General features: G+C 36.5%; 5 protein-coding genes and 1 non-coding gene across 41 annotated transcripts; 5 read left to right on the top strand and 1 right to left on the bottom strand.

The window, feature by feature from the left end:
- Nucleotides 1–7037: 7037 nt before the first annotated feature.
- tacr3l (tachykinin receptor 3-like) lies at nt 7038–21218 on the top strand. The gene is made up of 5 exons (XM_058790862.1): nt 7038–7448; nt 11946–12134; nt 12600–12750; nt 18437–18633; nt 19767–21218. The coding sequence occupies exons 1-5, from the start codon at nt 7081–7083 to the stop codon at nt 20050–20052; spliced, it is 1191 nt and encodes a 396-aa protein (XP_058646845.1). The 5' UTR covers nt 7038–7080; the 3' UTR covers nt 20053–21218.
- Nucleotides 21219–31779: 10561 nt separating this feature from the next.
- Nucleotides 31780–69548, top strand: abca1a (ATP-binding cassette, sub-family A (ABC1), member 1A). Of its 3 annotated transcripts, none has more exons than XM_058784776.1 (50): nt 31780–31938; nt 33970–34075; nt 34780–34873; nt 35452–35593; nt 35684–35802; nt 39034–39155; nt 40810–41001; nt 42574–42663; nt 45811–46054; nt 46140–46279; nt 49453–49569; nt 50907–51101; nt 51537–51742; nt 51830–52006; nt 52444–52666; nt 52747–52968; nt 53871–54075; nt 54161–54274; nt 54530–54701; nt 54795–54926; nt 55033–55172; nt 55762–55899; nt 55981–56213; nt 56327–56399; nt 56843–57045; nt 57147–57195; nt 57311–57415; nt 58177–58325; nt 58418–58542; nt 58635–58733; nt 59592–59781; nt 59877–59971; nt 60076–60108; nt 60208–60313; nt 60443–60517; nt 61279–61448; nt 61537–61714; nt 61800–61915; nt 62507–62651; nt 62756–62879; nt 63409–63538; nt 63631–63751; nt 63971–64033; nt 64147–64253; nt 64404–64545; nt 64636–64770; nt 66304–66407; nt 66488–66580; nt 66672–66915; nt 67857–69548. In XM_058784776.1, exons 2-50 carry the CDS (start codon nt 34010–34012, stop codon nt 67995–67997), a joined length of 6798 nt encoding a protein of 2265 aa, XP_058640759.1. In that variant the 5' UTR covers nt 31780–31938; nt 33970–34009; the 3' UTR covers nt 67998–69548. The 3 variants fall into 3 exon arrangements, with proteins under 3 accessions (XP_058640759.1, XP_058640679.1, XP_058640597.1); XM_058784696.1 differs by having other exon boundaries at nt 57311–57424; nt 59595–59781; XM_058784614.1 differs by having other exon boundaries at nt 57311–57424.
- A 687-nt stretch (nt 69549–70235) lies between these two features.
- trnaa-ugc (transfer RNA alanine (anticodon UGC)) lies at nt 70236–70307 on the top strand. The gene has a single exon. It is a non-coding gene; the product is annotated as a tRNA-Ala (tRNA).
- A 771-nt stretch (nt 70308–71078) lies between these two features.
- slc44a1a (solute carrier family 44 member 1a) lies at nt 71079–82974 on the top strand. The gene is made up of 17 exons (XM_058789088.1): nt 71079–71188; nt 71378–71481; nt 75003–75089; nt 75453–75595; nt 75683–75819; nt 75909–76002; nt 76438–76607; nt 77597–77686; nt 77782–77921; nt 78009–78195; nt 79423–79591; nt 79681–79837; nt 80011–80094; nt 80168–80305; nt 80997–81233; nt 81360–81437; nt 81901–82974. Exons 2-17 carry the CDS (start codon nt 71458–71460, stop codon nt 81919–81921), a joined length of 1956 nt encoding a protein of 651 aa, XP_058645071.1. The 5' UTR covers nt 71079–71188; nt 71378–71457; the 3' UTR covers nt 81922–82974.
- Nucleotides 82975–83050: 76 nt separating this feature from the next.
- aptx (aprataxin) lies at nt 83051–86605 on the bottom strand. The gene is made up of 9 exons (XM_058791227.1): nt 86453–86605; nt 86239–86372; nt 86104–86150; nt 85945–85998; nt 85307–85561; nt 85000–85059; nt 84474–84700; nt 84280–84383; nt 83051–83296 (listed from the first exon to the last, which is right to left on the bottom strand). The coding sequence occupies exons 1-9, from the start codon at nt 86533–86535 to the stop codon at nt 83142–83144; spliced, it is 1119 nt and encodes a 372-aa protein (XP_058647210.1). The 5' UTR covers nt 86536–86605; the 3' UTR covers nt 83051–83141.
- A 1089-nt stretch (nt 86606–87694) lies between these two features.
- osbp (oxysterol binding protein) lies at nt 87695–111650 on the top strand. 34 transcript variants are annotated; one of them, XM_058787863.1, is made up of 20 exons: nt 88397–88699; nt 88807–88977; nt 93346–93554; nt 93654–93810; nt 95840–95951; nt 96087–96285; nt 97286–97400; nt 97574–97637; nt 101340–101507; nt 101591–101836; nt 101923–102043; nt 102930–103033; nt 103429–103524; nt 103688–103875; nt 104967–105196; nt 105321–105359; nt 106231–106278; nt 106948–106986; nt 107426–107455; nt 108518–111650. In XM_058787863.1, the coding sequence occupies exons 1-20, from the start codon at nt 88668–88670 to the stop codon at nt 108658–108660; spliced, it is 2511 nt and encodes an 836-aa protein (XP_058643846.1). In that variant the 5' UTR covers nt 88397–88667; the 3' UTR covers nt 108661–111650. The 34 variants fall into 34 exon arrangements, with proteins under 34 accessions (XP_058642891.1, XP_058643135.1, XP_058641985.1 ...); XM_058787560.1 differs by having other exon boundaries at nt 104967–105217; XM_058786908.1 differs by lacking the exon at nt 88397–88699 and adding an exon at nt 87695–87872 and having other exon boundaries at nt 93346–93810; nt 104967–105217.
- The last annotated feature ends 257 nt before the right edge of the window (nt 111651–111907 follow it).

The following is a 111907-nucleotide window of genomic DNA, read 5'->3' as shown; positions in this document are numbered from 1 at the left end:
CTCACTTAAAGGTATTATAACCACTCTGCACCCTCTGAGTAAGTTTAGAACTGACGAGTTTGTGTCCGTGCGTTCACTGTTGGTCGAGTGAATTGCGATACCTGGTCCCTAAGGAACGAAGAACTGAAAGTATGTGATTTTCAGAATGAGCAAATATCTAAATTAATATACATTCGATGTCTGTGATCAGTTTTTAATTATAGATATTGTCTAAATTTAATGATCACTTGGAATTGGAGTCAGATTGAATATAGGGCTAGATTAAAATTGAAACTAAATCCTGATAAATTCAGAAGCGCAAGTAAAAGACCGAACATGCATTAAACCTTCGACCAGGCCGCTGGATTCCGCTGTTTGGACTAGCGGGTGGATTCTTACACCCCCACTGGCCATGATATGAACTGTTGTTGTATGGACAAGAAATGCATTAAGATTGTTCCACAGGGAACATAAATGTAAAAGCATATGGTTTTGAAATGACACTATGGTGAAAAATGATGGTTGCAGGTTTGCAACTATTTCAAGATATTCTGCAAATGTTTATTTCAGTTTCCATACTCTGCTGCCCTCTTCTGGAAAGTAAATTACAATATGTGGCGTTAATCTGAATGATCGTACACAATTAAGCCTTGAAGTATTTTCTCCAAATTCACACAGAACTTGTACTTTTAGATTCATTGTCAATAGATTCAGGTACAATTCTGTTTCCCCCATCATCTCACCTAAAGAGTATAAACAGGTGTTGACTCAAACTACGAAATGACCAAAAATAATACAGCTAATTATAGAGCAATTCAGTCTCTTGTTCAATCAGCTTGATATCACATGAGAGCACAGGGGCGGCTGGTTTTTCCATCCATTTTCTCTTTCAATCTCAGCAGCAGTACCACTCAAACTAGCAATTGCACTCAGTCAATATGATTGAAAGGAGTAATTTAACCTAGTTGATTTAAAAATACCCCAGAAATTAAAGATGTGAGATTGCATAGAGCTTGAATGAAATCAGGTAGTTCTTTTGAGGACTGGGTCTTCTCTCGTTGTAGCAGGTGAAAGCAGTTTTTAAACTAGCTGTGTGAACAATGGATGTAATCAGTGATAGAAGGCAATCTCTGTTCTGAAGTGCTAGAAACATGTGAAGTAGGACCCAGCTGAGAGCTTCAGCAACAAGAGTATTGTGAAGACAGAGACGGTAGTGGCATGGTTATGGAGTTTGAGTCGAGACATCCCTGGGTCTTCTCATTAAACACAGCCTTGTTGAAGCTTTTCACTGAGCACCGTGAGGCAATTTTCTTTTCATTCTCTGTCATTGTATGTTTTCAACCTGTGGATCTCATCTGGATCTGCTTTAGAAACCAGAATAAACAAAGGAAGTTTTCAAAAATTGAATTAGAAGATCAAGGGTATATGAATTAAATCAATAGCAATTATGTTCATTTATATAGTGCTTTGGCACTCAAACCGCTTTAGAGTGTGTCTGGGAGTCTGTTCAATCACCACCCATGTGTCCAGCATCCACTAGGATGCCCTCCGTTAAAGCTATCAGTGTAGTGAGGATGGAGCGGATTAGGACACCATGATTGAAATAAGCCAAAATTGAAACACTCAATGATTTTAATGACCACACAGAGTCGTTTTAGCGACGGACAGTGAATTAGCATGATGTCTTAGTCACTCACCACACTGATCAATTAAAACTATGCAGCCGATTAAAAGAGCGCCCCCTGCTGCTGGCCTCACTAACACCTCTTTCCTCGGCAACCTTTGTTTTCCTCAGGAGGTCTCGCTGCAGGATGATAGCTGCAGGCAGAAGTGATGCACGTATGCACCCCCATACCATCAGAGATGCCGGTTTTTGAACTGAACGCTGATGACACGCTGCAGGTCTCACTCCTCTTTAGCCCGGAGGACACACCATCCGTGATTTCCAACAAGAATGTCAAATTTGGACTCATCTGACCGTAGAACACTTTTCCACTTTGAAACGGTCCTTTTAAATGAGCCTTGGCCCACAGGACACGATGGCGCTTCTGGACCATGTTCACATATGGCTTTTGTTTGCATGATAGAGATTTAGTTGGCGTCTGCAGATGGCACGGTGGATTGTGTTTACCGACAGCGGTTTCTGGAAGAATTCCTGGGCCCATTTAGTAATATCAATGACAGAATCATGCCGATGAGTGATGCAGTGTCGTCTGAGGGCCCGAAGACCATGGACATACAACAAAGGTCTTCAGCCTTGTCCATTACGCACAGAGATTTCTCCAGTTTCTCTGAATCTTTTAATGATGTTATGCACTGTAGATTATGAGATTTGCAAAGCCTTTGCAATTTGACGTTGAGGAACATTGTTTTTAAAGTATTCCACAATCTTTTCACGCACTCTTTCACAGACTGGAGAGCCTCTGCCCATCTTTACTTCTGAGAGATTCTGCCTCTCTAAGACATCCCTTTTATAGCTAATCATGTTACAGACCTGATGGCAATTAACTTAATTAGTTGCTAGATTTTCTCCCAGCTGAATCTTTTCAAAATTTCTTGCTTTTTCAGCCCTTTGTTGCCCCCGTGACAACTGTTTTGAGACCTGTAGCAGGCATCAAATTTGCAATGAGCTCATTTCATTTAGTGGATAAAAGTGTAAAAATTTCTACGTTTAAACATTTGTTATGTTTTATTCTATTTTATTAAAATAAAAAAATAAAAACTTCCCATCATTTCCGGAATTCGGGTTGTAGTATCTGTATATTTAGATTAGCTTCTACCAAGTGACAGATGGATTTGCACTAAAATATGGTAAAGTTTAATTGGATGCTCTGCCTTTTACTATTATTTGCTGTCTTAATGAACGCGAGTACTTGCATTTTATTATTTGCATTGTTTTTTACCTTGTTGTCCAGACCCTATCAGATACATTTTTGGATCCCAATTAGGGCTTCACAATTTGGGTAAGAAAAATCAAGGCACAAAAGAATATATTTTGAAGAATGTTGGTAAGAGTTAAAACAGTTGACGGTAGCCATTGAATGAATGACACATTTTTATAGCGCTTTATTGTGTATTGCTGTACACGCAAAGTGCTTTACAATCATGTGGGGGGTCTTTCCTCAACCACCACCAGTGTGCAGCAGCCACAGGACAACGGCACCAGTGCGCTCACCACACACCAGCTACAGGTGGAGAGGAGAGAGAGTCATAGAGCCAATCAAGTGGATGGGGATTATTAGGAGGCCATGATTGACAAGGGCCAGTGGAGGGAATTTGGCCAGGACACCGGGGTTACACCCCTACTCTTTACGAGAAGTGCCATGGGATTTTTAATGACCACAGAAAGTCAGGACCTCGGTTTAACGTCTCATCCGAAAGACGGTGCTTTTTACAGTATAGTGTCCCCATCACTATACTGGGGCATTGGGACCCTCACAGACCACAGGGTGAGCACCCCCTGCTGGCCTCACTAACACCTCTTCCAATAGCAACTAAGTTTTCCCAGGACGTCTCCCATACAGGTACTGACCAGGCTCAACCCTGCTTAGCTTCAGTGGGCAACCAGTCTTAGGCTGCAGGGTGATATGGCTGTGGCAAAGCCATTGACTTCCATAGTATACTATGTAAATCAGTAGCTACCATTAACTGTTTGGTTACCAGAATTCTTCAAAATATATTCTGTCGTGCTTCTTCCCCAAATTGTGAAGACCTGGTTGCGATCCAAACGGCAGAAAGAAATTTGTGTAGATTTGGAACAACTTGAGGGTGAGAAAATGATGACAGATTTTTAACTTTTTGGTGAACCATCACTTTAAAGCTTTTTGTGTGTTGACAACAGCTGGTTTATAAGTTTGGAAGATGGTTGGCATTCCAAAATGCACATCATAAACTCAGAGCGGATGCAGAGACGTGTTTGTGTGGAGCAACTTTTACTGCAAAACGAGCTGCTCTGAGAGACTGAAAACACAGAATCATGAGCTGCTATTTCGATTAATTGTGCAGCCCTAATTGCAACTCACCAATTGAGAATCCACATTTTTACAACATTCAGCTATTGCTTGGTGATTTCTCCCATCAGAGTCCACTTACAAAAAACCAATACACAACCACACACTCGAATTGTACCATTAGTCATTATTCCCCCTTGTGAAGTAGAGGAAGCAACTGTTGATCTGATTCATTAAGTGTGCTTCAATCAGAGTTTAATCCCTTTTAATTGGAAGAGCTTCTCCCCAGGCACTGACAGAGAATGTGAAAGCTGGACTCCTCCAACAGGCGTTAGTTGAGGTTGCCAGATCTGCATAAAAGGGCAGCGTCTTCCCGGAGAGCTCAAACACCTGCGGAAGCATCAAAGGATTAATGAAATGGTCGAAGATGAAAGGTTCAAAACCACCTGAACCCTGGGTGCGTGGTGAGATGTGTAACATGGCCTTTCTGTGGTTAGAACACACATAGACAAACACAGGCATGAGAGTAAACACGCATGCATAAACACGCACACGCTCCCACTGGTGAAACTGTGTACATAGGTACAGGCTAAATGTTTTTCTTGGCTAGTAGTTTAAATGAATAGTTTACCCAACAACTAAAAAATTTGCTGAAAATATACTCAGACCATCCAAGATGTAGATTAGTTTGTTTCTTCATGGGAACAGATTTGGAGAAATTTAGCATTACATCACTTACTCACCAATGGATCCTCTGCAGTGAATGGGTGCCGTCGGAATGAGAGTCACATCACAATAATCCACACGACTCTAGTCCATCAAATAATGTCTTGTGAAGTGAAAAGCTGTGTGTTTATAAGAAACAAATCCTGTATTAATCTTCAGACTCTTGTTTTTGCCTAAAATAGGAATTCTCTATTGCTTTCTCCAGTGAAAAAGTTGTCTTGCCTGCATCAGGAGAGAAATCTGCACAGATCAAGCAGTGTTTACAAGTGAAAAAAGCTCTAAACAAATATGTTGGTGGATTTGGATGTAAGAGGACAACAGGGGAAGACTTTTTCACTGGAGGAAGCGTTATGGATTATAGACTCGTATTTTGGTCAGAAGTGATGGTTTGTTTTTAGAAACATGCAGCTTTTCACTTCACATGACATTAATTGATGGACTGGAGTTGTGTGGATTACTTGTGGATTATTGTGATGTTTTTATCAGCTGTTTTTACCCATTCACTGCAGAGGATCCATTGGTGAGCAAGTACGGTAATATAATGCTACATTTCTCCCAATCTTTTCCCATGAAGGAACAAACACATCTACATCCTGGATGGCATGAGAGTGAGTACATTTGGAGAAAATGTTCATTTGAACTATTCCATTAAAAGGAATAGATAACTAAAAAAATGGCATTTATGTAATTATTAACTCTGATGTTATTCAAAGCCCATATGACTGTATGCACAAAATGAGCAAGAATGCAAAAATCTTTCTTTTAAACTAAAAACCATAAATGTACTCTATATGAGTCATGTTGTTTTTGATGTTTTTTTGACATCCAAATAGTTTGAAAATTATATTAAATTGTTGCACTGTTGTTGGACAAGATGTTCTTCTCGCAACTGAATATAAATTCACATCACACTAAGCTGTTTTGCGTCATCTGTCAGCTCAGAGAGAAAGATGTGGAAAACGTTATGGAATGTTGTGACAAGTCATTCGCAGACAGTGAACATTGCTCATTTGAGAAGAGGTAACAGAGACCACAAGTTCAGGCTTTTAAAAAAGTTTCAAACTACTGACACTTCACTGCCTTTCTGATTTAAGATTGACTTCAAAGACTGTGAATTAATGTAGGGAGGCGTTACAAAGCAACTCTATTGCCAATTACAGTATATACCAGCTAGACACGCTTGACTCACCATTGCCTGCATCCTTTCAGTCAGATTAAGATGAATCTCAAAGGACTACAAATCAGTCATTATGCATGCTATTTAATCATTATCTGTACAAATTGAACATTGGCTTAATGACATTTTAAATATCATAATTTCTTCAATGAATGCTTTAGTAGTATAAGACATATTTTGTAACTAGATAATATTTAGCATATGCAAATTTATTGTAAAGGAGAGGATGGGCTTCCCGAGCCAAGTCTGATTCCATCAAGGCCCAATCTTGATGGAACTGTAGTCACGGTTCTTTCTTTGCCGTAATCACATTTGGCTCATTCACATTTAAAGAATCATTTTCTGTTAAGCTGCTTTAAAAGATATGTATTGTGAAAGTGAAATAAACGTACTTGTTGTGTGGTGATCAATAACACTACAATAAAAATGTGGTGACTGGGTACTGACATGATATCATGGTGTTTTATATATGGTAGATGTTACTTTTATAATGACAGCTGATTTTCCATATGGTTTCTAGAAAAAGCTGATAGTTTATGGTTCTTAAAGGAATAGTTCACCCAAAAATGAAAAAATCTGCCATTATTTACTAACACTCAAGCTGTTCCAAACCTGAATGAGCTTCTTTCTTCTTTTGAACACAAAAGAAGATTTTAGCCATTGACTTGCATTTACGAAAAAAAAGAAAAAAGGAATTCAATGGTTACCGTCAACAGTTTGGTTACCAACATTCTTCCAGATATCTTTTGGATGACAGAATTTTCATTTTTGGGCGAACTATCCCTTTAATGGTTTAATGGACCCATAATTTGAACAAATATGCTATAACTTTTTTTAATGCTTAATGTTTTAACTAAATTGCACTAAACACATTTAAATGCGCATTTTATACGCTAAAGTGAAGGAAATGCCTCGTTCAGAAGTCGCATCACATTGTAGTTGTTTTGGTAAGCTACATTTAGGTAGGTTGAAAGTGTAATTCCTCCATTGCAAATCTACTAAAACTATCCCACATTTGCATGTTTCTCTATTCATTTAAGCAGCAACATGTGGCAGGAGCAGCAGCATCTCCAGACCTCTGTCATATGAGGCATGACTGCGCGTCACCGCTATTTTGGACACTTTGGATGGAGCTCAGGAGGATGCGCACGAGGACGTGCCCGATCTATGCTTGACACTATAGAAGCATAAATATATGTCTCAGATCATCTCCTAGCTGTTTTAGAAGAATATCACAGTAAGGTTATCATGGCTGGTCCTCAGAGCGGCTCAAACGTAACGCGTAATTTCACAAATCAGTTCGTGCAGCCGCCGTGGCGCGTCGCGATTTGGTCGGTCGCGTACAGCTCAGTGCTGGCGGTCGCCGTGTTCGGAAACCTCATCGTTATTTGGATCATTTTGGCCCATAAACGGATGCGCACCGTGACCAACTATTTCTTGCTCAACCTGGCGTTCTCCGACGCCTCGATGGCCGCCTTCAACACGCTCATCAACTTCATTTACGCCACGCACGGAGAGTGGTACTTTGGAGAGGTTTACTGCAAGTTCCACAACTTCTTTCCCGTGACCGCCGTGTTTGCCAGCATTTACTCCATGACTGCGATTGCAGTCGACAGGTGAGGCTGTTTATGATTAATTATAGACTAATAATATGTTCTTCGTGCAGTAGCCTATTCACCATTCACACAAACCTACGATGGGATACTTGATTCAGGGTTCTCGTGGGAATTTTACACACCTGGAAAAGTGTCTATATAATAAAAGTCTATAAAATAGGATGATCTATGAAAAAAGCACTAAAATGTAATTGTAAATTATCCGGCAGCAATAAAATCTTTATTTCAATGCCCAAATATATAACAAATAGAGGGCTGTAAATCATTAATATAAATGCCATGTGGAATTTGATGAATTCCAAATGTGTTTGCATAGACATTTGTTGGAATTCCTTAATGACCTCCAAATAACGGTTTCATGCTGTAATTCGTCTTCATGGATCTAACGACTAACGAGAATAGTAACATTTTGAATTCTTGACCTGGAAAAGTGTAGAAAAGAGTCTATAAAAATAAATAATATCTAAGAACTAAAGTGAGTTTGTAAATTATACGGAAGCACACCGCTCTTTTTGTGTTTATTCAAGTCTGTCATTTTATGTTAATATATGAACAAAAAGAAAATGCATGAGCTGTTTAAATATCAGAATGTCTGGTCAATGTGAACACCAAAATTAAAATTGAACAAAGAAATGTGTTAAAAATGTTGTTGTTAATGAGTCAATATATATTTCAAGGCTTGAAAATGTCTTTAAAAGTCATAAAGTGGACTACTTTTAGTTGATAAACTTGCTTAATTTTATTGAAGTTATTTTGTATCTTTTTTAATAGAAATGTTCGATTTACCTTGTTTTTAGATGTTTGGTAGCTGCATGTGAATTTAAAACCTTATAAACCAGCCTCTGTAAAATAATTTGCTCTACCCACACATGAACTATATAGCAAGACCAATCAAATCATTTACATGTCAAACGCTATTGTGGCAAGCAGTTACAATGATTGGATCTTGAATCTTGAGAATATGGCAACCCAACCTTGTCTACTCCATTTCACCTGACATCACCCTGCTCTTTGAGTGTTTTTAATAGGAATCCGAATCAAGTCATCATTAAAGAAAAGTCGTGGGAATTCATTGCTCAGAAGGTGTGAGAATCCTGTTGATTTACTGATGAAAAACTGGCTTGAAGGGATTGAACAGGCTTTTAGGACCACCAGCGAGGCTTCTTTCTTCCTCTTGCATATGCATCTATAATCTCCTCAGGGAGCTCATAAATTGAACGTCTTCTGTTTGACCCCTCTGTCATTTAACTGCAATGAAAAGGAGGAAACTTCATTTCCTGCCCATGAACATGGGACATACAGCACAGACTGCTGCATTTTATTGGATCAAAACATCCCATAGGTATACGGCAGCAGGATTATCTGCATTAATTGAGCTATAACCTGTTCATTTTCAGAATTACGCAGGCACTATTCATAGGATCCAGTTAGTCATGAATGCATCTAATGAGATGAGATCTGGGATACTGATCTGCATGATCCAGAGCATGGGGGGGCTTTTCCTTCATTAAAAGATTACAAGCTCAGTCTGTGGCTGTGTGGGAGCCAGAGAACAACACTTCATCCTAACTCTGTGTAATCTTTCGCCATGCACGAGTGTTTATCCATATGCTGCCTCCCATGTTTGGCCCTATTATCAAAAGGTTTGACTTCAGACAGGCTTGTGTGCCATTCAGAAATGAATTGTGCATAATTAGTGAGTTTGAACTGAGGGAGCAAACATGATGCAGAATTCAAATTTAAATTTTAGTGCATAAAATAGCTTTTATTAATGCACTGTAAAAAATAATTCCAGTCTTTCTACTTAAAAATGTCACAATTCAACATGTTGCATGCTGTTTCTGTTTGTAAAAACAGTGAAAATTGTTACAAAGTAAATCCTACACCCTTTTTTACATGAATTACCCATAAAGATGTCATCATGCATAAACATGAGACATTATTAACTATCATTGTTTGAAATGCCACCTACAGACCTTTGTGACTAATTTATGCATATTTCATTATATTTTCGATAAATTCACTTGCAGTGGAAGTGCACTTAATTACTGAGAATGTTCTAATTAACTGGATGTTAGTATAATGAAGTCAAACAACATGAAGCAGGCTTATTATGCATTCTCATCTTGTCTATTTTAAGTTTAAATAAATGTCTAATCAGTGAAGAAAAATGCAATTATTTATGTTTGATAACAAACCTTGTTTTGAACAAATACAATTTCTCTGTGACTTTGTTTATTTTCTTTGAATTAATTAAAATCCTCTTCATGACAATCAAATTCTAATTTTTCAGTTCAGATTTAATTATGGACCCTTTTCACAGACTGTGATGACGCACTTTCACAGTAATTAACATTTGCAACTTTTTTATTTTTTAAACAATTAATGTACATAACATTACAATTTGTTTTATTAAACTGCCAGCAAATTATTGATTAATTAATTAATTAAAATAATGTTTATTTGTGGGTTTTTCTTAAAGGGATAGTTCACCCAAAAATATTTCTAGTGGATGACCTAGGACGTAGGCGTAGCATAAGCTTCCGGAGCCTGTGGAGGACTTTTTATGATGGTTGGATGTACAGTATTGGGCTTCAAAATCTCAAACCCTATTCACTGCAATTATAAAGCTTGGAAGAGTAAGGACATTTATACAACCGGAATTGTTGGGACATTTTTAAATTTGAATAAAATGAAAACTAAAAGAATTTCAAATCGCATGAGCCAATATTTTATTCACAATAGAGCATAGATAACATAAATGTTTAAACTGAGAAATTTTATAATTTTATGCACAAAATGAGCTCAATTCAAATTGTATGCCTGCTACAGGTCTCAAAATAGAATGGGGGCATGTTTACCATGTTTACCATGTAGCATCTCCTCTTCTTTTCAAAACAGTTTGAAGATGTCTGGGTATCGAGGTTATGAGTTTCTGGAGTTTTGGTGTTGGAATTTGGTCCCATTCTTGCCTGATATAGGTCTCCAGCTGCTGAAGAGTTTGTGGTCTTATTTGACATTTTTCATTTAAATATGCGCCAAATGTTCTCTATAGGTGAAAGATCTGGACTGCAGGCAGGCCAATTCAGCACCCAGACTCTTCTACTACGAAGCCATACTGTTGTAATAGCTGCAGTATGTGGTTTTGCATTGTCCTGCAGAAATACACGTCATCTGGAGGGGAGCACATGTTGCTCTAAAACCTTTATATACCTTTCAGCATTCATAGTGCCTTCCAGAACATGCAAGCTGCCCATACCGTATGCACTTATGCACCCCCATACCATCAGAGATGCTGGCTTTTGAACTGAACGCTGATAACACGCTGGAATGTCTCCCTCCTCTTTAGCCCGGAGGACGCAGCGTCCATGATTTCCAACAACAATGTCAAATTTGAACTCGTCTGACCATAGAATACTTTTCCTCTTTGAAACAGTCCATTTTAAATGAGCCTTGGCCAAAAGGACACGATGGCGCTTCTGGACCATGTTCAAATATGGCTTTCTTTTTGCATGATAGAGATTTAGTTGGCGTCTGCAGATGGCACGGCGGATTGTGTTTACCAACAGTGGTTTCTGGAAGTATTCCTGGGCCCATTTAATAATGTCAGTGAAAGAATCATGCCGATGAGTGATGTAGTGTCGTCTGAGGGCCTGAAGACCACGAGCATCCAACAAAGGTCTTCAGCCTTGTCCCTTACGCACAGAGATTTCTCCAGTTTCTCTGAATCTGTTGATGATGTTATGCACTTTAGATGATTTGAAAAGCCTTTGCAATTTGACGTTGAGGAACATTGTTTTTAAAGTATTTCACAATCTTTTTACGCACTCTTTCACAGATTAGAGAGCCTCTGCCCATCTTTACTTCTGAGAGACTCTGCCCCTCCAAGACATCCCTTTTATAGCTAATCATGTTACAGACCTGATGTCAATTAACTTAATTAGTTGCTAGATGTTCTCCCAGCTGAATCTTTTCAAAATGTATTGCTTTTTCAGCCTTTTGTTGCCCCCGTGCCAACTTTTTTGAGACCTGTAGCAGGCAAATTTGAAATGAGCTCATTTAGTGGATAAAAGTGCAAAATTTCTCAGTTTAAACATTTATGTTCTTTGTGAATTGTGAATAAAATATTGGCTCATGTGATTTGAAAGTCTTTTAATTTTTATTTTATTCAAATTTAAAAAAACGTCCCAACAGTCCCAGAATTCGGGTTGTAACTCCAATTGTAACTATCCCTTTAAGCGGCTAAGAGAGTCACGGCAAATTTGACATCTTTCTCTCTTTTGACCAATGTAATGAATCTCTCACTATTTTTTTTTTTCTCTTTGGTAAAGTCATAGAAACGTTATTGTGGATATTTCCTTCAAATGAAACACAAAAATGACATCTGTTGTAGTTTCCTTTCACAACTATAGAAGTCTACCCAACCTTGATGACTTCCCTTTCTAAGAGCTCTGGAAATGCTAAAAGGTTTCATTAAACTATGTTTTTTTTTTACAGGTACATGGCCATAATTCACCCTCTGAAGCCCCGTCTGTCAGCTACCGCTACTAAAGTGGTGATTGTCTGTATTTGGGCCCTGGCGGTGATTTTGGCCTTCCCGCTGTGTTTCTACTCGACCACGAGAACTATGCCTCGCAGAACTGTCTGCTACGTCGCCTGGCCGAGACCTTCTGAGGATTCGTTCATGTAAGAGATCCATTTGTTCTTGACAAAAATCCCAAATCAGTCACTAATGAGTTGGATTTCATTGAGGATTCTGTCTTAGAAGCCAGATGTGTGTGCAGAAAGCAAGCATTCCTCTGATGATTTCACACCAGCTGATTGGTTTCTCTTCTGCTTGATTGTAATTTCTTCTCAGGCTTTGCTTTCACTGCTCAAACATTGGTAATGTTCTTTTTAGCTTTACATTGCCTATCTTCACACTAAGTGCCATCTGCCAGTGAGGCGAGAAAACCAAACACATTACCTGTTTACCAGTGGCCAAATGGTGTGTAAGAAGTGTAAACAGTCTTCCGGACTCACAATCCAAATTTATTGTCTAAACACCCAAGCCCCGAGCATTGGATAGGCCTACTTGGGTTTATCATTTGGTGTGGTATATAAAAACCACTTGTTTTTTTACAGTGGCTTCCTGTCCTCTCATCTGTGCAGGTATCATATCATAGTAACGGTGCTGGTGTACATGCTGCCCCTAGTGGTCATGGGTATCACCTACACCATAGTCGGGGTGACACTTTGGGGAGGAGAGATTCCTGGAGATTCATCGGACAATTATGTTGGACAACTGCGAGCCAAAAGGAAGGTGAGAGGACATACTAACATATATTGTACACAATTTGTCCCAAAGTTTTAGTCAAAAGGTTTGGAACGACATACGATATGCTGTGGTAGATGATCAAATCTGTGGCTTTCAGCTTGTAGAGATGCGTCATCAACATGATTTTTTGATAGTTCAACCTGACATTTTCTTCTGCTCAAGATAAAATAAGTTATTTTGAGGAATGTTTCTTATCCAAAACAACACTGGTCCAAAACAACACTAGACCTCATGAAGTGTTATGTTGTAATAACAAAAACTATAACGATTACAAAACTATCAAATCTGTAAGTGTATTTGTCAACTGAAATGAAGTTGAAATGAAAAAAATTAATGAGAATTTATGAAAAACTTAAAAAAAAAATAATTATAGGGCAGTAATTGAACTTGAGTTTTTACGTTTTTACAGTGAAACATGAAAATTGAAAATAAAACACTAATTTAAAATGTGAATAAATATATATACAAAATATTAAAATACTGCTCACTTTCATTGCGTGGATAAAGTATTTTAATGACAACTTTACATTAAAACTTAACATTCTGGCAAGGTTCTCTTAAAGTTATGAAGAAACGTTCTTCCAATAATGTTTATAGAACATTTGTTTAAAGTTATCTGTCTTTGATAACGTTCATAAAACATTAGCACAAAAGCATCATTCAAGGGATGTTTTTCTGAAACATTTCTATTTGGATGGGTTCAGTCACTACTAACCAGTTTCAAAACAGTACATTCAAAAGTAATTTAGCAAAATGATAAAATGGAACACTCCCTTAATGTTTTCAATAATGATCGTATAAACATGAAAAATCATTTTTAAAAGCTGTTTATATTTTGAATGTTCAGTGAACATGTTTTCATAACTTAATGTGAACATTATGAAAAAGTTCATAGAAAATGTTTTTTTAGGAATTGACTGATTTCGTGTAACCTCTGTCCTCAGTATGAGCTTCAGAATGAGGTGACTAAAGGACAGAGTTTAAGAAATGAGCCCATGCATTTGTAAATCATAGAAATTAATATATATATTTACTCTTACCTGTCCTGGGGGAATCTCACTGTATTGCTAAATCTATTTGATATTTTTCCACAGATTAAGGTCATGTCTGGTTTATCTGGCAGGTCAGCCCTGAGCTTTTTGTGAGCTGCAGCGTTCAGACATGCGCTTGCACATGTGGGACAGTGATAGGTCCGATGAATCTAGGACAATTCATCTCATATTGTGGCAAAATGGTTCATATTAATGACTGTGATCTCTCTATGTAATCCAGTACTTTTGTTTTTGATGCAGAGATTATGGAATCGTTTCAAATATAACCGTAGGCTTACGCTGGATTAAAGCACTTGTTAACTCCCCTCTACACAACCTCGCTTCCCAAAGCCCATTCATTCTTTTTTCAAGAGCCTCCTGATTGGCTAGAAAGGTGACGGAAGGATTTCAGTACGTTTCGGGAGTGTGAACTCTTTCTCAGATTCCTGATGGGAAAGAAGTATAAAAAAAAATGCACACGTGAATTATAAGCATTTTCTTTCTTTGTTCCATAAAACTAAAAGGAAAAAGAGAAATCAGTTAATCCAGTAATTTTAATAGAGCGTTCATTCAAAATGATCCAGTCTTTAATAATGTTCTTAAAATATTTAGACAAAAACATTTACACGTTATTTATATACCATTTAAGGGATTATTTATTTATTTATTTTTCTGAAATGGTTTTCTTTTTTTTTTTTTTTTTTTAAATGTTTCTACTAACTACTTTCAAAATTCAAAAGTAATTTAAAGTAAAAAAGTAACATTCAAAGGGAATTTAAACTTTTTAAAAAACTGGACATTTCAGAGAACATTCTGAAACTTAATGGAAATGTTATCAAAATGTTCTTAAAACATTTAAAGGCATAAAAATTTGCACAGATGAATTATCAGAATTTTTATCATTTATATAAAAATCATTTAGATTTTTGAACGACTTTTGAACAATAGTGTAACTCAAACAGCAGAGTATAATAATAAAATAACAGTGATAAAAAAAATTGACCTGTATCAACCTGGTGTTCTGTAATCCAAACTTTGTTTTTCAAAATGGTAAATAAAACAGGTTTTTGGAGTACATTTTACAAAAATATTTTTCTACTTCAAAATTTCATGTTTAATGTTTGTGAAATTTACTACCCATTTTGGAGTGAAAACTCCACTAATTTATTTTCAGTGTTTTCCCCCATTTTTGGATGGTGCTTGATATAAGCTGAATAAATAAATAGGATCAGACAATATTTGGCCGAGATACAACTATTTGAAAATCTGGAATCTGAGGGTGCAAAACAATCTAAATATTGAGAAAATCACCTTTAAAGTTGTCCAACTGAAGTTCTTAGCAATGCATATTACTAATCAAAAATTAAGTTTTGATATATTTACAGTAGGAGCACATCAGAGCACAAAGATCTCAGGCTATTGGTTGAGCGTTTGACTGCACTTCATATCTTTCCCCATTGTTTTTGAAAACTAAACACTTTGTAAACTGCCACCTCTGTTGTTAAGTTTAAACATTTTCCAGCTATTAATCTATTGCATCTGAAAACACCATACAACCATCCTTTGTTCTTTTAGACTCGGGATCCTTTGCTAACTTTAGTGCTTGACAGCCTTAAAAAAACACTCACAACGTCTCAAATGGCCTCATTAATTTGCGCATAATTTGACACGGACCTGTTGGAAAAGACAAAGAAATACCGTCCGTCATCAATCAATGAACACTTTCATTTGCACCTTGTCTGTAAAAAAAGCGACTAGAGGCTTGTACCCTGAAGAGACCTGCTGTAGTTAATGAGTAATGAGACGCAGTGGAGCCTTGCGAATAATTTCTGATTGACAGTTACACAAAGCAGAGAAAGGTTAGGTATGACGTAACCCTAGCAGTGGAAACAATGAGCCACGGGAGGCAGAAGTGTCAGAGAACCTGCCCTTTTGTGCCAGTTTGACACAGGTTTAGCTAAAGTTTATTGAGGTTGCATTTGAATCATATGAATGGTCTTCAATCGGTGTGAAAGTACATTGTCTTCAGGAGGGCAGGTGAACATGACCTGGCTGTCAAGAAGGTACAGCTAGATTTCTACTCGGCGTGTGACTGACTTGACGTCAAGCCGAAATTTATCACTCTATTACAACACCATTCATGATGTTCAGCAAATGTGATTACATTAGACTTTCATAAAAACTGCATTTATCATGAGTGTAAATGTGTCACATGTGCGTCACACCTTGCTTTATATATCAAATTCTTTGATCGTTTGACCTACCCTAAGATCATTCATATCTTTTTACCCATTTTTAATCCCACACCTTTTTTGTTGCTTAAAATAAAACAAATGTTAACTGAAATAAGATAAAATATATTTAAAAAAAAACTTTGCATTTGAGCAAGTTACCAAGGTAAACTATACCTATAACTGAAATAGATTTAATCTATCTATCTATCTATCTATCTATCTATCTATCAACAAAAAAAAAATGCCAAAAACACAACAAATTTGCAAATATACTAATACAATACACACTACCATTCAATAGTTTGGGAACAGTAAGATGTTTTTTTTTTATTTTTGTAATACTTGGATTCAGCAAGAATGCATTCAATTGATGAAAAGCGACAGTAAAGAGATTTATAATGTTATAATGAAAATAAATGTTGTTCTTTTTAACTTTCTATTTATCAAAAAAAAAAAAAAAAACATGAAAAAGTCTCCTGAAATCCTAAAAAAAAAAAATTGTATTATGGTTTCCATAAAAAGATGAAGCAGCACAACTGTTTTCAACATTGATAATAATCATCAATGTTTCTTGAGCATTAAATCAGCATATTAGAATGATTTCTGAAGGATCATGTGACACTGAAGACTGGAGGAATGATGCTGAAAATACAGCTTTGCATCACAGAAATAAATGACATTTTACAATATATTCACATAGAAAAAGGTTATTTGAAGTTGTAATAATTTTTCACAGTTTTGCTATATTACCAGCCCCAGTCTTTTGAACAGTGGTATATGCAGACAACACCGCAGTGCACTATTGATTTTCACTATCATAAATGTTGTAAACTTTGCCAGCTCAACCTGGCAAAGACTGAGCTTCTTGTCTTTCCTGCCGCTCCAACTCTACAGCATGACATCACGATCCAGTTAGGTTCATCAACAATTACCCCATCAACTTCGGTCAGAAATCTTGGTGTAATCTTTGATGACCAGCTGACCTTCAAAGACCACATTGCAAAGACTGCTCGATCTTGCAGGTTTGCACTACACAACATCAGAAAGATCAGGCCCTTTCTGACGGAGCATGCTGCACAACTTCTTGTCCAGGCCCTTGTCATTTCTAGGCTGGACTACTGCAATGCTCTTCTGGCTGGACTTCCATCAAACACAGTCAAACCTCTACAAATGATTCAGAATGCGGCGGCACGACTGGTCTTCAACGAACCCAAAAGAGCCCATGTTACACCTCTCTTTATCTCATTGCATTGGCTACCAATCGCAGCTCGCATCAAGTTCAAGACACTGATGCTTGCTTATAGAACAACCACAGGCTCAGCACCGCCTACATGCACTCACTATTAAGAATCTACATCCCTCCAGAAGTCTGAGATCTGCTAGTGAGCGACGCCTCGTGGTACCATCACAAAGAGGCTCAAAATCACTCTCCAGAACATTCTCGTTCACCATTCCTGGCTGGTGGAATGATCTTCCCACCCATATTCGAGTACTGGATCCCTGTCAATCTTCAAGCAACAGCTGAAAACTCATCTCTTTCGACACTACTTGACTTCAACCTACACAAAAAAAAAAAAAAATCTTTCTCCTTACTTATTCCTTCCCTTGCTAGCTTGTACTTATTTAAACAATGCCTGAGACTTGGTGTTACAAGCACTTCCTTTGTCGGATTGCCTCTTCAAGATGAATCGCTTCATGTGTTCCCCAAATTGTAAGTCGCTTTGGATAAAAGCGTCTGCAAAATGACTAAATGTAAATGTAAAATGTAAATGTAAACTGAGTTTGGACACCTCATATTTCGCTCTGAAATACTGAAATAGTCTCTTCCTGTCTAACGAGTGAGCACTTTGTGCCTTGTACTTTCTGGAATGTGCTGAAACGCAGGCCAGATGCTTCTAGTCAGAAGTCAGGCTGTGTGAGATGCGAGGCTGTTCAGTGTAACAAGAACAAATGACTCCTGGACCCCTGAACAGTTTGCACAAATCAAAACAGAGTATCGTCCTTTAGTGCCATTTACATATGAAATATGCAATTATGTACTTTTCGGCACACTGCAATTTCCTCCGGTGTTGTTCCTCCTGCTCTTTCATGATAAAAACTACCATTAAATTGAGGTTGACTCACTTGTCTGATGACCGGTGCAAAAGCTTTCAGTGTGGTGCCAAATCACCACCCGACACGTTTCCTCTCGTCATTCATTATCAGTTTTCAGGTTTGAGTTTTTGTTCGCTGAACAATGGCAGCAGATGGCTTTTAGGCGGCAGATGGAGACTTCAAACAGACTGCGAGCTGAGCCGTGACTTTCCCTGATGCTGTTTTCTTCCAGAACGCAAGAAGCCGAAACTCATATGTTTTGCTGGCATATGCTTCATGTTGTGACTCTAAATGATCTCTCGCTCTCCTCAGGTGGTGAAGATGATGATCGTGGTGGTGGTGACCTTTGCCCTCTGCTGGTTGCCCTATCACATCTATTTCATTGTGACGGGCGTAAACAAGCGTCTGAACAAGTGGAAGTCCATCCAGCAAGTCTATCTGTCCGTGTTGTGGTTGGCCATGAGCTCCACCATGTACAACCCCATCATTTACTGCTGTCTGAATGGCAGGTAATGAAACACTCCTATACTAATACACAATCAACTTTATTCCATTCTACCAATGGAGAAAATGTTCTGGCCATAAAAGTTTGCTCCTTTCTTTCTTTCTTTTTTAGTACACACAAATACACATATATTTTATAAATATTTGTAAAATAGTATTTGCATATAAAAAGTTTTGTTCTTTTGAATATAAAATAAAATGTAAAAAATTGTTCTGAAAGTAATAGTTACTGGCAAGTACGTTGGTCTTATTTAACAATGACTTATTTAACACACACACACACACACACACACACACATATATATATATATATATACAGTAATAACTTTTAATATATTAATATTAAATTCTTATATATACGTGTGTGTGTATGTGTGTATGTATGTATGTATGTATGTATGTATGTATGTATATATATATATATACATGCATATATTAATGCATTATTTAATATAAAAAAGTATAAAAAGTACAGTTCTACATAAACTATGTAATTTTGCAGTTCTTAAAAAAAACTTACCAGCCAGCTGCTAGTAAATTGGTCTTGTTTAATTAAATAATAACAACAACAACAACAACAATAATAATAATAGTTAAAATATATATATATATATATATATATATATATATATATATATATATATATATTTTAATAAATAATGTTACATTTAATTAAATATTTTTACATTTTAAATATTTATTTGTAATAATATTGTTATTATAGTAATATTAAATATAGCAATATATAATGTTAATATACTGAAATATAAATTTTATTTTTAATAATATATTTGTTTTGAATGATTAATATATTTTATTTGTAAAATAAATAAATAAATACATTTGTAATCTTTATTATTTGAATATTAAAAGTTTCATTCTTAGAGTCCTGCTTTATATATTCTTGCAGATCCTTGGCGAGTAACTTTAAGTTACTGGTCTTGTTTACTTGCCAAACCTTTTTACTCACTGTACTTACTGGTGCTGGCAAAAATTACATAATTCGTATACATACAAGATCTATTATCCTAGCTCATTATGAAGTTATTATTAAGAATTACAATTATATTAATTATAATATTTTGAGATGAACTAGTAATGCATTTCAATGATAAGATCATTTTTTCCATACCTCCAGATTTAGGGCCGGTTTCAAACGGGCCTTCAGGTGGTGTCCCTTCATCCAGGTATCCAGCTACGATGAACTCGAGCTCCGTCCCACCCGTCTCCACCCACGCAACCAGAGCAGCATGTGCACCCTGTCCCGCATCGACACCAGCGTCCACGGTGACGACCCACGCCACAGCAACCGCAAGAGCACCAAGTCCCTGCAGTGTCAGGTGGAGGTCAAAGACGAAAGCACAGCAGCGACTAAACTCTGTCTTCACAGAGAGCCCACATTCGCAACCGAGCAGCTCAGCTGAAGGGCCAGACCAGACGTGCATCCGATCGTGGTTCTGTTAGAGGTGCTCCATTACAGACATAAAACAATGTGAATACATCCACAGGTGTTGTATAAATGCATACTGTGTATTTCAGAGTGTACATTGAAACTAAATGCACTCAAACCTGCAGCATGATGAAGTAATACTGCCTCCAAGTGGAGAACTGTGAATGTTTTCAGTGTAGTCTAGCATACTACTCAATGCATGCTGCCTAGAATATACTGCATGCTGCCTTCTTTTTTCTTGAAATACAAAACAACATAGTACATATGCAATGATAAACATTTAAAACATGAAAACATAGTATGCTGCACTACAGATTCATCACCTCATCATGTTGCATGATTATCTAAATACAAATTTGGCACATTTGATTCAGTTTTGTTTTTAAAAATTGCTTAAGTCTTTCAGATAATGCTGAAATTATGCTAAAATTTATACTTGTGATTCATTTATTTCAGTAGAATTGGACTGTCGAGTGTGTCCTGCACATTTTGACAGCCGTTTATCTTTGTATCACATGCACATTGTGATATGGCTTGTTGCCACAGCCATATCACCCTGCATCCCAAGACCGGTTGCTCATGGAAGCTAAGCAGGGCTGAGCCTGGTCAGTACCTGGATGGGAGACCTCCTGGGAAAAACTAGGTTGCTGTTGGAAGAGGTGTTAGTGAGGCCAGCAGGAGGTGCTCACCCTGCAGTCTGTGTGGGTCCTAATGCCCCAGTATAGTGACGGGGACACTATACTGTAAAAAAGCACCGTCTTTCGGATGAGATGTTAAACCGAGGTCCTGACTCTCTGTGGTCATTAAAAATCCCATGACACTCATCATAAAGAGTAGGGGTGTAACCCCGGTGTCCTGGCCAAATTCCCTCCACTGGCCCTTGTCTATCATGGCCTCCTAATAATCCCCATCCACTTGATTGGCTCTATCACTCTCTCCTCTCCACCTGTAGCTGGTGTGCGGTGAGCGCACTGGCGCCGTTGTCCTGTGGCTGCCGTCGCATCATCCAAGTGGATGCTGCACACCGGTGGTGGTTGAGAAGAGACCCCCCACATGATTGTAAAGCGCTTTGGGTGTATTGCAATACACATTAAAAGCGCTATATAAATGCCTCATTCATTCATTCATTCATTCATTCACATTCTGTGCATTTCGAGCCAGCACTTCTCCTTCTGTATGAAAGTGTATTTCAGTTTGATCTTTTTTAAGGGAGATTGAATTCAAAAGTTGAACTGAATGTAAATTTTACTGTTAATAACACATCTGAGCCAACAAACATATAACCAGATTTTAAACGTGTGCTGTCAGATGAATCCGTGTCATGAAGCAATGTCAGGAAAAAAGAAGCTAAGTGATTTTAAGTAATAGTGACAGAAATAATAAGCTTTGTTCAAAATTCATAAAACCAATCTAACATACTGGTGCACAACGCTCTGGCTGTTTCGTAAATAAGATCTAATGAATTTATATAAAAGACTACAATAACTGAACTATACAGTTTATTTTTGTGTTTTGTTCATATTTGATATATCACAGTATGTGCTGTATTTATGATGTACTGTAAATGTGAACACCACTGATAATGTGCTTATGGTTTGTATTGTACATAACATGCAAAGTTAACTTTTTATTACCAACGTATAGTCCTGAAAATGGATGTAGTAAAATGCTTTTTACGTTTAAATGCATTGATGATGTTTTTCCAGCTTTTACGCCTGCTTTGATCTAAACTAAAGATATTTGTGAAAAACTAATCATGTTGGTATGGCCACATTGTTTTGATGTTGAGCATGATCATAGATTTATTAAAGCGAACGTCAAAAATGAGCAAAACTTTTTTTTGTTAGAATCATGTTTGAAAAACAATATTTGACTTGTTTAAAGCAATGAACTAGCACTGCGGTTTTGAAGCTTTAGCACAAAACTTCACCAGACAGGAGTCATTATTAAGTTGAAATAAAATACGTGCGACTTATTTGGATTATAAATTATAGGCGTGTTATATATAGGCCTAGATCTTTCTTTTGAGCTCATCATGCATTGCTTATGGTTGCTAAGCTTAGTGTTAACAATAATGCTGGTGCAGTTACAGTCACGTGTCTACTTTGGACTATTTCGAAATCAAAATTCATTCTTATTTCCTTAAGAAGAGTTCTTTTTTCTTTCTTTTTTCTTTTTTTAATTGAACAAGCGTGCGATGGTTTTGAAAACTACTAAATCAACCGAAGCAAGCGCACGTTCATTTTTGGCATGCATGTTGTTTTAGGTCATTGCAACCACTAGATGGCGCAGTTGTCTGTATTTTTAGTTCTGTGCTGGTGAAAGCAATTTTGAAGGTTAAAAAAAAAAAAAAACCTTTCGGCTAGGAACACATTGTTCCTACAGCAGCTTAAATCCAGTGCCAAGATATTGTTTATGTATTTTAAAGGATATGTTCATTTCCTTATGTGATCCCTAAAAGCATATAGCAATATGCAACAGATAAGAACTTCAATGTTATGAAGAAGAGAATTGTTCATATTTAGGATAATGCTTAATGTTAGACTGTGTGATTGCAAAATGTATTCTCATATCTCTTTTTTAGTATAATGCAAAAGGCATGTTTCACATGACTTCCTGTTTATCGCCGGTACATCCCTTACTCAAAATATCTTCCAAAATCTCCCTTCCTATTCCCTGTTGAATGAACCACTGCCCAGCTATTGACTTCTGATCTGGTAAAGACAGGAAAAACTACCCTTACTACTACTGGGCATTAAATATATATATATATATATATATATATTTTTATGCATGCATCAAAGCTATGGAAACATTAACACTGTCTTTGAAAGCAAAAAAAAGTAATTATTCTAAAAGATGTTTGCACCAGCTGCCTCCATTTGAAGATTTGGTGGGTTATTTAGACAAATGGGAAGAACCAAATTTGGGTGTCCAAGGGGGATGCTGAGTTCAGTCTGTCACGTGTGCACATGTACTGTATGACCCAACCCCTCCCATACATCCATCCAAACACAGCTCACATATAGTGCAGCGTCACACCAGTGTCTGCTCACACAGACCGTCTGGGAGGGCATCGATTTATGTGTTATTTTTGTCTCTTCTCACTAAACTTCAAGGTCTTTGCAAGGTCAGTAAATTGCTCTGAGTCAACGGCTCCCTCTTCATCTGAACAACAATGCCAGGTCTAATATTGCCAGGAATGATCATGTAATCTGAGGACGTTTCGTGAAAAGTCGGAGTCACTTCCTGGACTTTATAAAGAATATATAATAATATCCAAAGCTCTTTTACTGCATTCTGTCTATGTACTGAAAGCACTTCACATTGTATGACTCTTACATACGTTCATTTTCACATTTTTTGTATCATTTAATAATATATGTAATAATAATTAATGAAAATTGTTATTACCATAATCAATAACAACAACAATGATAATATGTATTTATTTTATTTTACTTCATTTATTTTCTAGTTCATGATCATTTAAAGCTCTTCAAGGCCAGTAAGTATTATAATATCAATAATCAATGTTAATACTATTATTAATTAGTATAATAATAACTATTATAATAACTACAGCCTTTTGTCTCTCATGAGACGAAGATGATTAAGTAAGTAATTATAATAACTATTATTATTCATATAATAATACTTCATTATTTTGTCAGTATTTATTAATTAATTGATTAAAGCCCTGGCATGAGTGTCAATCTATAATACTTTATGGGACGATTTATGAGGAAAAAAGCTTGAATTTCATGTTTTGTAAACATTGTCACTTCTGTACAAAAAAAGTGTTCAAAAGAGGTACATAAAAAACAAATATACACAGATTTTACAGGCACATTATGTATTGAACTGACATTGCATATCTGAGCAAACATAAGCTCATCATATTGTCTCTTAATCACCGACAGTGTATTTCAGTTGATTATATAATAGTTATTGTTTTAAAGAAACGTGTGATAAAGTTAAGCCCTAAGAGACCACAATCATGACAGAGTTGAGAAAAACTGTAATGACACAACAGCTGGCTTGTATCACAGAAAGCCTTTGTGAGAACTCATATTACATCTCAGCTGGAGTTTGGCCGAACACATGAGAGACTCTCAATTTTACGATCTGATCAGCTCAAAACTGAACTTTTGAGCCTCAATTCTGTGAGATCTAATCTAATAGAGTCATGCAACTGTGCTGACAGCATCATGCTTCGGGAATTCTTCTCTGAGGAAAGAAGAAGGATGTTAGGAAAAACATTTGAGTACAAAACGTACTGAAAAAAAAAACTCCCTGAAGAGAATATGCTTCAGTCTCCATGAGCTCTGGGACTGGGCAAGATGAGTTTTATTCATCTCTCAACAGGACAATGGCCAGAGAAACGCCTTCAGTCCTAAAAGAGGAATGTGCTGGAGAGACCCAGTCAAAGTCCAGACTGTGATCCAACTTAGCATCTGTGGAATGACATAAAAGTTATGGCTCACATTCAGTTCCCATTTAGTCTGATTGAGCTTGAGCAATGCTGGAATGAAATGGACAAATATTCCAATGTCAAGATGTACAATGCTGATAGAGACTTGAGCAAGGAAAATGCAACTACTGGCAAAGATGGTGCTACCGACTCCAGAGGGTTTTAAAAATTGATTAAATTATGTATACATTTTATATACCTTTAATGTATTCTGTTTTTATTATTGTTCTTGTACATTTATAAAAAATGGCAAAAATTTAAATCATTATTAAATAATACATTATATATAGTGTCTCTACCTTTGACTTCAATGTAAAACACAGACCCACATAAACATATGGTGAGCTTTGTGGCATCACAAAAAACATGCACACGAGGGAATCAAAGGTTCAAGCAGTAATGTATGTTCAGCGATGTTTGTCTAGTTTGAGCAATGCTCAGATTCACATGAAGTTGATGAGGTTCACGTGAAGTGACGCTTACACATAGATTTCATCCAAATATATCACATGGAACTGTAGGAACCACATTTATGAACCTAAAATGCCACGTGACGAAATTTGGATAACCATATACCGAACAATCCATCATCCAAGATTTTGTTAAGTTTATATTTTCCAAATAAACACATAAAGAACCCATAAAATCAGAAATAGAGCTGTGTGGTTTTTAGAAGCACAATTTTTTTTCTGTGAAAATCAATCTATGAATGCATATTAGGTTTGGTTAAGAGAAAGTAGCCTATTTTAAAAGCTACAAATGACACACTTGGAGGTTACTGCTTGCATGCATACTTCAGATAGAATTGCGACTAGCCTATTTTTGAAGTACAGGATAATATTCTTATTCATATATCAAAAGCAATGCTGACCCCTGCTAATAAGCCGTACTGTATCTCTCTCTCAACAATAAGTTGGAATCCAGGAAAGGCTGCAGTTGATGTGTGCATGCAGTCAGCACTTTTGGGCCCTGTCGAGGGGCCCTACAACAGCCCTCGGGTCTCAAAACCCACACTGATGAGGTTGGCAAAAGGCAGAGCAGGGAAATCACATGCATCGTGAGTGGGGTGTTCATGACAGCTGTTTTCCCTATGAATGTCCCTCTCTGTCTGACACCAGCTGCTAGGCCTTCCGAGAGCACACATGTCATACAGAGGCTGTCAGACTTCACTTCGACTCTGTTATCATCTGAAATATGACTGAAATGTGCAGCAGGTTTAAGAGGGAATGTGGTGTTATGAGCCAAAAATGGAAGGTTTGCAAGTGGAAAAAAGTAAATAACCACCTCCAGATTGCCTAAGACTTATCAAACTGTCTTTTTGCATAATAGTAATCTCTTAATTCATATTTGTATTGGTATAAAATATTCACATGGTAAAATTATACATTAAGGCCAGATTTAGCTACAAAGAAAGACAGAAAGAAAATAAATTAACCTACACAATAAGGTACTCAACATTCTCATTATTTATTTTCCTTACATTTATCATATTACTTTATTTTATAAACAAAAAACCTTGCTACGTGTACTGCATTAGACTAACCGAGACTTGTCACAGCACCTACATATTGGTCTTTTGTTGATTTTGATTGCTTTATTGTCCTCGTTTGGAAGTCGATTTAGCGTCTAATGACTAAATCTAAATGTAAATGCAAATTTTAAGCTCAAGGACATATTCTGAAATAATCAAAAATAATAAAATATAAAAAATATTTTACTTCAGCTAGTTGCAACATTTCTCGATACTAAAATAAATAAAACTAAAATCTAAAACTTAATAAAAACTATATAGAAATATTCAACCCGATCTCATGAAAGTGCGTATAAATAGTACGTCAAATAATTTCGTATCATATGCACGCGAAAACTGCGTATTAAATGCACGCCAAAAAGGCGCGTGGCATAGACGCGCCAAAGTCCATTTTTGCGTATCAATACCACGAGTTTCTTTTTTGTTTCTTTTTTTTTTTGGACGTAATATTTATACATATTTTCATGAGACTGGGCTCAAATATTTAAAAAAATAATAATAATAAACATAAACACACAACATAGTTACAAAAAATAAGATAATAATAACAGTCATAATAATAATAAAATAAAATAAATTATTTTATGAATAAATTCAAAATATTAACAAAAATTATAATAGTTTATCTGAACTTAAGTGTCCTTACTTACTTACACCTATTACCCCTACTGGGGCATAGGCCACCGACAAGGATTCTCCAGTCTCTTCAACTGTCCCCAAGTGCGGCCTGTGTTCTTGACATCGGCTTCCAGGTCTCAGCGCCAACTGTTTCGAGGTCTGCCCCTCTTTTTTTCCCTTGGGGGATCCATGTCAAGGCTTGCCTAGTGATGTTGGAAGCCGGTTAACAGAGAGTGTGACCTAACCATCTCCAGCGACGTTGGATGATCTCTTCGTCTAACATCATCAGGAACTCTTACGAGGGACTGACTTGTAGAGTGGTCCACAGCGGTCAACTCACAGATGCCTTCCTGGTACAAACAGGAGTGCGGCAGGGTTGTTTGTTGTCGCCGTTTTTGTTCCTGCTGGTCATCGATTGGGTCATGAAAACGTCCACAGTGGAAAAGCGAAACGGCATTCAGTGGACTCTATGGAACCAACTGGACGACCTTCACTTTGCGGACAACTTGGCCCTTCTTTCCCACACCCAGCAGCAGATGCAGGAAAAGACCAACATTGTAGCAGAAAACTCCACTTACCTTGACCTCAACATCCACACAGGGGAGGGCAAGGTCCTGAAGGTCAACACCGCCAACACATCACCCATCGTGCTGGAAGGGGAACCGCTAGAGGAGGTGGACGACTTCACATACCTTCACAGCATCGTAAATAAACAGGTGGAACCGACGCCGTGAATGTGAAAGCAAGGATTGGCAAGGCCAGGACAGAACTTAAGTGTCCAAAAACATCTAAATACCTTTTAGTGTTGTTGGATAGTGTTTTAAGGTTACATAAATCTATTTTAAACAAATATCCCTTGACCTCCCTAAGGCCATGTAACATTACAGATCTGATCAATGTTACACAGAATCAGTAAGTGGCGGATAGTTCAGCTGAAACTATAACTTTGAGAATATCCCTCTGGTGGAACAATATTACCAAGAAATCTTCCCTCTGTGACCAGGTCATGGACAGAAATGCTGTTTTGCCCCACAGTATAGTCTGCTGATCACTGATGAAAGACTCCAGCATAAAATAAAGTTCAATAAAATAAAATGAAATGAAATATTTTGAATGGCATTTCAGTGTTGTTTTTCTGTGTAACTGTATCTGTGCTTCAATCATGACATAATATTTTCAGCATCACCTGCAGCTGGCCAATAAGCTCTCTTCCTCCAACTAGCTGCGTTAACAGGCCTGAATTCAGCACAGAGGCACACCAGTAACTAGCTGCTTGTATTTGGTGAATGCATAGCTGTAAAGAGCATCACATGCCTTATGGCTAATGATGACCGTGTAAACGCACAGCAGTCGAGAAGCTTCGTCGAGTGTGATGTCACGTGCCCTTTCCCCCAGTTTCTGCTTCTCGCGCGAGGTTACTATCGGTCATAACAGCACTGCAGCGCGCTGGAAGACGCTCTTCCCTTTAAACCTGCGTCTTTCTACGCGTTCCTACAATAATAATGCCATTACATGAGCGTTTAATACATTTAATGCACTTGTAATCTCTATCTATCTTTACTTGATAGATAGGCATACACTCGGTTTAATATGTAGTCTAGTATGGAATGAGTTCAACAGGCTATCGCGCAATGGCAAGTCAAAGAATGAATAGATTCCGTTAAAGAAGCGTCGAATAAAATGTATAATGCATTAATATTTTCATTCAAAAGCAAGATGTTATGATAACCGAGTATACGGAACTATATTTATCCAGCACCCCCTCCCCTCCCTCCTGGGTTACTATCGGACAAACCGAGTCTTTGTGCTCAGCTGCTGAGATGAGCCAGAAAATAAGTGATGATATTTGCTTCCCCTGGGAAAATATTGTTTGACTTCGCATAATTCTTTCATTTTAAAGCATTTTAGACTGCTACATTTGGGGAAAACTCTCAGTGCAGGCGCTTTTTTACTATGACGCGCGACTTTGAGAAGATCGCGCATTTTGAAAAATCGTCCGATTGTGTTAGACTCGCTTTTTACGCTTTTTAACGGAGATTACTGTGATTACTGTGAGTGTGTCATAGTGGTTCTGTGTTTTAATAGACACCCCAATTGCTTCTCAGGTGTCATAACAGACATGCATAGGCTATTAATGATGCCACAATAAATCGTTTTTTTTTTCTTCTTAGCAGTAGACAGCAGAAAAGCACGATTTTTTATGTCTAACGTTTTTAGCAATGTATCCGTTCGCATGAAAAGGCAACGTTTTGCTGCTGTGCAATTTAAGACTCATCGGAAACGAGGCGCGTGCTCTTAAAAGGGCAACAGCTTTTGCAGGTCATGCTGGGAAGTGTGCAGTTATGTGTGTCAGTGGCCATATAAAGCAACTGATGCAGCAAACAGTTCATCTCCTCCTTGCATATCAGTTGATAAGTGACTTAACAGTAACACCAAAAACTTTGTGTTGCGTGCGGTGGCATTGCTTTACAACAACCAGGTGATGATGACCCTTTAAAAACAGTGTGGTATAGTACCATGGTATTGGATGGTAATACTGAATTATTAACATACTTGTGTGTATAGTTCAGAAAATCACCATGGTTTTTCTCTATAACACGAGGATTAGTAAATAATGACAAATCTTTCATTTTTGGATGAACTGCTCCTTTAAGTCTCACAAACTCACATGTGTTTACCACAGTCTGAATATTAAACTTCCTCTCTCAGCGCTCAAAACCCTATTGTGGTTTCCTTAGCAAAAGAGTTTTCACATGCCACGCTCGGAGGCTTTGTTTATCTGTCTCTCATTCCTCGCTCTCGTTCTCTGTGTCAACAGTGTTGCCCCTGAGGCTCAACTCCACAAAACTGGCAGAGGATACTGGGGCAGGGGGGCAGCACCGTTATTCACTTGGCAGCCTCACGGCCTGCATGAACACAAAGAGGTGAACGGCATGAAAAACAGGATGGAAGTGCTGATCATATGACCAAAAATACAAAAGGCACTATGTTACCTTCCCTCAGTCAAATCAGAGTCACAGTGTTCTTTCTGACTGTGTGGTTAGAAACAAACAGGCTGGGTTCCGCTTCATGGAATCACACTTCACTGAATATACTGAAAATATATAACATATAGATATACAACTTTAAAAGTGTACATGTAAACTATCTCATATGGAAATATGACATATAAAGTGCATAAAAATCCCCATAGAAAAAGTGATATGTATATGTTAATAATATGATGATTTTATATGGTATTGTAGCTACCTTGTATGTCAACAATATACAATATATGTCCAAAATATATTATACATACATAAACATACATATTTGTATATGTTAATATATGGCATTAATTGTCCCAACTTCTAGGTTTTATGGTAACACTTTACAATAAGGTTCATTAGTTAACATTAGTTAACAACATTAGTAAACATGAACTAAGAATGAACAATACTTCTAAAGCATTTATTAATCTTAGTTAATGTTAATTTCAGCATTTACTAATGCATTATTAAAATCACAAGTTGTGTTTGATAACATTAGTTAAGGCACTGTGAACTAACATGAACAAACAATGAACAAATGTATTTTCCTTAACTAACATTAACAAAAATTAATAACTAATGTTAACAAATGACACCTTATTGTAAAGTGTTACCGGTTTTATATGTTTTTACTCCATATGACAATATATTTCATATGCAGGAATTTAATAAATTGGTAGTTGGCATGCATGCATGATATTTCATGAAATACTTTTGGTAGTTGACATGCTATACTCCATTTAATACTATTTTAAAGTGCATTTTGCAATACATTTATGATGCATTAACCTTTTATGACTTCATATTAAAAAACTAGGTGTAATATTAGTACTTTTATTAATTCCTTCATCATATCGCAAGACATATTGCCAAAAAATGTGAATTAGTTATTCGTACCTCAGATATACTTTATGCATAAAGTTTATCCTAAAATCTAAAAGGTAAAAAAAAAAAAGAGATATGTGATGTGTGTGTCGACTACACAAATGCATTTCATTAATGGATGACTTTTCATGGTTAGCCAGACCAGTGATGCAGAAAGTCCAGGGAATAGGTAAACAGAATACATTTCCTGTATCTGTAAGTTTAAGAACAGACAAACCGAACATGACTTAAGATTCAGTAAAACAACAGAAACTGTGATGTAAAATGCATACTTTTGTCACCTGTGCTATGTTTTAGTACTATACATTATATTTTGAGTGATTTGGTGGATTTCTAGGGCACTTTATCAATTAAATTCCAAAGCTATATATCTGTCTTGCTCAGTATCTTCCCTCAAGGCCAGTCCTGGGTTCTGTCTAAAAGTGTTTTGAAGCCTGCCTTCATTTCTCAGAGGTCCTGATGACCTGGAGAAAAGTTTTTTTCTCTCTCTCTCTCCAATCCTTTCATTCCTAATGGAAATCAGTGTGGGTAGACATTGCTATATTTGCAGAAAAACACTTAAGTTAGTTGCTTGGCATGCAGTTTTATTTAGATGGTTTATTTGGATTCATTAATAAAAACAAATGCATGATCATTTATTTTAGATTTGGTTTATGCTGAAAGAAAAAGAGCCTAATATACATTGCGAACAGTTAAACTAGCTGAACACCAGCTAGGCTGTAAGACCATTTTAAACCATTTAAAACCAGCAAACCATCTGGTTTAAGATTTTTTTTATGCAATGCACCAATTTTAATCTCACTTTAATATTTTTAAACATCCAAACATGTCTGAAAATCAGTTAAGCTGAACACACCAAACATTTGTATCTTTGTAGCAACTATGAACCAGTTAACCTTGTGCCATCCAATCACTGCAGCACTACCCCTGTTCCATTCAATGATATCTGTCAGATTATATAATTAATATTAAATACATAACATTTGTAGTATGAACTTACACCACATTTAAGATGCACAAAATAAAGTAAAATAACTGATTTTGAGTAAACCCGCGTTGCCCTTTTAAGAGCTGTTTTGGGTCCGCACGTGCTTTCCATATATGGAGGCTCGAAGACAAACAGCAGCGCGTTTGACCGACAGTAACCTCGAGCATCGCTATAAAAGCTTGGAGGAGAGGAAAAAGGTCCGTCCACAAGAGCACAAAGCACCACCACAAAAAATATCGCTTTGAGAGAGTTGGAACAGCTGTTTTTCTCTCTTCTCAAAAGGAATTACAGTTTATACGAAATAAGGAATAATAATTTCAAAGCACGAAATAACGGTGAGTAACGTTGAGTTTCTTTCTTTCTTTTTTTTTTTTGAGCAGTGAGCTCTGTGCCAAGTTTAATTTTATACTAATTTATAGATACATCATTTTGCATAAACCTACTAATTCTGTCATTAGAAACACGCTGTTGTTGTTTTCCCACAAATTACGCGAGTGACGCATTTGTGTCTTTTTCTTACCGTAAACACTTGGCGAGTTGCGATGCTCTGAAAGCTTCGTGGCAGTCTGTTATGTTGTAATCTGATTACAAATTGTCACGTATTATCTTGCAGCAATTGTGCTAGATAAGTATATGAATATTTTAACCTGCTAATTCTTTAATCAGAAACGCGCTGTTGTTGTTTTTCTGCAAAACTTAAACGATCGTGTATTTTATCGAAAACACTTGATGAGTTCTGATGGTTTAATGCTTCGTGACAGATATGTATATTGAAAAGTTGTTTTCATTCGTACGCTACTGAGAAAATGACAACTTCAAAAACAAAATAAAAAACAGATGAACAAAGAAGACTGTAAGTGCTGCGTGTCTCTTCAGCATCTGTTAACAGAGTCTGCGCGAGATGACCGAGAGTAACCTCTCCTCTGCGGAACAATGAAAAGCACACTGAGATCTCCAACTCTTTTGCATCTTTAAAATACCATGATTAGAAACACGGTTGATGGTTAAAACAAAAGCTTGTGTCTGTAGTTCATTGTATGAATCGGTGTCATTTGGTATTTTGTTCCATAGAAGTAGGCTAATTCGTGGCAAAGATTGTGTAGTAAACAAATGTATGGGGGACTCTTCTTACATCATGTTTTGCTTGGACATATTTTAAGTCCGTCGTGATGGACATGTTTATTTTTCGTGCTTTAAGTGCAAAGAAAGAGTAAACAACTGATCTTTAGTGTATATGTGCAAGAAATGATAGAGTAGAGTACGACGCGAGAGAAGCGATATGAGGATGAAAATGGTAAACAAGACGAAAAATAAGAAAATGGACGCGTCCGCTAGGGACGCTCTTTATGATGTTATGTAGCCTATGAAAAGCATAAGCATAAGAATCAGATTACCTAGCAGAGTTCCATATCTGCATAAACTGTAGAAAAATGACAGAAGCAAAAAAAAAAAAAAAAATGAAACAGATTGATACAGATAGTGTAAATGGCTCAGCGACAAATAAAGGTGGTGATAAAAGGAGAAATGGGCTATTTTATAGTTCAAAGCACATCCACCAAGTTTTTAGAAAGTGTCATCTTTATATTCAGGTTGCATTTTTAACATGGCAACAAAATTGCTTTCTGGATGTTGGTTAAGCCACACTGTATCATGGTGGACAACATTTTAAGCATGAATTAAATGAATACATATCATAAATAGTATATTATAGTATTTTTGAATAACTTAATTGATACATAAAAAAAAAAAATGCATGTAATCCCCCCTAATATAGCCTTGACTCATACATTTAGTTAAGAATAATAACCATTCAGATTAATTTGAAAATGCATTACTAGACAATTTAATCAAAACACCAGCAGGACATCATGATATTTATGATTCAGTTCATTATGCAATGTACCAACCCACATGCTGACATTGTGCACCGTTTCCTCTCACCCCTTGTAGTCTTCTATACAAGATAAGATGAATGGCTTGTAGATACTATATCAATGCCAAAACATTGTGGTTAAATTATTATTTTACCTTGCTAACGTTGGAGGTGATTATGAATGAATCTGTTTTCTTTGTAAACTATCCAAAATCATTCTGTAGTCGTAGTTATGTACACTACTTAATTTTCTGCCTTAAATACAAAATACACAAGGAAAACAGCTGAAATGTTAATGGGAAATTCTCACAATCTGTTGAATGTTTACTTATCCAAATGTCTTGTTTACTTTATTGCATCACTCTACATTATAAAGTCCCATCCCAGGTGGCATGAGATGCTTTACCATTATTTGACTAACTGCCTGACTGATCAAAAAGAGCTTGGCATCATTAGCTTTATCTCTTTTGTTTGCTTCTTATTGTCTTACTAGTTGCAGAGAGGAGGCACGGGCAGTTTGGATCCGTGGCAAGATGGCTGTCTCCACTCAGTTGGGTTTGCTGTTGTGGAAGAACTTCACTTACCGACGGAGACAGACTGTAAGTTTGAGCAACTGAGCAATCAATCATATACCAAAAATACCAGTAAAAATATCAATATAAATGAAAAAAGTTTCATATGCAACAAAACGAATGCCTTTTGAAGCATGTGGAGTCCCCAGGCTCCCTTTTTTTGTTTTGTTTGGTGACATCTGTGTGGTTCCGGGGGTCACCAACAGATACCGCATTATACGAATTACCAACCCCCGCATTTAAAGCAATGAATAAATACATAAATAAAAAGATTAACTACATAGGATTTGTGATCATTCAGCGTGTTTTATTGTGAGGTGGTTTTTAAGATGTTGAAGTAATTGCTGTTTATTAGGGAAATGTTTTTCCATTGAATTACTTATCATACTTAATGTAAAATGGTAGCAAAACAAATAGAGTTTTGTTCACTGTCTTGTAAGTGAATGTACTTCAGAAAGCTGATTAAATGATAATGACAGTATACATGCTCTTGGCATTGAACGTATGAACAGGAGGTTTCGCAAATGAACAAGATTGTCAACAGGAAAGCCATCAACCGTCATGATAAACTGGATTTTCTGGACTTCGCTAGAATAGTTTATTCAGGATATGTGAATAGCAGATATGTTGTGCTGCTGAATTCAGATTAAAGTTCATAAGGAAGGACCCTAAACAATTCAGGATGACGAACAAATGAGTAAATATACACACTATTGTGTCTTTTTTTCCAGATTCAGCTGCTGATCGAGATCATATGGCCACTCTTCATCTTTTTCATCTTGATATCTGTGAGACTCCACTATCCTCCATACGAGCAACATGAATGTAAGTAGCCTAAGATGGTTTTCCCCAAAACACAACCACAAACTGAATGCAAGTGCATTGTATGAGACTTGAGCTTAGTTTTTAGATGGTGTCTTTCTTACCCAAGAGTTCAATATAAATCTGACTAAATTAGATGAATAAAACAGCCGTTGGTTTGGTTTATATCATTTTGATTGTATTTTTCTAAAGCCTATTTTTATTAACTGCTTTTGAAAAAGGTTTGCACTGAAAAGATCCTGAATGCATTTTATTTAACCTCTTGTGTCACCGCGTCTTACTTCATTCAAGCGTCAATATTTGCTCCTCTTTGGAAATCACACAGTCCCCAGGGGAGGTCAAGGACAGCAAAACAGTTCCAAGAACAGAAAAAGACATTTTATATATCACAAGATCTCTGAAACCCAGTTTTCCCAGTTTGACATGTAAAATGCATGACCTTTGTCTAATTATTCTCCAGATTTAATAAACCTCATTTTATTGCATTAAATGCATTAGATTGCAGAAATATGGTTGCAAAGGGCATTTCTTGTTGAAGATTTTACATCACACATTTGCTCTAAATCTGATTCCTTTTCCAGGCCACTTTCCCAACAAGGCCATGCCCTCTGCGGGGACTTTACCATGGGTGCAGGGCATCATCTGCAATGCCAACAACCCCTGCTTTCGCTACCCCACCCCTGGAGAGACCCCCGGGGTGGTGGGCAACTTCAATGACTCCATGTAAGTATTTCAGGTTTTGGGTCTGCATTGGATTTTACAGACTATATATGGAAGTTTCCCTCATATATGTGTCACTGTCATCATTTACAGCATCTCCCGACTGTTCATCGATGCCAAGAAAATTCTCCTCTACAGCCAACAAGACAAGAGCTTTGAAGGCTTCAAAGGACTTGTCCGGGCCTTGAGAAAACTCCAGAGAAACACTGAAGGTTCGTCACATTCAAACACCTTCAATATCTTCAACATGCACTATAGTTCAAAGGTTTTGGAATGAAGACTTTTAAGATCACCAAGGCTGCATTTACTTGGTTAAAAATAATAATGTGAAATATTGTTAAAATTGAATAGAACTGTTTTCTACTTTAATATATTGTAAAATGTAAATTTATTCTTCAGTGTCACATGATCCTTCAGAAATTATTCTAATATACTGATTTAGAGCTCAATAAACGTTTATTTTTATTACCAACATTAAAAACCGTAGCACTGCTTGGAAACCATTATACAATGTATTTCAAGATTTTTTTTAATGAATATAAAGTTCAAAAGAACAACATTTGTTTGAAAAAGAAATCTTTTTGGAATGTGATAAAAGCCTCTGCATCCTTGCTGACTAAAAGTAGTTTCTTAAAAAACCTTATTAACCCAAAACCTTTGAACAGGTTATTACTTTTAGTGTATGTTGTGCTAAAAGTACTGAAAGAATCATTTATGGACTCATTAATGAACCAGAATCGATACATGGAATCAGAATCTCTAGGGTTCCCTTCATGTATGTTGAGATTAAAGTTTTGTCAGTCTCTTGTGAGTAATATGCATTAAAAGGTAATAAGTTCTTCTCTTGATTTCAGTTAAGTTTCAGTTTCTAAAGTCACTCTACCACTTTGTAGCATTGTTTGCTCTCACATTGGTCTCAGTATAGCTGGTTCAGTGTACAATTAAGTTGAACTAGTGACTTCCCACATCCTAATTTCCAATGAGCATCAGTGTACCCAATGAAACGCAAACACCAGGGGGATTTGTCTGTCTGTTTCCTGTCCGACAATCAGATTAGGCGTGGTTCCTCATTTGAGATTCAGTGTTGAACGTCAAATAGAAAAGTTCTGTATTAGTCATTTTTTGAGTATTGAAGACTACAAAAGTGGTCATTAGTATCTGTTCTTTTTTTCTCTTGCTTAGAAGATTTTCATTATACGTAGCAATATATAGACCTACGGCTATGATCTTTTAAATGCATTGCTATGCAGCTGACAGGTGGTTGCATTACAGTCCTGCATAAGCCTGTATTATATTCAGGTCTTTAGATCATTTTTCACCCATTATTTGATTACCTCAAGCATGACCACTTGCAGAAGTGATACTTGCAAAAACCACTAACTTTCACAATGCACTTGCTTATAAATGAACAACTTTGTGACCTTTGTTTAGACAGACAACTCTTCGTAACGACTGAGAGAGGCTTGTGGGAGTTACCTTTACTCACAGTTGACAGCATTTAATTAATGTTCTCAGAGGAGCTGCTGTTTGCACCTGGGGCTTGAGGAATAGGATGCTGGCTTTGCCCGCCGTGGATTAGAAAGCCTCAAGAGTCACAATGATTAAACATGACCATTTCATGCCACAGAGACGCTTGCGATTCATATGCATCGATGCAATCTAGTAATATGTTTGAAGAAGGTATGATAACTAGTCAAAACTGCTTTGAGGTTTTGTAAAGGAAGGGTTTGTGTCATTAAACTGTTTGAAGCGATGCCTAAACTTTAAAAAAATAAAGGTTCATTTTTTGGTATTTATGGTTCCATGAATAAACTTTAACATAAGTGGAAACTTTCCATTCCATAAAAGGTCCTTTATAGCGGAAAAAGGTTTTTTAGATTATATAACATAACATCATGTTCTTCACACTAATAAAAAATGTTTCTTTTAAGAATTGAAAGGTTCTTTGAGGAACCAAAAACGGTTCTTCTATTGCATTGCTGCAAAAAAAAAAAAAAAAGAACCTTATGAAACCTTTAAGAGTGTATAGCAAATGAGATGTCTTTGATATCCTAATTGTTTCTTCTAGAAGAATAATGCATTCAATGGAGATTTGATCTGACTCTGATCTTAAGATCTGTCAGATTTGCCTTCTGAGGAAAAAGGATAGTAATCCTATGTGCCTCAATGAGTTTCATAAGAGTTTGAAAACTGCTTCACAGACATGACTCAAATGATCTGAGCTATTTTTTGATCTTTTATTCTATAGCCCTATACTCTTTTTTTTATTGGCAACTATGGTTCCATGTAGAATTTTTAACATCCATGGAACCTTTACATTCTATATAGTGGAATTTAAAAAAAAAAATGTTGTTCACATGGTTCTTTTAAGAAGGTTCTGTTATGGCATCCCTGTGAAAACCCTTGTTTGGAACCTCTTTTTCAAGCGTGTATGTTTGCGAATGGATTTGTGTGTGTTTGTACTGTTTTTGCACACATTCTGTACTCTGCGCCCCCTGAAATCTTGTATAGCTCATTTCCCAAAAACTTCCTGAATAGTTAAAGAACAATAAGAGCATCTGAAATGTGCTCTCTGGTGGTTTCAGAGAAGCGGCTGGGGAATGACCTGAAGTAACCCCAGAGGAAAGAGACTGACTCAAACCAGTTCATACCGATGACTCTTCTGGAATGTTCTGACACGCAGCACAATGAGCTCTGTGAAGAACACTGCTGTAGTTGCTGTCTGGCTTTTGTTGTTCCTCTGTCCTTCACCGTGGACATCTTACATGATGAACTCAGAATTGAGAGCTAAATGAACAATACTCTCGTGACTGCAGCAGTAACCGAACGCAATAGTTCAGCTGCATTACCTCACTCGCTTTTTAAATTGAGTTGGGAATTGCAGTAGAGTCATACTTTTCACAATGTTCTGAACGACACTCTTTGTTAAAAATAATATTATTCATGGTGCAATTGTGAATCACTGCTTTATGTAATGAATTCAGTTAAAAAGAGCAATTTGACCTGTGTTACTCAGCATTATTCTGACATGATGCTATCTACTCAAGTATATACATTATATAAATAATATGTATATTTAAATAACTTACAATTTATATTATTATAATATTTAAAAATAGTAAACATTTATTATAATATTAATATTATTAATAATATTAATATTTATTACTATTTATATATTTATTTGTTTGTCAGCATGATTTTGATGTGATGTTATCAAACTCAAATATTTAAATTAGTAGTTATATGCACAATTTACATATATTTACATAAATTCTAATATTTATAGTAGCATTATATATAAAATACTATATATATATATATATATATATATATATATATATATATATATTATAGTACTATTTTTTATTAATGTGTATTTATATTATTAGAAAAACAATAGAAATTATATTTATAAATTTAAATATAATTTTTTCTCCCAGGGTTCAAGCTGAAAGACTTCCTCCGTGATAATGAAACGTTGTCTGAGTTTCTTGAGAAAAATGCTACCCTTCCCAAGCATGCTGTGAGACAGATAGTGGACGCTAACGTCAACTTGGAGAAGGTAAATGAACTGCACAACACAAGCTGTTTAAAAACCCTTGAACGACCAAATCGTCAGACATCAGGAACTTTTTTTCACAAATGTATGTTGTTTGCCCTCCTGGTGTTGTCTTTAATTACCTTCACACATGTATACACAGCGCTTAAAATATTTCAAACACCGTCTGGCGTAGTCATTAAATTGCAGCCTATCATCTATCTTGGGACCGTTATGTAACGCATTAGTTCATGCAGATAAGAAGCAATCTTTTTTTCAAAGCCCTGTACATGCATCCATACGCTCTCACATGCGATTGACCTTGGTGTGATCAGATACGAGATCACGGGCAGATGTCATGGATGATGGATGTCCTGCACAGCTTGTACACGTGCTGCAGTGCACTGGAGGGTGTGTGTGTGGGGGGGATGTAGTCACATGACTGTTGCCCTGCAGAACCACAGCCACAGGACAATTCCTGGAAAACTGACAAGGGCCGACCGATTCCCAGCACCTCTGACAGATGTGCCGCAAGATGGGGCCAGCTTTGATAACACCGTACTTCCGTTTATTGAAAATATGCTCAGCGTTTCATTCTTCACATAGCATATGTCTAAAAATAGATCAATTCTTTATGTTCAAATACAGTGGCTCCAAAAAAATTGGATACTTAAGCTGCATTTAAAGTGCATCAGATTCATTGCATTAGAAACATTCCACCAACATTTGGAAACCAGAAAGTGTTAAAAATACTTTTAATCTTAATATTGAAAATCATATCTATTGTTATATAATTTAAAATGAACTGAAGTGCTAAGTTTATTTGTGCTATCTTTCTTTAAAATTCATATGTAAGAACAAGGACACATTCAGTTAATCAAAAGTGACAATAAGGACAATTTTTCTTCAACATTGATTTTAAAGATAAATGTTTCTTGAGCAGCAAATCAGCATATTAGAGTGATTTCTGAAGGATCATGTGACACTGAAGACTGAAGTAACGATGCTGAAAATTCAGCTTTACATCACAGGAATAAATTACAATTTACAATACATTCACATAGAAACACTATTTTAAATAGCAATAATATTTCACAATAATGCCAGCATTGTTTTTTTTTTTTTTTTGCAGTTTTGCTTTTTTGAACCGTGGTCTATATGCATATATTATGTATATAAGAAACTGAGATAGTTGTTTTAAGTCATATCTTAAGTGTTTCCCAAATTAGCCTTTAGACATCATTTCAGAACATCCTGTTCTTAATAACTGAATGGTGGATTGTGCAGAGTCTCTGAGAGAGTGACGGAGCTGATAGAGAGTCACGATCTTACAAAAAAAGTAAACAACAAGACTTCTTTTTTTGGGCAGGCTGTGTTTAAATCTGTCTGTTGGGCAAAGGCTCTCCATTGCCTTTTTCACAAAAGAAAGAGTGTGTAATTACGCAATCACGTAATGTTCTTTCTAACAATCATTTGCACCCATTCTCTGGAGAATTTAAATATAAGATCGCCACTGAGAGTCTCATAAATGTGATTGGCTTGTGTGTAATAGTCAACACAGATGATTGGCTTAAAAAGTGCCCATGAAACAAAGATGGCAGCTTCCAGGTTGCATACTTGAAGATACGATTGCAGAGAGTTTGTTTAGTTGGTTTCAGCTGCTATTTGTGATCCACAGGTGCTTATTAAAGGCTTCAGTGTTCATCTCAGAGACCTGTGCAATACCACATCTCTGGAGGAGTTTGTGACTATAGCCGATAAGGACGTGTCTCAGCTGACGCAAAACATCATCTGTCAGTCATCTGCTGAATGGCTGAACAACGCAGAGAGCCACTTCCTGTCTAACCTGGACTTCCTGAAGCCAATACGGGTAAGTAAAACAACTCTTAAATAATAAATCCCTTCCACAGGACTTCATTATTAACCAACATCACAAGAACTAGAATACAAGAATGAAAGTGCCCATGTTAATGATTGCTTGTGAAGACTTGTTTTATGTCCCTTATATTTTACATAGAAGTTGCTTATTGGACTATAATAATGCAATAAACGCTACAATAAACAAAGGAATCCACCAGTTCTGTAAACCAATTACACACAAACTAGGACAAGTGTATATTTTTGTATTTTAGACCCAGTGAACTCTGAAATCTTCAAGCAAAACAGAATAACATTGTGGTCACATAATGGTCACTTTTACATAATATGTTTTTGCCAATCAGAATAATTATTTCAGCATATTTGTGCATGAAAAGGGAACAGCGATGGCCATCAGCCAGGAGTGTTCACATATTGATGTCTTTGTGTATGTTCGCTTTAGACTCAATGTTTTCTTTGTCTTTGAATAATGAGATTTCAAGATGCCAGGTCACTGCTATCTTTGCGTAGCGATTTAGTTATGAAAGCAAGGGGACAACGAGGGCTTTGACATTTTTTCCTAAATCACAACATTATAGTCCAGAGTTAGTGTATGTGGCTTGCATGCATTTACATTGCCTTACTAACAGCTTACGACTTGAAAGATGCTTAATGCATGTTAACGCAAATGTGTATCTTTCTACAGTGTGAAAAATGTTTGTAATTTTTACAGAGAAAGTAAAAATAAATGGAAGTTATCTATTGTATATACAAGTATTGTTCATGTTTTATGGACAGAAACTTACAATGAACTGTAATTCATCATATTGCTTTTCATTTACCACCTGTATTGGTATGATTGTTATAAGGACATTTTAAGGTAAAAAGCCAAGTGGCTTAGTGAAAAATAAATGTACTAAAATGTGTTTGAAATACATTTATTTCCTGCTAAGTACATTTATGTAGCCTTATTTATGTGCTTAATAAAAATACCCTGCAGTTGTACATTTGGTGTACTAAACTGGTATACTTTAAGTCTGCTAAACTGGAACAGCTAATTTTGTACTTAAAGTCCAACTAAAGATATGAAGTATATTTTATTGTGTTAAAGTGAAACTGTTGCAAGTATACTTGTATATAGGTACACTTTAATATCTTGCATTTAAAAACCAATATTATTCAAAGATCACAAGCCTCATCGATAGTGATATTTAAACACATTATAGGCTTAATATTAAGTTCTCCAAATAATGTTTAATTATAATTTTTATATCAGTGTCTCGAGCTATATGTCAGTTAATATGTTAATAGATTTGAACTATACTTAGTATGAAATTAATGTATTTTAAATATATTACTTTTTTACTAGGGTTGTTATATTAACATTATATGACTTAATTAAACATATGTCTGTAAATTGTAAAGTATACAGTATTTTTGTCGCAGTATTTCTACAGTGAATTTCTGGCAAGCACAGTTGCTATTTTTGCAGTAAATTTCACAGGATAATTTTGACAGTAAAATGTGTACAATATGATTACTTTGATTAGCTAATAATGTCTTTTTTTATGTTTTGTTTATGCAGAAAGATGTCAAGTCTGACCCGAAGATTATCCAAGATGTGTCTATAGCAACAGACAGTCTGCTGGAGAGTCTGGGAGCATTAGCGGTGGAGGTAAGAGCCCTCGAAAATATCTCTCACCCTGCTTTTAGGGACTGAACTGGACACCAGAGTGAAGTGTTTAATTCCCACCCCCAGCTTCCCAGATGTCCTTATCCCGTATTAGACCGTTGGATCTGGCTAGTCAGAAAAAAACTTTTGAAATATTGATTAAAATGACTAAGAATCAATGACTGTTTAAATGGTAATTATGATTATATTACTGGTTTTTGATGTGTATTGTTGCATTATGCTAGTCCTGAAAATGTTAATATTTTGTGCTTTGGGGCTAATGAGTCATTAAGATTTTTGTTTTGCCCCAACATTCTTAAAAATAAAGGTTCTTTAACGATGGTTCCAAGAAGAGCTTTAAAAATAATTTTCATTCCACAAAAGGTTCTTTATTGTGGAAAAAGGTTCTATAGATTATTCAAATGTTAAAAAAAAAAATGGTTCTTTTAAAAACTGTTCACTGAAAGGTTCTTTGGGGACCCAAAATAGTCCTTCTACACCATCGCTGTGAAAACCCCCTTTAGACCTATCAAGATATAACAAGAAACTTGTTTTGCTTAAAGAGACAGAAAGTTATGTTAATAAACAGCTATTTTGGTTAGCATCCCACACTTCGTTGTCCCTTGGAAAAACGTCAGAGCTGACGCTTGACATTTCAGCCGTACACTCAGTGTTGCCGCTCACATGTATTTGGTGTCCAGCATTTAGAAACCAAACTTGAGCGCTAAGTGAGTTAGCAGCAGAAGTTTGGCCCATCATAAGACTACCGGTTCCCATCAGTGCTGGCCAAAAGTGCAGAGCTCGACAAATGTGAAGTAACTTGCTCTTAGAAGTGAAACAGGGACACACTTACTGTTTCCTCATCATCTCACAGAGCAGTTGTTCATGGGGAATGTGTCTCACAAGCAATCTCTTCCCAGTTTCATCGCTTGAAACAGAAACAGAAATTAAGTCGACGCCAACGCTGCCCTGACCGTCATTAGTTCCTCTTTGTTCTCACGTAAGCGATGCAGACATGCAAGCTGAACTCCAGTAACCCTCGCTAAAGCCAGCGGCAGAGAGGTTACTCCAGGTCGTGCTGTATTTCTCCAGTTACTTGGCCGTGTTTACATGTCTGTCTGGCCTCCAGGGCTTCCTCAGACACCTCATGATAGCGTACAAGGTGACAGCTATAACAATAGATCCCTTCTATGACTAGTAATCACATGCGCAAGAGAGGGAGCAGATGAATCCTTTCCTAATGAGACCCCTGGATGATGTGGGTGAACTGATCTCATTCTTCCAGTAAAAATGCACATTAGCTTTGCAGAATTAAAGGACGGTGCTATTTTAGTCATGTTTATATAGAACTTAGAATATTTTGAATTAGTTTTTAATATATATTTTCTGCTTTTATTTAAATTTTAGTTAAAATTTTTGTATTTTTTTTTTTTACTTTTGTATTATTTTTAAAAATGTCTATAATGTATATTAATATGATAAATTTTAATTAATTTTTTTTAAATTTCAGTTTAATTTAATTTAATATTTATTATTTTTTTATTTAAAATTTCAAATAATATATTAAATAAAAAAAAAATATATATATATATATATATATTTGGTAGATAATAAAATATATTTTAATGGTTTTAGTTTTAGTTAATTATAATAACCCTGTTACAGGATGTCAGTGTCTAAATGAACTGCATGCATGATTTCTACACTTCTACATGATTTCCATTAACCCGGGCCGGCAGTAAAACTCTTTGTTTGCTTCTCAGATGTGTTGATGGTGATTTTGGAAATCGCACATGACAAAAGTGTTTACAGCCCTGTGAATCATATTGACTCATCTTTTACAAACCTGACCGACTATAACCCGTTCATGCAAATGCTTATGTAACACCACGTAAAGCCATCCATTTATCTCATAAAATGAAAACGCTCTCATTATCATCATGCTATAATTCTCATATAGCTCACTTTTTCCGCATGCATCCATTAATGTGATGGAAAAGTCAGAAAGTAGGCTATCTTTCGTGCTCTTGAGGTCTCTCCGGTTTGATCAGGAGAATGACCGATAGTAACCTCGTCCTCAGCAGGCATGCGTGAGCGTGTCACAGCAGCGCCTCTGTTCTTGCTGTCGGGCAAGCGGCACAAGATACGGTTTTCATAAACTCCCTTTCTTTCCTTTCCAAGCTCAGATCACCCTGAAGACACTTACATTCATTGTCTATTTTTATACTTTTGCTCGGTTTTTCTCTCAGTACTTAAACATAATTAACCATCATTATTTACTTGCAAACCTGTGTAGGCTGTTTTGTCCATTTAGAATGCAAAATGAGGCTTTTTGATTGATTTAAAAATCAAAATAAAAGCATCATTACAGCAGTCCATGTGCTACCGACTGAAATTGAAATCGTTATTCAATGAAAGTGAATGCAAATGAGAAGACTATCAACTTACATTTAGTCTGTTCCTCACACAAAGGTATTGTATGGCTTTAGAAATCGTGAAATATGTGCAAATTTTTTCCGTGTTTCACATTAAAACAACAGTATATATCATGCCATACAGTGGCGAGGAAATAATGACATAATAACAATGACTGCACAATACAGACATCCAGGAGCAATAAGCATGTTTCTGTATTATTATTATTATTGTTATGTTTGGGTTTAGTCAGCGTCACTAACACCCTTCAGCTGACAGTGACAACACTTCATAATAATACACCCTCTGACACATAGAGATATAATGTCCCAAATACAGGCAGGCACGTGGACTGCACACTTTAAGACATCCAGGTCACTTTCAAACAAGATTGTGTAACGGGAAAGCGAGTTTTGAAATGAATATTAGTCTCTCTCTTTCCTGAGGCAGCTCTAACAATGAATGACGTACTTTGAGAGAACTGAATAAACACAGTCCAGGGTGCTGCGGTGTTTACGTTTGCTTTTCTCGACGCCAGACAAACAGTTTTAAGCAATTCTTTAGCATAAGCAAACGTCTTGTGACGTTTGACCATCACGCGGTTCTTCCCTGATCCGTGTCCTTTCAGTGTCATTTATTTAACTTTTGTACGTTTCAGAAGAAACTTAAGAAAAGAAATGAACAAATGACTTCTACTGAAATTTAAGAAAAACTTTTTTTCTCACTGTTTTTCAGTTTGCGAGTATGAAGAGCTGGCGGGACATGCGCAATGAGATCCTGTACCTGACGGGCAACAGCACACAGTCCCCCAACCACATGTACCAGGCCGTGTCCCGTATCGTCTGCGGTCACCCGGAGGGCGGAGGCCTGAAGATCAAGTCCCTCAACTGGTACGAGGACAACAACTACAAGGCCCTGTTCGGGAACTACGGCAATGACAGCGACAGCGATCCCGTCTCCGTTTATGACAACTCCTCCAGTGAGCAAAGCTGTATTGCTCTTTTTTCCATCATTTGCAAAAATGTATATTTCACGTACCCTGCTAAAAACCCTCTTTTCTTTAGCGCCCTACTGCAACAGCATGATGAAGGGCCTGGAGTCGAGTCCCATATCCCGCATGATCTGGAGGGCTCTGAAGCCACTGCTCATGGGGAAGATCTTGTACACCCCAGACACCCCTGCCACCCAGAGGATCATACAAGAGGTCAGGAGACGCCATTGAGCAAAACTAATTATGCTAAACTAGTGTTGAGCAGGTTTCTGTGAGTCAAAGATTTGAACACACATTCTTATTCTGTATTATTACTGTTTTTAATATTTTTTCTAATAGTAAAGTCATCAGAAACGGTCTATTTGAGCAACTTCAACATATTAAACATATTTATTGCATTTATTTTACTTCAGCTAGTTGCCAGAGCAATATTTTTTTTTAATTTTTAAAGTTTAAATTTTTCAAGTGTAAGTTTTTCATCTAATATTTAGATTATATTACATTGGCTTTATTTCATTTAATGAAAACTGTTTTTTATTTTTTATTTTTATAGTTGTTGTATTAGTTAACAACAACAGAACTGAAGTAACACATAAAATGGAAATATAGGAACACGTAGCGACTAAAACATGTTAAACAAATCAATACTTATAAAAATCTAAATCTACATCTAAAACTAAAGATAAAAAATTAACACTTATATTTTAACTTAATTTCATGTAATTGCATAATATGTGGATACAATTTATATTAATCTACAAAAGTAATTTAAGCAGAAACCTGTAGGCCTAGATCAAAAGGTTTTGAAGATCATGAGAAATTCAGACAAATATGTCGGATTTTTGAAATACAGTATACACAATATTTTATATATCTCTTTATATATTTCCCTGCCTCTGCTGAATTATTTTTATCCCCGGTAGGGATAAAAACATCCCGCGATCTCGCTCCGAGGTCCCGATCTAACTCAAATGATTCGCGATACCTGTTTTGCACACTGTAAAAAAAAAAGAAAAAAAGTTGAGCCAACTTAAAAATTTAAGGCAACCAGCTTCAGCAGATTTTTGAGTTTGCTCAACGTATTTTTGTGGGAGATTCTCAAATTTTTGTTGTATAAACTTAAAACGACGAATTGAGAACGTTAAAACGTTAAATACAGTTCCCGTCGTATTAAAAACATTTCATGACATGACACCCATTATATGGTACTTGCCTAAAAAGATGGGTTTATGATGTGCATTATTAACAGATTACACTAACATTAGGTTACTAGGCTATAGCCTTACCCTTACCTTCCACCTATGGAGAGATAAAAAAAAGTTTTCAAAAGCATCCCCCCCTCTGCGTTTTTCACAAAACGCACATATATATACAGTATATTAGTGGTGTCAAAATTAGCGCGTTAACGCAGGCGATTAATTTTTTCAGTTTAACTCGTTAAAAATATTTAACTCAATTAACGCAGGGGCGGAGCTAGGGTTGGCCACCCCACTCACAACTGCTGTATCTGTCACACTGTAGCGTGCCCTGTATCATTTCATATCAAAGCACAAAATAAACTACGTGCATGCAACGTCATAGTCAGTTAAGTCATGATGTTACCAAAAAGGCCATTAAAGCTGCCTTAAAACTGTGCATGCACGTAATATAATTTATATGAGTCAAATTTAAATGGTTTTCAAAAGTGTCCTGGAGCGGAGACCAGCACTGTCTCACTCATCTAGCACACCCGATTCAACTCGTCAGCTCATTAATAGAGACTTTATGACCTGAAGTGTGTCAGAAATGGTAAAAAGAGTTGAGAGAAAATATGATGCGTGTCAGATCCATGTCACGTTCAGCTGCGTCAGCTCTTAATAACAGCCAAAATAACCTAATAACCAGCTGCTGTTATGTCTAGTAATCAAATGACAAAGAAAAAAAAAAAAAAAGAGGAAAAAGAACTTTTATAGCTTTAAGGATTCATCTATATTTAATTTAGTATTTAGTGTTTGACTTCAATTTCAATTTCTGTATATTTCTGCTGAAGGGCACAGGTAAATATGACATTTATTATAATGGGTTTGTGTGAAGATTATTTTAAGATCACTTAAATTAGAAGTTATTTTTTAAAAGTCTAATAAATATTGGTGGGGGGGGCAGTTTTATAGAGAAATCAGTATTAATTGGTATCAGTGATACTGGCCTTCAGTCATAAAAAAGTTGCCATTAAACACATATTTAAAAAATATACGTCTTTATGTTGTTTGTATATTAATTTGAAGATTGAATGTGAAATTATTGCAATATAAAAGTATATTTAAAAATTTTAATGTTAAGTGGGATTAATTGGGATTAATCGCGATTAATTTCAGAAAAAAATGTGCGATTATTTAGTAAATTTTAATGGATTGACAGCACTAATATATATATATATATATATATATATATATACACTGCCGCTTAAAAGTTTGGGATCAGTAAGATTTTTAATGTTTTTTAAAGAAGTTCCTTCTGCTCATCAAGGCTGTATCTATTTGATCAAAAATACAGAGTTATTTTGTGAAATATTATTGCAATTTAAAATAAGAGTGTTCTATTTTAATATACTTTAAAAATGTAATTTATTTCTGTGATGCAGCGCTGAATTTTCAGCATCATTACGCCAATCTTCAGTGTCACATGATCCTTCAGAAATCATGAAAATACACTGATTTATAATCAATGTTGTGCTGCTTCATATTTTTTTGGGGACCTGTGATATTTTTTTTAGGATTCTCTGATTAATAAAAAGTTAAAAAGAACAGTATTTATTTAAAAAAAGAAATTTTGTGTTACAATATACAATGTTATTCAAAAGTTTGCGGTCAGTACATTATTTCTTTCTTTTTTTTTTTAAAAGAAATGAATACTTTTATTCAGGAGGGATGTGTTAAATGAATAAAAAGTCATAGTAAAGACTTATATTGTTAGAAAAGATTTCTATTTTGAACAAATGCTGCTCTTTTTAACTTTGTATTCATCAAAGAATCAAAGAAAAAAGTATCACATGTTCCAAAAAACAATATGAAGCAGCACAACAGTTTCAACACTCATAATAAATCAGCGTATTAGAATGATTTCTGAAGGATCATGTGACACTGAAGACTGGAAGAATGATGCTGAAAATTCAGTGCTGCGTCACAGAAATAAATTACATTTTAAAGTATATTAAAATAGGAAACCAATATTAGAAATGTTTCTGTATTTTTGATCGAATAAATACAGCCTTGATGAGCAGAAGAGACTCCCTTAAAAAACATTAAAAATCTAACTGATCCCAAACGTTTGAGCGGCAGCAGTTCCTATCAGTACCTTGAAGAACTCAATCTAGAGGAGCACCCTAACTGTCTCTCTGTTTGTCTCAGGTCAATAAGACGTTTCAGGAGTTCGGTGTGCTCAGGGACCTTGGCGGCATGTGGGAAGAGATGAGACCCAAAATCTGGAACTTCATGGAGAACAGTGAGGAGATGGACCTCGTTCGGGTGCGTCACACACACACACACACACACACACACACACACACACACACACACACATCTGTCTGAACGCACATAACCTTCCTGAAACAAAAGACACTGTTCCTGTTAGTCACCTCCGAGCACATGACTGCTGCGAGAAGCTCCAATGATGAACTTCACACTGCCACCTTTTGGACAAAAGCCATACTGCATTTTAACCTCACTACTGAACTCACATGGCACACAACGTGTGGTGCTCTGCAGGATGCACACTTATTACTGGAGATCTTCATATCCTTGGAGAATTCTGAGGACCTGTTTGTAGCTGAACGAATGAAAAAGTGTGCTGCGTTAGGTGTTTTGTTGTCATAGGCACAAAATGCGTAATTTGCTGTCACTTTGCTATGTGCATGACTTTCATGCAAGGTCGTGCTGAAAAAATAAGTAAGCAAACAAGCAAGTAAATAAATAAATAAAAGTTACATTATTAAAACAAATATAAATTGGATACATTTTTATTAAAGTGTGATTATTTTAATTATTGATGCACTAATTTACAGTACAGTACAATAATGAAATGCGTTATAAAATATAATATTATAAATGTAATAAGACTTCATAGAAAAAGGCTTTATTTACCTTAAAAATATATTCCAAATATTTAAAATATCTTTATATTATTACCTTTTCACAGCATAAAGTATGTTTAAAAGTGTGTAATAAAAATGTTTTCAAATTACTAAATAATGTTAATATTTAGTTTTTGTTTACATTTACCGAGGCATTCATTTATAGTACCTTGAATAAATCAATAAAAATTCGATTAAAATAAATATGTAAATAAATAATACATCTAACAGTATAGTACAATAATAAGGGGAAAATGTAATCATTTAACTTAATATAAAATAAATATTTTCCAAATAATATTTTAGACATCTTTATGATATTTCTTTTCACAGTGTAAAGTATACATGTATAAATGTGTAAAAAAAAAAAAAAAAATTGTGTTAAAAATTATATCATAGTTTCATTTTGTGTTGTTTTTTGTTTACATTTATTAATGCACTAATTTTAAAAACTGGATTGAAATAAATGGATTAAAATTTGATTAAAATAAATAAATGATACACCTAATAGTAGAGTACAAAAATAAGTAGGAAAACCCCCCGAAATAATTTAACTTGATAGAAATTTTTTTTTAAATTCAAAAAAATATTTTAGACATCTTTATAAAAGTAATTTTATATAGTGCATAATAAAATGCACTAGTTTATAGTACCAGAAGCCATGTATCTTGTACGGCTACATTAGCTACATAATATTTCAGTAATTAATTGAATACTATTTCTCTTAAACAGACGCTCCTCCAGAACAACGCTAGTGCTCGCTTCTTTAATGCCAAGCTGAGCGGGACGGACTGGCGCGTGGAGGACGTGTCCAGCTTTCTGTCCAAGTCTTCAGAGGACACACGTCCCCATGGCTCAGCGTACACGTGGCGGGAAGTGTTCAACGAGACGGATCAGGCCATCCAGACCATCTCACGGTTCATGGAGGTACGCCTGTACACACTCGTCTTCATTACACAAACACAAAGATCAGATCTGACTGGCTTGTTCATTATAATCGACTTGACTGATAAAGTCAATGGTTATGTGGACATCTTATGATCGCTGCTAATCAATGAAATGGTTCTGAGAAAACTGAATCTGTGTTTTCAGTTCATGCCTTACTTTACTGGGTCAGTGTGTCGCTCTGTCAGATAAAGAAACACTTCTCAGTTCTCCACTGAATCACAGTAACAAATCAATTATGCTGCAAACCACCAAAGCAGGTCAAGCCAGTCCAAAGTTAGCCGAACTGACTGATTATTTCATTAAATAATCGTGTAAACTGGCCCTGATTATTTTTGATTGCCAGAATTGCATCATTCGGTCAACCTGAACCCGACTTCTTTCCGACAAACTGTTTATTTTCATTCTCCCCTGAAGTGTGTGAACTTGGATAAGCTGGAGCCGGTGGCTAATGAGGAGCGTTTGGTAAACAAGTCCATGCATCTACTGGATGACCGCAAGTTTTGGGCTGGTATAGTGTTTCCTGACATGCAGGCCAACACGTCTGACCTGCCGCCCAACGTCAACTACAAGATCCGCATGGACATCGATAACGTGGAGCGCACCAACAAGATCAAGGATGGGTAGGAAAAATGCATTTCTGATTATGGAGAAAATGAGCAGGATTTTATCTGAAGTCTCTGAGAGCTGATGGTTGTGTTTCGCTGTAGATACTGGGATCCCGGTCCTCGAGCGGACCCGTTTGAAGACCTGCGTTACATCTGGGGCGGCTTCTCCTACCTGCAGGACGTGATTGAACACGGGATCATACGAGCTCTGACCGGCAGCAAGGAGAAAACAGGAGTTTACATCCAGCAGATGCCTTATCCCTGCTACGTGGACGACATGTAAGAAACAGCATTCTTCAGCTTTTAAATTGAAATTGCTTCTAAACATTTCTCTATTATTTCCTCACAGACCCTAGTTTGAAAACCCCTCTAATGCATTTAAAGTCAGCTGACTACTAAGTTACCTCAAAAGGGACCAATCTGGTGTGCTATACATTTGATTTCAGTAGAGTTAGCATGTCGTCAAGCTAAGAATGTGAAATTATAATAAGCATAAAAGCACAAATAATGGGTATAATTGCCAATTATTAACTATACTGAGCTTATTTCAGTGCATTATGAGATTAAGAGATGCGCATGATGCTGCTTTTGCCCTAAACTGTATCTAAGCAGATATCTTTTGAAACAGATGTGCTCTTGCATATTTATCAGCACCGAATCAGCCAATGTTTATCTTCATGCTGAAGGTGTAACCCATCCTGTCTGCTCTGCCCTAGTTTCCTGCGGGTAATGAGCCGCTCCATGCCTCTGTTCATGACTCTGGCCTGGATGTACTCGGTGGCCATCATCATCAAGGGTGTGGTGTACGAGAAGGAAGCCCGGCTCAAGGAGACCATGAGGATTATGGGTCTGGATAATGGTATATTGTGGCTGAGCTGGTTCATCAGTAGTCTGATCCCACTGCTCATCAGCGCCGCCCTGCTGGTGCTCATCCTGAAGGTGCGTATTGTCAAAGACTGATATAAAAATATAACCCTAAGAACTATTTAACATTGTTTTGTTTGTCATGTTTTGCTCAGATGGGGAATCTGCTGCCGTACAGTGATCCTGGCGTAGTCTACTTGTTCCTGGCCTCGTTTGCGGTCGTGACCATCATGCAGTGTTTCTTGATCAGCACGCTCTTCTCCCGCGCTAACCTCGCCGCGGCCTGCGGGGGCATCATATACTTCACTCTCTACCTTCCCTATGTGCTGTGCGTGGCCTGGCAGGATTACATCGGCTTTGGAGCCAAAGTAGTAGTGGTGAGTGTAAATGTTATTCATAAATGGCATCTGCTTTGCCTTTTGCAATTACCCAGCACCATTGGTTTTCAATATTTTAGATGCTGCGGACACCCAGATATATTCATTCTCATGTGAGCCGTCTACATACACTGTAAAAAAAAAAAAGTTGAGCCAACTTAAAATTGAGGCAACCAGCTTTAGCAGATTTTTGAGTTTGCTCAGCTTATTTTTGTGGGAGATTCTCAAATTTTTGTTGTATAAACTTAAAACGACAAGTTGAGAAAACTATATAGTTTGTATAGTGTTATAAAGACCCAATTTATGCTGTATAAAAAATATTATGTAAGATGTTTAATTTACTGTAGATACTGTAGATGTATTATCTATTGATTTATTTATTTTAATATTTTTTGCTATTTATTTAAATTTTAATTATTATATTTTGCTATTTTAAACAAATGCATTTTTAATTAAATGTTTATTAATTAATTTATTATTATCAATTGTTTTGTATTTATTTTTGAACTAGATTTTTATATATTTATTTTATACTAATACTTATTTATTTATTGCGTATTTATTTTAATCTATTTATTTATTTAATTTATTATTTTTATTATTTTAATTACATTTATTTATTATTATCTATCATTGTTTTATTTTAATCTAATTTTTATTTAGTTATTTTAGTATTTATTTATTTACTTACTTTTTATTATAATTAACCATTTTATTAAAATTCTATACACATTTTATTTAGTTATTTTAATTAAATTGTTTTTAGTTTAGTTTTTATGCATTTATTGTTATCATCACATTTTTATTGATTAATTTATTTATTTATTTTTTACACCCCTGACCTTTGCTGTTTAGAGGTGTTTCCCATCAAGTATTGAACGCCTCTGTCTCTCTTTCCTCAGAGCCTCTTGTCTCCGGTGGCGTTCGGCTTCGGCTGTGAGTACTTTGCTCTGTTCGAGGAGCAGGGTGTGGGCATCCAGTGGAGTAACCTGCTCTCCAGCCCCATGGAGGAGGACAGCTACAGTCTCACCACGTCCATCTCGCTCATGCTCTTCGATTCGGTGCTCTACGCCCTCATGACCTGGTACATTGAAGCTGTGTTTCCAGGTACGTGGCTTTTTGAAGAGATGTACTTTCAAGACATTGACAGCTTTGGGAAGTTTCTCATGCTCTAACAACGTCACTCCGACAGGTCAATACGGTATCCCACGACCCTGGTACTTCCCCTTCACCAAGTCATACTGGTGTGGAGAGAAATGTGGTGGGATTACATCAGCACCGACCAACAAGAAAGAAAATGCTGAAGGTAGAGAAATGAAACCAAAAATCTAACCAAAATCTAATATTTATATATATATATATATATATATATATATATATATATATATATATATATATATATATATATATATATATATATATATATATATATATATATATAGCTTAATTTCCCAGAATGCTCTAATATACACTAAAGTTTTCAGGATGGAGCCAAATAAAAATGGTTGACATGAAAAATCTAAATATTGCATGTAAAGACTCAGTTTGATCTGTTTTCTAGCTGTATGCATTGAAGAAGAACCAGCTCACCTGGATCCAGGTGTTTACATCGAGAACCTGATGAAGGTTTACAGCAACGGCAAACTAGCGGTGGACGGTTTGACTCTGGGTTTTTATGAGGGTCAGATCACCTCCTTCCTGGGTCACAATGGTGCTGGGAAAACCACAACCATGTACGACAACTCAGATCCTCAGATCCTTTTATATCTGATGTTAATAAAGTGATCATGTGAATAAGATAAGCTCAATATTTCTTGCTTTCTTAGGTCTATCCTCACTGGCCTGTTTCCACCCACCTCGGGCACCGCTTACATCCAGGGCAAAGACATCCGCACTGATCTGAACACTATACGCCAAAACCTGGGCGTCTGTCCACAGCATAACGTCCTATTTAGCATGTATGTTACACCAATAACAGATTTTAGGAGCTCAGTTTTTTTTGTGTATATGACATAAATAATTGCAGCTCTACATATGGATCGTGTTCTCGTTCGTGTGTTTCAGGCTCACCGTGGAGGAGCACATCTGGTTTTATGCACGTCTGAAGGGATTGCATGAGGAGAAGGTGAAGTCGGAGATGGAGCAGATCGTGATGGACCTCGGCTTGCCTCATAAACGCAAATCTCGCACCAACCAGCTCTCAGGTACGGAAAGCACATTGTGTAACAGCAGAGATTTTGCTGTACCATTTATAATTAATTTTTATGCTCACTAAGGCTGCATTTATTTGATAAAAAATACTGTAAAAATTGTGAAATATTATTACAATTTCAAATAACTGTTTTCTATTTGAATATATTTTAAAATCAAATTTATTCCTGTGATCAAAGCTGAATTTTCTGCGTCTCCAGTCTTCAGTGTCACATGATCCTTCAGAAATCATTGTAATATACTGATTTACTGCTTAAGAAGCATTTATTATTAATATCAGTGTTGAAAACAGTTGTGCTTCTTCATATTTTTGTGAAAACAGTGATACATTTTTTTCCTCCCGGATTCTTTGATAAATATAAAAATTGCATTTATTTGAAACAAATCTTTTGTAACATTGTCTTACATGTCTTTACTGTCACTTTTGATCAAATTAATGCATCCTTCAAATTTTTGCACAGCAGTGTATGATCCATTTTTTGTTGAATTTCCAGCTAAAATAACTGTATTGTGGTATAAAAGTACTCATATACTGGGACTAGGATGAAACAGTTACAGAACTAACTGTTACGGTATTTATAGGAGGAATGCAGAGGAAGTTATCAGTAGCGCTGGCATTTGTTGGAGGGTCAAAGGTCGTGATCCTGGATGAGCCCACAGCTGGAGTCGATCCTTACGCTCGCCGGGGCATCTGGGACCTGCTGCTCAAGTATCGCCAAGGTAGGCAGATTCTATTTTAGTGAGCACCATCGTTTTGATCTTGTTAAAAACGTCTATTAAGTCGTGTGGTTTTACCTTCAGGACGCACGATCATCTTGTCCACCCACCACATGGACGAAGCCGATATCCTGGGGGATCGCATTGCCATCATCTCCCACGGGAAGCTGTGCTGTGTGGGCTCCTCTCTGTTCCTCAAGACCCAGCTGGGAACGGGATACTACCTGACGCTGGTGAAGAAGGACTTCGATCTCTCGGCCAGCTCCTGCCGCACCTCCAGCAGCACCGTCTCCTACTCCAAAGCAAGCCTCAAGAAGGTGCGAACGCTTAATATGTAGTTTGGCTATAAGGGAATCTCCATATTTATATTACTGACCCAATCTAAAGTTTTCTTGGTGCCATATTTTTGTGATTTTCATTGTCTCTGCAGGAGGACAGTGTATCTGAGAGCAGCTCTGATGCTGGACTGGGCAGCGACCATGAAAGTGAAACCACCACCATAGGTATATAGCAGGGTTATTATCGTTAACTAAAACTACTCTAATTACTAAAACTAAAAATGGAATTAATATAAATGAAAACTAAATATTACATAGACAAAAAATATAAATCTTACCTAGAAATAAAAATAATTTTAACTAAATATTAATATTTTATAAAAATACCAAAAAACTAATAAAAATGACAAAAAAAAAATACTGGAAATTAATCTAAAATTAAATTAAAAACTAAAAATATAAATCTAATTAAAAATATTATTAAAAATTAAAATACTAAAATAACACTGATATATAGAGTTAATACATTTTAAAGTGATAGTTTACCCTAAAATGAAGTTCTGGCATTATTTACTCACCCTCATGTTGTTCAAAACCCATTTGTTTTGGAGCAAAGCTCTAGTCATACACGCATTTTGAATGTTTTCTCAACTCTTTCTGTATTCCAGACATCTCCTTGATCTCCAATGTGATTTTCAAGCACGTTCCTACAGCCAGACTGGTTGAAGATCTCGGTCACGAGATCACTTATGTTCTGCCTTACGAGTCGGCCAAAGACGGAGCGTTTGTGGAGCTCTTCCATGAGATCGACGACCGGCTCACTGACCTCGGCATTTCGAGTTACGGCATCTCTGACACAACCCTGGAGGAGGTAACGAATCATTGAAAACCCTTCAAATCTCTTTGTTTCATTCAGTTCATTTCATGCAAGAATGTGAATATAATTGGTTTGTGTTTAATTGTTTTGAGCAGATTTTCCTCAAAGTGGCAGAGGACAACGGTGTTGATGCTGAGATGTCAGGTAAAACCGAACACATTTTACTTTCACGGTTGTCAGTGCTTCATGTAAACATTTAGCAATAGTGTCTCTGGAAACAAATGAGTCACTATGTTTCTCCCGTTTTGTCGTGGATCAGATGGGATCATACCTGCACGCAGGAACCGCAGACACGCTTTTGGTGACCATCAGAGCTGCCTGAAGCCTTTCACTGAAGACGACTTTGATTTCAATGACTCAGAAGGTGATCCAGGTAGTTACTTTACCCATCCTTCATCCATCCCACTTACTCTAAATATATTTTGAAATCTGAACCATCATCTCATGTGTTGAAGTTTGATGTATGTGGTCTAGAGCATGGCCAGTATTTTCATTTATATATATATATATATTTTTTTTTTTTTCTTTCATTTTAATCAGTGTTGCTTTACACTATTGTTGTGTTTACATTTTTTATTTTTTTGCATTCATTTTTAGTTTTATAGTTAATTTTACTTTTATAGTTACTTTTATATTTTTTAATTAAATTTTAGTTAATGTTTTAGTAATTTTGTTGTTTGTTTTTGTTGCTCTTATTATTATAATTTTTTTTTTTATTAGTATTTTTAGTGAAATTGTAACTAAATTTAGAAATATTGCCTTGGCAAATAACTAAAAAATAAATTTTATATTTAATTTTATTGCAGTTAATGTTTATTTTATTTCAATTAGTGTACTTTAAAAAATAACAATAATGATTTGAATGCACTTTTTAAAATAATTTTTTATTTTTATTATTTAATTTCTGTGATTCACTTCAAACTGTCTGTTTTAGTTAATCAGTTTGAAACTGATTCAGTGATTCATTTGTTCATTCATTTTATTGCTATCGATTCTTATTTTGGTGCATGTGATTTCATATGACTAAAAATATATTATTATTCCTTTTGCTTATTTACTGGAAGATGTGGCATTAGGTAAGCATTATTCTTATTAAACTGTTTTTGGGTTGATGTGCACCTGCAGAATCTCGTGAGACGGACTGGTTGGGTGGTGCTGATGGTAAAGGTTCGTACCAGGTGAAGGGCTGGAGTCTGAAGAGACAGCAGTTTATAGCTTTGCTCTGGAAGCGCTTCCTGTATGCCCGACGTTCCCGGAAAGGTTTCTTTGCTCAGGTATGGTCTTCATACAATATTTAACAGAGCATTTCTGTATTGTCTGTTTGCAGTTCCTTATATGCAATATACTTAAAAACGCATATTTCCAGATTGTGCTTCCCGCTGTGTTCGTGTGCATTGCTCTGGTCTTCAGCCTCATTGTCCCTCCCTTCGGAAAGTATCCCAGTCTCGCTCTGGAGCCCAGCATGTATGAGGAGCAGTTCTCGTTCATCAGGTACACGCTACTGTCCAAACAGTTGTGCCTGCGCTTTAATTCCCATGATTCTTTGAGAGTCTAACTACAGCAGTTTCTGTTTCTGACTACAGCAATGATGCACCAGAGGACAGACACACAAACAAGTTACTTGAAGCTCTGATGGACAATCCCGCTTACAATGAAAAATGCACAGACGAGCAAAACACTGCGTAAGTATTCAAATTTTTTTCCAATTTTGCTTTGTTGTGAATTAAAAATATTAGTGAATACATTTGCATCTAGAAGATTCTTATATTTAATTGAGTCTTTATTTTAATTGACATTCAACTATGAAAATTCCTGTAATTAAAATCCCAGCCCTTTATTTCAGTTATTTAGTTATTATCAGACATATTGATTTCTCTATTTATTGATTTTTCAACATTTATCAATTATCAGAGATTATCTATATAGATTTGTATGGAAGCTGGTTTCTGCCACTGAATAATTTGTTTTTTTAAAAAAAAGGTCATTGCAACTCGCAATTATGACTTTTTTCCCTCCGAATTTCAAGAAATAAACCAGTAATTGTGTCAAGAAGTCAGTACTGTGATATAAAGTCACAATTCTGATTTTAAAAAAAGTCAGGATTGCGAGTTTGTGTGCAGTTGTGAATATAAAGTCAGAACTGTGAGATATACACAATTTTTAAAATATCAATATTGGACTTTAAAATTCGCAACTGCGTTTATTTCTCACAATTCTGAGAAAATAAGTCAGCATTGCGAGAAAAAAAATTAGAATTGCAAGATATAAACTATCGCAAATGTGAGTTTATATCCCACAATTCTGACTTTATAACTCACAATTGCGAGTTTATATCATTCAATTGTGAGAAAAAAATCTGAATTGTGAGATGTAAACTCGAAATTGAAAGAGAAAAGTCAGAATTGTGAGATAAAAAGTCACAGCTGCCTTTTTTATTTGTTATTCAGTGGCAGAAACAGGCTTCCATAGATTTGAGTATCTAATAAGTAAAAAAAAATAAAATGTGGGGAATTAAATGTGTTTTTTTTTTTTGTGAAAAGTAGCAAATCATGTCTGATTAAAGATGGAGAGTGGATGGTTCCAGAGGTTCCCGAGACCGTTCAGGACATGTTCGTAAAAGGGAACTGGAGTATGGAAAACCCATCGCCTCTGTGTGAATGCAGCTGTGAAGGAAGGAAAAAGATGCTTCCCGAGTGTCCGCCAGGAGCAGGGGGTCTGCCACCGCCTCAGGTAGACATATTCACCAAATACTGTGCTTCTTCAATAGCAATAGTGCTTTATTATGTTTCAATGACAGTACAACCATCTCTTCTGATTACCCTTAGATCAAAGTCACCACTGATGAAACCTTGCAGAATCTGACAGGCAGAAACATTTCAGACTACTTGGTGAAAACATATGCACAGATTATTGGGAAAAGGTGAGTTAAGCCAATTCAGAAATAAAGGCTTAATGCTTAATGTTTCTGGTTTTTATTCTCATGACAGTGCTTTAACTCTGTGTTGTGCTGTTTTGTCTGTTCAGCTTGAAGAATAAGCTCTGGGTCAACGAATTCAGGTAAACTTGATCAGTTCAGATCTATTATGATGGGAAAAGTAATAATAATCCAGTGGAAGATTTGGGCCTCAAATCTGTTTCTCATTGGCTGTTTTGCAGGTATGGTGGATTCTCATTGGGTGCTAGAAGCTCTCAGGCCCTCCCCCCTAGTGATGATATCACCGATGCCATCTCTCACATTCGTAACCGCTTCAGTCTTCAAGCGGTATGTCACCTGCGTTACGTTTATGGCTGATGTTTAAACACCAGCTAGGGCTCATAAACCTGAAAGCAGTTTTTGCCCAATGTTTGAGATTTACCTGCCTTCAACCTATTTTTATTGCGCAACCCACAGGGAACCGCAGCCGACCGCTTTCTGGGAAGCCTGTCGACTTTCATCCGAGGTCTCGATACCAAGAACAATGTGAAGGTGAGTACTGACTGGATGTATTTGTCTGACCTTAGATGTCATGTTTGTCATAGTCATGATGAAAGCTTGCACTCTTTTTGTAAGTTGTAAAATAAAGACTTCACAAGACTTAGAAGTGCTTGATTATGTAAATGTGTCTTGGTGCGATTAATCTGTCAATAGATTTCCTGGCAGAGTGTTAACACATTGTTAACAGTGTCAACACTATTTATAAACAGCTTTAAGATACTGTCCAGTAAAAAATCAGCTAAACTTAAGATGCCATTATATAAATTGTTTTTGTGAGGTATTTATGTCCTTGTTTTAATATTACTGATATTTAAATAGTACTATATAAAGAACTACAAGTACATAAATAATTTGATAATAAAATAAAATAATTTATAATATATATGTATAATATTTAAGATTATTATATCATAATATTATAATATTTAATTATATATTAAATATTTGTATATATTTTTTAATTATATATATATATATATATATATATATATATATATATATATATATGTATGTATGTATACAATTGTTATTGTAAGTTGCATATGCACTAAACTACAAGTACATAAATAATACAATGTCAAAAATACATAAAAACTGCATGTGTAAAAATGCAAAAAGAAAATACATGTATTCACAGGTCTTAATGTATTTTATATGAAAGCATCTAAGAGGTGGAGGCTGTTAGACACACAATGCAATGTTGTCAGTTGAGGCCAAAGTTAATAGAGTGACGTGATTGTGTCCTATTGCAGATCTGGTTCAATAATAAGGGCTGGCACAGTATCGGAGGGTTCCTAAATGTCATGAACAATGCCATCCTGCGTGCTAATCTGCCCCCTGGCCTGGATCGCTCCAAATTCGGCATCAAAGCATTCAACCATCCGCTTAACCTCACCAAAGAGCAGCTCTCACAGGTGGCGCTGTAAGTAACCAAGAGCACAGTTCACACTCCACTCCATTTACACACACAGTCTTGTTATCGCTGACCTTTGACCCCATCTGCTTCCCAGAATGACGACCTCAGTCGACGTGCTGGTGTCCATCTGCGTCATCTTCGCCATGTCTTTCGTCCCGGCCAGCTTTGTGGTGTTCCTCATCCAGGAGAGAGTGAATAAAGCCAAACACATGCAGTTCATCAGTGGAGTGCAGCCCTTCCTCTACTGGCTGGCCAACTTTGTGTGGGACATGGTGAGGATTTTGTAAAATATTTTTGTTCCAAACGTATCAACATCTGTCCAAATGATATTTAACTGACTGCATGTTTGTCCTTCAGTGTAACTACATTGTCCCGGCGACCCTGGTCATCATCATCTTCGTCTGTTTCCAGCAAGAGGCCTATGTGTCCTCCACCAATCTTCCTGTTCTCGCCCTCCTGCTGTTGCTCTATGGGTAAGACGCAAAAGATCAGTCCAGTAGCCCTTACTATTTATTATACACTACTGTTCAAAAGTTTGGGGTCAGTAAGTTTTTTTTTTTTCTTTGGAACAAATTAAGCAAGAATGCATTAAATTAATCTGAAGTGTCAGAAAAGATATTTATGTTACATATGATTTCTATTTCAAAGAATGTTGTCTTTTGAACTTTTCAGTCATCAAAAATCTTGAAAAAAAAAATGTAACAGGGTTTCAACAAAAATTGATAAAAATGTTTCTTGAGCAGCAAATCAGCATATTAGAATGATTTCTGAAGGAACATGTGACACTGAAGACTGGAGTAATGATGCTGAAAATCCAGCTTAGCATCACATCAAAGATATTTTCAAACAATTGCAATAATATTTCACATTATTACTGTTTTTACTGTATTTTTGATCAAACAAATGCAGCCTTGGTGAGCAGAAGAGACTTCTTTAGAAAACGTAAAAAAATGATACAGACCCCAAACTTTAGCAGATTTTTATAGACTATATGTACGATATACCTAAAAATATGTCACTAATATGAAAGCTTTGGCCATGTGCATGTCTTCATGTCTATCTAGGTGGTCCATAACACCCCTGATGTACCCAGCGTCATTCTTTTTTAAGATTCCCAGTACAGCATATGTGGTTTTGACCAGCGTTAACATCCTCATTGGAATAAATGGCAGCGTATCCACGTTTGTCCTGGAGCTTTTCGGCAGCAATGTAAGTTCATATTTCTCAGCTGTGCTTGATTATATATCTTATGTAATCCAATTCAAAAGAAGCCCTAAGTGAACTGTGGCTGTTTCTCCTAAATGTTTTTTCAGGAGATTGGTGGCATCAACGACATCTTGAAGAATGTGTTCCTGATCTTCCCTCACTTCTGTCTGGGCAGAGGACTCATTGACATGGTGAAGAACCAAGCTATGGCTGACGCTCTGGAGAGATTTGGTGTGTATCATTCTCACAAAAACACTATTCAGTATAACTAATCAAACCTTTATTATTAGTTAGAATCATGTTCTTTTTAGAATGTTCATTTAGAACATGAAAGTGTTTTTCCACAGATATTGTTTAAATAATTGCTGATGTTGATTTGGTTAGGGGCCCGGGTCAAAATTACATCTAGTTGTGGACATAACATGTCCTGGAACATTTCCATGGAAGTGTATTAGGACTGCAGCTGCTCAAACACGTTTTCCTCTGAACATAATCACATTCTAAGAAACACATTTGTAGACCTTGGCGTGTTTCCAAAACCTAGTGAGCTGCCTACTTTGGCCGTGTTTTTCAAAAGCAGTTTTAACATTTATAAATATAATTCATTCAATACCGAAAAATAATGATTAAAAAAGTCTGAAAACTGATTTGTGTGTGCTGTGAATTTCTATTAGAGCATTGCATCGTTACTTCTGCAGCATGCATGCAACACATCATACTCTGTTTCTGCTTCTACTGACATGTTTGTGCATGTTTTCAGGCGAGAATCGCTTCCGCTCTCCTCTGGCGTGGGACATGGTGGGCAAGAATCTCTTTGCCATGGCCATAGAGGGCCTGATTTTCTTCTGCATCACCGTCCTTATCCAGTACCGTTTCTGCATCAAGGCCAGGTGATGATACTTTCATACCTCACAGTGCAAAACAAGGGCATGCAAAACTGTTTTAAATGTATGTAATAAATGTCCTGTTTTGGTATTAATAGGCCGGTCAGCACTAAACTGAAGCCGATTGGAGAGGAGGATGAGGATGTGGCCAGAGAGAGGCAGAGGATCTTGTGCGGAGGAGGACAGACTGATATCCTGGAGCTCAAACAGCTCACCAAGGTCTGTGACACACACACACACACACACTCACATTTATATACATTTATTTTATTTATAGCAGATTTCATCTACATTCAGATTCATTCATTATATTTATAATGTTTTTTTTTTTCTTTTTCTGACATTTATAAAGGTGGCTCAAATCAGTTTTTGTCACACAGTAATTATTGCATCAGTGTTGTTCAGTTCAGTTCTATAATAATATTGCTCATTCTGCAGGTTTATAAGAGAAAGCAGAAGCCAGCAGTAGACAGACTGTGTGTGGGCATCCCACCAGGAGAGGTGAGATCATCTTCTTAGTAAATAAATAATAGCCTTTTGTTTAGTTCAGCCTGGTGTTGTGTGATTAAACCGATGCTGATCAGGGTTTTGATGATATTATGTTCTCTCGTCAGTGTTTTGGGTTGCTCGGTGTGAACGGAGCTGGAAAGACGAGCACCTTCAAGATGCTCACAGGAGATTCTGTTGTCACTAGCGGAGAGGCCTATTTGGCAGGAAAGAGGTACACAAATTAAAACAGCATGCTACTGATTCAATGTATACTTTAAACACTGAGTTTTTGTTCCTTTGGGGCATAACATTTCAAAAATGTGTTTTAGTATTTCATGACCTTTTTCATAATAGTACCAAACTCTTGGCTTGTTTTCTGCAGCGTGCTGACAGAGATTGATGAAGTGCATCAGAATATGGGCTACTGTCCGCAGTTTGATGCCATCAGCGACCTGCTGACTGGACGAGAACATCTGGAGTTTTACGCCATTCTGCGGGGCGTCCCAGAGAAGGAAGTGTGCGAGGTCAGTTTTTAGCTGCTATCGAAAGGGAAAGTCTGACTATTAATGTTGCAGCTGATTATCGAGGGATCTGATTGGCTTTGATGGTCGCAGGTGGCAGATTGGGGCATTCGTAAACTGGGCCTGATGAAATATGAAGACAAAGCCGCAGGAAGCTACAGCGGGGGGAACATGAGGAAGCTCTCCACTGCAATGGCGCTCATCGGAGGACCGCCAGTGGTGTTCTTGGTGAGTGTGCAACTAACTTTATGATAATTTATTCAGCTAGTGCATCATAATCCAAAAATGCATCACAGGTTAAATGCAGGGTAAAACAAGGCTACATGTAAATAATAAAATGCAAATGCGTAAAATGCATAATAAAATACAGTAAAAGTATAGCAAAATAAACAAATAGTAAAAAGAAAATATAAAAGCTAATTATTAACGTCATTTAAAAGGAAGGAAAAATTATGCAGTTTTGCATTAATAACAAAGTATAGCTAAATATATAAAATAGTGCTGTCAAACGATTAATCGCATCCAAAATAAAAGTTTTTGTTTACATAATATTATGTGTGTGTACTGTGTATATTTATCGTGTGTATATATATAAATACAGATACATACAGGATATATTTTGTATATATGTATTTACATGTATATATTTACTTTCATATCATTTATATTATATATAAATATATTTAATATATAAACATAACATTTTCTGAAATATATACATGCATGTGAAAATACATAATAAATATACACAGTACACACACATTTATTATGTACACAAAAGTTTTATTTTGGATGCGATTAAGGACAAATTATGCAGTTGTGCATAGATATCAAAGTATAGCAAAATAAATAAAAGCCAAATAAAAATTTACATTTTAAAGGAAATAAAAATTGTGCAATTGTGCATAGTTGTGAAAATATAGCAAAATATATAAAAGCTGAATACAATTTTTAAAAATGCTAAATACTATTTAAATATCGCTAAGTAAAATTTAAAATAAAAATAAACTCTAAATATTATCAAAATTCATAAGGAAGAAAAATTAGCAATTTGGCATAGTTATCTAAGTATAGTGAAAAAAGTTACATATCATCAACATTTAAAAGCATGTAAAAATTAGCTATCAAGATATATAATAAATAAAAGCTAAATACAATTTAAAAAATAAAAATAAAAGATAAATATTATCAGCATTTAAAATGAAGGAAAAAAAATACTTGATGTTCACATTAATCAAGCATAATAAATGTTTTATGCCAACCACAGTGGGTTTTGTGAGGTGAATTATTGGCTGCAAAGAGCATTAACCACCAAACTGGAGCAAAACCTGTGCAAAGTTATTGCACTGAATTCAAAACAGACATAAAACCACCAAAAATGAGTGTCTTTCTTCTACGAACCCCGCAAAAAAACCCACTGCATATGGGTCTATGTAGGTCATTTGCATTTCATGAAAAGATCTTATGTGCTGTTAAGTGCTGTTGTGTAACAGATTGGCCGTTTGGCAGACCTCGTTTTCCCAGAACAAAAGCAATACCCACACATTGCCACATTTTAATACATCGTAAAGCATTTAATTCCCAAGGAACCGGGTTGCATTTAGTAGTTAAAGCAAGGCAGCACAGCGCTCCAGTTTCCTGCTGGCCGTCAATCAGAGCGGAGGAACATGATCGCGCTCTTCCCTCTCTTTATGGTGTTCTGCTTGTGTTTCCTGCTGAATTTGTGGGCGACTGTTAACCTGGCTGTTGATGTGGTTACAGGACGAACCCACCACTGGGATGGACCCCAAAGCCCGGCGGGCCCTGTGGAACTGCATCCTCAGCATCATTAAAGAGGGACGCTCGGTCGTCCTGACCTCACACAGGTGAGAGAGCACCTCAGTCAGAGCGCCATATGCTTTCAGTTTGACTTCTTTGCATGACTTTGCTGTGTTTGTTTCTGCAGTATGGAGGAGTGTGAAGCGCTCTGCACTCGTATGGCCATCATGGTGAACGGCAGGTTCCGCTGCCTGGGCAGTGTGCAGCACTTAAAGAACAAGTAAGCAGTTAGACGCCAGGGTTTTGAATCATTCTGGAGAATCGACTCTTTTGAATCAGTTGGCTGAGCTCTTTTGCTGTGGCGCTTCCAGGTTCGGTGACGGGTACACCATCATCCTGCGGGTGGCAGGGGCCGATCCGCAGCTGGAGCCGGTGATGGAGTTCATCGAGAGGGAGCTGCCGGGCAGCACCCTGAAGGAGAGGCACAGGAACATGCTGCAGTACCAGCTGCCCTCGTCGCTCACATCCCTCGCCCGCATCTTCAGCCTCCTTTCCAAGAACAAAGAGCTGCTCCACATCGAGGACTACTCCGTCTCACAGACCACTTTAGATCAAGTAAGAGAGCTTTATGGGATATTCAGTGCCACAGTTTGCAATACATGAATTGCTGAGGTCACACTAAAACTACTACACTGCTGTGCAAAAATGCATATTTTTTTAAAGAAATCAACAATTTTCTTTCCACAAGGACGCATGAATTGATCAAAAGTGCCAGGGAAGACATTTATAATGAAATATTTCTATTTCAAATAAATGCTGTTTTTTAAACTTTCTATTCTTTAAAGAATCCTGAAAAAAGCAAATATCACAGTTTCCACAAAAATACTAAGCTGCACAACATTGATAATAATCAGAAATGTTTCTTGAGCGGCAAATCATCATATTAGACTGATTTCTGAAGGATCGTTTGACACTGAAGACTGGAGTAATCCAGGAATAAATTACAGTTTACAATATATTAGCATAGAAAATAGTTATTCTAATAATATTTCAATATTTTATAATACTACTGTTATAATAAGCTAAAATAAATAAGCAAAAATATAAGTTATTTTAAATTGTAATAATATTTCAATATTTCATTATATTACTGTTATAATAAGCAAAAAATAAATAAGAAAACATTTAATTAAGCACAAATATTAAGCAAAAATCTATTTTAAAGTTGTCTAAAATGGAAATTATAATAAGCAAAAAAAAAAAGTTAAAAGCTATTATAAAATTAAGTTATTTTATTTCACAATAATACTGTTTTACTTTGTTTTATCAAATAAAGGCAGTCTTGGTGAACACAAGAAGCTTCAATCAAAAACATTAAAACATCTTACAAACTTTTGACCGTTAGTGTAAATTAAAAAACAAAAACAGAAGTTTGCTAAATAGCAAAAACTACAAATTTGCAGTAAAATACAAACAAAAACTAAATTACAATTAAAATTACCGCACTATGTAAAGGTCATCAGTTGTGACTCAATCTGTTTTTCTGTTCATTTCAGGTATTTGTCAATTTTGCCAAGGACCAAAGTGACGAGGACCACTTAAAAGACATTTCCATTAACAAAAACGATGCCATCGTGGACATTTCTCACCTGAGCGCCTTCCTCGTAGACGAGAAGGCCAAAGAGACGGTGGTGTGATCCGCCATTCAATGGATACAACAATCCACCCTCATGGGACTAGCGTGTCATTTTTTTGTACTATTTAGTTTTTTGTTAAATTTTCAGCTGTGTGTATTTGTGCCCACAAGAGGGCGCCGGACCTGAAACACACTACTGAAACAAACAATGCAAATCAATGCAAAAAAAGAGAGAAGATTGAAGTAAAACGAACACAGATGACAGCGAGGTCGAGCCTGGTGCTCGTCGCTCCGTCACGAGGAAACTTGAAGCTGTTCGCTCCACTAGCGGTGGATGTTTGATTGACAAGACGTCTGCAAAAATATCAATCAGACACTGCCAATGAAATCTAACGTTAATTCAGGGCCGAAGTTCATCTCCTCATTTAGCGCAGGCTTCAAACTTTGCATTTCAGCAACGACCCTTGGTCTTTGTACTTTACTTTTTTAGATATGCATTTTAAAACTATACTCAAATGATATTTTGATGCAACGACGTGCAATGTTTTACTATTGTTATTATTGTCAAGTGTTTGAAAGTGTCGTGCCTTGAAGCAACACTCTGCTAATGGACTGGAAGCGTGGAGCACACACTGTCATCATAGCTACGGTGGTATTTACGTCTACTGTGAAGACGGAGCGGACGACTTTCGAAGTTAATTGCATGCTTTTTACGTGGATGACATGATTAGGACTCCATCGTAAGCTCAAGCATGTTCCAGCTTTGTTATCCTGAAGTATTTCTGTGTGGGTTTCAACAGATGTTCGCTGATCTTGAGCCGAGTTTAGTGGGACTTCGTAGTTGTTTTTGTGTCCACAACGAGCCGAAGCGGAGGCGAGTTCATATTGTGTGAAACTGTACAGAAACAAATCATGTCCGTGCCAAACCAGGTCAGGTGTTTTAAAATCATAGCAAATGAACGTAGTATCAAGCAGACACGTTGTCGGTGTTGGATATTATGGTAGTGGCTCTCAGCAGGCTACTAATTGTTACATTTTTGTTGTTGTTTTCTACACCATGTGATTTGAAACAAGAGTTTCATCATACAATAAGGCCTTGAGAGACAACAGCTATGTTTTTTTTTTCTTTTTTCATAGAAATTACATTAATAGTACAGGAGTACTACTGTAGTACAGGAGATAATATCTCAGGATGTGCCTCCTTATCCTAAACGCTCAAGTGTAGTTTATTATACCACTTTTATTATCTCGACCAATGGCACCGCTGTTGTTCGCCTACAGCGTGAAGTGACCAAAAGCAATGTGGTGCTACCGATTGAGTTTATTTTTCAAATCCATGAGGTGCTTTTTAGTCAAACACCTTTAGAAATTAAGCAACAATCCCTGCTGCACATTGGATGACGTGGAAGAAGAAGAAGAAAAAATATTGTCTTTGGTCCAAAACTGAAGCACTTTATAATGTTAAACTGGTCTTGACATTCATAAATCACAAACAGGACATTTTGTGTTTAACAAAAGGTTAATAGACAATTTTAGATGTCACACCGTGGCCATTATTTTCTGTTACAATGTATGTGTTTACATTTTAAATATTAAAAAGCTATTTCAGTCACTCTTGTGTCCTTTTTATGTTCTGTTCTGTAGAAGAAGAAAAAAAGAAAAAGAATTGCAATAAATCATTTTACTGGAGGTAAATCAAGGTTAATCAAACCTTCTGGAGGTGTAGGCTACTTGTAGGATATATGCACTGATTTTAAATACATTAGTAATAATATAGACTGAAACGAAATTAAAAAATACTTACAGGGTTGAGAAACATGCAGCCAAACATGCAAAAATACAAACATTTTTTTAAATGGCTAATATATATATATATATATATATGAAAGAAAAAGAAACAAATATATTTTAAAGTGTAGTTTATAAAACCGACAGATTGGTTGACTGATTGACCTATTCTAGAAAGAAAAAAGTTATTTCGGTCTGAATTACATTCAACCGCTGGCTCTCTTTCCAAAACCCCGCCCTTTCAAGTCATGTCAGCCAATTAAATGTCAGGAACACCAAATGCACAATATGATTGACAGGTAAATATCTGACTAGCTAAAAATCAGCGCGAGTAGCTCTCTTACTCTTATTTTTTCCACATAAACAAAACATATTATGGGCGTTATTTCAAAATCATGTTAACACAATGTTAACATATTTTACCGGTATTATAAGCGGTATTAGACCCGTCTAAATCACGTTTTCCAGGTGTGAATGCTGATGAGCTTTATTTCCTGCCGCTCGCTCCAGCGGGGATGTAGCTCAGTGGTAGAGCGCATGCTTTGCATGTATGAGGCCCCGGGTTCAATCCCCGGCATCTCCACTTTAACTGCACTGTTTAATATTTACCGGTAATTTGTCTTGCAAAGTTGTTTGGATTCTTATCATGAAGGAAAAAACAACGGTAATGACTTTAACAGAACAATCTGTAACATCAGTTAACCCCACAGTTTTATGATTTCACGATTTTCAAATCACCTCTGCGCCTAATGACCACAGGAGCTCCATAATGTGACCATAAAATGGTCGCAAACACTAATAGGTTTTCGCACTATTTATTTTTCACGCTAGATGGTGCTAAAGACACAGCAAACGAGCTCAATAATCCGAATCACAGTAGCGAATCGGTTCGTTCGAACGATTCGTTCTTCAAAGACCCGATTCACTAATTTCAGGTAAGTGTTCGCAGTATCTTTTGCGCGAAATCTGAATTTACGTTGAACATGTTATTGTATTTTAATTAATATTACGGGTTATCACTATTGTCGATTAGGTTATTATATATCACGTTTGTTTATTGCAACAATTTTGTCAACAACATAATTAACGAAATGACCGAGATTGATATGTTGATCAACCCCATGCAGTCGAGTGATTCACGATTCCTTGTGAATCATATTAACCGAATCATTACAAAAGAATCTCTTTAAACGAGCATTCAAGATTCGTTCAGTGGCATAACGTTAATTAGCATAACAAACGTGAAACGCGTCCTAATGTTAATGTATCTTCGAGTATGGACAATCAGACTCCAGCAGCTCGCGATAATGTCACACCGAGGGAACTGGAGTGTGAAATAGCTGATCCCAGTTCATTGTTTTCCGGTGTGACAGAAGAAAAGGAGGAGGAGGAGGAGAAGAAGGAGGAGGAGAGGAGGACAGGACAGGACAGCTCCGCCTTCTTCACCTTGTCACGGATTTCACTGTGAGAATTACAGCACGTCAGATCCTGAAAAAAACAGATCCTAATCCATTTACTAACAGTAGCTGCTCGAGTGTGTTTATATTCATGCGTGATTGCTACAGCCGACGTGTCTTTGTTTCTGAGGGCATTTATGCGTATTTTATTACCAATGTGCAACTTTTACACCATATTCTTCGGAAATTGCTGCAGGACACGCTGATCGCGCGCTGCCAACTCCCTGATTTAGCGCTGCTTCACGTGCGTTTGTGATTCTCATCAACTCAGGAATTATGGGATGCTGCGGTAGCACACAGGTAAGACATCATAAAACACAACACCGTGCAAATGCACGCTGATTGGCATCTGGAAACTTTTTGACTTGACGGATACATGCACTGCATGAAGTTATGAGTGTGAGAGCAAACACTCATATTAGTCACTCATATGCAAGCAAGGGTCTCGTGGGTTTATGAAATGGAAGGGCTGTGTGCTTTATACAGCGAGCTATTGCGCCTATCACGTCAAAATAACGATAAATCAATGCAGAGCTTCGTTTGTCAACAGTGTAAAGCTCATTTCCGGGTTTCACTGAGAACGAGTCAGGTGTGTTCAGACAGCCCCATCCTATTCATTCACCACGGCTTTCAGAATGTTTTATTCCTGCTTTGTGCAGCTGAACTTTTCCCAGGTATAAGATTTTAGGATAAAAATAGAAGCGTACATTTTTGGAATGGTCACCAGTGTTATATTAAAACTTATTAAAATGGTTATCATGAATTAAAATAAAGTTGAAATAAAATAATTAAAATATAAATATTAGATGGAAAACTTTGAATAAATAAAAAAATAAAACAGTTAAATGAAAATTTGAAATGTTACCTTTGCAACTAACTGAAATAAAACATGTTTAAGTTGAGTACTAAATTACTGAAACTAATACGGTAATATATAGACATATTTAATAAAAACTAAAATTAACAAATGAAACAAAAGCACAAAAAATGACTAAACCATTATACATAAACATATGTGACCCTGGACCACAAAACCAGTCTTAAGTGTAAATTTCTCAAAATTGAGATTTATACATCATCTGAAAGCTGAATAAATAAGCTTTCCATTGATGTATGGTTTGTTAGGATCAGACAATATTTGGCCAAGATACAACTATTTGAAAATCTGGAATCTGAGGGTGCAAAAAAATCCAAATATTGAGAAAATCGCCTTTAAAGTTGTCCAAATGAATTCTTAGCAATGCGTATCACTAATCAAAAACGACATTTTGATATATTTACAGTAGTAAATTTACAAAATATGTTCATGGAATATGATCTTTACATGTGACCCTGGAGCACAAAACCAGTCTTAAGTCGCTGGGGTATATTTTTAGAAATAGCCAAAAATACATTGTATCGGTCAAAATTATCCATTTTTATTTTATGCCAAAAATCATTAGGATATTAACTAAAGATCATGTTCCATGAAGATATTTAGCGAATTTCCTACTGTAAATATATAAAAACTTAATTTTTGATCAGTAATATGCATAGCTAAGAACTTAATTTAGATAACTTTAAAGGCGATTTTCTCAATATTTTGATTTTTTTTTTTGCACCCTCAGATTCCAGATTTTCAAATAGTTGTATCTCGGCCATATCCTAACAAACCACACATCAATGGAAAGCTTATTTATTCAGCTTTCATATGATGTAGAAATCTCAATTTCGAAAAATTGACACTTATGACCGGTTTTGTGGTCCTGGGTCACATTTATTAATGATTTTTAGCATAAAAGAAAAATCTATAATTTTGACCCATAAAGTGTATTGTTGGCTATTGCTACAAATATACCCCAGCGACTTAAGACTGGTTTTGTGGTCCAGGGTCACATATACAGTGAGGAAAATAAGTATTTGAACACCCTGCTATTTTGCAAGTTCTCCCACTTAGAAATCATGGAGGGGTCTGAAATTGTCATAGTAGGTGCATGTCCACTGTGAGAGACATAATCTAAAAAAAAAAATCCAGAAATCACAATGTATGATTTTTTTAACTATTTATTTGTATGATACAGCTGCAAATAAGTATTTGAACACCTGAGAAAATCAGTGTTAATATTTGGTACAGTAGCCTTTGTTTGCAATTACAGAGGTCAAACGTTTCCTGTAGTTTTTCACCAGGTTTGCACACACTGCAGGAGGGATTTTGGCCCACCTCCACACAGATCTTCTCTAGATCAGTCAGGTTTCTGGCCTGTCGCTGAGAAACACGGAGTTTGAGCTCCTCCAAAGATTCTCTATTGGGTTTAGGTCTGGAGACTGGCTAGGCCACGCCAGAACCTTGATATGCTTCTTACAGAGCCACTCCTTGGTTATCCTGGCTGTGTGCTTGGTCATTGTCATGTTGGAAGACCCAGCCTCGACCCATCTTCAATGCTCTAACTGAGGGAAGGAGGTTGTTCCCAAAATCTCGCAATACATGGCCCCGGTCATCCTCTCCTTAATACAGTGCAGTCGCCCTGTCCCATGTGCAGAAAAACACCCCAAAGCATGATGCTACCACCCCATGCTTCACAGTAGGGATGGTGTTCTTGGGATGGTACTCATCATTCTTCTTCCTCCAAACACGTTTAGTGGAATTATGACCAAAAGTTCTATTTTGGTCTCATCTGACCACATGACTTTCTCCCATGAGTCCTCTGGATCATCCAAATGGTCATTGGCAAACTTAAGTCGGCCTGGACATGTGCTGGTTGAAGCAGGGGAACCTTCCGTGCCATGCATGATTTCAAACCATGACGTCTTAGTGTATTACCAACAGTAACCTTGGAAACGGTGGTCCCAGCTCTTTTCAGGTCATTGACCAGCTCCTCCCGTGTAGTTCTGGGCTGATTTCTCACCTTTCTTAGGATCATTGAGACCCCACGAGGTGAGATCTTGCATGGAGCCCCAGTCCGAGGGAGATTGACAGTCATGTTTAGCTTCTTCCATTTTCTAATGATTGCTCCAACAGTGGACCTTTTTCACCAAGCTGCTTGGCAATTTCCCGTAGCCCTTTCCAGCCTTGTGGAGGTGTACAATTTTGTCTCTAGTGTCTTTGGACAGCTCTTTGGTCTTGGCCATGTTAGTAGTTGGATTCTTACTGATTGTATGGGGTGGACAGGTGTCTTTATGCAGCTAACGACCTCAAACAGGTGCATCTAATTTAGGATAATAAATGGAGTGGAGGTGGACATTTTAAAGGCAGACTAACAGGTCTTTGAGGGTCAGAATTCTAGCTGATAGACAGGTGTTCAAATAATTATTTGCAGCTGTATCATACAAATAAATAGTTAAAAAATCATACATTGTGATTTCTGGATTTTTTTTTTTAGATTATGTCTCTCACAGTGGACATGCACCTACGATGACAATTTCAGACCCCTCCATGATTTCTAAGTGGGAGAACTTGCAAAATAGCAGGGTGTTCAAATACTTATTTTCCTCACTGTATACGTACATAACAGAATTGCTAAAACTACAATTTAAATGAAAACTGAAAATATAAAAGATAAAGGTCAATTCAAAATTCTATCGTAGTTTATAAAGAATACTAAAATGATACTGCTTGTCACAATGTCTTTTTTAGGTTTTCATTATTTTAATTACATCCTTTTTTTGTTGTTTACCTAACTAGTTATGTGTTAAAGTAATATACAGTTATTAAAAATATAAAGCAATTAGAAAATGGTACTTGATCCACAAAAAAATGTATTTATTTATGCATGCATGCATTTATTATATGTATACATTTATATGTATGTGTCACATCAACTATGTCAACTTCCCCTTTACAGAAGACCCGCGAGTGGAAACCCTTAGAGCAGAGGAAGTGCACAGATGTCCCATGGCTGCTCCTGTTCATCCTCTTCAATGTCGGCATGGTAGGAAATACAATTCACATATTTAAAAAAATAATAATAATAATTACATATACAAGAACATTAAGTATTAATTATTATTATTATTCAATTTAAACAATATTATTGTCTGATGTTCTTATTTTTTATTATTGTGTATATAGTATTAATAAGTGTTTAAATGAAGTGTATTTAATTAATTGGTTCAACTTAAGTACTTGAATTAAATGGACAGCATGCTGTCTGTTTATATATGGCAAAAATACCTTTTATATAGGTAAATAATTCATCTGAAAATCAGTTCCAGGTGGCAAATATTTCCCATTAATAATTTGCGCTACCGGTTGTGTCCCGTGTCCTGATCCTCATCTTGTGTTTCTGTGGCAGCTCTGCATCTGTGGCTTTTCCATTGCAACAGGGGCCGCGTCCAGACTCATATCAGGGTACGACAGCTACGGGAACACCTGTGGTCAGAAGAACGCCAAAATCCCAGGAATAGAGCTCAGCGGCCGTGACCACACCTCCAGAAAGTGAGTGAGAACGAGTGGAAACACAGCTGCCGCCTCTGTAGATTTTACAGGTGTTGAGTGACTGTTTGTTCAATGGTTTTGTCACAGGTATGTGTTTTTCCTGGACCCCTGTAACATCGACATACTGAGAAGAAAGATTAAATCTGTGGCTTTGTGCGTCTCGAAGTGTCCAGACGCCGCGCTGAAGACTTATGAGGATCTCTACAGTTTCTCTACAGTTAACGGTGAGCTCAGTGCTGTCACATTCGGCCGAATGTCCTGAAATGTGATTTAGGCCTAATGGGGTTTTGTTTTTCTGTATTGTTGTCTCTAGGATCTGATTTATGCTCCTATGATGTACAACCGGACAAGTATTCCTCTCACCCTAATAGGACTACAAAATGTCCAACACTTCCTGTCCATCCGAGGTAGTCCATGTATTTAGTCCATGTGTGTTAGTTTGGCATCTGTAAGATTTTTTTTTTAGGAATGTATTTGAAAGAAGTCCTTTCTGCTCAACAAGGCTGTATTAATTTTTATTTTTTTTAATGTTTTTAAAATAAATTATTTAAAAGAATATATATTTTAAAAGGTAGTGTAGGTATAAAGTATATTGTAAAGATAGATGTTTATTAAATATTTCCACAAAAAAGCCGCTGACTAGAGATGGCAAGTTGCAAATCATGATTCATGGCTAAAATAAAAACTTTTGGTAATTTTAAACAAGAGCAGTCCCATTGATATTTCCACCCAAACGTCCAGCAAAGAAAACAAAATGGTTTGGGTTGATCTTTTTATTCGTAGGTTTGATGAATTTCCATTCAGACTAACCTGTGTTTTGTCTGTTTTTTTTTTGTGTGTAGTGCATCCTTACCAGTGTTTCACCGCTGTGTGCCAGTTGACATTTCCTGCTACGCCAAGTTTGCCGAGGCCTTCATCACTTTCGTCAGTGACAACAGCGTGGTGCACAGAGTCATCGCTGGAGTCATGACATCCAAAGAGATCATCATGGGCCTGTGTCTGCTCGCTCTCGGTCAGCTCATTACACGGCACTCTTCTCATGAAAACTTCAGAACAACATTCATACAAATTACATTAATCAAAACTTCCATTAACATCTCTTCAGTTTTAGTTTCATAAATATAAAACCTGATTTGCATCAGTGCTTTTAGTATCAAGATACTATTATATTGTTATTATAATTAATAAAATTAAGAAATATTAAACATTAAAATATATTAAAAATGTTATTTACTAATAACTTGAACTAATTTGTTCATTTTTATTTATTTTAGTGCATCAAACTAAATTAAAATGTTGCCAGTGTTTCCTGAGCAACTAACGGAAATAACTTTTTATTTTATTTCACTTACTGTTTATTTTATTACATTTTAATTTAAGTTAGTTTTAGTATTTATTTTATGTTGCGTTTTTCTTTTATTAGTTTTTGCTTTTTATTAAACATGACTATATAGTTTTTATAATTTTTTTTATGTCATTTATAGTTATTTTAGTACATCAATTTAAACTAAATGAGAAATGTTTCATTGGCAACTTATTTTATTTCACGTACTGTTTATTTTTTCCATTTCATTTAAATTTGAGTTAGTTTTAGCCTTTTTTATTTGTTTTTATTAATTGTTAAATTTCATTTTTATCAATTTAAAGCTTCTTACATAGAAACACAACTTTCTTTTTGTTGTGTTTTCATAATGGTATTACTTTTTGTTTTTATTAAATATGTATGTATAGTTTTTATTAATTAATAGCTTAAGTTTGATTTTTTATTTTAGTTCATTGTTTTTTTTTGTTTTTATTGAAAACTAGCTGAAATAAGTTTTATTATATTACATAAATGTATTTGATTTCAGTTCATGTTTTTATTTGAAGTATTAAGATGTTGTTGTTTTGTGGCTTTATTTTGGTTTTAGTTAAGTGTAATAATTGACTAGCATATGTTGAACGTCAGTGGTCAGAAGAGCGAGGTTTAAAGCACCGTTCTGTCTCTGCTCTGTGCTGCAGTTCTGTCTCTGATCCTGATGGTTGTGATCCGCTACATCTCCGTGATTCTGGTCTGGATTCTCACAGCTGTTGTGGTGGTCGGGTCAATTGGTGAGACTTTAGTATTTCATAGAAATAAATGACAGGGCCATCAGCCGCTGTGACTGGCTGCAGGTCATAGTGAGGCAGCGCTGTGTTTGTGGCAGGTGGGACGGGGATCTTGTGGTGGCTGTATGTGGATCACAGTAAATCTGTGAACTCCACTCTACCGGCTCTGGAACTGGAGGTGGCCAAAGACAACCAGAAAGCCCTGCTCATCTACGCCATCGCTGCCACTGTCTTCACTGTACGTTTGAGGCCACATGCTACTATATGAACTGGCAAAATTTGTTTAATATGCAGCTATGTAATATTGAATAACGGTGCACCTCAGGTGATTCTGCTGCTGCTGATGTTCTTCATGAGGAAGCGAGTGGCGCTCACCATCGCTCTGTTTCACGTTGCTGGTAAAGTGTTCACTCATCTGCCTCTGCTGGCCCTGCAGCCCTTCTGGACCTTCCTCACGCTCATGCTCTTCTGGGTTTACTGGATCACCGTGCTCCTCTTCCTCGGATCCGCAGGTCTGTCATAGCAATTGAATGAAGGTCTGGGGTGGGCGGCATTTCTGGTAGTCACGATATAGCTTCATATGTCAATTGTTATGTATTTGCTCCAGGGTCATTCCGTGTCAAATCAACCAAAATTCAGAAACTTCCCCGGCTCAAATTTTTGATTTCACAAATATTTTTTCTGAAGAAAGATAAACATGTATAGTGATGAAAGCCAAAATATTAAATGTCATGGATGAATATTTACGGAGTAATCCACTATTTTGTACAGAGGGGTCAAAATGGCAATTTTCACCTGCGATTTAGAGCCAGATTTCAAGGGGTTAAAAATGACTTCAGAAAGATGGCAGCATCATAATGTTAATTTTACTCAGAGATTGGTAGATCTATTAGTAAAGTCTGATGACTTTCGAAATCTTTGTTACATTATGTGCCAATGACCCAATGTGGGTCAGTTTTCAAAAATATGTCACTTAATTTCTGAAAAACAAATAATGTTGAAACTAGAGATTTATCTTGTTTTCTTCTGTTAAGACAACTGCATGGAACATAACTGTCTGAGTGCCATAAATATTCTTTTTCCAAAGTTTGCGTGCCTATAACTCTTAGAAGTATTAAACATGTCGCAATATGATTTTAAATTCTAGTTATGAATGAAAAATGCTTATAAATTTTATATATTATATAATATAAGTTTGTCTTTAAACTGTGTGTTTATGTATGTATATGTATACACAATACATAATGTTTATATAGTGGAGTTGTACAATAATTGTACATATTAGTTATATAGTAACTGTGTATATAAAAATTTAATTAATTAGTATATGTGCAAAAATTGGACATGTAAAATTGTTTATTTTTAAAAAATGTAAAAAAAAAAATAAATTATATAGTGTGTGTATATATATATATATATATATATAAAATGCGCGCACATTTTGTATTTTTTATAATTTACTTACTAATCAACAAAAAATGGATTTATTGGAATGGACAGTAAAATGAATTAAACTTACTAACTCTAATGGCATTTTGCTGAGGTTTACATCTGAAACGCTATTAAAAATGTCTCTTTTTCTCATACGCATACAAATGATCACTATATTCACAATGTGCTTATTTTTTTATCTCAGAAGAAATACTATCATAAATATATCATAAACATTAATTATATTCCCCAGCCTTAATCGGATGATTGTTTTATTATATTTCAGTGTTTCTCTGTTTTCCCCGCAGGAAGTCCAGTGCAGAATAACCAGACGGGTCTGGTGGAGTTTCGAATGGACGGGCCGCTGCAGTACATGGTGTGGTACCACGCCGTGGGCCTCATCTGGATCAGTGAGTTCATCCTCGCCTGTCAGCAGATGACTGTGGCCGGAGCTGTCGTCACTTACTATTTCACCAGGTCAGAGGTCAAAGGTCATTCACTTTCCTCCATCTGTCCATAAAGGACAACAGTCGTGAGTTCTACTCTGTTTCTCTGTCTGATTGTAGAGATAAGTCTCAGATGCCCTTCACGCCCATCGTGACGTCTGTGCTGCGTCTGATGCGCTATCATCTGGGCACTGTGGTGAAAGGAGCCTTCATCATCACTCTAGTGGAGATTCCCAGACTCATCCTCACCTACATCCACAGCCAGCTCAAAGGAAGAGTCAGTCACCATCAGCTCATCTTCATGTCGCAACAGATTTGGTTTCAATTTTCAAATAGAAACCTTTTCTAACATTATGAATGTCTTTACTTTCACTTTTGATCGATTTAATGCATCCTTGATGAATTAAAGAGCTGAAACTCGTAAACTTGAGGCCTGTTTTGTTGCTGTAGGAAAACGGCTGTGCGCGCTGCATGCTGAAGGCGTGTATCTGCTGTCTGTGGTGTCTAGAGAAGTGCCTCACTTACCTGAACATGGTGAGTCTTATTGCACAAATATATGAATTAATTTGTTTTAATTCGATGCGTTAATCATGTGGCTTTTCTTCAGAACGCATATACGGCAACGGCCATCAACAGCACCAACTTCTGCACGTCTGCGCGAGACGCTTTCTTCATCCTCGCGGAAAACGCTCTCCGTGTGGCAGCTATCAACAGTGTCGGGGACTTTGTGCTGTTTTTAGGAAAGGTATTTATTCACAGATTCGTAACTTCCCTTTATACTGCGGAGAAATCGGTGTTACTTTAGGAAATATTTATAGTATTTATTAATATTTTATTTTTTCATTTTCCATTTCATTTTAATTAATAGATTAATTTTTAGTTATTATAATTTTGTCTTTAAAAAAAAAATTATATATATTTTTAACATTTGTTTCAGCTTTAGTCATTTTAGTACTTCAACTTAAATATATTTTATTCCATTTAGTTGGCAAGGCACCATGTATAATTTTCTTTAATTTTAACTTTTTTTTTTCCATTTAATTTTTTAAAATCTAATAATTATGTTATTATTACTACTACCATTATATTAATTATTTGTTCATTTAATTTTAAATCTTCATCTGAGGTATCATTTTTGTCTGTAGCCCAAACACGGTTATTATTAACATAAACCTTAAAAAAAAAAAAAAAAAACTTTAATTACTTGGAATAAAATAAACATTAACTGAAAAATTAAAAAAAAAATAAGTTAAGTGAATTGTCAAGTTCACTTAACTTTTATTTTTAAAATTATTTACTTAAAATGATTAAGGCAACGGGTTTCCTCAATTTTTTTTAAGTTAAGTCAACTTATCACTTTTTACAGTGTATTAATGATACTAAATTTGACTAAAACTGATTCCAAACGGTGTAACAGTTGTTTCTCGTGTCTGCAGGTGTTGATCGTATCGTGTACGGCGTTTGCGGGCGTCCTGTCACTGAACTATCAGCGTGAATACACCGTCTGGGTGCTGCCGCTCATCATCGTGTGCGTCTTCGCCTTCCTGGTGGCCCACTGCTTCCTCTCCATCTTTGAGATCGTAGTAGACGTTCTCTTCCTCTGCTTCGCAATCGACACCAAGTACAACGACGGCAGCGCGGGCAGAGAGTACTACATGGACAAGGCCCTGATGGTGAGACAGTTTCCCTTTCATTTCCTCTGACCTCAAGGTCAATGAAAAAGTCATTTATATGAGTCTTGCGTTGTTGTGTATCACATTAAATATGTTGTTGGTGTCTCTCTGTGATCATTCATGTAGGAGTTTGTAGAAAACACCAGGAAAGCCACAGAGCGGTACGGCAAAGTAGAAGGAGAGAGTCGGGAAATGAAAGCCATGGTGAGTTTAAAAGAACAATTATAGTATCAATTTTTTTTCAGTTGATCAGGTTTCTCATCAAAAACACCTTTTTAGTGCTGTGTTCCAATCAAGTTTGATTTTGCAGAGGTTGTAAGCCAATCTTAAAGATGTAGATCACCCAAAAGTGAAAATTGTCATTTACTCTCCCTCATGTTGTTCCAAACCTGTTGACAGTAGCCATTGACTTCCATAGTATGTTTGTTTCTTCCATACCGTGGAAATCAATGGTTACCAGATTTCTTCAAAATATCTGCTTTTGTGCTCAACCGAAGAAAGAAACTCATACAGGTTATGAACAACATCACAATGTGTAAATGTTGACAATTTTCTTTTTTGGGTGAACTATCCCAATTAGACTTTTGGAAGTGGGAAATTCCAGCAAAACAAGCACAGAATTAAATATACGTTTAATTACTTACTCGTATCATTTATTATATTTCAGACTGGAGGTACACTGGCTTGATGAAGACCAACGCAGTATTACATCAACTGACACTCCAAAAAAGTGCTATTGAGATGCACAAAAGCTTCTCTTCAGGGAATTCAATGTGACAGACATCTGTCATGACTGCAGGGCATTTGACATTAGAAAAGCTCTAGGACAGTGAGCTGGATTCATGCACAAAAAAAAAAAACACAATACAAACTGGATGTAGATTTCTGCAGTACTAATATATCTGCTCCTAATTTTTTTAATCAAAAAAAAAAAAAAAAAGCTTAAACTTGCGTGGAAAAAAGACTTGAATATTTGCAAATTATTTAAAGTAAAAATGTTGGAGCATTTTTTTTTTTTTTCTAACAGCATTTTTATTTGTTTTATTAGATTAGGGTAGTCAATTTTATACAGAAGTTATGGACTAGCAATAGCTGCCTTAGTGTTTTAGGTATGTTGGTAAAAAATGCAATATCATAAACTCCTGCTTTAGTTATCGAACTTTATTTTTTAAGGTGCTTTTGTATTTTATCTTGTTTATGTCTTTTGATTTTGAAAGATTTTCTTTTGTAACGGATGTGAAATACATTCCTGTCTGCAGAGACTCAAACTGTCATTGTTTTTCTATGTAAGCAATATTATTGGATCCCCTCTCCTCAGTTTCAGATCAGTTGATTTTATTATTCTAGAGTAGTTCCTGCTTATATTTTCTCTGATTTGTTTTATGCAGCAGTATGTTAGAAGCAAATATATTTTGTTCTCAGCTTCTAAATGAACAGCATAATAATGATTGTCATTTCCCTCGTGCCAATAAGCTGAAGTGTGTAATTTATACATCACAAACAACACTAAATGGAATTGTAATCTTCTGTTTGTTTGAGGAGAAGACTCTGATGGCCTGTTTGTCCCAGCAATCAACAAAAAGTTATTTGTGCAATTTCACTTAGTGCAGAAATTGCACATTAGCTTCAATCAAGTGCATTTGTGTGAAAGTTGTGTGTGTGTGTGTGTGTGAGAAAGGAAAACTTACTTTTAACTACCATCTTTAAACACTCCATTCAATAAAACCAAAGAGACGTGCAATATGTTATTGATTCATTATTGTATCAATGTTCATAATGAAAGTCAGTAAAGACTGAATGAAAACAATGTCGTGATATCCAGAACAAATTGAATTTACTAAAAGATTCAATGGGCGGTTTAACAAATGAATTGTAATTTGACAGATTTTTAACAGATTAAATACAGATTTAAGAAGGCAGGTGAGTTTTGAGATGTTCTTTTAGTTTAGGTATCGTGGGCTGCTCTTTACGACACAAGTGACAGCGCAGAGGCAGCTTCAGTAAATCACTAGTGCCTTCTTTCACGGTCACTTTCCCATCATGCTCCAGCATCGCAATGACATCTGTGGAAAGATAAGCATGAATGCTTTGCTTTATTATACAGGGAAATGCTTGTTTCTCTAAACAGTTTTTTTCACTTTTTAAATAATTCATTAAAGGAATCGATCACTCAAAAAGGAACATTTGCAGAAAACATACTCGCTCTCAGGCCATTTAAAGATGTAGATGAATTTTCTCTTCATAGGAACGGATTTGGAGAAATTCAGCATTACATCCCTTGCACTGCAGTGAATGGGTGCCGTCAGAATGAGAGTCCAAACAGCTGATAAAAACATCGCAGTAATCCAAACCACTCCAGTCTCTCCATTAACATCTTGTGAAGTGAAAAGCTGCGTGTTTGTAATAAACAAATCTATTATTAAGGCATGTCAACTTTACACCATTGTTTCAGGTCAAAATACGAGTCCACAATCCATAATAATGCTTCCTCCAGTGAAGAAATCCATCCCCTCTCACATAGAAACCAACCCGCTTATTTGTTTAGAGCTGTTTTGGACTGTTTTCGCTTGTAAAAAGTGCTTGATCTGTGCAGATTTCCCACATAATTCAGACGAAATGACTATTTCACTGGAGAAAGCTATATTATGGAATAGAGGGTTTGTATTTTAGCCAGAAGCAACAGTTTGAAATGAAAAACATCTTAATCATAGATTTGTTTGTTTCTTAACACCATGCAGATTTTCGCTTCACAAGACATTAATTGATGGACTGGAGTGATGTGGATTATTGTGAAGTTTTTATCAGCTGTTTGGCCTCTCATTCTGACGGCACCCATTCACTGCAGAGTATCCACTGGTGAGCAAGTGATGTAATGCTACATTAGAGACAAACTCATCTAGATCTTGGATGGCCTGAGGTTGAGTATATTTTCAGCAAATTTTAATGATTTACATCCATGTGATGGAGAACGTAATTACATTTTAAAGAACAACAAAGACATGTATCTTTAATTGTGAATAACCAGCTCTTTTTGTGTATAATGTACCTCGAGAATCCACAAAATAGTCAGTAGTGAAGGAATTCCAGTGTTTCTTGTTCTTCAAACACGGCGAGTCAAAGTCTTGGCTGATTACGTGCAGGTGGACATGACTGAGAAGAAATAAACATCCTAAACATTTCATTCATGACAAGCCCCGCCCTCCCCACATCAGCAGCCAATCAGGACGCAGACATCTGTACCTCATGCTGGGGATGGCGTGATATCCCAGACGGAAGCGCAGTTTGTGAGCATCAGGGCACTGCTGCAGCATCTGATCTCCCACACGCTGCATGTGTTTGAGCAGCTCCACGTGCTCCGAGCGCAGAGCCTTCAGACTAGAGATGGAGTCCCACGGCAGCACCAGCCAGTGGTACCGCGCCTTTGGGTACTTGTCCTTGATGACCACAACCCTCTCATCTTTATACACCTGAGGATAAAAAATGGTAGCTGTTAAAAATGTAACTTATCCCTGTGATGCAAAGCTGAATTTCCAGTCTTCAGTGTCACATGATCCTTCAGAAATCATTCTAATATGCTGATTTGCTGCTCGAGAAACATTTCTTATCAATGCTGCAAACAGTTGTGCTATTTTTGTGGGGTTTTTAATAAATAGAACGTTCAAAAGAACAGCATTTGGAGTAGGAATGTTTTGTAATGATGTAAAAGTCTTTATTGTCAGTTTCAGTTTTTGATTCATAGGATTCAAAAGAAATGAACAACTTATACCTGCATCTTAGGGTCCTGCATTGACACTTTAAGCCCTTGGCTCCAATGGCCAGCAGATTCCTGGGAAACAAAAAAGTTTGCAGTGTTTTAGTCTACGGTGAAAACTCAGCATTTAAAAAAATCTTTAATATAGACCTTCAAAATTTCTCTAACCAGCTCAGGAACTTTGTTTTAAATTTAAAAATAGGCAAAAAACACCAGTGCAATACAAAACTACTCCCTAAAAGTCCTTAATTACAAGTATAACCTATCATATATTTGAATTTTATTGCAAATTATTGAAAATTCCTGACCAAATTAAACTCACAGATTTATCAGATCCAGATGGCAGTGTCTTTTTTGGCGGAGGTGAATCGTCTGACATTCTGTGATGGTCTGATGTTGTGTTTGCAGGGCTCTTGATCTTCTCTCCGTTCCCCTCGGAGCTCATCCGATGGGCTCTTTTTGAAGGTTTGCTCAGCTCTGCGGCAGATCTGGGTGTGGATGTGTCCTCAGTGAACTTGACTGTGTAAGGATACTGCTGATTGACCATGGAAAGTCTCTGGCCTGGCTTTACGGTCACCTGATTGTAGAGGTGGGCGACATGTGGTTTGTAGGATGTTAAGACCAGTAACCTGTGCAATACAGCCTCAATTACAAGAGAACAGGACATTTGTGGACAAAATAGGTATGCTAGATGATGAATAGCACATAAATGATGGTTAACAAGAGCATGCTCTAAAATGTTAAAAATATATGTAACCATTGCTTTTCATTACTGTGTTCTAATTATAATTCTTCCTTGTGTTTATTTAGTGAAAATAACGTGGAATTCTGATTTGATTATTTTAAACCAGAATTGTACTGTACATAAATGTTTGAATTAAACCTTTTTAAAATACTGAAATAAATATGGAGATACAGTTTGTAAAATACTGTAAAAAAATTGTTTTGATGACACTGTACCTGATTGCCTTTGCCCACAACCACATTATCCACATTTGTAGGATTGACACCCAACTGTTAAAAAGTAACATGCAATATTATATTTGATCAGATTTGTTTTTTTAATATTATATTTTGTTATCTAGATTATAATAATATTTTCTATAATATCTAACATGCCTGTTTAACAGTGATAAATCCTCTGTTGCAATCAGCTCTCAATTCAACTGCAAGAAAATAAAAACATATTAGTTGTAGTTTCTTTAATAAACAAGCCTGGATCTCTCAATTGCTCATATGGAATAATATCTCTACCTTGTTCTCTTGAGCACTTTTTGTCTTTGATCCTAGTTTGTGGCCCTCGACCCAGAGTCACGGATTGTTGGTGATGAAGCTGGATGGGTTTATGTGAATCATCTTCACTTACTAGAAAGCACACAGGCATCTCCCTGAAAACACAGAATGGTTCGCAGTTTGATTCTTTCTGTCTAAAGTGCTTCTCTAAACTCCGCATACATACATCACTTACCCTGCTGGTGTAATGTATCTAGAGCAGAAAGTGTTGCCGTTGAAAACAAAACACTGCAGCACATGACACACAATCTTCTTCATGGACGTCGACTAACAAACAGAAGCGCATTTACTGCCACCTACCGGTCAAATACAGCGCTGTGCTCACACCAGAGAAGAGCTTCTTTACATAAACTACTACATAAAATATATTATTGTTTTATTATACAGAATAAAGTGTCAGTTAACAGTATTTTACATTCAGTGTAAGGCATACACTTCATTTTCTAACAAATTGCAAAATAATATCCCTCAGATAATTACACTTTTATTCTATTTTAAAGATTATTCATGTTTACTAACTTATTTTATAAATTTGCACTGATTTACAGTGGGCAAATTATGCTGAAATCCTTTTTTAAAGGTTGTGTTTTTTTTTTTTTTTAAATTGTACACCTGTTACTAAATTAATGCACTTAATTTGAATCCCCTGAACATCTTTTCTACAAATGTATTGTTGTTTCGTGATTTTGGGACAAAATGTATAAATGGTTGGTTACAAAGGACATAATAGCTAGGTGCTTTTGAATATCACATTACCAAGTTTGGAGCTTTTATGAATAAAATGCTATTTGTGCAATAATATTTTGATTATAGGTAAGTTTTATTTAGGCTACACAAATGTAGATTTGATAAGGTTGCTCCAAGTTTTGAAAATTATTTGAAAATTTTATAAAATCAGCTGACATAAACTCAAACTCTCAAATGTATATGCTGATTAATATTATAACACTGATATGTCGATCAACCTCCTTAACCTTTGCTTATTTCGATTATTTGTGAGCAGTTTATAAATTATTTATATTTATATAAATATGTATTTATTTTCTCCTTGCTTGGCTAGTTTGTGTTTGACAATGATAATGTCTGACTGTTATTTAAAGAGGTTTAACAGAGATTTAATAAAGATAATGCTACGTTGCATGGCAACTGTAAACAGCCTACAATTAGATAATGAATTAAATTACTTGGAAGAACCGTTTATTCCGGTTAGAATAATACATGCAGATGATTATTGAACATTTGTGAGCCTATTACTGCTGCCACCGTTTTATAAAAGCAATAAACCTCTCGAAGTCATGCATGACATTGATTTTACTATAAATCAACTTCTTGTAAAATCACTGTAACTCGGGCAGCTTTATTGATTAATTATTTTACCATATTTACTCCCTAAAACAAAACCCATTTCGACTAAAATTTCATTGAGGGGTACATCTGATCATTATCCACATGTACCGATCAGAATCAGGACGGTGTCTGTTTTGTGTGAAGGAGGAAAGATGCAATAATGTGACTTTTATGCGAGTTGTGTGGAGTAACTCCTGTGATCTCATGTCACTGACTTCCTTCTTCAGAGGGGATCATTGAGAGATCAGGTAAGAGCTGGCCAGCACCCACAACACACTTTAAATCATTTCAGCACTGAGGATTTCAGATTTCCACGTCTTGTCATGTCGCTTTGCATTATTTCCCCGAGGTTTCATCTGATGTTATGCACGAATTGACGGGATTTCTGTCATTCTACACAGCTTGAAGGTTAGCACAGGCTAGTTAGCTTCAGTTTAACACACATTTCCCGGCACGCTGACATTATTAAAGGGCCTTCAGGGGATAAACGCGCATTTTAGAGGCTTACAGTTGATTTGTCGTCGCGTAAGGGTTGTATTTACAGATATATCGGTGTTTTTGACTTTCGGCGTTAATGTCTCGCGATAGCGCGTCAGTTTTATTAGCCGTTAGCTGAATTAGCCGTCAAAGTCATTTTACGTTTATGCACATGCGTATAAGCGAACAGGATTTTTAATAAAAAATTAAGAGTGTTTATATTGTATGTCAAGGCGTTATGTGTAAACTTTGTCATTTTAACGTCGTTTGGACTCGTAGTTGTGTGTGAATGACTCGTGCATACAGGCCTCATCTATCTAAACAAAGTTTAAAATAGCCTGAGATATGTTTGTTTTCATTTATTGCGTTCATAAACGCTGCTGTTTAAAGAGTTTTGTTTTATTTCGTGTCTGTAAATGTCAAGTAGTGGGTTCAGAGAGTGACACGTAGGCGAAACGAGCCCATTGACATGATATCCACTGAGTATAACACGTTTCAGTCTTTCTATGGAAGATTTGGGCTGTTTCAAAACCTAGTGTGCTGTCAACCTACACACAAGCCATAAAATGCTGTCTAGGTGGGGAACAACACAACTTGGGTGTGTATGTAAACATTTCATGTGCCATGGCATATCAAGGTCCATGAAGGTGTGAATCACTCAGGTAAAGGTGTCCACTAACCGTTTAACCCTTTGTGTTCACCCAGACCCCCGTCAGACACTGTGAAGCCACGGGCTGTCGTGATGTCGGAGCCCAAAGCGCCCACCCCGGCCCCTGGGGACACCTATAAAGGCTGGCTCTTCAAATGGACTAATTACATCAAGGGATACCAAAGGCGATGGTTCGTCCTGAGCAATGGCTTGCTGTCTTACTACAGGTGAGTTTGTGGTGTGTTTTTATTGTTTATCGACCTCTAGGAAGAAAAATAAAATGTTGTCAGGCATTGTTGCTGTCAGACAACCGGTCTCCCAAAGGTTGATAGGAATGTCTGATGCCCTAATGAACCCTTTGTGATGCTGTCAAGTGTTCTTTGGCCTTTCACCAATATCTGATAAGGTGCTAAACTTTAGATGGTGAAATAACTTGATATTCTTGGTACAGCAAGCATCACTTTTGCTTTTACTCATACAAAGCCCTCAAACTTATGCATATAACCTTTCCTATGCGGTTTGTGCTTTATTGATGATGTCTCAAATCATACGACTTACTTCAAACCATTGGACTGGACGGACCAGTATTATTTATATACTATTATAGTTTTAATCGTATTTTAAATTAGCTTTTATTTTTTTAGATTTCATTTTAAATGTAATTACATTTTTAGTAATTTTGTAATATGCTTTCGTTTTTTTGTTATCATTACTTAAATTATTACTTTTTAGTTTTTTAATTTTTAAATATTACTAGTTACCTTTTTTTGCAATTTTTGTAATGTAAATTTTTTTATTAGTTTTTTAAATGCCACTATTTAGGTTTAATTTGATTTCAGTTTTAATTTTTATTTATTTAATTTTCAGTCAGTAGCTTTAGTGCATCAACTTACACTAAATTTTATATTTTTCCAGCTTTATTTCAATTAACAAAAATGTTTTAATAGTTTTAGTGATGTAAACCCTAAATGGGCAAAAAAACTCAACACCTTCTGGTGTTCGTCGGTCTGTAAGATGATGCCATTTTACGTAATTAGATTTGAGTGGCAGTTGATCTGGTGGGGAAGCCGCATTCATCTCATTGGGCTCTATCAATTATTAATACTGCGTGTGAGAGCGCACAGGAGCGCCCGCATGTGTGTGTTTGCTTGTGCGATCCTCACTGTTTGCTCAACAGTTTGAGATGAGAGGATAACACATTCTTTAAAATCCACCCTCGTCATCTGATGTTTAAACATATGATAAAACAACAAGGTCCAACACCTCAGCAGTTGGCTAGTTGAGAGTATGTGCTTTATTTTTTACTAATTTACTTAATGTTGTAATTGTTACTTGAATACGGAAATGAAATGTAAACGTCGTTAAATAAATACTGTGTTGATGCCGCACCAAAGCAAATAAAAAAGATCTGAAGTGCTTCATTCAGTTCTCGATGAACATGACCAAAAAATGATGTTTGTGGCATTGAAACGTCCCATTTCCAAAAGAGTTCACAAATAGCTGATTTTTACTGCAGTGAAAGATATACAGGCAATTCTTATTTGATAATCTAACATTTGACAAAGCTTACTGGCACTTTGTGAATGCATACACCACCAATGTTTGGGGGCAGTAAGACTTCTTATTTGAAAGAAATTAATACTTTTATTCAGCAAAGACATTTATAATGCTGTTCTTCCGAACTTTCAATTAATCAGAGAATCCTGAAACAAATGTATCACAGTTTTTGCAAAAACATGAAGCAGCACAACTGTTTTCAACAATGATCACAATCAGAAATGTTTCTTGAGCAGCAAATCAGCATATTATAATGATTTCTGAAGGATCAGGTGGCACTGAAGACTGGAGTAATGACGCTGAAAATTCAGCTTTGCATCACAGGAATAAATTACATTTTACTATATATTACAGTAGGAAACAGTTATTTTAAATTGCGATAATATTTTGCAGTATTACTGTATTTCTGACCTTGGTGAGAACAAGAGGCTTCTTTTAAAACATTTACCAACCACAAATTTTGGACTGTTGTGTATCTGAATTCAAACATAAAATTCTGATCAAATTTGGATTTGGGTTAAATTTTAATGTAGCAACTCCTGATAAATATCAAATATTAGGCCTATTACTTAGAGGGTGGATTGTGTACTTAAGTTAAGAAGCATATGGCGTACTTTAGAAAATGTTTGTTTTTTATATAGCCGGTAAATATGCAACTTTTAAATACTGAATTTAAGTTGAAACTGAGATATCAGTATAACAGATGCTTGTCTAAGAAGCCCAGTGCATTGCATGTACAGTTTGATGTAGTGCATTGCATTTGTTGTGTGATGTGATGCAATGTAAAATATTTGTACAGAGTAACTTCAAAACTATCAAAATACAATGGAAATGTCCCAATCATTCTGTGTAATGCAATTGCCATGATGATTTAGTTTTCAGGCACTGATCACTGTTCCCAACATCAGGTTGTGATATCTATTGTGAATATATTGTTATGTAGCAATGCTCCGCTCTAAAAAATTAGAAATTGTTCTTTGTGATTGCTCTATGGAAATTACTCTTAAAAATCCATATCCATTAATCATAAACAGGGTGTGGCAAACCCCACCGTAGCATTACGGTGTAAATAAAAGACACAAGTGCACATTGTCTTGTCCACCTCCACATGATTGACTGAGCGAGTTTGGGTCACGTGACTGTCTTAACAGGTCATCTCTGTTCAGGAGGATCACACGCTTGTCTTAAGGCTTGATTTCAGCACTTCCTCTGCTCCTGCAGGCAGACCTCAATGGTTTCTCATCGCTCTCATTGTGTGTGTGAAAGATTCATCAGGAAATGTAGAGGGCGAGTAAGAGATTTCAGTTTCACGGGTTACAGGCTGAGGACTGTTGTGCCTCTGTTAAATCGCCTGGCATCGGTCTTGTGCCATGTCATAGCCTGTCCAAACTGGTCTTGCCTCATTTTTTCCTGCAGAGTATAAAAAAAATCCTGGAACTGGTGATTCATCAATGTTGGCAAATTATACTTGGAGATGAAAACTTTATTTATATTTGACATATTGGGTGCTCTTTTTCATATGAGCTTTTACTGCTCAATTTTATAAAATACAACAGTGTTATTTTACTATTATTTATATACTATTATAATATTTATTAATACTTTGAATTAGCTTTTATTATTATATTTTCAGATTTAGAAGGGTTGGGTAACGAACTCGGTACTTTTAAGGGCACTGAACGAATTACGTCGGCACTCCCGAGTGCTGGTTCAAGTTTTGGACTGCTATCTTATTGAACTGAATGTGACGCATCCGATTGCGATAATAATGGCGAGTTGTCTTAGGCACGATGTGGCGCTTCTCGTCCGGCGTGAGACTGCCTTGTTTATTTTTAGCATACTTCACCAAACCCACACTACAAAATAATCAAAGAATCATATAAAAACCAGTAAATCTTGAGTATATTATTTGTGACATTAGAATTATTTTGTCTATTGTGTAAAATTTCTGAATGAATTAATAACTTAATAAACTAAAATGTTAAAATTTAAGAGGTTTGGACTTACCGAAATAAATGTTTTTGTTATTGCACAGAGAGTAAAGTACGGAAGAAAGGTACCATTAAATACCAGCACCGAATTTCGGTTAAAATGTGAACCCCGGTACCCAACCCTAAGTTTTAGTAATTTCACTGTGCTTTAGACATTTATTAATTAGTTTTGTAAAGCTTTAATTTATTTGTATTTTTGTTTTAGTAAATTGAGTACTTCAGATTATGAAGTACTTAACGGAAATAATTTTTAATTGATTTTAATTTAACAATAAAAACTCTGTTAGATACAGACCTTTAGCCATAAGCGCTGAAGTTAATAAATCATAACTGCTTCTATATAAGCCACAAGTCGGAATTTCAGCTTTCATAAAGTTTGTGAATCATGTTTCTTCCCCATACACTCTCCAACAATTTCCTCTATGAATATGTATTGTTTATTGAATATTTTCCAATAAGTTTTTAATATGTTGCATTTTGTATTTGCATAATCAAAGTCTTGCAGTCTGTAGCTTTATATTGTTTACTGTTCATTTGATTTATTCATCTTGGAGATGGTTGGTTTGGTTCATGGCTCTGAAATGTTCATTGAGGTAAATATTTTTCTGAGTATCTGCTAAGATCGTAAACATGAGGCTCTTTTCCAATCTGATACCAGATACTATGATAGTAGCAGCAACACGTCGTATCTTCTGTCACATAAATGCTCAAGAGTGAAAGAAACTCTACCTGAGGGCATTTCTCGAATGCTTGGCTTTCAGTGCTAATTCATGAATATTGCATCAGACGCTGAAAAACAGCTGTCGGGGGACTTTTGTTCAAGTTTTTACTCTCAGAGTTTAAAGAGAGCCTCATGAATGCTCCTCTAGCTTCACAGAACCAGACTTTGACTAACATTATGAAGTCTGAAACACATTACGTCTTGTTCTGGCCACCCGTTTAGCGATGATAAACACTGTTTAAATCTAAAAGAGGATATAACCATGACTAAATAAAGTGTTTTATCTTAAACACATCCTCTTATCTCTATCCCCTTTGCTCTTCCAGGACCCAGGCGGAGATGGGTCACACATGTCGGGGTACTATAAACCTGGCCACAGCCAATATCGCGGTGGAGGACTCATGCAATTTTGTCATCTCTAATGGTGGCACGCAGACGTATCACTTGAAGGCCAGCTCAGAGGTGGAGCGGCAGCGGTGGATCACAGCACTGGAGCTGGCCAAAGCCAAAGCTTTCCGCATGCAGGCTGAGTCAGGTCAGTTGGAAAGGAAACCACATTTGAGAATAGCACAAAAATGCACACTTTGGGGTTTCTGTCTCACAGTTTTTGGTCCTCTTTTTTTTTTTTCTGCAGATGACTCCGGGGACGACTCCTCTCCTCCTGCGGCAGGTCAGGGTGCAGGCTCACGCAACTCAGAGGTGCAGTCCACCCTCCGGACGCTGGGCAGCAAGGTGGAGGATCTGAGCACCTGCAACGATCTCATCGCCAAACACGGCTCTGCACTTCAGCGGTCAGTCCGCCTTTCTCTAACAGATTGGACACACTTGACTAAATTTATGGCTCTCATGACATTAACTTTTGCTTGAAATGTATTTATTATATATTATTTACATAATATGAATATACAGGTGCATCTCAAAAAAAGAGAATATTGTGAAAAAGTCTTTTTTTCTTTTCTTTTTTTTTTTGTAACTTATTTCAAAACGTGAAACTTTCATATATTCTAGATTCACTACATGTAAAGTAAAACATTTCAAAAGTTTTTTTTTTTTTTTTAATTTTGATTATTAGAGCTTATAAGTCAAAAATCCAGTATCTCAAAATATTAGAATATTTCCTAAGATCAATCAAAAAAGAATTTGCAAAACAGAAAAGTTCAAGTTCTTTAAAGTAAGTTCATTTATGCACTCAATACTTGGTCGGGGCTCGTTTAGCACAAACTCCAGCATCAGTGAGGTGTGGCATGGAAGAGATCAGCCTGTGGTACTACTGAGGCACTATTGAGCCTTCAGCTCGTCTGTATTGTTGGATCGACTGTTTCTCATCTTTCTCTTGAAAATATCCCATAGATTCCATATGGGGTTCAGGTCAGGCATGTTGGCTGGCCAATCAAGCACAGTAATATCATGGTCAGCAAACCACTTGGAAGTGGTTTTGGCACTGTGGGCAGGTGCTAAAGTCCTGCTGGAAAAGGAAATCAGCATCTCCATAAAGCTTGTCAGCAGATGGAAGCATAAAGTGCTCCCAAATCTCCTGGTAGATGGCTGCATTGACTTTGGACTTGATAAAACACAATGGACCAACACCAGCAGACTTCACAACACCCCAAATCATCACTGACTTCGGAAACTTCACACTGGACTTCAAGCAGCTTGGATTCTGTGCCTCTCCAGTTTTCCTCCAGACTCCAGACCTTGATTTCCAAATGAAATGCAAAATTTACTTTTATCTTAAAAGAGGACATTGGACCACTGAGCAACAGTCCAGTTCTTTTTCTCCTTAGCCCAGGTAAGATGCTTCTGACGTTGTTTCTGTTTCAGAAGTGGCTTGGTAGCCCTTTTCCTGAAGACGTCTGAGCGTGGTGACTCTTGATGCACTGACTCCAGCTTCAGTCCACTCCTTGTGAAGCTCTCCCAAGTGTTTGAATCGGCTTTGCTTGACCGTATTCTCAAGCTTGCGGTCATCCCTGTTGCTTGTGCACCTTTTCCTACCCAATTCCTTCCTTACAGTCAACTTTGCATTTAATATGCTTTGATACAGCACTCTGTGAACAGCCACACCTTTCAGTAATGACCTTCTGTGACTTACCCTCTTTGTGGAGGGTGTCCACAAATTGATACTGTATATGGTCATTTAATGAAACTCAAATGTAAATATTCCAATATTTTGAGATATTGGATTTTTGAATTTCATGAGCAAAATTAAAACAAAAAAAACATTTGAAATGTTTTACTTTACATGTAATGAATCTAGAATATATGAAAGTTTCACTTTTTTTCAAATTGTTTTAGATGCACCTGTATGTCTAACAATTATTATTGTTATGCTATTAAAATAATTATATTTATATATTATTTATATTGTTAATATTTTGATTTAGTTTTAATTGTTTTCTCTTTTCATTTAAGTTTTAGTAATTTTGTTGTTCTTTTGTCATTTTTATTTATTTATTTATTTATTTATTTCTATTTAGCTATTTATTTGATTTCAGGTTTAGTTTTAGTAATTTTTCAGTGAGCTGCCAAGGCAACATTTCTAGTCTTTAAATATTTATTTATTGTTTTTTTTCATATTGTAGCATTATTTCAGTTAACAAAATGGATTTTTTTTTTCTATTGTTTTAGTTCATCGTAACTCTGTCTGCCTGTTTATCTATCTATCTACACATACACACACTTTATTTAATAGTTTTTAAGACTTTACTGTTATTTTTAAATGTGGAAAATGGTAATATTCAAGAAAAAGTATGTGTGTCTAAATCCTTTGGTTTTCCACTCAGATTCTGCTCGTATAAAGTCGTTTCTTATACTTTCCTTCAGGTCCTTGTCTGAGCTGGAGGGAGTTCGGCTGGGAGGAGAGACGAGTGAAAAGATTCGGCAGGTGACGGAGCGAGCCACTCTCTTCCGCATCACCTCCAATGCCATGATCAATGTAAGACCACAGTGCAATACATTTGCTTTAGGGAAAAAGCAACTCACTGCCTTATTCACTTGTGGTTGTCTGTTTAGCACACACAAACCACAGTTAAACGTATTGTTAACGATTCTTTAATAATCTGATACCCAGGCCTGCCGGGACTTCCTGTCGTTGGCTCAGGCTCACAGTAAGCGCTGGCAGAAAGCCCTGCAGGCCGAGAGAGAGCAGAGAGTGCGACTGGAGGAGACACTGGAGCAGCTCGCCAAACAACACAACCATCTGGAGAGAGCCTTCAGAGGAGCGACCGTACTGCCTGCATCTCAGAGCAACCCTGCCATAGACAGCAAAGGTAAAGTACAGCTGGCACAGAAAGACTGAGTGCTACAAAATTATGTAGAGACTAATATATAAACACAGATCTCTAATGCATTGTCTTCAGTAGATGCACACAATAATGAAAAGACAACTAGTGGTATCTGACTCCCCAATTAATGACTTTTCTAAGCGAATCTTTTTGAATGAATTTGTGAAAATTGTTTTACAAATCAGTTTTTAATCACAGCACACAATTTTCACTAAATATTTAATCTTTTTCATTTTGTTGTACGAATAAAGCACTGCATGGTAATAAACATCAATATGTATCTAAATACACACAACCAGTCTCTTCTGCTCATCAATAAAATAAATGTTTTCTATGTTATTATATTGTAAAATATAATTTCTTCCTGTGATGCAAAGCTGAATTTTCAGCATCATTACTCCGGTCTTCAGTGTCACATGATCTTTCAGAAATCATTCTAATATACTAACTTGCTGCTTAAGAAACAATTATTATTAGTTGTGCTGCTTCATATTTTGGTTGGAGCTTTAAAGAGAACAAAATTTATTTGAAATAGAAATGTTTGTAACCTTATACATGTCTTTACTGACAATTTTGATCAGTATAATGCGTGCTTGCTTCATACAAGTATTTAATTTCTTTCAAAAAGTATCAATTTGATCAAATATGGTAGTGTATTTCACAACATTTTAATAACTAAATAGATTTTTGGTAATGCAAATTAGTCATTAAATCAGATTTTTTTTAATCAATTGAATTGTACAGTTTGAACTGATTCAAAATACTTTTTATTATTTAATAAACATCTTGGTCAAATAAAAAAATTGCAGTGAAACCTTTGCAATATTCAAAGTATTCCTTTTTTTTTTTTAATTGTCGGCCAATTCCTTGTGAATATTGATCATTCTAACTCATTTCTGTGTTTAAAAACTCTTGCCATACATTTGCATACGGCATACTGATTTCCTTTATATATTTTATACTTCCTTCTTTCTTTGTCCTGTAGGCCCAGTTCCAGGAAAGGGCGACGTCAGTGACGAGGATGAGGAGAATGAATTCTTTGACGCATGCGAGGACGTTCAAGAGTTTATCACTGTACCAGCAGACCCCAAATATCACAGGTCTGTATTCACTGCCTTCGCTCCTGTCGTTTACTCACATCCCTCTCTGTCCCTTAACTCTCTTCTGATATGAGTGTTACTGGACCTAAGTGTGTGTATCCTCTGCCTTCCCTTCCCCTTCCTCCTGTCTCTCACTCTTTGGCTCTCTCATACGCTCTTTCCATTTCTCTCAGGAGATCCGGCAGCAATGTCAGCGGAATCAGTAGCGAGCTTGGAATGGACGACGGGACGACGTCGGTAAGGCGTTTATGTACACTGCGCAAAATAATTATGATTTTTAACGTCTCTTAAGTCTCTTAGGGTGCTTTCACACTAGCACTTTTGGTGCGCACCTGGGTTCGATTGACGTCAGAGTTCGAAATCGAACTCGGGTTCGGACCAGGCAAACGAACCAAGTGTGAAAGCACCCTTAAGCTCACCAAGGCTCATTGATTTGACCAATAATACAGTAAAAACAGTAATGTTGTGAAATATTATTACAATTTAAAAACATGATTTTTAAATATTTCTTGAGCAGCAAATTAGCATATTATAATGGTTTCTGAAGGATCATGTGACACTGAAGACTGGAGAAATGATGCTGAAAATTCAGCTTTGCATCACAGTGATAAATTACATTTTACTATATAATAAAATAGATGATATTTCACAATATTGCTGTTTTTACTGTTTTTTTTATCAAATAAATGTAGCCTCCCTTGATGAGCATAAGAGATGACTTTCAAAAACATAAAAAATCATAATTATTCCAAAAAATTTGATCACCATTGTATGCAAGCTAAATTCGATTTGATGTACTGTCTAAATATAAAAAATCATATTTGTAGCAAATCAGCTCAAAAGGGAAATGTATTTAAATACAGGTGCATCTCAATAAATTAGAATGTTGTGGAAAATTAATTTATTTCAGTAATTCAACTCAAATTGTGAAACTTGTGTATTAAATAAATTCAGTGCACACAGACTGAAGTAGTTTAAGTCTTTGGTTCTTTTAATTGTGATGATTTTGGCTCACATTTAACAAAAACCCACCAATTCACTATCTCAACAAATTAGAATATGGTGACATGCCAATCAGCTAATCAACTCGAAACACCTGCACCTGGTCTCTCAGTTTGGTTCACTAGGTTACACAATCATGGGGAAGACTGCTGATCTGACAGTTGTCCAGAAGACAATCATTGACACCCTTCACAAGGAGGGTAAGCCACAAACATTCATTGCCAAAGAAGTTGGCTGTTCACAGAGTGCTGTATCCAAGCATGTTAACAGAAAGTTGAGTGGAAGGAAAAAGTGTGGAAGAAAAAGATGCACAACCAACCGAGAGAACCGCAGCCTTATGAGGATTGTCAAGCAAAATCGATTCAAGAATTTGGGTGAACTTCACAAGGAATGGACTGAGGCTGGGGTCAAGGCATCAAGAGCCACCACACACAGACGTGTCAAGGAATGTGGCTACAGTTGTCGTATTCCTCTTGTTAAGCCACTCCTGAACCACAGACAACGTCAGAGGCGTCTTACCTGGGCTAAGGAGAAGAAGAACTGGAATGTTGCCCAGTGGTCCAAAGTCCTCTTTTCAGATGAGGGCAAGTTTTGTATTTCATTTGGAAACCAAGGTCCTAGAGTCTGGAGGAAGGGGGGAGAAGCTCATAGCCCAAGTTGCTTGAAGTCCAGTGTTAAGTTTCCACAGTCTGTGATGATTTGGGGTGCAATGTCATCTGCTGGTGTTGGTCCATTGTGTTTTTTGAAAACCAAAGTCACTGCACCCGTTTACCAAGAAATTTTGGAGCACTTCATGATTCCTTCTGCTGACCAGCTTTTTAAAGATGCTGATTTCATTTTCCAGAAGGAAAAAAAGCCACATCATTTAGAGTTGGCTAAATGATCATGGTGTTGGTATGCTTGACTGGCCAGCAAGCTCACCAGACCTGAACCCCATAAAGAATCTATGGGGTATTGTCAAGAGGAAAAGGAGAAACAAGAGACCAAAAAATGCAGATGAGCTGAAGGTCACTATCAAAGAAACCTGGGCTTCCATACCACCTCAGCAGTGCCACAAACTGATCACCTCCATGCCACGCCGAATTGAGGCAGTAATTAAAGCAAAAGGAGCCCCTACGAAGTATTGAGTACATATACAGTAAATGAACATACTTTCCAGAAGGCCAACAATTCACTAAAAATGTTTTTTTATTGGTCTTAAGTATTCTAATTTGTTGAGATAGTGAATTGGTGGGTTTTTGTTAAATGTGAGCGAAAATCATCACAATTAAAATAACCAAAGACTTCAACTACTTCAGTCTGTGTGCAATGAATTTATTTAATACACGAGTTTCACAATTTGAGTTGAATTACTGAAATAAATGAACTTTTCCACGACATTATAATTTATTGAGATGCACCTGTAATTACAATTAATTATGATTAATTACAATTATTTTTATCGGCTGATAGTAATAACTGTAGCAGAATTAAATTGCCATCAACTGATCTGTTCGTCCAGCGAACATTCAGTGTAAGTTCATATCAACTCTAAGAAAGCATATTTCCGTGGCCACAGAAAATACTTTCGTATTAATGCATTAGAGCATGTAGCAAGGGTCAAAATCGTAAAGAAACATTACTTTGCAAGGCAGAATCAGAAATTCATGTAATCTGTGCACATAACTTTTATTAACTAAACACGAACACGCATAACTAATCTAAACAAACAAATGAATAAACATACACCCACGTGTACATACGAAGGGGAGCTAAAGTGGAATAATTGAAGCATTAGAAAAACCAGAGAACGCAGTTATGGAAAGAGTCAGTTAACCACTGGAGTAAAACCATCAGCGCCGTTTATAACGGAGTCTGTAACTTATACTAAACCTCTGTTTCGTTTAGTTAAATGTATGATACTTGCATTGCCTTGGTCATTGACCGAGTGTCCGAATACAGTCTCGGATGAAAGGTTCTGATGGTTTGAAGGTTTGGTGGTGTTGGAGTTCAAGTTCTTCCAGGTTTGAAGGGTGATGAACTCCAAAAGATGTTGTTCTGGCTCGGTGGTAATTGGGAGTTTCTTCCCGGGTAGAAAGTGGAAAAAGGGCTAAGAAAGAGATCTGCTGAGATCCGAGGATCTTTTGTTGAATGGAAAGTCAAGGCTGCAAGGCCTGGCGCAAAAAGTAAGGGTCGCTGAGGAGCTCACATCCTCCTCATCCTCTTAGGATCTAACAGAACCGCAGACTGGGGGGCCTCACTGATGTGAGAGCTTTCTCTGATCCGTCACACATCTGGGGAGTCAAAGAGCCAATGGTGACTTGAACGTTTGGAGGGAAAGTTTATGACTCTTTGTCTCCAAGCATGATAATTTGCATATGAACTGGATCGGAAGTTGATATACAAACTATTAAAGATTCTTAGAACACTAATATGTTGCATAGGTATCAACATATAATATACACTTTCAATTAGATCATCCGAAGACAAATTGATAGAGACCAAACCTGGTATAAGTGAGGTGATATTAACTAGTGATCTATCATAAGCATGCATAAAACAGGATACAATACACAAGAACATATACAAGAACAGTAATAATATGCACAATGACCTGAAGGGTATGTGTGTTCATTCACAGAAAGGTCTTTCTATGAATTAATTAGAGAAGAGTCCATTTTCCTAAGGAGAAATGAAGTGAGTGTTGCTCTGCCCGCATTCCTTTGAGCAATAAAACTAGTGTTATCAGATTGGCTGCCATGGGACCGGGGGCCTGGAGTCATTGACAGACATACTGGCACCCAGTATGTGTATTGGGTGAGGGGTCTGTGACTATTTGTTAATCTAATGACTAATTGATTTGTTAAATCCAATGAAAATTTGTTTTGTTACATATTGACGATTGAAGTTCATGTTTAAACACGGTGTTTTTTTTGTTTGTTTTTTTATCTTTCACAGCTAGATGAGCAGTCTCTGGCATCCAATCCCGAATCTCCGCAGTCCCAGGAAGTAGTGCCTGTGAGAAAGAGGCGGACCCGAATCCCAGATAAACCAAATTACTCTCTCAATCTATGGAGCATCATGAAGAATTGTATCGGAAAAGAGCTCTCCAAAATCCCTATGCCTGTACGCCTATTCGTATCTTTACAAGAATGCAAAACAGCCCAGATTGGTTGCATTTGCTTTCAACACATCCTTTCTTTTCACAGGTGAACTTCAACGAGCCCCTATCTATGCTGCAGCGTCTCTCCGAGGACCTCGAGTACTACGAGCTGCTGGACCGGGGCGCTAAGTGCCAGAGCTCTCTGGAGCAGATGTGCTACGTGGCAGCTTTCACCGTTTCCTCTTACTCCACTACAGTTCACCGCACGGGCAAACCCTTCAACCCTCTGCTGGGAGAGACATTTGAGCTGGACCGCGTGCAGGAGAGCGGCTACAGGTCCATCTGTGAGCAGGTGAGCCTTTGTTTATCCTGAGATAGAGGAATTGAGGCGAGTTGTGTTTGATATTAATCTGTTCTTCCTCCTGTCTCTGTCTTCAGGTAAGCCATCACCCTCCGGCTGCGGCCCATCACGCGATCTCCGAGCGAGGCTGGACCCTGAGACAGGAGATCGCCCTGGCCAGCAAGTTCAGGGGAAAATATCTTTCCATCATGCCCCTTGGTAACTATTTATCCCATTTTGAGCCTTATCACAATGTTCAAGTTTTAAAATAACATGCAGCTTTCATTCAGGGAAGAGTTTTTCTCATTAGTTCCTTTTCTTAAAAACAACATATAAAAAAAAGGAAGTGAAATGCAAAAAAAAAAAAACATTAGATACAATGTTGAGTGTAATGAAAAAAGTTTTTGGACACTTACATTAACTATGAACATGTTCAACTAATATTTGACAACCGCAAAGTGTCACAATACTGCTGGTCTTTATTTTTAACAGTAGCAGTTTCAACAGAAACAGTTGTTTTATCATTTTAAAAAACCTAACTGAAACTTGCCTGAAGACTGTGCCAGTGCTCCATTTAAAATAGATACCATATGATTTGATATTTTATTTAATGCAACAACATTTAGACAATTTTAATTGTGACTTAAATATCCAAATACTTTTTTGATATGCCAATTTAAATGGTTGCCCAAACTAGGTTTTGTGATTTTGTGATAATAATTAAATCATAAACATGTCAAATTAAAATATATACATTATTTGAAAATAAAAACTTTCAATTTAAAGCACTTTAAAAAAATATTAGATATTAAATACAAAGAAATATTTGTTTTCTTGATGTCATGTAACTATTAACCAACATTAGAGAACTGTAAATGTTGTTAAATTATTAAAGTATTTAATTAAAATCTCTGAGGGCATTTAAAGTAAATACTTTAAGTCAAAGGGGTTCGGCTGACCAAAAAAAAAATAATAGTTTGGATTCCCTGCATTAATATATTAGTATATTTTGTTCATATTAAAAAATGGATATTTGAATGTCATATGCTTACATTCATGTTTTCAAGCTTATTTTGAGGTTTGTTTGTTTGTTTGTTTGCTCCAGGTTCTATTCATTGTATCTTTGAGAAGAGTAACAATCACTACACCTGGAAGAAAGTCACAACCACAGTGCACAATATCATTGTCGGGAAGCTCTGGATAGATCAGGTCAGAATACACACTACTTATTTAGACATTTTCATATAATCGGCATCAGTGTGTCTGATATAAAATGAACTGATGTCAGTGGATAATGCTACAGTAATTTATCTTTTAAATGTTTTTTTTTTTTTTTGTAAAAAATGTGCTCATTTCAGAAATTTTTGGTACACGTCACTTTCTTATGAACTTGCTTATGTCATTTAAATTATATTACGTATATAACATCACCCATTTTTTGTGTTTTTTAATTTTTCCCTCAAATCATTAGCCTTACTGGTGGGTTTGCGAGTTACATTAGCATTACATCAAATGTAGCCCTTAAACTGCAATATCTATAGTGTGGCATTTCATTCTATTCATAAGTGATATTTGTGTGTCTCTCTCTTCCTGTCTGAATTCAGTCAGGAGAAATCGACGTTGTGAACCACAGAACAGGCGACCGCTGTCATCTCAAATTTGCCCCGTACAGCTACTTCTCCCGAGATGTGGCCAGAAAGGTGAGTCAGCAGCCGTTCCACTGACTTCTTTCTCCCAGAATGCAGACGTGTCAGTTTTTTCCCCTCTCATCTGTCACCCTTTGCAGCTTTTCATGTTCTGTTTGCCCGTTCTGTAATTTATGTCTGCTTTCGCTTCCTCCTTGTGCAACGCCTCTCTCTGTAGGTCACGGGGGTTGTGACTGATAAAGACGGGAAAGCGCACTATGTTCTGTCTGGGACGTGGGACGAGAAGATGGAATGCTCTCGTGTGATGCAGAGCACCAGAGGGGGAGAGAACGGCGCCGATGGGCGACAGAAAACCGTCTATCAGACGCTCAAAGCCAAAGAGCTGTGGAAGAAGACTCCGCTGCCGTAAGATATTCCCTGACGTGTACAATATTTCCCAAGTTCAAGCTGTCGACAGCATTTGTCCCTCAATTTCTTTAAAAAAGCCAAAAAGAACAGTAGCAGTAACAATGGAAGTGAATTGGGCCACTCTGTAAATGTAACAAAATACTCATTATTTCAATCATACAGCCACAAAATGTGAGCACTGATGATTTTAGAAAAAGAAAAAAAAATCACTTTACATCCAATTTTATTACTTTGTTGTAATGACGACATAACACCATGAACCTAAAACTCTAAACGACTATAAAAATGATCATTTAAGCAGCTTTACCACCTAAATAACACAAGTTGTAGTAGTTTATACAGGTTTCTGTATTTTCCAACCTGAAAATTATGATCTGAGAGAAAAAAATACTGCATTTTCAAGTATATTTAACACACATTCTTACAGAACTGCACAAGCTTCTGAAATCTTGCCTCAGATTTGTAATAAGAATCAATCATAAATCTGTTTTGAGGTCTCCTTTTAATTTTGTGCCAAGATAAAAGCTCCATTATTTCACGTTTGAAAGCAAAAAAATTAAGAGACTTAAATATCAATAGTGGAATTTTACGGTTGTTCTGTCTCATTTTTAAAAAATTTGTTGATTGATTGATTGATTTTATACTCAAATTTCTGGAGAAATAGTGCTTTATAAAATTATAGGTTTCCCATTTCTACTGTAAAATCCTCCAAAAATGGGTCCCACACATTTCACACAGTGTCTCACTGTAACCTAGATTTTTTTGCCTTTTATGTAAACAAGACACGACTCAAAATAATTTTTTATGGTTATCAGCATTATGCCGCAAATTCTGTCAGTTTAACTTGTACTAAACCTGGAATATTCCTTTAATTAATGAATGTTGATTAGAATGCATGACCAGACTTCCAAGGAAGGTTAAAAAGCTATTGCAATTATCTAATTAATATTCATGAGTAGTTGAAGCCGTGGCTTAGTATTTAGTGAATGTTCTCTGGCACATCGTGTTGTGGTGCTCAAGTGTGAATTCGACTGGAATTTCTCAATCTCTCCGTAATTTCCTGCCCTTTCTCTGTCTGTGCTTTGTAGGGAAGGCGCTGAAAACATGTACTACTTCTCGACCCTGGCGTTGACATTGAACGAGACGGAGGAGGGCATTGCTCCCACGGATAGCAGGAGGCGGCCGGATCAGCGTCTGATGGAGCAGGGCCGCTGGGAGGAGGCCAACGCTGAGAAACAAAGACTGGAGGAGAAGCAGCGCACCGCCCGCCGAGAGAGGGAGCGAGAGGCCAACCGCTCCGCCAACCCTGCAGAAGAGGGTAAGGAGCCAGCGGACGGGGGTAAAGTGTCTTTTTATTTATTCTGCTCGTCTCTCCTCGTTTCCTCCGCCTTCTCGGCGTCTCTCGTTCACTCCCGTATGTCTGTCTCTGTCTTTCCCTCAAGCTCTCATTGAGGACTCCATATCTGACTCGCCTCTAAAAAGCAAGTACTCCTGTTCTACTTCCTTTTTCTTTTCTCTTATTAATTGTTGTCTTCTGCACTTTCTCCCATCTCACACACACAAGGACGCATGCAGACACTGTAATAGTGCTTATTTGCATGACATTAAAAGAATAGTTCACCTAAAAATGAACATTTTGTCAATTTTCTTTTCTTGATGAATTTTCTTACGTGAAGCTTTTCCACAAAATAAAAAAAAAAAGGGTCTTAAAAACTTGAAAGCTTCAAGCGGTGTTATTTTAATTTCTCTAATATATCATTATAGTATTTTTGTTTATTTTTTATTGATTTTTTCATCATCATTATTATTATTATTATTATTATTATTATTTTTGTATTTTCCATTGAAGTAAGTCTGGTTTTTAAGTTTCAGTTCAAGTTTTTGTTAATAGTCAGTTTTTTTTTCATTTAGTTTTTTTGCATTTTAGAAATTTTGCCTTGACAACTAACTGTAATTTGAAGTTTTTATCTTTTGTTTTGTTTTATTTCAGTTAACATTTATTTTATTTCAATGAATATACATGTTTTTAATAGTTTTAGATGATGCTAATAAAACTGGCTCCAAAATGACAAACAAGTACCATAAAAGTAGCAGTACACCAGTTTTGTTATACTTTGGTGTGTCTATGATCCACATATGCAAGAAAGAGTCATGTTGAGGTTTAGAATGAAATGAGGGTGAGAAAATGATGACATGATTTTTATTTTGGGGTGAACTTTCCCTTTAACATCCAGGATCACTTTCCCCGTCTCCATTATGCCATTCACTCATTGTATTCTTTCTTTTTTGTTTTTGTCTTAATTTGCATCCCCCTTTTTAATTTTTGGCTGCTCGTCTCTCAACTCTGATCAGCTGAAGAAGTCGAGATTGCCAGTGAGCCCTCTGAGACCACTTACAAAAGCAAGTACCATCCCATCCCTCTCTCCTAATCACTCTCTGTCTCTCACATTTATCATCTAATCATCTTCACTTTCCATCTGTCTGTCCCTCCATCAGCTGACACAGATGAAACGTCTTCTGATCTTTCACTATCAAGCAAGTAGCAGAATCAACACAGACTATAGCTGTGTAGTGTAGTTTAGTTTAGTCGTTTTCACACTTGGTTTGCTTGCTTAGTCCTGACCTGAGTTCGATTTCACCCCTGAAGGTTTCTTTTCTGATTGTATTTTGCTGCACTCACACCATCAATATTGACGTAATTTGTTGGGGTCAAGAATACAACAATTATTAACCATACTAGAGTCCATATGAACTCTACCTTAGATCACATTTGTGAGGAGATTCAGGTGTGAAAACGCTGTTCAATAGAAACAAGCAGATTATTAGACTTGGTTCTTATTTGAATTACTTCTTGCATCATGCATTTTAAATTAGATGCCTGTGTGTGTATTGTACTTCCACTAGTGGGCAGTGTGAATGCATAAACTGCAGCGGTATAGACCGTATCATATACAGAGACTACAGTCAGTGTTGACTTTCTTCAGTTCACTCCTCCCATGCATGCTAACATCTCTCTCACTCCTCTTCTCTTTGCCTGCATCCTCCATCTTCATCTGTGTGCTTCTGCAGCTGAAACACTGCATGGCTCACACCCACCGGCATACTCAAGCAAGTACCACACACTCGCTCACTTACACAGAGATGCATACAAAACCAGTGTTCCTAATGAAGTGGAATTATGTATTTGTAGAATAAGAGTGGAAACAGTTGTTAGAGCTACATGTTTACAGCTTAATGGGGTCATGTTATACATTATACAACAACATTTATACTTTTTTTTTTGCTTAACAGTACAAGATCCACAATTTGTGTTAATGCAGTCATAATTTGACACTCTTAACTATTGCGAACATGTACTGCTTATGCATTGATTATCACAGAAAGCTGCACACTATCATGCACTTTCACATATGCATCATGTTATACAGTGACTGCGCTTTCACACACATACACATAAAATGACATGATTGTGGGGTTAAACTTTGTGCATTTTTGAGCTGATGAATGAGACCCTCACTGTCTCGTTATCTGCTCTGTGTCACTCTAGTGGAGGGTCCGTATGGAGCTCCAGTCAAAAGCAAGTAACATCAACCCAAAACCCTTCCAACCCTCCCATGGCTCACATCCAATAGAGCTAGGCGGTATGATCAAGCAGAAAACTGTAGTTTAACAATTTAATTGACATATCTTGCCACTCACATCCAGTGTGAACGTAGGATTTTTCCAATATTACCTGTGATTTTAATAAAATCAAATAGAATTTAATATTTAAAAATAAATATATAAATGTACAAATGAAATGTGCTTCCGCTCATAAAATAAAATATTAAAATAAATAAAATATATGATTAAAATGTAAAAATATGTATAAAAAAATAATACATATATATATATATATATATATATATATATATAATATAATATAATTATTATTATTATATATAATCTTTTGGAATGGCATTGCTTTTTATACCAATTATAAACCATTCTAGAATCCAAATAAATACAACCTATCCTAGACAATTCAGTTAATGTGAAATAGGTTATGTGTAAATATTACATGCAAAATAGGTTTTATATGTTTGTTTGTTTGTTTGTTTATTTTTCCTTAAATGTGTTAAAGCATGTTTCAAGTATTTTATTCATGTGCTTGAATGATATATTATTATATTACATATTATATAGTTCGATTTCCAGCACAAAAAAAAAAAAACACTGCACTGTTTATTACTCCCATTATATATTATTATATATTACTCCCATTACTGTAATATAAAGTTGTATCTTGGACTGTGATATAAAATGCTGGTCATGCCGCCCACCTCTAAACTTTACCAATATTTTTTCCTTTTTTCACTTTATTATTCTTCCTCCTGAGTTGACCATGCGCCTCTCTTGTGTTAAATCAAAGCTAAGCTAGGTGTGTTAAATCAGAGATTGTAGCTGATTGTTTAAGTATAGATTTAATAGTTTAGTCAGCGTTTGTTTTGTAAGCTCCAGGCTGTATTTGAAATAGTCTCTAATAGCTTTGTAGAAAAGGCCTCTATTGAGTTACTATAGCACCCTCATATATGTTCTGTTCTCTAATTAAGTGACTGTTTGTTTGCTTTGTTTGTATGTGTTCGTTTTGTTCGATCAGGTGGTCACCAGGACAACTACAAGCCCATGTGGTTCGAGCGGCAGGTCGACCCAATGACAGGAGAGCCCACGCACATCTACAGTGGAGGATACTGGGAAGCCAAGGAGCAGGGCAGCTGGGACTCCTGCCCGGATATCTTCTGATCCCAATCACGCACATACCCCACGATGCCCTCACTGTCCCGTTTCCCGGAAGATAACAAACAAACGAAAGCTCAGTCAGCTGCCCCTTCTCTTTTCCCGTATCGTAGTATATCGAGATGCGCGTTCTCTCTTTCGCCAGCCGTGCTCTACTCAGTGGACAGTAAGGGACACCGAAATGGTCCGGGAACACTCTCCCACCACCATCCACTGTGTCTCTCTCTGTTCTCCTCGTGTTCACGGGATTATTAAAGTATAGGGTTCACGATTCAGTAAACGCTAGCGTTAGGAAAACATATCCTTTCCCGCTCCACACGTCTTCCTCAAGCTGTGGACGTCACATCCTTAAACATCCGGGGGATATGAAGGCCTGTTTGCTCATGTGTGTATATGTGTGCGTGTGTGAGAATTAGTGCAGGTGTGAATGAGTTTAGAGAAGCGCTGTAGTGCTCTTTCTTTTCATTGAGCATGTTTGTGTGAGAGATGAAGTTTAAGAGCTCGCCTTGGTTTGTGGATTTTAAAGGAATGGTTTGCACAAATATGAAAGATCTGTCATTGCTTACTCGCCACCTTATTTCTTTTGCAAAACAAGCTTTTTTCCATTAAGGTTAGTGCACAACATGTCAAGTGCTAAAAAAACACAATAAAAGTATTATTACTCTATGCGATTTGAGGCGCTACGTTCCTTCTGAATTTATACAGTAGTTTTCTGTGAGGAGTTCTCCAATTGTTTGAACGCCAATTACGACATGACATGCACTATTTTTTTAAACTCTAATCAAATCAAATGTCAGAGCTTTGGCAGATTGGAAGATTATCAGTCAATTTCAATCTTTTCATTCACACTAAGCCAATGTTGAACTTGAGATGTAACAAACAAATTATATGCATCACTTTTATGGTGATATTAAGTCATTATTTTGGTCCTTTTTGGAGCTTGACAGCCTATAAACTGTTGTACAGAATAAAAAACACCATAATGAAAGTGGTCAATGTTATATTTCTGAATCTATACAGTAGTTTGTGCATAAAATTCTCACTTGTTCGAACTGGTAGAGCAATTACGACAATTTTTGAGTCGATGATTAGCAAACAGCATATGTTTTTGAAACTGTTCACAAATAAGATTTCAGAGCTTTGGCAGATTTGGAAGATTGTCAGTGAATAATGTAAAATTCAGTCTTTTCCGTCACAATAAGCAGTCATATTACTTGAAATGTAACTCACAAGTCACATGCATCACTTTCATTGTGCTTTTCAGTCATTATTTTGCTCCTTTTTGGACCTGGACAGCCTGTAACCTGTTCTACAGGAAAAAACATTAAAGTATCATGAAAGTAGTCTGTGCGATTTGTGATGCTATATTGCAAGTCTCCTAGTTTTATGCAAGCTTTTCTTTATTTGTTCAAACTGGCATGACAATTATAAAATGCAAGAATCAATAGCATTTTGGAGTCAGTGAACATTGAACCGCACAATTTCTTCCCAAATGAATGTCAGAGCTTTAACAGAAGAAAAGATTTTCAGTGAATAACAATGTAAATTTCTGTCTTTTCATATTACTTGAAATACAACACAATTTGTGTGCATTACTTTTATGGTGCCTTTTAAGTCATTGTTTTTTTCAGCCGATGTTTTTTTTTTAAATCAACAACATGCGGGTTTGAATGACCCGAGGGCGGGTAAACAATGCCATCATTTTCATTTTTGCATGAACCGTTCCTTTAAATCCCATCACAACTGTACGGTCCTCTCAATCCATTCTGCTTGGAATGAGGAGGATATCAGCATCATTCTGATCTTCTTACTAACACCCGCTAAAATCACTTAAAATGACTAACCAGTTGTCCAGAGCGTGTTTGTTTATAACCTCCAGAACAGCATATCTGTCATTGCTCCCAAGGGATTGTGCTGGTCTAAGCAGGAGAGCCACGTAAAAGCATCAATGTAGCTGCACTGCTCGAGTTTAGCTTCAGCGTTTCAAACTGACAGGTCGCTGTGATGTGACACCAAAGGAAATACCTGTTTGCTGAGGTTTCCCCTTCAGCCTGGGCACAGATGCATTATGGTCCACTCCTACTCGCGTGGAAAGCTGTGAAGAGACGGATGGTGTCCACAAACTGAGGCGCTTGAGTGTATGTGTATGTGTGTGTGTGTTCAAATGGGCACGTGAGGTCAAGGGAGTCTCAAACCAGTGTGTGTGTGTGTGTGTGTGTGTGTGTGTATGTATGTGTGTGATCATGAGTAACGTATTTGGGGTTTGTTGTTGTTCCAGTGAAACAAAAAAGAAAAATCGCATTTTATTTTCAAGTGTACTTAAACACATGCGTGGGGGAGAAAAAAAACAAGAATACAGCAGTGCAAAAACATTGCGGATATTTGTGTATATATATATCAAATAATGAAGTCAAATATTCATACTATTAATACCAATTCTTCTTACGCTGACACTGACAGCTAGAGTTATAATTATGATGGTAATTTTGATGTAGTTTGAGGGTTCAGCACAATTATTTTGATTTTTATCTTTTTTTTTTTTTTTTTTTGTCTGTTTGATATGGGAAGCGACGACGCATTTGTGTTTTCTTCATATCAAAGACAAAACGTTTGCTCATTGTCCTTGAATGGATTCAGACTAATGAAAATTTTATACATGTGTATATCTATCCCGTCATCCTCCTGTTCCGTTAAAACAGCCGTTTCAATGTGAATTCACAGTTTTACTGCTGTTTGTAATAACTGCAGATTCTATTTTCTTTGTTTGCAGTCTTTGTACAACTGTAAAACTTTTTTTCTTCATGGATTTCTTTCCTTTGACTGTCTTTCCTCAAGTTTTCCTCACTACCGCTGGTTGTCATTCTTCTTTTTGTTTGTCCTGTTGGTGTTGTCCCTCTCTTGGCCTCTGATCATTGTGTTACGGAATTGCTCTTGACTCTCGTCATGGTGCAGATGATGGTGTAATAAAAGCTGGTTTGAAAAGGAAATGATCAAACAAACAACAGTCTGTCACGCCTGTCATTATGAATTTTCACCCTTTACATATTTTGCAAGTCACTGTTCTTAGAGATCATAGCTGAAGTGCAGTTGATAAAAAAGAATGTTAAGTTTCAGTTTCCTCCACCCTTTTTACAGGAAAACTTTTTTTTTTTCTCCTGAAGTTATGCAGGCTTTTAATGAGATTTCCAGACCTGATTTGTTTTTTTCCTAGTTGTTCTGCTCCAAAATGTTTCATTGAATAAATACCGCTAGA

This window comes from Onychostoma macrolepis, chromosome 01 (assembly GCF_012432095.1).
Source record: "Onychostoma macrolepis isolate SWU-2019 chromosome 01, ASM1243209v1, whole genome shotgun sequence".
Classification (NCBI taxonomy): Eukaryota; Metazoa; Chordata; class Actinopteri; order Cypriniformes; family Cyprinidae; genus Onychostoma; species Onychostoma macrolepis.
This window is presented reverse-complemented; position numbering and strand designations above follow the sequence as displayed.

Excerpts from the sequence above, each read along its gene's own strand:
- aptx (XM_058791227.1), bottom strand. The coding sequence starts at position 86,535 with ATGAAGAAGATTGTGTGTCATGTGCTGCAGTGTTTTGTTTTCAACGGC. Across the intron at positions 85,999-86,103 it reads GATTTATCACTGTTAAACAG|TTGGGTGTCAATCCTACAAA; the intron begins GCATGTTAGATA and ends ACTTTTTAACAG. Across the intron at positions 85,562-85,944 it reads TTGTGGGCAAAGGCAATCAG|GTGACCGTAAAGCCAGGCCA; the intron begins GTACAGTGTCAT and ends CTCTACAATCAG.
- osbp (XM_058785944.1), top strand. The coding sequence starts at position 88,668 with ATGCTGTCTAGGTGGGGAACAACACAACTTGG. Across the intron at positions 96,286-97,285 it reads CCCTGCCATAGACAGCAAAG|GCCCAGTTCCAGGAAAGGGC; the intron begins GTAAAGTACAGC and ends TTTGTCCTGTAG. Across the intron at positions 101,837-101,922 it reads ACAGGTCCATCTGTGAGCAG|GTAAGCCATCACCCTCCGGC; the intron begins GTGAGCCTTTGT and ends CTCTGTCTTCAG.
- abca1a (XM_058784614.1), top strand. The coding sequence starts at position 34,010 with ATGGCTGTCTCCACTCAGTTGGGTTTGCTGTTGTGGAAGAACTTCACT. Across the intron at positions 55,173-55,761 it reads TCGCACCAACCAGCTCTCAG|GAGGAATGCAGAGGAAGTTA; the intron begins GTACGGAAAGCA and ends CGGTATTTATAG. Across the intron at positions 59,972-60,075 it reads GCACAGATTATTGGGAAAAG|CTTGAAGAATAAGCTCTGGG; the intron begins GTGAGTTAAGCC and ends TTGTCTGTTCAG.
- tacr3l (XM_058790862.1), top strand. The coding sequence starts at position 7,081 with ATGGCTGGTCCTCAGAGCGGCTCAAACGTAACGCGTAATTTCACAAAT. Across the intron at positions 7,449-11,945 it reads ACTGCGATTGCAGTCGACAG|GTACATGGCCATAATTCACC; the intron begins GTGAGGCTGTTT and ends TTTTTTTTACAG. Across the intron at positions 18,634-19,766 it reads TACTGCTGTCTGAATGGCAG|ATTTAGGGCCGGTTTCAAAC; the intron begins GTAATGAAACAC and ends CCATACCTCCAG.
- slc44a1a (XM_058789088.1), top strand. The coding sequence starts at position 71,458 with ATGGGATGCTGCGGTAGCACACAG. Across the intron at positions 78,196-79,422 it reads CCTCTTCCTCGGATCCGCAG|GAAGTCCAGTGCAGAATAAC; the intron begins GTCTGTCATAGC and ends TTTTCCCCGCAG. Across the intron at positions 80,095-80,167 it reads GCCTCACTTACCTGAACATG|AACGCATATACGGCAACGGC; the intron begins GTGAGTCTTATT and ends GCTTTTCTTCAG.